The following is a 144,179-nucleotide window of genomic DNA, read 5'->3' as shown; positions in this document are numbered from 1 at the left end:
AAAAGAAATTTAATTCCATAAATGAATAGTTCATTTTTAAGAATGGAGATTTTATGGAATTTAAATTTTGATCCGAAGTTTGTGTAAACACTTATTAAGCGATAAAGTTTTGTAAAACAATCGGATAACCGGATCGAATCGAAAGTTCACAAAAAATTGAAGAATGATAGTATGGGGTTAATAATATTAAATTCATATTTTTAATCAACATAATTTGATGTGGAACAGTTGAATTAAGTGGATTTTTTAATGTTCAAGTGGAATAGTTGAATTAACGTGACTAAATTAAAATTTTTAGAAAAGAGTAAGGGCAAAGATGGAAATAAATAAATATGATTTTTATATTAATATGGAAATATAATAAAGGTGATGAAAGCATGGAAAAGTGGTAGAGATCACTCAGCAGCTAAGAGGGACATTACCGATGCTATGTGATACCGGTACCCTCTCTCAGTAGGCTAGTATCTGATGTTGTGTGATACCAGATACTAGCATAACAGAGCCAATGTCACATTTAGATGATGTGCATCAGTTACATGTATTAGAGTTAGATACCCTTCAGTGGTGTACGCATGGAAAGACCCTTAATAGAGGACTAAAAGAAGCATGTGATTCTTACATTAGTGATATAACAATAAAGTCTTAAGTATATAGCACTTGATCTAGATCATACATGTACCTACTGCTTAGTACTACGTCTTTAGCATGCTTATGTTATGAAATTCTTTTGTTTCACAAATTAGCGATTATAATGCTAACTTTGTAAGCACATCCTTCGGATGTTTGCGTGGGCATATCAATAGCTTGAACAGTTCGTGGAGCACCATCGCGGTAGGACTTCCAGCATCTCCGACAGAGTACCGTACTGTAGCTTTAGTGGTTATATGTATTCATAGAACCTTACTCGTGTATTCAGTTGTTAAACTCATAGTTTGTAATATTTAATTTTAAATTTTGTGTCACGAAACTCCAGTTTTGCAAAATGTTTTCATAACGGTTATTTATGTTTTATTTATGATACCATTCAGTATATTTTAAACGAAAATGAATAGGTTTTGAAAATCATGGGTTGCCTTACTAGCGCAGTGTGGTATTTTAGGCCCAATCGAGTTTATGGTGTTATAATTGTCCCCAATTGAAGAAGAAAATATCAAGTAAGCCAAAGAAGAAGGCTTTTTTGCTATTTGGAGTGATGAGTACATCACCGATGATGAAGAGGATAAAGTAACCAATCCTTTCCTTATGGCCATCAAAGAAGATTCAAAGGTATCTTTTAACTTAAATGAATTAAATTCATATTATTTTAATGAGTTACAAGATGCTTATGATGAATTGATTTTGGAATTTTAGATCACGAATTTCAAATATAAGAAAATAATTTCTAAATTTAAAAATGAAAAATGATTCTCTTTTGAAAGCAAGAATAAAATTTTGAAAAACAATTTAGAGCTTTCAAAATTTTAAAAAAATGAAAATTTTGAAAAAGAATTTTTTGACTTTAAAATTAAGCTTAATAGCTTAATAAAAGAAAAAGAAATTATTTATAACAAATCATGAAAGTCAGTAATGGTAAAAGGTTCACATTGTCATTATCATGGTCATAATTCTAATACTTGTTCTCTAAAGAAAAGAAATTTTTATAAAATAAGACATGTTTGGGGTCCTAAAGGAACTAGAGACATTAAAACTAACAATCAAGGACCCAAAGCAAATTGGGTACCAAAAATCATGCAAGTGTCTCTTGTAGTTGTGTTGGAGCAATGATGAGCAATATTAAGGTACTTGGAGGCTCTAAACACACTAAGGACGAACACTTGAAGAAATGGAGACTTAACAAATCAACCTTATTTCAAGTGGTAAAATGTTTTTAACTTCATACAGTTTTATGCTTCTACATGATTTTATATATTTTGTGCTTGATTGTGTGTCCCCACATAGTGCTTAATTATAATTAGTTAGGGGGAGTCAATATTGCATGAATTGTATCTTTGCGGCCTTATATGCTTAATTTGATAACTTTTGTCCCCAAGTTGCATTTTTATAGTATATTTTGGACCTTTTTTAAATCTAGTTAGTTATCTCTTCAAAAAGTCCATAATATACACTTTATAAAAGCACCTAGAAAATACTTTAATTTAGTATTAAATCATAATTTCTAGTGCCTAAATAAGTTTATAGTGCATTCTATAGTCTTAAAATCATTAGGTGTTTATTCTAAAAGCTTTTGAGGGTTAAAATATCAAATTTGACATTTCCAATCCTTTGATATTGAGACCACTAGTTTGGTATTGATACAGAAATTTCAATAGCCATTTGGGTATTGATACCTTGTTTCAATATCGAAACACATAGGCGGGTCTCGAGACGCTTGTCTCAACATCGAGATCAAGGCCCCCTGTACGTGTTTTAAAGTGTTATTTTATCTAAAAAAAATGTCCAATTTTCATATTTATCAAAACCCTAGTTGGACATTCTCTCAAATCCTATCAAATTTATATTGGCTTTCGCTCAAAATTCACCAAAACTCATCATCCGTTCATCATATCTTATGGATTTGCATCTATTTTGCATCAAAACTCTTCGTCAATTCATCCATTTCAAGGTAATTTCTGAATTAACCCATACTCTCATTTTTCATTTTTTTTTCTTAAATGTTTTGAATCATGATTTTAAGATGTGTTTTGTTTCTAAAATAGTTTATATACCATTTTAAACACTTTTCATTTATTATATATCATGATTCTAATATTTAAAAAAAATGAGTATGTAGTGTTTCAAAAATTTTCTTTAGATCTATGAAAATTTTGAGCAATATTGATGACATTGATTAGTTTATTGAGTTGTATTATATATATATATATATATATATATTCATTGCATGAGGCCAACCCATTCACCATTTTTTTCCTTAAAATTATTGGTTTTAGGTTTATCCACCAAGTGTTTGATAAAATTCCCAAACGAGTTTTCCTTTGTCATAATCTCTGTTTTAATCAAAAAAGTCTCCTAGAACAAACCTTAAATGTCTTAGGACTAGTGGCAGAACTCATTCGAGACAATCCTCTAGCTCCGCAAGCTTTGGAAATGCTTGCTTTAGGGACCCTCATGCATTTTATCTTTTTAATCATTTTTTCAAAACTAAACCCCTCTGAACCGAACATACCATTGATCCCAACTTTCTTATGTCGTGGGTTTACCAATTTACCATCTTTGAAACATTTGTCTCATGGGGTTGGTTGGACTTAGTTAGCATTCCTCCCAAAGTTAATCCAAACCTTGTATGTGCATTCTTTTCAAATGTTATCCTAGTCCATGATGAAAATGACGTTAATAAAGTCATTGTGATAGAGTCATACCTTATGGGAAAAACGTTTACTCTTAGTCCCTCTTCTATTCCACCTATTTGAATATCCATAATAATGATTATCCTTGAGTGCCACAATATTCTTTTATTACTATTCATTAAGTGGTTTTTTCACCCTTTCGGTGGTTAAGCTACTAATGTGTGCGCTTACGATTATTGGTGGTTTTAACATATCAAGAACAACATTCGTCCAAATTTTGCCATGATCATATTCTTAAAGCTTGTCAACGTTGTCTCCAAATGGGTTAATTACACAAAAACTCTTCCCTACAGTTGTATCTTTAGTTACATCCTTAGGGAAAACTTAAGTGTCTACCTCCTATGACCCTCCCATTCCTCTTGTTAGTGTCATTGATCTTAAATCGACCCACAAGGTTAATTGGGATTCTCTAACGAAGTATAAGGAGTGGAGTAACCAATAATGGAAGAAATCTTAACAAAACGCCATGGCCATGCACATTTTATTTTTTACATTAGGTCTTGATGTATATGAAGTAGTTTCTTCATTTTCTAATTCCAAGAAGCTTTGGGATAAGCTCGAAGAACTTCATAGTGTTAAGAAAGAGGAACCATCAAGTTCAATCCTCTCAAATTTAAAGGTGTGCTTAATGGCTCTTGAAGTGCCCAATATATCTCCTAACTCAAGTGAATTAAATTCATATTCTTTTGATGGGTTACAAGATACATATGATGAATTGATTTTGAAATTTAAGATCATGAATTCCAAATATAAGAAATTGATTTCTAAATTCAAAAATGAAAATGATTTTAATTTAAAAGCAAAATTAGATTTGGAAAAACAAAATGAAAATTTTTGAAAAATAATTTTGAGTTTTCAAAAGTCAAAATTGAAGGTTTAGAAAAAGAAAATCTTGATTTTAAAGTCAAGCTTGAATGCTTAACAAAAGAAAAAGAAATCATTTCTCAAAATAATTCATCTATTCTAAAATTGACAAAATGCTCACGTTGCCATTTTCATGGTCACATGGAACATACTTGTCCTTTAAAGCCTAGAAAACATTTTCAAATTAGACAGATATGGGTTCTTAAAGGAACAAGAGATATTCGCACTAACACTCAAAGATCCAAAGCAATTTGGATACCAAAATCCAAATAAGTGTCTCTTGTAAGTGTGTAGGAGCAATAATGACAAAAGTGAAGACATTCAAATGCTCTAGCCACACAAGATGAGGAATAAGTAACCTCTAAGCTTAATGTTTTTTTATTTTGAATAATCAGTCACCTATTTTGTTTTATGCATGCATGAGTTTTGAGCATAAACGATTATATGTTGTTTTTCTACCTCATTATGTTAAAATGTGTTATGGTGAACATTTTAAAGTTTTAATAATTTTTCATAAATTTTTGTTCATCGTAATATTTTTGGTCAAATTTGTTTTTAATATTTTAGAAATTTCTATTTTTGACCTTAAAATTTAAATGATCCATCATATGTTTTTTCATTGCAAATGATATCTCTCTAACAATTGATATTCGTTTTTTCAAATGCATAATATTTTTAAGCTTTACGCGTATGAAATTTAATGTTTCATATTAATATTGCATAAAGTAGAATAGACATGGATTTATTGAATTTCATGTGTTACAAACATGTTTGTTCATCTTTGTTGAAATTCAATAGTTTTTAAGTGTCAAGTTCTTTTTTAAAGTTCAATTTTTTTGGGAATGCATTTGTTGAGGGGAGCTTTAATTTTATTTTTTTCAAATGATTTTATTTTAAAATTTCTACTTACTCTCTATTGTTATTTTTGAACCTAAATGCTTCATTATTTTTTGTATAACAAAAAGGGAAGAAGTGTAGATTTGAAAAAAATCAATTCCAAGATTGAAAAAGGAGAGCTTAATATTTTCCAAAATATTTTTTTCATTAAATGTTTTATTAAGGTGGACTTTTGGCAAAAACTATTTTTCAAAGGTTTTGTTATATCAAAAAGGGAGATTGTTGACATATATTTGATATAACAAATAAGGGCAATATATTGTTGGACTTAATTGAATTTGTTCACATGATTCAAAAATAATTCAAAATCCAAATTAACTTGAAAAATATGCTTTAAATATTTTCCAACTTGAAAAAGAAATAACAAAATAGTGAATTTGTTAGAAAATCTTTGGTGTGAAGCTAAGGTAATGGATGTAGAATTGGTTGATAAATAGAACTATTGTATATCATTGTGCCAATTTTTCTAACTTTTATTACTTCCACACCAAAGATTTTTAAAGGTCAATTCACCATCTCTTGGCAGTTTTTGGTTGATAATTTCGAGTCTAACAAAGAGTTCTTATGGAATAAGAATTATTGATGAATGAGTATTTGTCTCTATAAATAGAGATAATGTCTTAACCTAATGCGATAGAGAATTATTTTGGAAGGATTAATCTTTTTTGGGATCTCTGCATCTTTTGAAGTTTAAGTTGTAGAGATAGTTCTGCAGAGATGTTGGAAGAGTGTTTTGGGATATACATAGTTTTGGTATCTATATCAGGTTTTGGGATACATGTGATATCATGTATTTATACTCTGTGTTCTCTACGTTTATAATGGATTATTGTTCATCTTGTCCGTAGAGGTAAACATAGTCGAATCATGTTAAATCTCGTCTCTTATGCATGTCTTATTTATTTTTTTAAATAAATCTAATTACCAAATAATTTTTAACCACTAGAATTAAAATAAATCTAACTTAATTACTCGGTTTTTGTTTCAATTTGTTAAAAGATAATGACATGCATATTGATCGCTCAATAAAATAGACACGCAAAATTTACATGAAAAATACTTTCGAGAAAAACCAAGAGAAAATTTACTTGTCAAGAGAAAGAAGAATATAACAAGAATCATCATGAAAACCTAATATCTAACCCTATTCCTTAGTACCTATTTATTGGGAATAAATACTTAATTACAAATAAAAATTATTGTCGCAACCGTCTTTCGGTTGGGCCCCAAAAATAGGCTTCGACTTGAAAAATATGGATTGGGAGTCGCCACCGATTATTTATTTAAAAATAAATAGGTTAACCGGATACCTTATTTCTTACCTGATCTGCGTCTTACCAAAGATATGTCAGATTCGGGAGTCGGTTACAATCAAGGAAGGATTAGCACCCTTGAACTGCCCTTTCGGTACTACGTAATTTCCAGTTGTCTTAAATTAAGAAAAATGTAATTTAAATTAAAAGGTAAAATATCGATCTGAAGCTTACCATTGATTGATTGAAAGTTCTAAAAAATAAAAAAAAAACGTTAGATTGAAAACATATATATATATATATATATATAAAAAAAAAGAAAAAAAAAGTATTAATATAATAAAAGTAGGAAAGAAAGACTAAAGTAATATTTAACAATTTAAAAAAGGAAAAAAAAATGAAATATAAAAAAATGAAATAAATAAAAAAAAGAAGAAAAAAAATGAAATTAACAAAACAACTAAATAATTGGCCCACTACCTAATAAAATAATCAACACTACATATTAAGATCACTACCTATTAAAATAATCAACCCAACATATTAAAAAAAATCAAACCCCTACCTATTAAAATAATAAACCACTACCTATAAAAATAATCAAACCACTACCTATTAAAATAATCAACACAACATATTAAAATAATCAACCCTACATATTAAAATAATCAGCCCTACATATTAAAATAATCAACACTACATATTAAACTAATCAAATCAAACCCACCACCAAATTAAAAGGAAAAAAAGACCATATATATATAATAAATATAATATAGTAATAAATAAAAAATATATGTAATAATAATAATAATAAACGGAATACATAAAAATAATAATAAATAAAATTAAAATTAAAACATGAACTGAAGGGCTAAATTGAAAATTAAAACGAATTGAGTGCTCGAATTAAAAGAAAATCAGAAATGTAGATCGATTTACAACGAAATTGGGACCAGAATAGAAGTTTTCAAAATGATGTTGATCAAAGCAGAGTTTTCCCCACTTTTCACGAAAACACGCGGGTCTAGGGGTTATGGATCGGGTCGCACAGATTCAATACGGGCTATGTATAAAGCCTAAAAAACTCTTTTAATTTTCATTGTTCTCATTTCTGGATCAAGGCTCCCCTCCATTCCTTTGTTTTCTCTAGTTTGTTCTTGTGTTCTTGATGAACACATGAGCATCGCCGTCAATTCCAGATTTCGACCACCGTTGCCGCCTTGTCGGCCGTCGTTCACCGGCGGTAAAACTTATTTTTTTTGCCTTTTTAAAAAAGTTTTTCGTATCCCCTCTCAAAAAATCAAAAAGGTTTTTTCAAAAAATATTCGGGGAAGTGTAGATCTGAAAAAGAAAACTCAAAAAAAAAGAAAAAAAGAAAAAATATATTCTAACCAAAACATCAAATGAGCAAATATCAGTTCCACATGCAAACATCAAAGACGAAAAAGGTGAGATCTTTTTACCTTTACTTTGCTTTCGAAAAGAAAATTAATGCTTTGAATACCCTCCTAGCTTGCTTGTAATTTCTGGCTTTTATTTCGTATCAACCGTGTGTTACAATGGGTGATTTTACATCTTATTTATACTGAAAAATAAACCTATTAGATTACCTATTTGAGTCCTAATCACATTGATATTCTGATGTTTGGTTGTGGATGAGTCCTAACACGTTGCTTTGCTTGTTGGCTTCGTGTTTGCCGAGAAAACCAGTGGCGTTGGGACTTGCTGGGGTGAGAGACGTGCGGTTGTGGGTCTGTGATGAACCAGGGGTCTTCGGGGGCTCCTTGCGGCGCAAAAGGGAACTGGAGAGGAGAAAGCTAGGATTCTGGAAACCCTAGCGGCTGGTCACGTGCTTTGGGCCACTGTTGGACCGTTTGATTTTGGGGCGAAAATCATGTGTCTACAGCTGCCCCGCTTTGCTTATTGTCATGTAACGAAAATAGAGCAAAGATTAAAAGACACAGATTTTGTCCATATCGAATTTCCTCTGTCATAGAGTTGAAATCCAATGTTGAAACCGGTTAAACAAGAAATGACCCCTTCATCGTAAGTTTGAGTCGGACTGGAATATTCTGAGCATGAGACCCCTCGTCGTGAAGTTGAAAACGAGCTCAAAGCTTTTGACAAGTGGCTTCTGAATCATCCTCCGGCTCAAGATGCTTCGTCGCGAAGGTGAAACTTGACCTGAAGACTTTGGTGTTGTGGTGTTATAGATGACTCCCTCATCGTGAAGTTGGGTCAATCCATTTGTGAAGTTGGAATTGTATCTGGAACTGGGAAATTGTTTGTTGACAGTCAGTCGCCCCTTCGCTGTGAAGTTGAGCTTATGCTGTCTTGAGTCCAATATCCTTCGCTGTGAAGTTGAAATTGGCTCTGAAATTGGGAAGTTGTTGTTGACAACCAGTGGTCCCTTCGTCGTGAAGTTGAACTTGCGTTGTCTGGAGTCCAATATCCTTCGTTGTGAAGTTGAAATTGGCTCTGAAATTGGGAAGTTGTTGTTGACAACCAGCGGTCCCTTCGTCGTGAAGTTGAACTTGCGTTGTCTAAAGTCCAATATCATTCGCTGTGAAGTTGAAATTGGCTCTGAAATTGGGAAGTTGTTGTTGACAACCAGCGGTCCCTTCATCATGAAGTTGAACTTGCGTTGTCTGGAGTCCAATATCATTTGCTGTGAAATTGAAATTGGCTCTGAAATTGGGAGGTTGTTATTGACAACCAGCGGTCCCTTCTTCGTGAAGTTGAACTTGCGTTGTCTAGAGTCCAATATACTTCGCTGTGAAGTTGAAATTTGCTCTGAAATTGGGAAGTTGTTGTTGACAACCAGCGGTCCCTTCGTCGTGAAGTTGAACTTGCGTTGTCTGGAGTCCAATATCCTTCGTTGTGAAGTTGAAATTGGCTCTGAAATTGAGAAGTTGTTTGTTGACAACCAGCGGTCCCTTCGTCGTGAAGTTGAACTTGCGTTGTCTGGAGTCCAATATCCTTCGCTGTGAAGTTGAAATTGGCTCTGAAATTGGGAAGTTGTTGTTGATAACCAGCGGTCCCTTCGTCGTGAAGTTGAACTTGCGTTGTTTGGAGTCCAATATCCTTCGCTGTGAAGTTGAAATTGGCTCTGAAATTGGGAAGTTGTTGTTGACAACCAGCGGTCCCTTCGTCGTGAAGTTGAACTTGCGTTGTCTGGAGTCCAATATCCTTCGTTGTGAAGTTGAAATTGGCTCTGAAATTGGGAAGTTGTTTGTTGACAACCAGTAGTCCCTTCGTCGTGAAGTTTAACTTGCGTTGTTTGGAGTCCAATATCCTTCGTTGTGAAGTTGAAATTGGCTTTGAAATTGGGAAGTTGTTGTTGACAACCAGCGGTCCCTTCGTCGTGAAGTTGAACTTGCGTTGTCTGGAGTCCAATATCCTTCGCTGTGAAGTTAAAATTGGCTCCGAAATTGGAAAATTATTGTTTACAACCAGCGGTCCCTTCGTCGTGAAGTTGAACTTACGTTGTCTGGAGTCCAATATCCTTTGCTGTGAAGTTGAAATTGGCTCTAAAATTGGGAAGTTGTTGTTGACAACCAGCGGTCCCTTCGTCGTGAAGTTGAACTTGTGTTGTCTGGAGTCCAATACCCTTCACTGTGAAGTAAAAATTGGCTCTGAAATTGGGAAGTTGTTGTTGACAACCATTGGTCCCTTCGTCATGAAGTTGAACTTTTGTTGTCTTGAGTGGCGCAACATCCTCCATGGTGGAGTTAAAATCGTGGATGTTTGGCTTCGAGTCATGAAGTTGAAATCTATTCTCGAGCAAATTGTGAGTTCAATATCCTTCGTCGCGAAGTTGAAATTTACTCTGGCTAAAACTTGAAAAAGTTATGGTGATGTGGAGAGAAATCTCGATCTTCGATGGCCTGTATGGAATTTTGAAGATTTCGACCCCTTGTCTTGAATTCTTCAAATGTTCAAATCTGATGTTTGTTTTTATATCATTGATCCGAGAAATGCCTCTCGACCATTTCAAGTATATGCATGAGCCCTGATCACATTCCGAGTACCTGTACTTTTCAATGAATCTTTGTGCAGTAATATACGAATATCTTTTGCATGAATGAATAAATCATTAAGTTTAAGCTCAATCTAAGATGCTCAAAAGGAATTGGTGTAGAGAAAAGGATTGTCTTTCATTCATGAGGGAAAAAGAAACAAATAATACATGACAAACATTTTGGAAGATGAAGACATGATGAGGTATAAATGAATGTCTTAGATTACAATAATGTGGGCACTTCTGAGCTGAAAAGCCGTTAGGTGACCTTGAATACAGACTTTGCCAAAGGATCTTTGAAAAATGCGACAATCTTCATGTGAGTGCAACCTTTCTCTGACTCGTTGAGTCTACGGAAATTCAGATGCCGGGGAGTTTCAAATGTTTGGGTTTCTTGAATTATCCAAATCGCTCTTTTGGGTTTTCAACTTGGATCCATCCTTGGTTGCAAGACGCCCTTTGCGGGTTTTCACCTTGAACCTACCTTTTTGCTCTCTTTTTTTTATCTAGGGCGCCTTTTTGGGTTTTCACCCTAAATGTTTTTTTTTACTTAGGACGCCCTTTCTGGTTTTCATCCTAAGTGTAGTATTTTTTGACTGCATCTGACTTGATGGGATGTGGCAGGTCAAGTCCATCCATTTCGGCCAGGACAAGGGCCCCTCCAGAAAATGCCTTCTTCACGACACGACATAGGGTCCTTCCTAATTTGGCATCCATTTTCCTCGGAAATCTTTCTGAACTGGCAAAATTCTTTTTAGCACCATATCTCCTTCATGGAATATCCTTGGGCGTACCTTCTTGTCATGTGCTCGAATCATTCGTTTTTGATAGATTTGATCATGGTGAATGGCTTTCAGTCTCTTTTCATCTATCAGATTAAGCTGATCGTATCTGGATTGCATCCATTCTGCGTCATCTAGTTTGACTTCTGTCAAGACCCGTAGTGATGGAATTTCTACTTCAATGGGCAGTACTGCTTCCATTCCATAAGATAGTGAAAATGGAGTTGCCCCAGTCGAGGTTCGTACTAAGGTTCGATAAGCGAACAAAGCGAAAGGCAACTTCTCATGCCAGTCCTTGTAGGTCTCGGTTGTTTTCTCCACTATCTTTTTAATGTTTTTGTTTGCTGCTTCTACTGCACCATTCATCTTTGGTCTGTAGGTAGTAGAATTGTGATGTTTTATATTGAATTGCTCACAAGCAGCTTTCATCATTTTATTGTTCAAGTTTGTAGCATTATCGGTAATGATCCTTTCAGGTAAACCATACCGACATATGATTTCTTTCTTCAAAAACTTACAGATAACATATTGAGTGACACTGACATAGGAAGCAGCCTCTACCCACTTAGTGAAATAATCAATAGCTACAAGGATTTGTAGATGACCATTCGAATCCTTTGGATGGATTTTTCCAATTACATCCATGCCCCACATAGAGAAAGGCCATGGTGACGTCATGACATGAAGCGAATGTGGTGGAACATTTATTTTATCTCCGTAAATCTGACATTTATGACACTTTCTAGCATAGTTGATGCAATCATTTTCCAGTGTGGACCAGAAATATCCACATCTCATTATCTGTCTCAACATCATATGTCCATTTGCATGTGCTCCACAAACTCCGTCATGTACTTCTTCCACTATCATTTTTGCCTCTTCAGCATCGACACACCTTAACAGAACTTGATTATGGCTTTTCTTGTACAAGACTTCTCCGTCAAGGATGTATCCAGCTACCATCCTTCTAATGGTTCTTTTTATCAATTTCAGTTGCCTCCTCTGGATAGCTTCGATGTTTGATATACTGCAAAATGTCGTCGTACCAAGGCTTTGTTTCTTTTACTTCTTCAATCTGGTAACAATGAGCCGGGTACTCATACGACTACATGTGAATTGGCATCATCTCAGACTCCTTGCCAACTTTGAATGCGGCTGCCAAGGTAGCCAAAGCATCAGCCATTTGATTCTCTTCTCTTGGCACATAGTGGAAAGTGACTTCATCGAAATCTTCAAGCAGATCCAGTATTAGCTTCTGGTATTCTATCAGTTTTGTATCTTTGGTTTCCCATTCTTCGCGGAGCTGATAGATTACTAATGCTGAATCTCCGTATATCCGTAAGGTCTTTACGTTTTGCCCTAGTGCAGCTCGAATTCCCAAGACACATGCCCCATACTCTGCCATGTTATTGGTACAATCGAAGTTCAGTCTGCTGGTAAATGGATAATGAATTTCTTCTGGAGAGATCAGTATTGCCCCGATGCCATGTCCTAATGCATTGGATACCCCATCGAAGTACATTTTCTAGGAATTGTCTGTTGAAGTACCTGTTTCTTCTAAGGATAAAGCCATTAAGTCTTCGTCTAGGAAATCAGAGTCTAATGACTCATAATTCTCATTGGCTCTGCTTGCTAAGAAATCCGATATGGCACTTCCTTTGATTGCTTTTTGGCTCACGTAGTCAATGTCGAATTCAGACAATAGCATCTGCCATCGGGCTAACCTTCCGGATAGAGCAGATACCCCCATCATGTATTTTAAAGGATCTAACTTGGAAATCAACCAAGTGGTGTGATACAACATGTATTGTCTGAGTCTTTTTGTAGCCCAGACTAAAGCACAACAAACTTTCTCGATGGGAGGATATCTGACCTCGCAATCGGTGAACTTCTTACTCAGATAGTAGATGGCTCTTTTTTTTCTTCCAGACTCGTCATGTTGACCCAGGACACACCCCATTGAGTTCTCGAATATGGATAGGTACAAGAACAGAGGTTTGCCTGGGATGGGGGACATTAAGATAGGAGCATGAGACATATACTCTTTCACCTTTTCGAATGCAATATGATAGTTTTCATCCCATGCCCCAGGGGTGTTTTTTCGGAGAAGTCGAAAGATTGGATCACACTTATCGGTTAACTGAGATATGAACCGAGCTATGTAATTTAATCTGCCCAGAAAACCTCAGACCTTCTTTTGTGTTCGAGGTGGAGGTAGATTTTAGATGGCCTTAACTTTGTCAGGATCAACCTCAATGCCTTTTCTGCTGACCACGAAGCCTAACAGTTTCCCGGATGTTACTCCAAAAGTACACTTGCTAGGGTTCAGACAAAGCCGGAACTTCCTCAATCTTTGGAAGAGCTTTCTCAAATGCTCGACGTGTTCATTTTCGGTCTGTGCCTTGACAATCATGTCGTCGACATAAACCTCGATTTCTTTGTGCATCATGTCATGGAACAGGGTCACCATAGCTCTCTGATATGTTGCCCCAGCATTCTTTCATCCGAAAGGAATCACTTTATAACAGAAAGTTTCCCACATCGTGACAAAAGTGGTCTTCTCCATATCTTCGGGATGCATTTTGATCTGATTGTACCCTGAAAATTCATCCATGAATGAAAAGTAGTTATTCCCGGCTGTATTGTCCACCAGAGTGTCTATGTGTGGTAGAGGAAAGTTGTCCTTGGGACTTGCCCTGTTAAGGTCCCGGTAATCGACACACATGCGTACTTTTCCATCCTTTTTTCGGCACAGGCACTATGTTGGCTACCCACTCCGGATATTTGGCCACTTGAAGAAAACCAGCATCAAACTACTTCTTAACTTCTTCTTTGATCTTAAGGAGCATTTCTGGTCGCATTCTTCTCAGTTTCTGCTGCACTGGTTTGCATTCTGGTTTAATTTGCAGTTTATGGACTACCATATTTGTGTCTAATCCAGGCATGTCTTGATACGACCAGGCAAACACCTCTCTGTACTCTTGAAGTAAGACTATCAGGTTGTGTCTTGCTTCCGTTGAAAGAGTCGTGTCGATTTTAACCTCTTTTCGATCTTCCTCAGTACCCGGATTCAAGATTTCGATTATCTCTTTATGGGGCAATATTTGTTTATCTTCTCTTTCTACCAATCTCAACAATTCAATAGGCAAATTGCAATCCTCTTCAGTGTCGCATTCATCAAATTCCCTGAGGCAAATGGTCGATTCAAAATCCACCTCCGGATCGGGATCATTAGTGCCTACATTATTGTTATCTGGGGGTCTGAAAGAAGAGAGAATGTGCATGTGTGAGAGGAAAATATCCCACACGAAATAATCAAGAATTAAATTCGAGGGAAAATGAAAATGAAGTATCAAAATGAATTCATAAAGGAACAAAGGAAAATTTGTTTGCCATGGAAAAGAAAAAAAATGCATCTTTTATTGAACTTAAACATAATATTTATTAACCCTTACAAAAGATCACCTATTGCCCCGGGTATAGGCGAATAGGGATAGTTCGAATATTACTCTGAAAGACTCTTGTAAACCACAGGTAGTTCTTCGACCGACCAATGGCTATGCACAAACCCAGGTGGCAGAGGGCATATCCCAGATCTAACTGTGTCATTAGCATTTCCAGTGGTTATGGCATTAATACTCAAATCTTCCAAAGTCGCTTCTAAGTCTGTCAATGTGGTCTCAAACGCATAACCACTTGACTTGAATGTGTGGCAAAGAGGCGGGAATGTCATGGGCTCCCATTGAAGTTCACTTCCAGTCAACCTGGCTAGTCTTCTCTCTCGGTTCTTCTGAACTTCTTTTCTCTTCTCATGGTAACTAGGCTGAAAGCCGAGCCCAAACCGGTCTGGCTTTGAAATAAGAAGGACTGGATCAATCCTCCCATGCAGAAACTTTCCAAACCCTCTTCCAGTCTTGGCACCTCATCCCAATGTTTGCATGATCTCCATTCTGGTATACTTAGAAAGCTGGGGTCTAGGAATCATTCTTCCTTCTGCCACAAAGGTGGCATTCAAAAACTCCAAGGAGTGGAATGAACACTCCACCGCTTCCTCATCCACCTCGATGTATGGGGCCTCCGTGGTCACACTTGCCACAATATCTTCCTCAACATCGACAATTACTAAGGCCCCGTCAATAACAAATTTAACCTTCTGGTGTAGTGTGGATGGTACTGCACCAGCTTGATGAATCCATGGCCTTCCCAGAAGATAGTTATAGGAAGGCATAATATCCATTACCAGAAACTCGACATCATAGGTGACAGGTCCGATAGTCAGTGGCACCTCTATCTTACCAATAACCTCTCTTTTGGTCCCATCAAATGCTCGGACCACGTTCTGGTAGGCTTTAATATGCTAGGTATCTATTGGCATCTTTTTCAATGTTACTAGAGGCATCACGTTTAAGGCTGATCCGTTGTCGATCAATACACTTGGCAGAGCATGCCCCTTGCAGTAGGTAGTGATGTGCAATGCCTTCGTTCGGCCTCTTCCTCCGGATGGAATCTCATCATCTGAAAATGAGATGAGATTATCAGCTTGAATATTATTTACCAGTCGACCCATCTTGCTGACTGGTATGTCTTGTGGCACGAATGTCTGATTCAGGACCTTCAATAGTGCCTCCCGATGTGCTTCTGAGTTTAATAAGAGTGTCAACATTGAAGAGCGTGTTGGCAAGTTGTGGAGTTGTTCTATAACACTGTACTCACTATGCTTCAGAAATTTGAGGAAATCTTTAGCTTCTTCCTCCTTTATAGGCTCATTGATAGCCAATACATCCTCCTTGAAGGGCTCTAGTTGTCTTTTCCCCACATTGTTGTCACATCCTTTTGAAGTACTCACCTGGCATCCGTAATTCCATGGCACTTGCCGATTGTCCTTGTACTGAAAAGGTCGAGGTGCTGTAATTACCACCTTTGCTTGTGGAGTTGTCGTTGTCGTATTTGCCTTAGGGGTGATGATTAAAGGACTACCCCTGCCGAGTCTTTTTTCTGATGATTCTCCGGTAGCGCAAATGTCTGCATCTGGGGAATCCTGAACTTCTTCATAAAACTCCAACTCTTTCTGGTCCATCATGAGCTGGACTAATGTTTTGAATTCGGGGCATTCTTGCACTTTATGCCCCTCTTCGTTGTGGTAACAACAGTAGCTACCACCTTCATTTTTTACTGCATATGACTGGGATACAAGAAGCCTTGCCTTTACCATTTGGCTCCATACCCAAGCCAAAGGAGCTTTGATTTCTGAAACATTGGTTTTGATTCTCATGTCATCTTTGGTGATGACTGTATTAATTCCGGTCTCCGGATGATTAGGCAAGGGATTCTGGGCGACGTTTGGTGTTTTAGAGTTGAAGGTGATCCAGTTCTTGTTCCGCATTCGTTGTACAAGCCTCTTGAATGCGAGACAACCTTCAATCGAATACCCCTGAACACCACCATGATATTCACAGTTCGCGTTCTCGTCATACCATCTCGAATATGGGGGCTTTATCGGATCCATTTGGTAAGGTGAAACTGCGTGAGTGTCGAGGAGTTGTTGATATAACTCTTTATATGTCATGGGAATAGGATCGAATTGCTCCCTTTCCCTTTCCCTCCTTGGTTCCCTTTGAGTTTGGGTAGAAGTACTAGATGGTACAGTTGCAGTGGTTTTTGAGCTTGAGACCATTGCACCCTTGTTGACGTTATAAGTGTTGACATTGTTGATCTCTCGGTCTTTGCTTTTCATGGGAGTTTTCTTACTGGAGTCTCCTCCCTCGATTTTTCCTTGTTTAATGGCCAACTCAATCATTTCACCGGCCATGACTAAATCTGAGAAACCTCCATATGTAATTGCTACTAGGTGTCCGAAGTAAGGTGCCTTCAGGGTTTGTATAAATAACTTTCTAGTCTCTTTTTCATCCAAGGGTGGATGAACCTGCACAGACAAATCCCTCCATCGCTGCGCATATTATCGGAAACTCTCATTGTGCTTCTTTTCCAGGCTTTGCAGCATAACCCGGTCTGGTATCATATCGTTTATATGTTTATATTGTTCTAGGAAAGACTTGGCTAAGTCTTTCAATGTCTTGATGTGAGTTTGGTTGAGCTGATTATACCAACGGATAGCTGAACCAGATAGGCTCTCCTGAAAGCAGTGGATCAGGAGTTGATCATTCCCTCCATATCTTGTCATCTTTCGACAGAACATAGTGATATGGGCTGATGGGCAGCTATTCCCATCGAACTTCTCAAACTCAGGAACTTTAAACTTTGGTGGAAGCACCAAATCTGGAACCAGACTCAACTCCCTTGCGTCCACTCCATAATAATCATGGTCCCCTTGGACCATCTTCATTCGATCTTCTATCATCCTGATCTTCTATCATCCTGATCTTCTCTTCCATCTTTTTCGCTTTGTCATCTTCATTGAAATCCGGGATACTGTAATCATCCGGATGATTATCAGGATTAGTTTTGGAAGTTTGCACCTTTACAGCAGATGGTGCTTTTCCTTTGACAGCAGAAGAATTTTCTTGTGGTCTGGGTAAGATCTTGGGTGACATAACCACTTGTGAGGTTGGTGATAAGGTTACCCCTTCGGAGGGACTTCCCCCTACTACACTAGCTTATTGTAAACCTGATAACTTGGCCACTATTTGGTCGACCAAGGATTCCTGGTTTTTCTTGATGGACTCCAGAGTGCTCTGACTGTTTTGAGCCGTCTTATCTTCCAGTTCTTTTTGTAGTCTTTCCATGTTCTCCTCGAATTTTTCCATTCTGGCCTCCATTTGTCTTTTCTTTGCTCGGGTATTGTGCGGGTGATACGTATTTAATATTTGCGGTGGAAAGCTTGGTATTTGCTCTTTCCCTTTCTGAGACATGTTCTGTTAGTTAATATGAATGTAAAAACATGAAAAATATAAAAATAAATATGAAATATAAAATGCAAAGTATGCAATACATGATGTATGCGATTTAGAGGCACTGATCCAGAAAAGTGTTCATTATTATAAATAATCATTATTTAGACAAAAATGTTTTATCTTGTAAGAGACATAAAAACAATCAAATGTACATTCGGACTAAATCCTCTAAACCCCGAACAGCTTCTAGTAGGTTGACAAATCTTCTTCCTTCATCTGTCACTGGTTGTATACCTTGTCGAACCACTCCAGCTTCCCTTGCCAGGCCATGTAGATGGCGAGCTGCCTTCTGTACTTGATCCAGGAAGTATCGGATAACTGCTCTGACCTTTACCCTTTGTTGTGCTTGCTCCCAACGGAAACGCCACTGCAAACCCCCGTCGAAGGGTACTATCTGAAGCTCGCTCGCTTACTTTTTAAACCCATCTACAATAGTTTCTAACTCAGCTATTGTTTTGCCATCTCTCTCATGTTGTTTCTCCATATCAGCCATCTGGATTTTCAAGCGTTGTTTTGATGCTGGCTGTCTACTAAGCGTCTATGGGTAGTTTTTATCTGTTCTTTCCAGGCTCTCTCATCAGGCCCCTCGAACTTTCTTTTCAAGCTGTGATCTTCATCTTTCCAGTACTCATAAGACACCTTCAACTTGGAGTTATCCTTGACCGTATCTTGATACCCATTTCTCAAGTCTTCAAGCTCAAAACGGACTCTTTTATGTTCTCTTTCTAGTTTGTCTGCTTTATCTTTCTGTGAGTCAGCCTCTAGTTTCCATTGATAACGTTCAGCTTCAAGTTCCTTTATCTTCTGCTTCAGTTCATTATTCACAGCTTCAAACTCTGCCTTGGCTATCTCAAGTTCAGAAGGGGTAGGTTTGAGATGTTCCTCCATGGTCTGTGTGTCCTCACAGTCTGGCACCGGGGTATTGTCATTTTTTCGCAATCTTCGCCACTATAAATAGTCTGGAGTGAACATGTCTTTAGTAGCCACAACATCCATCCGGGATACTTTCTTCCATGACTCGGCTATCTCTTTGATCTTCTTTTTATAACTATCACCGTGATACACAAACTCTGATGTAGATAATCCGTATGTTGCTGGGACAAACTGTCGTGCCCCATACTGTCTAAGTGCCAATAACGGAGCATACCCAACTGCACCCCAAAGTCTAAGTACGATCATAGTGTCGAAATCCCCACATCGAAAAAGAACGTCACTGAGGAACAACCAAGGGGATCTCCAGGTAATATCCCGGTCCTGAAGATGAGTGAAGACCTTCATCCATTTTTCCTTCGAAGAGCCCTCATGCCATTTCATAGTGATGAACTCTCCCAACGGTGAATAGGTAGTGCTGAACCGGTGGTAGGCTACCCCGTTAGTCTTCCAGAAAGGGCTGTGAATCCAGACTTGAAGGAGTTGAACACATCCGATGAACCTTCCTCCACCAGTTCTTCTGCAATGATTAAGAGACCAAAAGGTCTCGGCTAAGATGGTCGGCGCTGGGTTGACTCGCCTTGGAAGTTGTTCAAATAGTTCTACTATGGTTGCGTCAATGCACCCCAAAGTCTTTGGAAAGATAATCAAACCGTACAGACCCAATACAAAAAGATCTATAGTCTTCCATTCATCATGGTGGTTCTTCATTAGTTGCTTTATATGGATCCACTCGATTCCTTCCCCGTTACCTTTGTGTCGGAGTCGATCAGTCACCCACTTTTCATCAACCCCTGCAATCTTGGCCAGTCCGTTCTTAAAAGGCTGACCCTTGATATGTTTGATATATGCCTTCTCTAGTCTGATGCTTTCGCAGTGCAGTAGTGTGGTATACTCTTCGATAGTGGGCACCATGTCTTCCCGGTTAAAGGTGAAGCAACTATATCCCGGGTTCCAGAATTGAATCAGTGCTCGGAGCAGGGGCTCATCAGTCTTGACATGAAGTAAGAGGGCAATATCACCATATCGTTGGCTGAACTTCTGCTTTTTATCATTCTTCCAACTGTCCCAAATGTTTCGCAACTCTTGGACATCATTCTGTTTCAGGCTGACAGTGGCATAACTAACCAGCTCAGACATGTAGTTCCCCTGAAGACTGTCTCCCTTCTCTTTCTGAGTCATCTCGGACCATAGTCGTGCCTCGGCATTCTTAATCTCTTGTATTACAAAACCTTTGTCCATTAATTCAGATTATTTTGTGTGTAATAAACGCTTTTTAAAGATCAATAGCCTCTTGTTATGATGCATATGCTAAAAAAAACAAACACAAAGGCAAAAATGTTAGTAAAATAAATAAATAAATGACGAAAGGAAAAAAGACATGGTTAAGGTAAAAATATCATAGGTTTCGGAAATGTGGTTTTGGGGTGGGCCCTAATTCCTTGTACTCTCCGGGTTTAGTTTCTAAAAAAAAGTACTCGAGTTCTCCTTGCCGGTGCCCCCTTGGGCTTGCCAGACCTTTAGTCCTAAACCCATCACAGGCTTGTGTGGACTAAGTTAAACTCGAGAGGACACATTCCCTTATGCCCGCACGGTGAATAAATTCACACGAAGACATAAAGTATATGAATCCCGAAGGCTACTTGCTAGGCCCGCACGGTGAATAAATTCACACGAAGGCGTCGCTTTCACCCCCACTCAAAACAGGGTTTAGAGCTCGGGTATAGAACCTTAGATGAAAAAAAACTTTGAAGGCTGAAAACGATTAGTCCAACTATTTACTCGAAAATATAATCAAAAGTAAGTAAAAAGGATCGAAATATTACCTTAAAATTTAAACTTACCCTTTTCGTTAAAAAAGACAACTGGAAATTACCTTAGCCTGACTCACTTACCTGGTCCCAAGCGGAGTCGCCAAGCTATCGCAACCGTCTTTCGGTTGGGCCCCGAAATTGGGCTTCGACTTGAAAAATGTGGATTGGGAGTTGCCACCGATTATTTATTTAAAAATAAATAGGTTAACTGGATACCTTATTTCTTACCTTGTCTGCGTCTTACCAAATATATGTCAGATTCGGGAGTCGGTTACAATCAAGGAAGGATTAGCACTCTTGAACTGCCCTTTCGGTACTACGTAATTTCCAATTGTCTTAGATTAAGAAAATTGTAATTTAAATTAAAAGGTAAAATATCGATCCGGAGCTTACCATTGATTGATTGAAAGTTCTAAAAAATAAAAAAAACGTTAGATTGAATATATATATATATATATAAGAAAAAAGAAAAAAAAGTATTAATATAATAAAAGTGGGAAAGAAAGACTAAAGTAATATTTAACAATTTAAAAAAAGAAATAAATGAAATAAATAAAAAAAGGAAAAAAAACGAAATTAACAAAACAACTAAATAATTGGCCCACTACCTAATAAAATAATCAACACTACATATTAAGATCACTACCTATTAAAATAATCAACCCAACATATTAAAAAAAATCAAACCACTACCTATTAAAATAAGAAACCACTACCTATAAAAATAATCAAACCACTACCTATTAAAATAATCAACACAACATATTAAAATAATCAACCCTACATATTAAAATAATCAACACTACATATTAAACTAATCAAATCAAACCCACCACCAAATTAAAAGGAAAAAAAGAACATATATATATAATAAATATAATATAGTAATAAATAAAAAATATATGTAATAATAATAATAAACGGAATATATAAAAATAATAATAAATAAAATTAAAATTAAAACATGAACTGAAGGGCTAAATTGAAAATTAAAACGAATTGAGTGCTCGAATTAAAAGAAAATCATAAATGTAGATCGATTTACAACGAAATTGGGACCAGAATTGAAGTTTTCAAAATGACGTTGATCAAAGCAGAGTTTTCCCCACTTTTCACGAAAACACGCGGGTCTAGGGGTTATGGATCGGGTCGCACAGATTCAATACGGGCTATATATAAAGCCTAAAAACTCTTTTAATTTTCATTGTTCTAATTTCTGGATCAAGGCTCCCCTCCATTCCTTTGTTTTCTCTGGTTTGTTCTTGTGTTCTTGATGAACACATGAGCACCGCCGTGAATTCCAGATTCCGACCACCGTTGCCGCCTCGCCGGCCGTCGTTCACCGGCGGCAAAACTTATTTTTTTCGCTTTTTTAAAAAAGTTTTTCGTATCCCCTCTCCAAAAATCAAAACGGTTTTTTCAAAAAATATTCGGGGAAGTGTAGATCTGAAAAAGAAAACTAAAAAAAAAGGAAAAAGAAAAAATATATTCTAACCAAAACATCAAATGAGCAATATCATTCCACATGCAAACATCACAGACGAAAAAGGTGAGATCTTTTTACCCTTACTTTGCTTTCGAAAAGAAAATTAATGCTTTGAATACCCTCCTAGCTTGCTTGTAATTTCTGGCTTTTATTTCGTATCAACCGTGTGTTACAATGGGTGATTTTACATCTTATTTATACTGAAAAATAAACCTATTTAGATTACCTATTTGAGTCCTAATCACATTGATATTCTGTTGTTTGGTTGTGGATGAGTCCTAACACGTTGCTTTGCTTGTTGGCTTCGTGTTTGCCGAGGAAACCAGTGGCATTGGGGCTTGCTGGGGCGAGAGACGTGCGGTTGTGGGTCTGTGATGAACCAGGGGTCTTCGGGGGCTCCTTGCGGCGCAAAAGGGAACTGGAGAGGAGAAAGCTAGGGTTCTGGAAACCCTAGCATGCTAGTCACGTGCTTTGGGCCACTGTTGGACCGTTTGATTTTGGGGCGAAAATCATGTGTCTACACTTATAAAATAAAAATCTACTAAAAATAATTTTTTTATATAAAGGAAAAATAAAGTTTCTATTTCTAATAAAATTAGGTTTCTTACTTTCTCAAATTTATATATAAATTAAGGGTAAACTACATAGATGGTCGTTAATGTTTGAGTAAGTTTTTATTTTTTCCATTAAAGTTTGAAAACTAACAAGTTGGTCATTACATCATCGATTTGTAATAAATCGGTCACTCGTCGTTATTGGATGCTGATGTGGCATGTTAAACCAATAATGTGGCACCGTTTTGTCATAAGTTTGATTCCCAAAACTTTTGAAGGGCATTTAAGGAAAAAAGTTTGAAGAGAAAAAGTTGTTTTCTTCTCCACTCTTCTTCTCTCTTACCTCTCCACTTAAAAACCAAGGTAGCTACATCCCACCGTGAATAAAGAAGTGTTGCAGAGCTCAACAGTGCAACGTTGATGGGATGAGAAAAACCTTAGTTTTCACATGAGGAAACCTTCACATGGATCAAGAACTGAAATATTGATCCATCTAAATAAAAAATGGTATTGGTTAAAGTGTTTAGGCAGTCTCTGCACTATAGTAAAAAATATTATTAAATCCCCATACTGTAAAACTAAGTAAATTTGTGTTTGTTCGTTCGATATGACTACAAAGATGACAGAGTTAGTGAAAAACCGTCTAGATACTGACATGAGCTTTTGATATCTGACCAAGTATATGGGTTCGAATATCACAAAGCATATGTTCTTTAATGGATTTTATTCTTTTGTTGTTTTAGTTCTATCTATAAGTTTGTAGTATCGGATTTTAGAAGTACCATATTACCAAGTATATGCTATGTTTAGTTACATGAAGAAATCATGAACATCTGCCTTCTTCATATCATATTACCCTTAACAAAGTAATCCCGTTATATATGGAAACTGGCAAATTTACTTTGAATGTCAAGAGTGGTGACTAAATGAAATAGCATCCTTTCATCGAGTTGGTTCTTTACTATCAATTTAGTCTATGATTCCATGCATATTGCAAAAGCATCGTTATGTTCTTTTCTAATAATTGACAATTTTTATTAATAAGTAGAAGGTGTAGCCTATTTGTTGAAATATACAAAGGGCCAGCAGGAAAATTTTTACAACATTCTTTATTAGACTTTGTAAATTAAAATTTTCGAAAAAGTAGTGTCCCATAAAGAAAAAAATCATTTAAACATTCTTAATATAAGTTTTTGAATTGATACATTGGTTGAAAGAACAAATTTACTTTCTATTTGTAATCCATCATAGATAACCTTAAACCACTTAAAAAATTATGTAATAAGGAGAGTTTTTCCCAACACCCAGATAAAATATAGTCCTTGAATGTTGAGCTTTGATTTATTCATGGTGGGATGTAGCTGTCTTGGTTTTAAAGTTGAGAGGTAAGAGAGAAGAATGGAGATGAAGATAATTTTTCTCTTCAAATTTTTTCCTTAAATGCCAATCAAAAGTTTTGAGAGTCATACTTATGACAAAATAGTGTCCTCATTGTTTTAACGTGTCATATTAGTATCTTGTTACTACAATAATGGTCGTTAACAATGAGTGACCAGTCTGTTACAAATCGATAACTATTAGTCACCAATTTATTACTTTTAAAACTTTAGATTGGAAAATGAAAATTTACTCAAACAATTAGTAATCTTATATATAGTGTACCTATTAATTAATTTTTATCACTTTAAATTAGAGTTTAACACTAACGGTGTGACTACACCCAAACACACTTCAATTTGTCTCTAATTAGAATTGAATAATGAATGTCATATATTTGGACAATAAATCAATAACTATTAAAAATATTATACATTAAAATTTAATTTTAAACTTTGTAAAATTATGTTAATATTAATATTTTGTTATATCATATTTTATGTGGTAATTATATATGAAATAAAGGAAAAAGAATAGGAGGTATCTGATTTGATATGATTTTGGTATATGTTATTGCAGACGAAGCAGTGACATAGCCATGTAGGCTCCGGGGGCCACTGTCCCCCTCAAATTTTTTTACCATTAAAAAAATAAAAATAATTATCAATCTTTAAATTTTAATTTATTTTAATTTTATCCTTTTTTTATTGTTAATTATATTTTGCGAACTAAATTCCGGTAATTTTCCCAATAAATCACCGGTGATCGGTATATTTATCGATCTAACATCGGTCAGATTACATTTCTCGATCTAACATCCGTAGCAGTAAAGCGCGCCCCTGAATCGTGTTATACGCTGATTTGGCGTCACGTGGGTATAGCGCGCCCCCTGCCCCGCGATATACGGTTATCTGGCGCCACGTGGGTATAGCGCGCCCCCTGATCCGCGCTATACATGGTATCTGACACGTGGGGTATAGCGTGGTGCAGGGGGCGCGCTATACCCCTAAATACCCATCCCTTCACGTCCCCATCCTCCCTATAAATACCCTATCATCAATCACTTTTATCACACCAAATTCTCTCAAATTCTCTAAATTTCTCTCAAATACTCTATCTTTTTGGAAGGCAGTCTACTTCGCTCGGATGGAAATCATATATCTCCACGTCCCCATCCTCCCTATAAATACCCTATCATCAATCACTTTTATCACACAAATTCTCTCAAATTCTCTAAATTTCTCTCAAATACTCTATCTTTTAAGGTATATTTATATATTTTTTACTATTATGTATTTACTTTATTTAATATTTTACTAATATAATTCTTTTACAGATATATAATGGAAGGCAGTCTACTTCGCTCGGATGGAAATCATATATCTCTACACTCTGCTGATACGGTAACATTTTAACATTTTAATTTAATTTAAATTATTAGTAATATTTAGTTGATTTATTTAATGCATGATTATTATATTAAGAATTAAATATCTAGAACACTTTGCTAATACGGTAATATTTTAACGTTTTAATTTAATTTAAATTATTAGTAATAATTAGTTGATTTATTTAATACAGGATTATTAGATTAAGAATTAAATATCTCGACACTTTGCTGATACAGTAACATTTTAACGTTTTAATTTAATTTAAATTATTAGTAATAATTAGTTGATTTATTTAATGCATGATTATTAGAGTAAGAATTAATTTTTGTAATTATTTATTTTTAGGAGAAGGACTGTGTATTAGATCCTTTTATTAGGAATCTTAAGTTAGTGGTACCCAGCCGTGTCTTACCGTATTTAGTAGAGGCTGATTCGGTTACATAGGTAGATATCAGGGTCATTGTAAGATAGAGCCGGACATGATTTCTACCTTAGTAGAGCGGTGGAGGCCGGAGACCCACACATTCCATCTTCCGTGCGGAGAGTGCACGATCACGCTTGAGGATGTTTCTATGCACTTGGGGCTTCCTGTGGATGGAGATGTGATATCGGGGATAACTTCCGATTCTTGGACTACTTTGTGTCGGGATAGTCTAGGACGTGTCCTGGAAAAGTTTATCGGAGGTAGGATACCGTTAAATTGGTTAGATGCCAATTTTCTGGAGTTGAGCGCAGACGCCTCTGAGGATGAGGTTAAGATGTATGCACGGGCATGCATACTGCAGTTGATAGGATGGTTGCTGATGCCGGACAAATCACGCAACCTAGTTCACTGCATGTGGTTGCGACATCTTAGCGACTTTCGTCTCGCCGGATCATTCAGTGGGGCTCGACAGTTTTGGCTTTGTTGTACAGGGAGATGTGTGGAACCACTGACTACAGACGTAATGCTATCGGCGAAGCGGATGTCTCCTGCTGTTGCAGTCTTGGGCATGGTATCGATTGCCCTTTTTATGTCCTGTTGTGAAGAACCCATTCGTATTTCCACTACTTCTGAGGTAATTATAAAACTGATTTTGTATATTAATAATTTTATACAGCGTATAACAATTTTTTTTCCTTGAATAGGTGGTCTACTGATAGGAAAAATCATCAGGAGCTACCTGATGATTTAGAAAAATTAGGGTGCTAATCGATCAAAGCCTGGCACACACGTAGAATTTTTTTAAAAATCGATTTTAGATTATAGTTATATAATTAGATTATTATTTTGATAAAATTATATATTATTTGTTTTAGTTTGAATGGGTGTCATATTCTACTGATGATGTGAGGGCAGTGATTCCACCTGAGTTGAGGGGTCCATCAGATGTTTGGATGGCGATGGTCCCTCTGATCTGTTATGCGACCGTCGAGTGACACTCCACCGATCGCGTGCTCTGGCAGTTTGGTTGTTTTCAATCAATTCCGGAAGCACCTCGCAATATGGACGAGTTGCATAGCTTAGATAGACGCAGCAAGACAGATACAGATTGGCTGGTGAGGCATCATGAGTGGGTCGTGTTGTGGGAGGATCGACATCGGCGCCTTCCACGTAGAGAGCCCATTTTAGACTTCTTGATGTATGCTAAGGATTATTATGAGTGGTTCAACAGTAACGGGAAACCGTTTCTACTTCCCGAGGATGCACGAGGGCAGCCCTTTCCACGATGTCGACAGAGACGTTCACCGACCCAGCACCATCGTCCCCCGACTCATGGACGGAGAGCAGGTGCTTCCGATTCATCCTCAGCTGCATCAGCAGGACCTTCCCAGCAGCCACCGCAGCCATATATGATGCTGCAGCAATATATGATGCCGCCATCGCCTTTCCATTACCAGATGCCACCGCTGCCGCCTTCACCTGGTTTTATGACCCCCCGCCATCGCCACCGTCACAGATGACCCCTCCTGGAGGCTATTATGGGTCTATGTTTGCAGATCCGACTTGGGGTTCATATGTTGGATATTTGGCGAGTTCAGCCTCATCACCCATGGCCGCAGCACAAACACCTCCTGTATAGTTTTCACACTTAGCGATGTCTGGGTTTTCCCAGTTTTTGAAGGCCGGTGGGATAGTCAGTCATACACCTCCAGGGTCCTTATTCTATGGAGGTGCTTCATCGTCATCAGCTCCTCATCAACCTAATGTACCTGCTCAGGACGACGACGAAGATGACGACGACGATGATGATGGTGACGACGACGACGACGACGATGACAGCGAGGAGTCAGAACCAGTGATACGAAGAAATCCTCCTCGAGACCGTCAGCCACCGCCCTGCAGAACACATTCGCGACGCAGGCATCGATAGATTTTTTTTATTATATTTGTATTTACTTTATTTTGTTTAATTGTAATTTTTTATTATTTCTCATTTAATACTTACTTTATTTTGTTAAATTTGTTGGACTTTTTTTTAATATATTTCAGTTAATTTTGTTTATTACCATTTAATATCAGTTATTGTAATTTGGTTATCATTTACCATTTAATTCTTATTGTAAGTTTGTTGTATTTAAATACCAAATTGCTATTAGTTTGATAAAATTTAATGATTGTGTTCGTTTTTTTAATCTTCATCAGCGATTATCGAATAACATTAACTTGAAGTAAATGCAAATTAAAATACAAGAATTATTATTTGATAAACAAATACATCATTTCCTCATCAATTGTTACTTGATGACAACATAAGTGGACATGTTTTTCTAGTGTGTCCTGGGTTTCTACAATGGCCACATCTTTTGTCTTGTCTAGATCTTTCTCGAATATCCATATCGCAATGAATTCGATTGGATTTTGGACGATCACGCTCCCTCAATAAACTCGGATTTGGTACAATCGGAAGCCAATCTTGAACCTCATCAGGGTCTTTGTCATTACCTATGGGGGGAAACTCAAATTCGTATACCTTAAAAACTTCATATAGTAGGTATACGGGATCCACAAAATGGTTATAGTCTTGATGTGTATGCGAGCAAGCTGCTATCACATGAGAGCATGGATACTTCAGAACTTGAAAAAACCCGCAGTCGCACGTTCTGTCCCTTAGATTTACTCTTAACGACACAGCTTCAATCCCTTGAAGAGGTCGCGGTAACTCTGTGACACGAAACATTTCATGCCTTCTTGAGAAGCTTGTTACAGACATTCCATTTGATGCAGCAATTTTTTTCTGTAGATCTGCAACTAATCTAGGGTGATAGACATGACCGCCTTGCATCCAGGTTTGAGCTGTCCCCCGAGCTTCACAAAAGCACCCCCAAATGAAAATATATAGTTTTTACCAAAGCCGCTACAGGTAAGTGACGTGCACCCTTTAAGGTTGAATTGATTGCCTCAGCTAAGTTGGTCGTCATGTGTCCATATCGATATCCACCATCATATGCGTTCATCCACATTTCTTTATCGATGAGGCTGATGTAATCGTATCCTTCCTCGTTCTTCGCCAGCAAATCTTGAAGCATTGATTCAAACGTTCGAGGAAGTAGTTCGTAACCTGATCAAAAAGTGTATAACTTACTAACTTGCTTTCTTTGCAAAATTAAAATGATAAAAAATGTATAACTTACTAACTTGCTTTCACTTACCCATGCGTACAATTAATTGACGCTCATCATTCTTCTTGTACTTTCCATGATAGTTCGCAGCAATGTGTCAGAGACAATACCTATGTTGGACAAAGGGTGGTTGCCACATTGGACCCAAAAACTCTATTGCTGCTTTGATCCCAGCTCCGCGATCTGAAATGACACAGATTTTTTCCCTCGTGATAACATGTGCACGTAAATTTCGGAGGAAAAACTCCCAAGAAATCTGTATCTTCTCCTTCGTCAAGAGCAAAAGCAACTGGAAGAATGTTGCGATTGCCATCTTGGACAACTGTCAATAATAAAACTTGCTTGTATTTTCCATACAAGAAAGTCCTGTCGATCTGGAGCACAGGCTTGTAGTATTTGGCAGCATTAACGCACTGTGGGTAACTCCAAAAAACCTGGTAGAATTGGCATCGATCGCGAAGAACTCGATCATTATGGTATGCATAGTAGGTTTCGAAGTCCACAATTGTCTCAGGATTCAACGTCCGCACCAGCCTAAACCAACCTGGAAGTTCGTTGTAAGATACATCCCATTCGCCATGATGTTTGACAATGGCATTTTGTTTTGCCAACCAAGCTTTTTTATAGGAGGTGGTGTACCCATACTGCGATTGTATAGTTGAAATCAACACTGCAACAGCTATATGAGAGCTTGCTTTTACCATGGGCATGATGGCTTGGCATATCACTTCAGAGTCCAAGTTGGGATGATCTTGGTTGACCTCTCCAGCACAACATGTGTGAGGACCGTTGTATATTGTTAGTTCTCATATGTTGTTTTTCCTCTTCATTTTCGATACGCGAACAATCCAATTGCATCCGTTTTCGCGTCGGGCACAGTAGCATACATATTTTTCAGTCGTCGATCGGTTTGACTCTGGACTGAACAGAATTACGGATATTGTAATTTTTGATAGCCATCATCGCTTCTTCTTTGCTTGAAAACTCCATGCCTAAAGATAACTCACCATTATTTATTGATGAGTAATATCCATAGTCACCGAGATGAGGCATATCTGCAAATTCTGGCACGTACATTACACCATAATCAGCTTCATACATGTGTGTAGGAGGGTCAGTTTATGCCACATTTCCTGGAACTTCATCATCATCGGAGTTGAATAGCGGTGATTCTGTGTGAATGAATAGTCCAGTCTCAGCACCATCCGCACCAGGCTCACAAAGCAGTTCTTCTGGTCGAGATGATGGTTCCTCCATGCTCTCCACATTTAGGTCGAAGAACCTACTACTACTTGCACGCCTTCCGTTGAACTGGAAGGTATATCGACATTGAGATCGAAAAAGCTCGCAGTCGAATGCCTCCCCCTGGAGCTTGAAGCCATCGTGTCAAATGGAACTGCATAGATGGTTGCGTCGATGGCATCTCCATATGGTCAAAGAAATTTGCAGATGAATGCCTTCCCCTTGAACTGGACGCGGTGTTGCCATACAGATTGTTCGTGGACCCACCTCGGTACATATCGTAAGGAGTTGCGGATGAATATCTCCCCATTATGGCATTAAAATCATTACACATTACTGTAGTCGGGTTGTCAACTTGATCAACTTGTTCAGCCAGCCCATAAGTGTGAGCTTAAAGATTGACTCCGAACAGCACGCACTTGAACAAAATGTGCATACATCTCAATAGCGGCGTCTGAATAATTACTTTGAGCTTCAACCATCATTTGAACATCATCATTGTTCGAAAGTTCGAACGTTGTATAAGTTAATGGCAACAATGATGTTGGAAATCTGTACTGCAACGACGACATTCTTCTGTTACTTCCAACATGAATCTTCCTCGAAATCATCGTTATCAGCTCCTCAAGAGTTTATTTCTCTTGAATGATATTTTAACATGCTCATTTGATACGAAAACAACGTCGGTTTCATCTTCTCGAATTTCACCATCATAATAAACAATAGCTGAAAGTCGCGCCATTTTTTGAGTTTAAAAGTGCGGAAATATTATATCTGCAAAAAAAATAACTTAAACAAACCTGATTAAATAAATTATATATGAACGAAAATATAACACAAAAATTTTTTTACACATCAACGTAAATAATTAGTATAATATTTTTTCAAATAATGATAATAAACAATAAGTATAATTAAAAAATTATAACAAAATTACCTTATAACGAAAAATCGCACGAACTTCTAAATTAATTATAAGAAGATTGCCAGAATTATTACTCGTTGACGGAATTGTTGTATTAATTTATAAGAGAGGAGAGATGCGAGGAGATGTGAGGAGAGATGCGAGAACAGGAGGTATTTATAAACATATAAGGCGCGGTACCTGTACTGCGTTATATGTAATTATTATATAGTGCGGATCAGAGATCGTATTAAATATAATTTTGGTACGGCGTATAGCGCGGCTACTGATCCGCGCTATACCCTTACGTGGCGTATAGCGCGGAGCAGGGGGCGCGCTATACCCCACGTATAACCCAGTCAGCGTATAGCGCGGTACATGGGGCGTGCTATAATCCACGTGACGTCAAATCAACATATAGCGCGGTTCAGGGGCACGCTTTACTGCTACGGGTGTTATATCGAAAAATATAATCTGACCGCTGTTAGATCAGTATATATACCAATTTTTGTTTTTTGAAAATCGCCCTAAAATCCCGTCTCTGATACGAAGGTTGCATGGCACTCGATTTTCTAGACCCAGAATGATAAATAGGCCTGTAAATGAACTGAACGTTCAACGAACCGTTCATGAACCGTGCGGCAGGAAGTTCGTTTATGTGCGTTTATTTATTAAATGAACGAACATGAACAAGATTTTTTGTTCGTTTAATTAAATGAACAAACATGAACATAGGTTTCGTTCGTTCATTTAGGTTCGTGAACGTTCGGTTATGTTCGTTTGGTTATGTTCGTTTATGTTCGTTCGATTATGTTCGTTTATGTTCATTCATTTATGTTTAACCCAATCTTCTTAAATCAATTTTGGTGACCAATTTGTAAGTATCTTAAAAATATTAATCTAATATTCTGATGACCAACTCCATAATTAACCTAATTTTATTTGGAGATTAAATCCAATATGTTAACCTGTGAGGCACCTCGCTCTTATATTCATTTTCCCCTTTTTTTCCCAAATCTTATTGTTCACTGGAGAGTGGAGACGATCTCTGAAAGATTCAAAACAAGTTATATTATAGTGCAATATGAAGTTTTACATGTCTGTTTTCATCTTTCTCTGTTTTATTTGACTTAATAGTTGATATGTAAAGTTATTGTGGGTATCTTCACATCTAAAACTCAAGAAAACATAATACTTCTTTCTAGAAATAGATGGGAAGATAAAGGTAAAAATTGGAAGTATATGAGCATCAGTAAAAAGAAAAATCTATAGAATTTGCCAGAAAACATTTCATCACTGCTAATAAGCTCTTACGCTATTTATCACTGTAGATTTGGTTGATTTGTATTGTCGACTATTTTTCATGAAAGAACAATGGAAGGTAAGGTCTCCAACGTTTATGTTCGTTTATGTTCGTGTTCATTTATGTTCGTGTTCGTTTATGTTCGTGTTCGTTTATGTTCGTTTATTTATTAAATGAACGAACATGAACAAGTCATATTCCTTAATAAACGAACATGAACAAAAAAAATTTTGTTCGTTTATGTTCGTGTTCGTTTATGTTCGTTTATTTATTAAATGAACGAACATAAACATACCTTCGTTCGTGTGCGTTCGGTTCGTTTACAGGCCTAATGATAAAGGTCAAGGGAGCGGTTAATTAAGAATAGTTTTTCATTTGGGATAAACCGGGGGTAAAAAAAACCTGCAGTAACCGAAACGACAGATCAATTCTCCGAGCAATCAACGGTTGATCAATATATATAAGATATTAAGATATATAAAAATTGAAATTGAAAATGTTGAAACTCAAGCCTCATCCCAAATTAGACCAAAATCAAAACAATCTCACTTCTTCTTCTACGACCAAGCCCTAATCATCATCTCTTTTATTTCTTTTTAATTCTTTTAGAGATGATTTAGTTTGGGGTTTCTCTTCAGATCCGACCCACCCCAGGTGAGTTCCTTTTTTTCCCTTTTCTTTTTTTATTATTTTTTCATTTAATTTTTTCTGGTGTATTTGGGGAATTGATTGACGTAATTTTAGTAATCATCTTGTTTGGTGAAATGTTTTGTTTATTTTTCCCTTTTTTGGTTAAGTAATTTAGTTTTTTGTGTAATTAATGTAATTTTGTTTGGGGTATTCCCAGATAGAATGGAAAAAAGACAAAAAAATGTAAATATACCTCCGAAATTGATTTGAGATAATGAGAGAGGGGATGATTTTCCTTGTTCTCTCGGTCTAAGAGGAACTTAATTATTAGATATACTATGCTTCTGAGAATTTTTAATTATTTCATGTGTTTTTATGAAGTGTTTGAATATTGCTGATCCTTTAATGATCTGTAAAATGTTTGGGGCTGCTAATTATTTTGAAGTACAGAAACAATGTCTGGTTTTGCTATTGTGTTTATAGTATATTAGGCTTGGGCTAATGTTAATTCTAGGATGTTATTGCCATTCGGGGCATTATCTTAGATTTTGCGACAATTAAAGAACATTCTTTAATTGATCATGACTTCATGAGAGGATCAGCAACGCATGGTTTTGGAAGGAAATTAAATTTTTGTGTGTTTTTGGATTGAATGAAGCACTTGGAAGTTTATTTAAGGAAGACATCCTGGTTTAAGAGATTTTAATTGTACTTTATAGAGCACTGTTATGTTTTGCGAGTTTACTCTTAATTCTTTGATTTGTCAATATTTGTCTGTTTTTTCCCCACAAGTTGAATGGTTTAATGGATGCTTTTTATTTGAGATGCACTCTGATCGTCTTCTTATTTATATCCTGGCTCTTAGAAATTTAAACATATGGTTGATGTGATAATTCTTTAATTTTCATCTGTTTTATTGGTGTTGCAGTTTGATGAATATAGTAACTTATCATAATTTTGGAAGATTAGTTTCTTTCCCTGCCACCTATCATTATAAGTTATAACTTATTGTAATTAATTGATTTTTTTGTCCAATAACATATGTTTTAGTTTGTATTCCTGGTGATGTGTGCATTGTGCAGATTTAATGCATTTTCACGAAGTACCTCACATGGATGATGATAGTTGAGAAGGATAAAATGTCAGCTCCTTCATCCAGGGAGCGCACACAGCATCTTTATGAGAAGGTATATGTTTTATTTTTTAGAAATGTGGTTCCATTTTAGATTCTTGTCACGATGTTATTTGGTACTCTCTGCAGAATATGGAGTTGGAAAATAATCGTAGGAGATCAGCTCGGGCACGAGTGCCTTCAGATCCCAATGCCTGGCAGCAGATGCGTGAGAAATATGAGGCTATAATTCTTGAGGACCATGCTTTTTCTGAGCATCATAATATTGAATATGCTTTGTGGCAGTTACATTACAAGCGGATTGAGGAACTACGGGCACATTATAGTGCTGCACTAGCTTCTGGAGGATCAGACGCATCTCAGGGTGTGAAAGTTCCTCCAGGACCTGACCAACTTACAAAAATAAGAGTACGGTTTAAGACTTTCCTTTCAGAGGCAACAGGATTTTATCATGATCTAATTTTGAAAATCAGGGCAAAATATGGACTTCCATTTGGCTACTTTTCTGATGGTTCAGAAAGCCGAATTGTTATGGACAAAGATGGAAAGAAATCCACTGACATAAAAAATGGTTTGGTATCTTGTCACCGTTGTTTGATATACTTGGGAGACCTAGCTTGGTATAAAGGATTGTATGGAGATGGAGACTCTAAATCACGCGAGCATGCGGCGGCTTCGAGTTACTACTTGCAAGCTGCATCAATTTGGCCGTCAAGTGGTAATCCACATCATCAGGTTTTTCTTTATTTTCCTTCGCTGTTAATAGGTTATCCTTGACTTTTATGCTCCAGTAATCTTTTTGCAAATGCCTTATTTTTTTTTTTCAGTTAAACTATATTCTGATTTCTAATATGGACTATGATCTCTTTATTCAGCTAGCTATATTGGCTTCATATTCTGGAGACGAGCTGGTGGCTGTTTATCGATACATCCGGAGTTTGGCACTGGATAATCCATTTACTACTGCAAGGGATAACTTGATCGTGGCCTTTGAGAAGGTATGGGTGCAGATTTTAGTTTATATTTTGGAATGTGTATTTACTTATTTGCGTATTTAAGGTAGCAATTGTACTTTCTATGGTCATGTGGATCTGTATTGTGGATGATTGGTTATTGTATGTTTTTGCATCTTACTATGACATTAAGTCGCTGGATTAGTTGAACGCTTAGATGTTTGTAATTTTGTATTACCTTCTTAAGCATTATTTTATAGTTCTCAGATGATTTAATGCAAAGGTGCTCATTCATGCTATGTATTGATTAGCTAAAGCTACAATGTGAAATAATGTCAAACAGTTACCTTGCAAGATTTATTGAGCATATCCCATTTCTGACACGGTAAAACAACTTTGAAATTTACTACTCTTAATCTCATTAGATTTCTGCAGTTTTTGTCAAGAGTGATTAGTTATTGTATATTTGAATGTTAACTTCTTGAAAACAGAATTGTTAGTGGATTTATAATTTATATGCTAGTGTTAAATATGTACATTTTTCTTTGCAGAACCGTCATAATTACTCACAACTTGCTGGGGATGTTAAAGCTCCCTTGGTCAAGTTATCAGGAAAAGGTAGAGGGAAAGTGGAAACAAAACTTTCACCCCAAGATACCAACATGGAAATGAACACTGCTACGGAGAAAGTGTCTGGTGTCCAGGATACTTTCAAGTCTTTTTGCACTCGATTTGTCCGTCTAAATGGCATTCTTTTTACACGCACAAGGTATACTTTCTCAGCAGTTTATTCTCTTTTGTTGATGATCAAGTTTTCTTGGATTATGTTTTTATTGAAGCTTACTTTGTGCAGCCTGGAGACTTTTGCTCATGTTCTCTCTCTGGTTAGTTGTGATTTAAGTGAACTTCTCTCCTCTGGGCCAGAAGAGGAACTTAAGTTTGGCGCAGGTGCTGCTCAAAATGCACTTTTCCTTGTGAGGCTTGTTTCCATTCTCATATTTACAGTTCACAATCTGAAAAGGGAGAGTGATGGTCAAACATATGCTGAAATTGTGCAACGTGCTGTCCTACTTCAAAATGCATTCACTGCCATTTTTGAGTTGATGCAACATGTAGTAGAGAGATGTTCACAGCTCCAGGATGTTTCCTCAAGCTACACCTTACCTGCTATTCTTGTTTTTGTAGAATGGCTTGCATGTTGCCCAGATGTTGCAGTAGCTGGCAGTGATGTGGATGAGAAACAGTCGATTACTAGATCAATTTTCTGGGAGCAATGCATATCATTTCTGAATAAGATATTGTCAATTACGCCAATGTGCATTGATGATGGTGAAGATGATACCTGCTTTTCAAATATGAGCAGATATGAAGAAGGCGAAACTGAAAACTGTCTTGCATTGTGGGAGGACTTTGAGTTGCGAGGGTTCTTGCCACTTGTTCCAGCACACTCTATTTTGGACTTCTCAAGAAAACGTTCCTTTTTAAGTGATGGCGACAAGGAAAAGAAAGCCCGTGTTAAGAGAGTATTAGCAGCTGGGAAGGCTCTAGCTAATGTCATTAGAGTTGATCAGGAAAATGTTTCTTTTGATTCAAAAGCCAAGAAATTTCTTATTGGTGCCGAGGCTTCCAAAAATGTCACAGTTAGCTCTTCTATTTCTCTAGCAACAAATGTTGAGGGGCATGAAACCCCTTCTGAAAAGACGATTAATGTTGGAAATATGCAGCCAATCCCACAACCTAGAATGATTGAAGAGGATGATGATGATGATGAAGTGATTGTTTTCCAGCCAGTTATGAGCGCAAAGAGAAATGAAGTGATTGGGCCAAACCAGCCACTCTCTGACACTTTGAAGCTTGTTCAGTGTGGCTCTGCTGATGATGTCAAATTTTATGGCAGTGCCATGTCTGCTCCTCTTGCTAGTCCTCATCAGCATAATACATTTGAGGCTAGTTCTCTGCTGTCTGTATCTGTTGGTAGTATTGCCCCGCAGCTTCCCCAGGCTGTTCAGATGCAACCATCTAGGTTGTCAGTGAGAGAAGCTACTTCTATGTTTAATAGCTTCAAAGGTTTGACAATGTCGGAGAATGGCCATTTAACAGAACATGGCATGCAAGATAATGCAGTCCTTTCACATCCTGCTGCATATTCAGTCGGTATCAAAAAACTACCCATCAGTGCCTGTGCTAGCAGTATGTACTACAGTCAAACGAAAGTGCCAGATACTGTGCTGCCATCCAGAATTGATGCTGTTGTGTCATCTGGAATTACTGCTCATGCTTTAGCTGCTAAAACTTCCTTTGCTTTGCAAGTTGGAGCACGGAAGAATCCGGTTAGCCGCCCAGTTAGGCATCTTGGACCTCCACCTGGTTTTGGCCATGTTCCTTCAAAGCCATTGAGTGAATCTGTTTCTACATCACAATTGGAGAACCCCTTGATGGATGATTATAGTTGGTTGGATGGGTATCAGTTAACATCATCATTGAAAAACTCTGGGCTTGATAATTCCCTCAATCATGCTGCTCATGCAGATCCCCAGTATGTCAACCACAGCAGCAATGGCTAGAATGGAACTGTAAGTTTTCCTTTCCTTGGGAAACAGGGTCCAGTAGTGCAGTTTCAAATGGAAATGCAGAAAGGCTGGCAGGATTACCATATGCTTGAGCATCTGAAAATTCAACATGAACCAAAGTTGCAGCCACATCATCTCATGAATGGAAACCAGTAGTTTACTGTACAGCCCAAACAGTATCAAGGACAATCGGTCTGGACCGGTCATTATTTTGTGTGAGATCAATAAGGTAACTTCAGTTTTTTACACATTTTCTGCCTCCTGATTTTATAATCTTTTTTTTTTTTTTGCTAAACATCTCATATATCTTTTTCCATCTAAACTTATTTTTGTTTTTGAGGTTCTTTAGTTGAGAATGATTCCCGTTGTACTGCATCTGTTTGCTGCCAAATTATACTCCCACTTTGAAGCATTGTCGGTATTGAGTTTTTGTTGGAGCATGGCTGGCCTTGGCTTCTAGTGGGAACTTGCTGCTAAACAAGTGAGTACGCACTCTGTTACTTTCTTTGATCTTTTACTAATTATTCTCCTATTCGTTTTCTGTTCATATGTAGTCGGGTATTTTTTGTAGATGGTATCTCTCTCTCGATCTCTTGTTTGTGTATACATTGAGCACTTAGTGACAATATTGATCGTAAGACGTTCCTAACAGTAATGCACGGTGAAATATATCTGTCTATATCCACTTGGTTACAATCCATTCCATATAGAATTTCCTTCTTGACTGAATTTGGTGCACACATGCATACCATGGAAAGAAATAGGGTGCTGTAGAGATGCATACATGTTTTTCTGTTTATCTCAATAGAAGTGGTTCTTAAAGTTGATTGTTTTGCAGATTTCAAGGAAGATTAAGGAAACCATGTCTTTAATGCAGAACTTGTAAGGAGTAAATGCCTTAAATGGTTACGTGGGACGGAGATAAATCGTATTAATAAGATCATCTATCAGTTTTGGGGCTATATCTTGCGTTGGTTGGAGAAAATAAAACTTGGTTTACTATCCTATTAACTATCCAATGCTCTCTGCCTATACCGCTGTTAAAAGTCAGCAACCAGAAGTTGAGACCAAGTATGTGATGTCTGCACGACCTGGCTACTTTGAAGATGAACTTCAGAAGTGTCGTCGAGTGGTGTCTAACGTATGTTGTGCATACAGTCGTTGGACATTCGGATTGGGGCCTGGGATTTTTGGTGGAGCTTTTGAGTGGCAGAATGTGTGATAAATACATACATACATACATACATATATATTATATGTGTTTATGGATGGGAGACTTGTTTAGGTTCATCGTATTCATAGTGATGTTATTAAGAAATTGTTATTAGCTTGGTATGAATGATGGTGGAACACACAAACTATTTTCTTCCCCCTTAGGGTTACACACACTACTTTCAATGTAATGAATAAATCTACGGAGAATTTGTTACTTAATAATGATTGGATTTTTTTTATTGTCTCAATCTTGATTTAAAAATATGATTTATTAACAATTAAAATATCGATATTAATTCATACAAACATTCACTAATCATTGAATTTTTATGGAAGGCAATATAATATCTACTAAATAATCCAACATGGTAACGGATGGGATAGGTTGGAATTTTTATTATTTTAGTGGTTGTAGTATAAGTGATTGAGCGTGTATTGTCAAATGATTGAAATTATTTGGAACAAATACTACTTTATAATTATTTGGATTAATAAAAAAATATAAAATGCATACAAATATTCACTTTAACAGTGAATTTTTATGGAATATAATAGTAAAATATCCACTTAATAATCCGAACAGACGGGTAGGTTGGATTTTTTGTCGTCTCAATCATGATTTAAAAATATGATTTATTGACAAATAAAAGGTAACCTCATTTAAGATCACACTTGTCAAAAACAAAAAAAACAGCATGGAATATAAATGTTTTTAAATAAAGGAGAGGAGGACCATATCAAAAATTTCAAATAAGGAAATATTGGACAACCAAATATTTATTTATAAATATTATACCAATTATAGAGAATATGTTAAAATCAAAGAAAAAAATCGACCGGATCGAGTCGTTAAATCGGCTTAGTGTAGAAACAAAGGTTTAATCGGTTTAGTACGAGTCGAAAAATTAATGGGTTATTAGAAAAACTATTTCATATTAAATTTATAAAATAAGATTAAGCCTGTAAAGGTGCTTTTTAAGGTTTGAGGTTTAAGATTTAAATATAAAATTTAAAGTTTATGATTTAAGATTTAGTGTTTAAGACTAGAATGGAGTGATTGTACAAAATAAATCTTACACTACATACATATCAAATAATAAGCCTTAAAATGTTAACCTCCTTAGACTATATTTTATTTCTTGGGAATAATCAGCAGTATACTAATGAAAACAAAATCATAGTTTCATCAAATAACTATTATATTTAATGATTAATATCAAAATCACACGGTTAACATATCATTTCTATTTTAACTAAACAACCCGAATCAATCAATTCGACCCAAGGTTGAGCCGAGATAAACCGATTCAATGCCTGGTTCGGTTTCTTAAATCATTAATTAAAACAGAATTTTCAAGCATTCTGTGGACCCACAAAATCAAAAACAGGGTCCCACACACATGTGGACCCACCAAAACTATGGTGTCGGCCCATATTGAGATAGGTCCCGCTGTTACTATACCTTCATTGTCTATATATATGAAACCTTTAGGAAGGTGTTACCCAATTCAAATGGCGGATAACAGTGGTGTTGTCTCTCTTTCTCAAGCTCCAACAGCCGAAAATGACTCATTGGAGCACACCCTTCTGAGTATCCCAACACTCTCCGCCTCCGAAGGTGGAGGTGGCGGTGTCTCTTCCAAGTCTAATACTCTCATATATCATCAATATTGTCAACAACACCTAATACCTCCTCCGTCTTGGGGAACCCCCGCTAGGAAGCTTAGAGGCAGACCTCCGGGATCGAAGAACAAGCCTAGGCCACCGCTCGTGATAACCAGAGAGAGTGACTCGGTTATGAAGACGGTGATTCTAGAGATATCCGCTGGTTGTGACATTATCGATACCGTTACCAACTTTGCTCAAAGAAACCATGTTGGTGTTACGATAATCAGTGCCACCGGCTCAGTATCAAACGTTACACTCCGGAATCCTGTTCCTCACGCGCCGTCTCTCTTTCTCTTTGGATCTTATGGGCTACTCTCTTTGTCCGGTTCGTTCGATGCCTCTATCCCTACTCTCTCTTCTAGCATAACACCCCAACCATCTTTGTCTTGTTCTTTTGGGGTAACGCTTGCTGGGGCGCAAGGGCAAGTGTTTGGAGGGATGGTAGGAGGGAAAATAATGGTGGCGACGGAGGCGACTCTGGTGGCGGCTACTTTTGTAAACCCTTCTTTTCACCGTCTGCCATGTGAAGTTGCTGATGACCAAGTTCATCGTCAAGAAACCAGGCCTCGTGGTGTTCATGCTAACGATGGCGGTGGCAATAGCGGAGGTGAAGGTGGCGGTTTTGTAGGTGGTGGAACCGAGTCTTGCTCTTTTACCGGCGTGTCCATGCCTGCTTATGGTGTCGCAGTACCCGCACCGCTTAATTATCAAACATCTCCCGATGTTATGACTCGGGGTCCTCCTCCCCCTTGTCCTTATTGAGTATGTGAAAAACATGCATGTTGAAATTTCCAGTACACCTAACCTATAAGTTATCCTCATTCAACTTGCTTGTCTTTGAGCCTAGTTTTCATATGTAGTTTATCTTATAATAAAAGTTAATGTTTCATCAATGAATGACTTGTGCTTTTTCTTTTCTTTTCTTTTAGTTCCTTTGTAACTTTATTTTTTGTTTTAATTTAACTCGAGAAGTTTTGGTATAATTCATTTAAAATTACAGTATAACTCGTTTAACAAAAAAAAAAATTGACAAATTTGATGAGATAATAATTTTAAAAAAATTAGAATGGAGTACTACATAAATTATTTTTTTAAAGTAGAAGAGAATAAATGGTCAAATCACTTGATGTTCCGGGCAGACACGTCACCTTCCTCATATTGAATGTAATCTGAGCACCAACTTTTATAGAATACCAATTCGCGTCATGTCTTTCAAACTCTTCTTAAAGACGTCAGGTAATCGGAAAGTTTTTCTTCATAGAATGTTCATTCCACCCTAGTTGACATAATAATTTCCCCTATACCCCATATAAGTCATCTTTTCTCACCATATCATCTAAGGAATTTTGGTGAAGAAAAAGTACAATCTAACTTTAGAAGAAAAAAATAGTGAGTACTTCAGATCATTACAAATCATGTAGTGAATTTCATGTCTCGATTCTCATTTTAAGTTGATGCCACTGAAATGCTCACATACTTCAAAATCAACAGAACCGAAATAAAAGTAATTTATTTTATATATGTACATAAACTTCATGGCTGAAACGCTATACAAAACTTAGAATGTAATTTGTCAGTCAATGTAAATAAGTTAATCAAATTTACAAACAAATCCTCCCCTAGAAGTCACCAAGGATACAAGACCACATGATCATAAACAAGGGAAGAAATTGCAATGCCCAGAATGAATCTCTGATTTACCTTTACCCAATGCCACCTCTCAGAGATGACTATATAAATCGACAGATTCGACCCGACAATATCATTATTTTGTTGCAGAGAAAGAAAAGAGATATTGTACAATAAGACACCCATATACAGGGCTTCTGGTTTATCATGTACCTTATTTTTTGGTGTTAAGGCTTTATTAAAACACTTTTATGTCAGAAGAAAGTCACTTGGGCGTCCTACTCATCAAATGCTCTTGATGGTTTTCTGCAGCAGCCTTATTGGCGGCCTCACGCTTGAGTGTCCTCTTTGCCCGTCTCCCCATTGTGCTTTTCACGGCTTCTTTCTTTTTAGGCTCACGTGAGGACCCGGCACCTGTGTCCTGGAAGTTGGATCGTTGAACAGGCCTGGCTTCTTGGCGCCCTGACCTTACATATCCACTATCACCCCATCTCCTATTGCCAATGCGGAGACTTGGAGAATTGGTGTAATAAACTTCATCTTCTTCGTCATCCTCATCTTCGTATGGATAATAATCATAATAAACTTCAAGATTATCATACACCTCTTCCCGATCCTCCATGCGATCCTCCACGATCAACGGTTTAAACCATGTGGCTCTAAGAAGCAGGCAGAAACTTTCCTCAAACATGTAGTCGTGGATCCTGATAGAGTGAAAGATGAGAAGTCAACTATTGGTATATGGGATATGGCAACCATAAATGAACCGGGCTTCCTTTCTACTACCTCCAAGCAGAATGCATATCCCTTGTGAAAAAGAGGGTAAGAAGGAGGATTTGAAATTACCTGCCATCCTGCGAACGATGAACATTGAGGAACTCAAATGGATGTTTACACTGAGGGCATGTAGGCATCTGATTGTATGCTGCCCATTGTAGGATGCACATCAAGCTGCAAGAACACATGCAAACACAAATAAGAACTAAAATCCCATCCAGACCCACTGTAATAATAGAATATGTTAAGCATGCCGAATGTGAAGCACACTGCAGCACATAAACACAGGAAAAGAAATAAATTGCCAACTTGATCCTGCACTATATTGGTTAATCTACAAAACCATAATAACCCGAAATTTCAAACATCAGTACTCTTGAGAAATTGTGAACAGAGCTCCGCAAATGAAAAGAAAAATTATGATAGCAAGTTTGCAATCAGAGAAAGAAAACCCAGCTCTCATCCACATTGGATAAGTAGAATGATTACCAAGGATCGGTTTTGATAAGTAAATAATGACAACAAAGGCGATTGCTCGAATTTTCTAACCAAATAATGAAGGCTCAAAAGTATAAAAGAATCGTGGAAACAGAACAAAATCAAGGGGTGAAAAAAAAAACAAAAAAGCGTTAATTATGAATATTGGGAAGAGATAGAATGGACAAACCAGTAAGCATGCTCGCAACCTTTAACGAGTGCAGTTTCCTGAAGCACAATCTTATCTAAACAAATCGCGCATATTCCACTGTGATTTTCGCAGCTCTCCTCGGCAGCAACTCCTTTGTTCTTCATATCAATCTAAAAAAGTAATGATAATTAAAGCAATATATCCAATAAAAAATCGAGGTCTCACAAGAAAACTTCTATTAAATTACCAAAAATATCATGGTAAAATTACATATATATTTTTTTAAAAAAGTTACATAAGCAATCAAATGGAACAATAACAAAAGCATCAAATTACTACACAGCTACATAACCATCGTAAAACATAAAATTACCTATCGTAAAAAGTTACATAAGCAATCAAACGAAAACTTCTATTTTCTCAGTTTTCTCAGCAGCGAAACAACAAAAATTAGGTTGGGGAAGAATCTTAACCTATCGTAAAACATAAAATCCAAAATAGATCTGATTCCAAAACCTATAAAAAAGGATGAGGAAGAAGAAAAAGTACCTGATCTTGAATCGATGGATTGGGAAGAGCGTGAACAAGGTGCTCACCGTCGATCTTGACGATTGAAGTCATGATTTTGATTTTGAATTTTGTTTTTCTATTTTGCTTCTGAACTAATCTATGATTTTGCTACAAATTTACAGTAAGCTAAGTTAACAAACGAATTTTTAGTTTTATATGAAAACAAATAGTAAGAAAAAATAAAAAAAAAAGTTTTGAGATGCCGAAGAATTATTCTTCTGATTCCAGAGAGAGAGAGAGAGAGAGAGAGAGAGAGAGAGGACTGTATTTGGAGGAAAATACCCAAACAAAGAGGGGTCGAATTGTGGATGCCAAAAATGTGCTGTTTTTTATTTATTATGATAAGTAAAATATATGATAAACTACAGGCTTACTACCTAAATTATTACTTTTGTTCTGTTTTGATTATCTAATTATTTTTATTTCAAAATTATATCTGATATTACTTTTTAGTTTTCTTTTGGTCATTCGCCGTAAAAAATTAATATAATTGTTGATGTGCTTTTTAGGATAACGTATTTAGTGCCTAAACTATCAGTTTTGATCTGTTTTAGTACATAAACTTTTAATTTTTTTAATATTATACCTAATGTTTAGTTTTCATTTCATTATTACCTCACCGTTAAAAACTTAACGCGTTTAGTACCTAAACTATCAGTTTTGGTTCGTTTTAGTACTTAAACTTTTAATTTTTTTTTCAAAACTTAATGTTAAGATTTGAACGATGTACTAAAATGAAACAAAAACTAAAATTATTAATGACGGGTACTAAAATGAAACAAAAACTAAACTTTAAGTATAATTTTGAAAAAATTAAAAGTTTAAGTATTAAAATAAACCAAAACTGATAATTTAGGTACTAAACATATTAGTTACTCTTTTTAAGATATTTTCAATGATAACAGAATATTATATTACGGTGACAAAATCAAAATTATCTTTAATTTTTTTAAGAATAAGTAAGCAAAATAGAAGCAGAAGGCTTGACGTAGAGCGGTATAATATCATTGCGGGTAAATCTTTTGGATCCTCCTTTATTTGGGATCTTTTAGATGAACTGCAATATGACCAATTCCAACCATAGCTTTTGGCATTGCTGCTTGAAATGGCTCACTCTTATGCTTTTTAATAGCATTAAGTGTCCTTTGTTCACGGTCAAGGATGCATGGAAGTAAAACAAATATGTCCAATTAGAAGCTTTATCAATATTATTTATGAGAAACTCATATTTAACCAGCTCCATATCATCTTCTTTGCAAGAATAAGTTGTTTAATTATGTCATTTTCTTTTGACTTAATATAATTTTAGGTGCCTAAATTATACCTCAATGCTCAAAGTTTGATGTTGAAAGAACAAGATCAGATTTTTTTTCCCTAACCATCGCGCCCCCTATGCCTATGGTGTGAGAATTTATGATGACGATGATAATCATACCTGTAAGGTCCTAAGGAATGAAAACATATCTACAACTTCAATACGTGTGAGTCCCTGTGTACTGAGAGAGGGTCAACTACAAGGATGGCAAAGGTGTCATATTCTGGTTTATATCTGCTTACTGTAACTTTACACGATAAGTAAATATATAATGACAAAAACACCAACGAGGTTGATTTAAGTGGTAAGCAGCTTGATATCGCTTAAGCAAGGTCTCAAGTTCGAATTCTCGCATATGCAAAAAATTGTTGTTCCCAGTTAATATATATGTGAAAAATTGAAGGATGAAATGTTATATAAATGACTAAAATCCTAAACCTTGAGACATCAACACAACTTTTAGTATTTGCTCATTCAAATTATTGGCGGGTTGTTTATGCATAATATATCAATTGTTGTGTTTACTTTATGCATGTAAGGTTAAAACGTCGAAGCCATGCAGATAGAGATAAAAGAACAGGGTATCCCAGTACTTCCTTCTCTTTTTATCACTAAAATGACATTCACCAGCAAGTAACATATCAGCATCACAAGAAACAAACACAATCCACAGGCACGTATACTTCGTTCTTTCTTTTATTTTTATATCATAAAATCGTTTTGCCCCACAACCCTAGAGTGATGGAGGAGAAACAAATTGTCTGGGTAAGCTAAATAGATTTTTCCCTTCAAATGGGGAAGTCAACTAATGTGAACCTGCAGCTGAAATTTCGGCCATAGTCACTATGCTTACTGTTAATCCCGCAATGGGTACACCCTTCCCATTTAGTGTCAATCTCATTGCTGGTTTAGCACTTAGTCCATTTGTATTAGGATAATACATGTGAATGCTCTTCATCAGAGATGTTGATGGTCCCAACCAGATTTCCCCAGGCCTTAGAGAAGAAGACAACCCCCGCTCCAAGCTCCAATCAATATTGGTATAGTCCAACTGGGCAATTGAGCTACCACTGCTCCGGTCAACTGGGGACGCAGCTCCTGATGAAGTGGTGGAACCCAAACCGGTGAAGAGCCCAAGCGAAGATGCAGCTGCAAGCATTGGTGATGCACCAGTTCTGCTCCATAAACCATTTCCTCGGCTTGTTCTCGGGGAATCTCCTGGACCACTGCTCGATCTGAAGTGCAGTTGGTTTGATGATAAAGCTGGTGATGCATCTGCCTTGAACTCAAATTGTTGTAAATAAGGCTTTTAGAATTTGGAATCTGGGGCATGAATCCATTAGACTACGTAATTTCAACGCAAGCAGAGGTTCCCAGAGGAGATGTGCCTATACTTGTAGCCAGAACCTGTTTTGTATTTAGCATTGTGATTGTTGCATCATTATAACTGATTCCCTAATTGATGGAAGAATGTTCCTAAAATCACTTCCAACAGCCCAATGATGGCTTTCTGTGTTTGTTGGTGGAAGTGAGGCCCGAAAAGGTGATGCCAAGGAATAAGAAACAGTAACCCTCTAAATGAACCGTTCGTGAATCATTTGGTGGGAAGTTCGTTTATGTTCGTTTATTTATTAAACGAACGAACATAAACAAGATTTTGTGTTCGTTTAATTAAATGAACGAACATAAACAAAGGGCTAATTCAATCATTTACGTTCGTGAACTTTCGGTAATATGTTTGTTCATGTTCGTTCGTTTATGTTTGTTTATGTCCGTTCGTTTATGTGTGTTTATTTATTTATAGCCTAATCTCTCTAGACTCATTTAAAATATTAAAGACCAATAAATTTTAATCTGATACCCATAAATATTTTAAAATTCAATTAATTTTAAATGCAAATTAAAAAAAAACTCAAAATAATTAAATAAAATATAATCCTAATATTGTTAGGAAAGAAAAAATATATATTTTCATTTAGTTCGTTCATATTCATTTATTGTGTTCACTTACGTTTGTTCGTTTGTGTTCGTTTACATTCATTTATTGTGCTCGTTTATTTTTATTTACATCCGTTCATTTATATTCGTTTACGTTCGTTTATGTTCGTTCATTTGTGTTCGTTTATCATTTAAATGAACGAACATGAACGAACACAAACAAATTACATTCCTTAACGAATGAACACAAACAAGAAATTTTTTTTCCGTTTATGTTCGTGTTCGTTAATTTGTTCTGTTAAAGTTAAACGAACGAACATGAACATACTCTCGTTCGTGTTTGTTCGGTTCGTTTACAAGCCTAAGAAACAAAAGGATTTGATCCGGTACTTGGCCACATTTTCTCAGCTGGTACCTCACTTTGTTGGGGTTTTGCCCATTTCAACTTTGGTTGTAAAGGCTGGAAATTTTTAGTCACAAATTCCTAAGAACTTCCCATTGTAACCGTTGATTTTGAATGGTTTAAATCATTCTCATCTCTTCTTTGCTGTATTGCAATAAACAGATTTTGTTTAAGTTGTGGCCTTGCAAATAAGTTTTGGCTACCTGTCACCTCCACCTTAGTGAAACTAGAAGTCGAAGGATCACGTTTTTTAGGATTTTGATGGAGAACATGGTTCCTGCGTTAAAGTCTTAAGGATTCAACTGCATTCTCAAGATCACCATTTGCAGTAACAACTGCTCTTTCAACCTCTTGCCGTGTATACTTGTACCTGATTTTCATATCCACAATTTGTGCAAGCTCTTCTGATATGTCAATTTTCAGAATCCCACCAGTTGATTCCTTATGCTTAACCCCTTCTTCACCTCCTTCAAAAAGCCATACCACATATTCCTCAACTTTGCCATCATTCAATATAAGGGCCATTGGTGCTCCATCATGAGAAAATCCCATTGCTACAATCTTCTGAGAAAGAGCTTCAAGCTTTCTTGACATGAGATAGCCATTGCATCGCTCATGCAACTCCAGAGCTCGCGCCTCTTTTTGTCACTAATGTTTCCTCTCATTCTTTTGACAAATTTTTTTTGCTTATCGTTGTCAGCTCCATGTATTATTTCCTTCCGTAATGGAGGATTAGATGTTTTCTCTTTGTGATCTTCAGACTCACCAGATCAGCTTTCATTATTAGAAGTAGAATCATATTCAATACCACCACCGGGTGATCCCCCCAAGTGTTCATCTGTCTCATCTATGTTTTGGTAACGACCATTGTATTGAAGAGCTGAGGCCGACGATGACGGTGTTGTTTCAACATCATGGACTGCTCCCAAAAGTGGATTATTTGCTCTAGCTGCAAAACTACTACCAGCATTAGCAGAACCTGAATGTTTTGAAGCCTTCTCAGTTTCCTTGCTAGTTTTCTTTTCTTATTCTTAGACGTAGACTTGGATGCAGGAGACATCAATGAGGCCAAATATAGTCCTGAAGTGTTAGAACAATAATTTAATAAATCAATGAAATATAACAAAGAATAGTTTACAAAATCAATGACACGTACAACAGACTCAAGCAAGAAAAAACTGGCTACAAGTGAAGGTAAAAAAGGGGGGGGGGAGACTTCTCAAATATGCTTATCAAATGCACAAACCTAAAAGGTTTTTACAAAAATAAAAGGTATTGGAATATAAAAATCTCCAAAAAGTTCCATAAGAACCTAGCTCACCAAAATTCATGTATGACATTCCTGGGTTTGCAATAGAACGAAAACCTACAAGGTGTTGCTCATTTTGCGTTGAGACTGCATTCAGAAGCAGTTGAGGGAAGCGATATCATTTGTCCATTATTGATGAACAAAAACTACTTAACTAACAGATAATAAAGAAGAGCACAAATGACAGGCATATTCAAGCTTCTCAAGGAAATTCTTTCTCTTCCCCGTTTTACTTTACATTTTGCAACAACGAAGAAAAGGAATTTGGTCCCCATATTATTTAATACGATCCAGGGTACCTCAGAGACTACTATCTAAATACACATTAAAATTGGCTTCTCTATATTCTTGAAACATACTTTCCAGCATTTCTCACTCTCGTACATCCCTCAAGCAGATAAAAAAACGCAGCCAAATGAATTACTGCAAGTGAAGTACCCTAAAATTGATTGTAAAATCTCTAATCATTTTGTTACTTTTTCTATGTGCGCTGGGGCGGGGGTGATTACACTAAAGCGAAAAATCATGAAATCGAAAGAAAGGCATAAATAAAAATCAATTGCAACCAACACCTCATGTTTTCTCATTTCTGAATTCTGATCACAAAGAAACATATTTCGCCCCAATCGTATTCACGATTAAAAGGATTATAGCAAATGCTTCCGAGTTCTGAATTCTCAAAAACATATATCTAATAAAATCGACCTTAGGGTCAAGTACGAAATTTTAGGGTTTTTCAATTTTCCTGAATCAATAATCCATGCATCTATAAAATATACTTCGACTTAGGTTGACAATCCAATTCAATCTGGAAAAACTCAACATTCATTGAACAGAACGATGCAGATTCGATGAAAATTACGAAACGAAAACTATTGAAGGATTCGACCAAATAATCAATCAAACTAAACTTTCTACATAAAAAACGAATTCCAAAAATAATTAAAAAAAATAGAAGAAAATGAAATTAAAAGGAGAAATCAAAGAGGGAAGTGAGAAAAATGGGATACCTGGGCTGAATGTAAAGGGGGAGATGAACCGAACCAACGAGATTGAAGGATCGATGGTTGAGATAAATCAGAGGTTTGTTGTTTTTATTTAGGGTAAACTCTATAATGTTCACTGAAATTTTAGTGTTTTTTATTCTGACCATTGAAATAAGAATAATTGTCATTAATGAAAAAATTTATTTCAGTTATTAGATCTTAAAAATTCTTTTAAACAGAGTTGGCATGCTTATATGTCAAAAATAAGTGAACTCATTGAATACAGTTATTAAAAAGAAATATTGTTTTTTTAAGTTTCATATTTACGTATATAAAATGTAATAATACCAATAATTAAAAAATTATAAATAAATATTACATTATAATTATCTCATGCTATTAAAAAATAAGTGAGATATTACGCTTACATATTATTTCTTATTAGATGATTTTAGTTTATTTTAAAATATATGGATAAATTAATTTAGATGTTGATTTGAGAGAATATCACATCGTTTATTGCTGATAGTTTAACAATCCAATAAATAAAATAAAAGTTTTTCTTAAAAATATTGTATCAAATATAATTTTAAAATATTTGGCAACAAAATAAAAATACTTTAAGATAAAGTTTCTATGATACATTTCACGTGCTTTAATAAAATAAAGACACGTTTAATTAATCATATTTTTTAAAGTATACTTAATTAATCGTATGATTAGTATATATGATGTGAAAAAATATTATCATAAAATAATCTAAAATAAATAGTATTTTGATAATTAATTTATTATAGTGATATCTGTCTATTTAATCGGTATTTAGTATGATGATTTCTCCTTTAATCTTTTAAAGATAGTATATTTTTTTGAAAAATTCTACAACACACGTCGTATACAGTAGTGTATCACTAAAATGGTATATCAAAATATATCACAAGAAAATTTATCATTATTATGTAAATATTAAAAAATATAAGTATTTATCTAAAATTTAGTTTTAATTTTAATAAAAATATATTTAAATTATGATTTTTTAATTAAAAATAATAATTAATTTTCTGACAAGCGAGTTAAAGTCTCTACGGTTACTACTGCTAATGACCATTGTTAACTTAAATAATTGACGAACTGTGAACCACAAAAATGACGGTAGCTTGCATAAGAGCGGTGGTCGAATCTATCCACTCTTCTCCCACACAGGCCGTCCTCTACCTCTCCGGTGGCGCCACTCTCGTCTCTCCTTCTCTCTTCATAATTATTATTTTTTCTTTCTTTCTTTCCAAATACAAATTTTATTCTGAATGATAATTATCACTTATTACATTGATTAATTAACAGTTTTAAGCAGGCCTTAGGGTTGTTAATGTCAGTTCCAGGAGCTTCAAATACAGTTCTGGAATCTGTTGTTCCATACTCTGGAATATCCATGATCCAATTACTCACCAAGGTTCTCTTCTTCTTCTTTAATTTGAAATTCCATCTTTTAATTTAAAATAATAATTAGTAAATCAGATTTTTCGGCGCAGATTCCTGCCCAGTATTGTAGCCAACAAATTGCTAATGAATTGGCTTTGCTTGCTTATAATCGCGCGCTGGTTCTCCTAAGCGTTCGACTGCTGGGCAATTGCTGAGTGATTATTACGCGATGGTGAACCAAGCGACGGAAAATTACAGTGTTGGATTGGTAATATATTATATTTCGACAAGTTTTTCAACTAGTTAAGATTTCCGACGGTGACGACCGTTGATGTCCATTCTTTAACTTAAATAATTTACAAATCTTAATGCTAAACAAATTAATTTATGTAAATTAATTATTATTTTTAATAAAAAAATTAAAACTAAATTTTAATTAATGGTTAATTTTAGATCAATCCTTCTATTTTTTTAATATTCATATAATAAGGACAAATTTACTTGTGATACGTTTCGGTACGCCGTTTTAGTGGCATATTACGGTATGCAACATGTGCCGTATACTTTTCCATATATTTTGTAATTAATTGAAAAATATTTATTTTTAAATAACTTATATTTTGATATATCAATATATATTGAAATCCTTTAATTTGTTTATTGAGAAACAAATGAGGAAGGAGAAATACAAAAAGCAGGCTCAATGGCTTGGGTTAAATAAGCCCAAGAATTAATAGCCGCCATTTTATTTCACCGGGTAAAAGATTGGAATATGTAAACACAAATATAAGCAACGACAACCATGATAAAGATTTGCACCGAACTTTGAATCCATGCAGAGAATTGCTGATATTTTATGGGGGAAGCTATCATTGGTTAAGGTTAGTCTGGTTGGATCAAACCTCTTTGTGTTTTCCTTTTCTAATGTTGTGATGAGAGATTGGGTCTTGGAGAATGGCCCTTGGCACATTCAGAATAAACCCTTAGTATTAAGAAAATGGGAACCAAATATACAGAGATTAGATTTTGATCTTAGACACGTACCAGTTTGGATTTAACTTTATAATGTCCCCCTCGAGCTTTTCTCTAGGAGTGGTCTTAGCTACATTGCTAGTGCTGTTGGGGTTCCCCTCTATATAGACACTGTTACTGCCTCGAGGGAGAGGCTTGAATATGCAAAGGTTTGTGTAGAAGTTGAGGCAAGGGCAGTTATTCCTAATGTAGTTAATGTAGTTCTGCAGGATGACTCCTTAGTGAAGGTCCGTGTTCATGCCCCTTGGATGCCCAAATTCTGCTCTCAGTGTAAAATCTTTGGGCACCTGGCCAATATATGTGTTGAGGGGGTTAAAGCTCCTATGAAAAATAAGGAAGTTTGGAGGAGGAAAATGAACTCCAATTTACCTGATCTTTCTGATAAGGGAAATTTGGACAATTATGTTATTGTGGTAGAGAATCTATCTTTTGCTGGCTCTGGATCCAATTTTGCTGAGGGAGGATCTCTTCCTTCTGACCTTAAGGTTGGTAATGAAGAGGTTTCGAATGTGAAAGACCTGCAAGAAAATAATGTAGGCACTGTACAAGTGCTAGCTGGAGATAATACAGTCCAGTCTCAATTCCCTATTGAGTTTGCTTCTGCTGACAATAGTGGAAAGTTTTCCCAGCAGTCCGAGGCCAATGATAATGATGATTTGGCAACTGATGCAGTATGAAAGGTTATTACCACTGACAATTGGTTAGCCTTGGCTGTGGTGGAGAGTTCCCCTCGCTACAAGATTCACTGCTCCATAAAAAGAAAGCACGGGGGAAAAGGAAGGATAATTCCGGCTCTTCTAGTAAATTGGAGCTACTTGCTGGTGGTGGTGGTGTTGATGGTAATAGGTAAGCTAGAACTGCTTCATTGGGGGTTGTTATGCTTCTCAATGAGATTAAAGTAAAGAAAAAAGATCTCATTGAGAAAGTCAAAGGTAATGGGGTCAGTTGTAGTTAATGACCCTCTTATCCCTATTTGATGATTTTTAGTTTTTGGAATGTTAGAGGGCTCAATAGTGGGCTCAAGCAAGGAAAAGTCTTGAGAAGGTTGGAGGTTTTAGGTGTGGATGTAATCTGCTTCATGGAAACTAGAGTTAGGTATATTAATTTTCCTATGATTATTGATACTTTGGCTGCTGATTGGAATATAATTGCCAATTATGAGTACTCTGAGGGTGGTAGGCTTTGGATAATGTAGAAAAAGTGTCTTTCTTTCTCTATACTAAAGGGTTGTGACCAATCTCTCTCAATTGTAGGAGATGTGGCTGGTAGAAAGGTTGTTGTTACTGTTGTCTATGGTAGCAATAGTAGTCAGACTAGAAGAGGATTATGGGAGCATTTAAGAAATTTGGATGCTGAAATTGGGTCTGTCCCTTGGGTGATTGGGGGTGATTTTAACACTCTTGTCAGTGCAGAAGAGAGCTATGATTGTGATGGTATGGGGTTGCAAAGCATCTCTGATATGGAGGACTTCAATGATTGCTTGATGGATTTAGAGATTCATGACCATCCTTTCACATGTCCACTTTTCACCTAGTCTAACAAACAAGAAAGTAACTTCTTGGCTCGGAAATTGGATATAGTTTTAATTAACTCTCAATGGCTATTGGAGTTTGTTGATTCAGCTGTGGAATTTAAAGCTCAGGGGCCTTCTGACCATTGCACTGGGATTCTTTGGACTCAGAAAAGTGCTCAGGTAAATCGGCCTAAGCCATTCAAGTTCTTTAATTGTTGGACTGCCAATGAAATTTTTTTGAGGGTTGTAGAAGGTTCTTGGCATGAACATTATGAGGGGAACCCTATGCTAGTCTTGTTTAATAAGTTAAAAATACTAAAGCCATTGTTAAAAGACCTCAACAGAAGCTGTTTCTCTGATATCACTAGCAGAGTGGTAGCAAAAAAGGTTGAACTTGAATCTGTTCAGCTATATAATCTTGCTCATGTGGATCATAGAAGGTTGGATGAGGAAAAGAAGCTCCAAGCAGAATTAATTGCCCTGAAATCTGCTAAATCTGATTTTTTAGGCAGAGAGCCAAAGTCCATTGGCTTCAAGAGGGTGATTTGAACACTAGGTTTTTTCATCAGAGAGTGGAATTGAATAAGAAGAGGAATACTATCACAGTCATTAAGGATGAAAGTGGGGTGTTCCATGAAACCTTTGATGACATGGCAGCTGAGCTTGAAATTTTTTTAAGAGCCTTATAGGGGCTGCTGATTCAAGGGCGAAGGGTTGTTCTGTTGGCTGGCTTAAATCTGTTTTGAATTACTCTTTACCTGCTGGAGCTGAGGATCTCCTTGTTAGTGTGATTACTGATGCTGAAATCAAGGATGCCTTGTTCAGGCAGGGGAAAAACAAAAGCCCTGGATCTGATGGCTATACTTCTTGGTTCTTCAAGGTTGCTAGGGGATTGTTAGCAAGGATTTTATAGGGGATGTAAGGTATTTCTTTCAAACATCCTCCCTGTTACCTGTTTTTAATGCCACCACCATTGTCTTAGTGCCTAAGTCCTTAAATGCATGTATGGCTAAGGAATTTAGGCCCATTTCTTGTTGTTCTGTGGTTTATAAGACAATCACTAGAATATTAGTCACTAGATTAGCTGTATTCTTCCCTGGCATGATTTCTTTAAATTAGTCAGCATTTGTCAAGGGTAGAAACATTGATGATAACACCTTACTTGCCCAAGAAGTAGTTAGGGGGTACTCTAGGAAGAATCTTTCCCCTAGATGCACTATTAAGGTTGACTTGCAGAAGGCATTTGACTCAATATGCTAGGATTTTTTTATGAATGTTCTTGAGGCTTTAGGGCTGCCTGAGGTGTTTTGTGGTTGGATTAAAGCCTGTATTACCACACCTAGATATTCTATCTCTCTGAATGGTAGTCTGGTGGGGTATTTAAAGGGGGCTAGGAGGTTAGACAAGGTGATCCCCTATCCCCTTATCTTTTTGTGATTGTAATGAATGTTTTTTCTTCTTTGTTGGACATTGCTGCCAAGAATGGGATTTTCAGGTTTCATCCTAAATGCAAAAAAATTCCTCTCACACACCTTTGTTTTGCTGATGACCTCCTTTTGTTCTGCCATGGGTCATTGGATTATGTTATGGGGTTTGTCAGTATTTTGGATATGTTTTATGAGTTTTCGGGCTTAAGATTGAATACCATGAAGACAAAATTTTTTGCTTGTAGGATGGCACCAGATAAAGTTGCACTGATCCAGGGAGCTACTGGTTTCAGGATTGGAAAACTCCCTGTTAGATACCTAGGGGTGCCCTTGGTTACTCGTAAGCTCACTAGCAGGGATTGCTTGGCTTTGCTTGTGAAAATTAGAGAAAAAATTGGTAAGTGGTCCAGTAGGAAGCTTAGCTATGGGGGCAGATTGTAACTTATGAGGTCTGTCATGTTCAACTTGTTTGGTTATTGGAGTAGGCAGCTTATATTACCTAAGGGTATCATTAGGGATGTTGAGATGCTTTGTATGAGGTTCTTCTGGAGGGGCAATGATTCCTCTGCTAGGGGTGCTAGAGTGAGCTGGAATCAGGTGCGCTCACCTAAATCTGAGGGAGGGCTGGGCATAAGAAACCTAGCTGATTGGAGCAAAGCTTGCTGTTTAATGCTTATTAAGAGCATCCTTGCTGGGGAAGGGTCTTTATGGATTGCTTGGATCAAGGTTTACTGTTTTAAGTTAGCTGACTTTTGGACTGTTGTTAGTAAATCACATTTCAGTTGTATTCTAAGCAAATTGATTAAAATGAGGGAGGAGGCTAGTGTTCTCTTCAGTCCTTTGACTGCCTTATCTCAGATCAAGGGCAGGTGGATATGGGATAGCATCCGAATCAGTAGGGGGAAAGTTGCATGGCATAGACTCATCTGGTTCCCTGCGCATGTCCCTAAGTTCTCCCTTATTGCTTGGATGGTTCTACTTGATAGGCTGCCTACTAAAGACAGACTTATCAGGTTTGGAATTGCGGTTGGAAACAATGTGTGTGTGTTGTGTGGGGTTGGTCATGAATCTCGCAATCATCTCTTCCTTGAATGTCCCTTTGCGAGTGAGATTTGGCAAGCTATTATGCGTGCTTGTGATTTGCAACATCAGTTGCTGGAGTGCTGGGATGATGAGGTCTGCTGGATGGTTCAACACTTTAAAGGGAAGTCCCTTTTAGTTCATATCCTCAAGCTTGCTTGGACCGGATTTGTTTACTCTACTTGGGAGGAATGTAATCGTAGGAGTTTTAGGGGTGAGATGCGTTTTGTTGACACAATTGTAAATACTATACAGGAGGTAGTTAGAACAAAGTTGTATAGGAGTCACATTAATAGGGTTGATGCTGTAAATATGTGACTGTGCCTAAATTGGGGACTGATTTAGTTGATTGTATATGTTTCTTGTAGCAGCTTTACTGCTCTCTTTTGGATGAATAAACATTACTTATCCAAAAAAAAAAGATTCGCACTTGTCCTGAATTTCTTTGATGAGAATAACAATGATGGAAGGCATAGTTGTAAAGCTCCCTTCTTTCCCAATTTTATACCCTACTGTTTCACCTTCTTCCTCGAATTGTCGTCAAGGTTTCCGTCGCTTCTCCGCTTCGCTTTCCGCCGGCGTTAAAGAAGGCTCCGTTTCATTAGGCCACTCAACCCGACCCGATTTCCCCATACTCCACCAGGTCCTTCAATTTCCCTTATCTTTTTTTTTCTTGTTGGTTAGTTTCAGCTGATTAAGCTTGTTCTTAAATATGGCAGGAAGTAAATGGATCGAAACTTGTTTACTTAGACAATGCGGCAACCTCTCAGAAACCAACGGCAGTGTTAAGAGCTGTGCAGAATTATTATGAAGCTTACGATTCAAATCAGAGGAATTCATTACTTGAGGTACTCCCTTTTCTCCTCTTGTAAATTCTTTCCGGAAATTAATCTAGGGAACAAGTGAATAGGATAGGGCACTTTTGAGGTTACTCGATGAAGTTTTGCTAATGAGTGCCCTGTCGGCGTTAGTTAATATGCTATGTATAGCTCTAACATTGTACTAACCGCGGTAGTATACAATTTACTTTATTGTTTTCAATTGCATCTTTAGAAAGTACCCAACGGCACTCTTTTACAAATTCATATTATATAAACTAATACAAAATTAATATTTTGTAGCATATTGATTACTAATACATCTTATTTTAAATACAACGTTTTTTTTATAATTTTGTTGCATCATCTTAGTTATATATGTCCTCTTGTAAGATTAGTTTATTGCTATTTAGCAATTTTATAGGAAGCACAAAGTTAAACATATGATTTTTTTGCATTTCTTTTATGATTATTGTATATACAGTGCCAAGGCAACTGATGAGTACGAGTTGGCACGGAAGAAAGTGGCAGCTTTTATTAAAGCATCTGATTCTACTGATATTGTATTCACAAGAAATGCTACTGAGGCTATTAATTTAGTGGCTTATTCTTGGGGTTTATCCAATCTAAACCCTGGGGATGAGGTCAGTCTTTTATGACATATAGTTGCTCTTTCATTTATATAGGGTAGTTGTTAGTGTTCAATGAATCATGATGTTTGGTAATTTATGTTTGCAGATTATACTTACTATTGCTGAACACCATAGTGCTATCGTTCCTTGGCAAATTGTGGCACAGAAAACGGGTGCTATTTTGAAATTTGTAAATTTAGGTGTGAACGAGGTTCCAGATGTAGAAGAGCTGAAAGAGATGATCATTGAAAGAACCAAACTTTTAGTTGTTCAGCATGTGTCTAATGTGCTTGGTAGGTTTCTTTTGACATCAACTGTTCCTGTTTTGTATGTGAATACTTTAAAGAAGACAAATTAATCTTCTTCTTCCTCTCATTTTTTTTGAGTCGTCGACATTAATTTATATTTTCTTTCGTGAATTGGACTTGGCAAAATTTCAATTTTAAGTCTAGCCTTATTGTGATATACACATGAAGGTTCTCCATATCTCCTTCCTGTTTGAGAACACTCAATTGGATCAATTCAATATGTATTTTTAGTTGAGAGTTGGAATACTAGTTTAGGACTGTAACCGGTTTTTGCCCGGGTACGAATTTTTACTTGGTTGGAAAAATAAATAAATGATTTTGATTTAAAAAATATTTTGGGAGTCGTCATTGACCTTTTTGGGTTAGGTAGGTCAAATACCTAAAAAACAATCTTTTAAAATAGTTTTTAAGAAAACATAATTTAAAAGATAAATTGATCTACGTATAACCAAAAATTTTTAAAAAAGGATTCGTGGTCGATTACGTTTAGGGAAGGATTAGCACCCCTATAACGCCCAAAATTGGTACTCATTAATTATAAATTGTCTCTATTATTAAAAATTTAAAAATTCAAAGATATATTTAATTCATAATTTTGTGATTTCAAATTTATTATTATAATTTTAAGAAAAATGTATTAACTTTTATATATATATATTATTTTTTATAAATAAGATATTTATTTACGTAGAAATATAAAAAAAAGACTTCTAGTTGCTTTAAGACAATCATTTTCTTAATATTAATAAATAAAATATATTAATAAAATATTTCTCTAAAAATAATAAAAATAAATTAAGTTAATATATATAATTTATAAAAGTATGATATTTAGTTATTTAAAAATATGAGAAAAGAACTTCTAGTTGCTTTAAGACAACCCTTTTTTTAATATTAAAAATAAATATTTAAAATATGTTTATAAAAATAATATATATAAAATTAAATTTATAAATAGAATTTTTATTTAATAAAATAAATAAATAAATAAATATTATTTATTATATATTTATATGACTAAATTAAAATAATAATAAAATAATAATTAGAATATTGAATTCAACATATTGAAATTTAAATAATAAATTAAATCAAAATATAAATAAATAGTGACTAAAATAAATAAAATTAAAACTATAGTATTAAAATAAATAAATGAAAGTAATGATTAAATTATAACATATTAAAATTAAATGCCCTAATTCGTAATTAGTTATTTAAAATTACAGTGGCTAAACATGATATTTGACCTATTATTAATTTAGTGACTAAAATAAATATATATCAAATTCGAATATCAAATTAAAATAAATTAAAACATGGTTTTCGGGATTAAAATATTAATTAATAAAGTTATAAGGGCTAAATCGGTTATTTGCCTAAAATATATATATATTTTATGCTAATGACTAAATTATGAGTTAAATAAAATTAAGAGACTAAATTAAAAGGATCTAAATTTGATTTTAGTGACCAAAATATAAAATTATAGAACTGCGGGTACTACGGAAAGGGTTTGTCCATATGTAAAATTACACAGAGGCCCTCACCAAAACTACGTCGTTTTGGTGAGGGTATTTATACCCCCTTATAACCGGCCTTAAAGGCCAAATTTCTCATTTTCTCTTCCTCATTCTCTCTCTAAACCGAGAGAATAAATTCTCTCTACCTTCTCTCTAGGATTCCCTCACCGGAGGGAATCTGGTCGTCGGCCGACAGCCATCTATCTCCGCCAACTCCATCGCCGGCCACCGCCTCCGGTGGTTGAAAAATACAAATTTTATACCAAAATTTAGATCGGACCGTCTTAATGACGATTTCAGTGACCTTTTCCCTTAAAAAGCTCCCAATCGGAGAAAATCTACGAAAATACCTTCGGTTTTCAAAGGCTTTTGGTGGCGCGTGGAGGAGCGTGTCTCTCGGTATTTTAGTGGCATTTGGTTGTTGTGTTGCTTGTTATTCTCTCTGTGTCTCTCTTTGCAGGTTCGGTTGATGGCTTTATAGCCATCACCGGCGCTCATCTTGGACCGGGAAAAATGGTGGCAGTTTGGTGAGTCACCAAACTATGGTGGTGACTCACCCTATAACTTGAAACGTGAGAGGCTAGTGTTGATATCTTCGGAGTCTTCAGTGGGCGTCGTGGAAACGAGTGTCGGCAGTGGTTGATGAGAGTAGAGGCGGCGACGACGACGTGTCCCTAGGGTATCATAACCCTAGGGTTTCTTGCTGGAGTCATCTGGACTGTTGGATCTTATAAGATCCAACGGATGCTGCTTATTGGCAGTTGAAGCTGAGATATAAACCCTAAATGGGTTTAGGGTAATATTTACGCCAATCTGGGTGTAAAACGGGACTCTGGGTGCAAAACGGGCCTCCGGGTATTGGGCTTTTGTAACTGGGCCGGTCTAGTTTTGGGCCCGTAATGTAAATAATATATTTTTTATTAGTAATAATAATAATAAATATAAATATTAAATAATAATATAATAAAATAATACTAATAATAATAATAATAAAAAAAACTAATGAATGAAAAAATTAATATCTTCAGCTGTCTCTCTTTGCTCATTCTTGTGTTAACAAGAATAGGGCACAGACGAAAAGATAATAAGTTTTTTTTTATCCATTTGACTTCACTTGATTATGATGGCACTAATGAACAAGTTCTTCTTTTGGATTAGTTCTTCTCATTATGAACTTTTCCAATGATGATGACAATTTATCTTCTTCTGTAATGCAATCTAGCAAAAAGTTGAACAAATTCTTCTCATTATGAACTTCTTCTTCTTTTTCAGATGAGTTCTTCTCATTATGAACTGCTTCTGGAAATGCTGATTTTCAAAAGAGGTGTTGATTCAACTTCAATATGTGATGAATTAAGGTAAGGTTGAACAAATTCTTCTCATTATGAATTTCTTCTCATTCTTCAGATTGATTCTTCTCATTATGAACTCTCTCTGGAAATGCTGATGCTGATCTAGCTCCTTCTGTAATAGAGTCGAGCAAAAGGTTGAACAAATTCTTCTCATTATGAACTTCTTCTCCTTCTTCAGAAGAGTTCTTCTCATTATGATCTCTCCTGGAAATGTTGATGCTGATCTATCTCCTTCTGTGATAGAGTCATGCAAAAGGTTGAAAAAATTCTTCTCATTATGAACTTCTTCTTCTTCTTCAGATGATTTCTTCTCGTTATGAACTCTTCTGGAAATGTTGATCCATCGAGTGATGAATTCAAATTTTTATTGAAATAATTACTAATCTTTGAAATTCATGTCAAATATTCAACATTGATAAAAATGAATGAAAATGCCCCTATTTTTACAAATGTCTAAATATAATGCATGAATGTTAAGTTCATCTTTATTTGATTTCAAAGTGGCCAACTCGGCCTTCCTTCACTTAGTCAAAATGTCATTTCAAGCTGGCATTCTTTTTTCTTCATTTGTGTTAAAGTCTCAGAAGAAATGCTTCATTCACAAAATTCTTACTACAGTCAGAATTATGACCTTGTTGCCCCATTTTATCATGGATAACACTGGCTTTCTTTGTTAGGACTTGTGTAGAAATCCAATAAATCTTTTTTCTTTGAAAAAAGAATCTATTATCTTTGAATAGAGAATCTATTATCTTTGAAGAAAGAATCTATCATCTTTGAAGAATGTAGATGTAGATATGCCAAACTTAGTGGATAAATTAATAGAGCAGTATCTTTTCTGATTTGACTCTTGAAACACATCATAAGGAGGATTTATCCTAATTCCTTTCATGTCTCCACATCTAATCATATCTCAAACAAAGTGATTCAGACCATATTATGTTGAGATGCTTAATAACAATCTGCTGTTCAATTTTAGTTGGCTCCACTAGTTTCTTGTTGTTAAAATTTCAGCTCCCCTTATGTGGAAAGAAAATCTTCATCATATCTCACTTTTAACCTTAGTGTTGAAGAAGACAAACTTTATTTCGGATCAATAAATGGAAACACCATATGATCGCAACATTGGTTCAACACCATAATTACTGGTTCGTAAAACATTTGACAACACATTCATCCTTTCATGTGGCTTCTGCCCAGTATTTCTTTTCTGTTTTTCTGCTTTACTTCCTTCCAAATGACTCTATGATGGTAATAACTTGTTCTCTTTTTAACAATGATTGCAAATGTTGATAAAACTTACTTTGGATTCCATGCATTTAAAAGTATTAACATAAAGTGATAGCCAAAATCTTTTGCTTATCTTGAGATTATGTTAATCCACTTATAAGATGTTTATATAAAAGAATAAATTGAATTTCGAAAAGAAATTGGATTTCGAAAAGATAAACGTGGAATCTATTAATAAATATATATTCAAAGTCATGACAAACATAGAAATGATAAAAATTCAAATGACTCAACAAATTATTAGCATAAGTATTTCTAAACTAATTAATTTGATATAATTTAGAGCACTGAGGTAAGCTTATGTCTGAAAGATCTTGAACGTTGCCAGAATGTTTGTAGATGTAAAGTTCCTCCCAAAATATCAAACTCTTAAGAAGGTTTAATTGCCAGATGCCTAATATCAACATGCATTTGAGCAGCCTTTTCAGGTTTTCAACTAAAATCCTTCCTTTGGTTGCAAGACGCCCTTTGCGGGTTTTCATCTTGACCCTCCTTTTTATTTTCTACTTTTTCTTTTATTTTTCTTCTTTTTTTATTTTTTTTTCTTTTTCTTCTTTAAGCATAATATTTCTTGACAGAATCTGAGTTTATTGGGTTTCTCAAAACTTTTCCATCCATTTATGCCAAGATTAATGCTCCTTCGGAAAAGGCATTTTTTACAACATATGACCCTTCCCAATTAGGCATCCATTTCCCACGGAAATCTTTATGTATAGGCAAGATCTTTTTCAGCACTAGATCACCCTCTTGGAATTCTCTTGGAATTCTCTTGGATGTACTTTCTTGTCATGAGACTTCATCATCCGTTTTTGATACATCTGTCCATGGTAAATAGCTTTCAATCTCTTCTCCTCAATAAGGTTCAATTGATCAAATCGATCTTGGATCCATTCAGACTCATCCAATTTTACCTCTCTCAAGATTCGAAGTGATGGGATCTCAACTTCAATCGGTAAGACTGCTTCCATCCCATAAACTAAAGAAAAAGGCGTTGCCCCAGTAGATGTTCGCACAGTAGTCCAGTATGCATATAAGGCAAAAGGTAACTTCTCGTGCCAATCTTTGTAAGTTTCAATCATCTTTGTAATGATTCTCTTGATGTTCTTATTTGCTGTTTCAACTGCCCCATTCATCTTTGGGCGATATGCCACTGAGTTTGCATGCTTGATCTTAAACTGTGTACAAAGTTCAGTCATTATTTTGTTGTTCAAGTTGAGAGTATTATCTATAATGATTCTCTCTGGTAGCCCATACTGGCAGATTATTTCTTTTTTTTATAAATTTACAAATTATAGACCTCTTGATATTGGCATATGAAGCAGCTTCAACCCACTTGGTAAAATAATCAATTTCCACTAGGATGAAACAATGTTCATTTGATGCTTTTGGTATGATTGCCCCAATGACGTCTATTCCCCACATAGAAAATGGCCAAGGTATTGTCATTACATGTAAAGGTGATGGAGGTGCATGAATCTTATCCGCATATACCTAGCATTTATGACATCTCCTTGCATAATCAATGCAATCTGTATGCATGGTAGCCCAATAATACCCATATCTCATTATTTTTCTCGTCATGGAAAGACCATTTGCTTGTGTTCAACATATCCCATTATGTACTTCCTCAATAATGCTTCTAGCTTCGCTAGTATTTATACATCTCAATAACATTTGATCATTGTTTCTTCTATACAAAGTCTCATCATCAAGAAAATATCCAGCAACCATTCTTCTCAATGTTCTTTTATCAATCTCATATGCATTTTGTGGATAACTTTGATACTTGATATATTGCAAGATATCATAATACCATGACTTGCCATATCTGCCTCTTCTTCCACACTGTAGCAATATGCATGAATTTCATATACTTGCATTTTAATCGGCATCATATCAACTTTATTATTTGCCTAAAACATAGCAGCTAATGTAGCCAAAGCATCTGCCATTTGATTTTCTTCTCGAGGGAGATAATTAAAGGTGAATCTTTCAAATTCTTTCACTAATTTGAGAATAAAATATCAGTATTCTAGCAACTTGAGATCTTTCGTTTTCCATTCTCCTCGTAATTGATACACAACTAACGATGAATCTCCATATATCTTGAGAAATTTAATTTTCCTTTCTATGGCTGCCTTCAATCCCATGACACAAGCTTCATATTCCGCCATGTTATTAGTGCAAAAGAACTCTAATCTGCTTGTAAAAGGATAATAGATATTTTCTGGAGAAATTAACACTGCCCCGATTCCTCGTCCCAAGGCGTTGGATGCTCAATCGAAATAAAGCTTATAGGATTCATCATTTGTTCTGATTTCTACATTCATGGATATACACAACAAATCTTCATCTGGAAAATTAAAACTCAGAGACTACTAATCATCTGATACATGACTGACCAAAAAATCAGCTATGACACTTCCTTTTATTGCTTTTTGGTTGACATATACGATATCAAACTCGAATAATAACATCTGCCATCTAGCCATTTTACCTGTCAAATCTGGTGATTCCATTAAGAACTTTAAAGGATCAAGTCTAGATATCAGCCAAGTGGTATGATATAATATGTATTGTCTGAGTCTTCGAGTAGTCCACACCAAGGCACAACATAATTTTTGTATTGGTGGGTATCGAATTTCACAATCAGTAAACTTCTTACTCAGATAATAAATGGATTTTTTTTCTTCCAGACTCATCATGTTGTCCCAATATGCATCCCAACGAATTTTCAAAGACTGTCAAGTAGAGAATTAATGATCTATCAGGCACAGGTGATACTAAAATGAGGGCATTGGATAAATATTTCTTAATAATATCCAAAGTTTCTTGACATTAATCATTCCAGACTTCAGGATTGTTCTTTCGAAGTAACTTGAACACTGGATCACATTTGTCAGTTAATTGAGAAATAAATCAGATATATAGTATAATCTCCCCAAAAAGCCTCGAACTTCTTTTTTTGTGTTAGGTGGTGGAAGATCATGAATTACTTTTACTTTATCTGGATCAATCTCAATTCCTTTTTGACTAACTACAAATCCCAAAAGTTTTCCTGATGTTACCCCAAAAGTGTATTTAGTGGGGTTGAGCTTTAATTGATACTTTCTCAATCTCTAGAAAAGCTTTATTAGATTTTGAATATGTTCTTCTTCAGTTCGGGACTTGGCAATCATGTCATCCATATATACTTCAATCTCTTTATGCATCATGTCGTGGAACAGAGTTAACATTGCTCTCTGATACGTTGCCCCTTCATTTTTCAATCCAAATGGCATTACTGTGTAACAGAATGTGCCCCACATGGTTACAAATTTTGTTTTTTTCCATGTCCTTAGGATTCATTTTTATCTGATTATACCCTGAAAAGCCATCCATGAAGAAAAACCATGCATGTCCTGCAGTATTGTCCACCAATGTGTCTATATGAGGTAATGAAAAGCTATCTTTCGGACTAGCTCTGTTAAGATCTCTGTAATCTACACACATTCAAACTTTCCCATTCTTCTTTGGTACTGGAACTATGTTGGCTACCCATTCTAGATATTTGGCTGCCTGTAGAAAACCTGCATTTATCTGCTTCATCATTTCCTATTTAATTTGCAACAACATTTCTGGCCTCATCCGTCTGAGCTTTTGCTGAACAGGTTTATATTCTGGACTGATTGGAAGTTTATGCATCACTATATTTGTACTGAAACCAGACATATCTTGATAAGACCTAGCAAAGATATCTTTGAATTCTTGGAGGAGATTTATCAATTCTTGTTTTATCTGGGCTGACAAAGTAGTACCAATTTTCACTTCCTTCATTTCTTTATTGGTTCCCAGATTTATAGTCTCGATCTCTTCTTTGTGAGGTAAAATTTGTTTATCTTCTTTTTCTACCAGTCTTAACAATTCGATAGGAACATCACATTCTTCTTTATCCTCACACTCATTGATTTCCTCCAAACATATGGGTAGCTCTAAATTTATCTCATGATTAAATTTAGGAATAATCAGGCTATTAACATTGTGACACCGACAAATTTAAGTCGGACATATTTCCGAAAGAATATAGTAAATTTATGAAATAAATATAAAGAATGAGAAATAATGAATGTAAAAATGTAAGGTATAAATAATGATTTCCATTTGAGAATTTTAAGAAAACTTCTTATATTTGATATTAAGAGAACTTAACATAACTGCCCTTACAAGATAACAAAAACTTTTTATATTCTTGGGCTACAGCATAAAAGTTGGTTCTGAGTATTACTCTAAGTTAATACTAAAAACTACAGGGAGATCTTCAGTAGTCCAATTGTTGAGTGTTTCCCCAGGAAGACAAGGGCGAATCCCAGCCAAGTATTTGCAGTCTTGTGGTCATTGGTGATCATGTTGATAAACAATTCTTCCATAGCTTCCTCCACCATGCTTTGATATTTCGTCAACTTTTCTTCTTGAAAAGCATCAACCAGCTATTGTTCCACATTAATCATTCCTCTAGATTTGAATGTGGACTTCAAATGAGGGAAAGACATGCGTTTTCATGGAATTTCTTCTCCTTTCAGTCTGGCCCTTCTATCTTCACCTCTTCTTTTCATATATTTGTTCCTTTGTTGAGAGTTGGGCTTAAATCCATGCCCAAAATGATCTTTCTTCATCTTCATACTTACAGGAACTGAACTTCCTTGAAGATTGTTTCCCAAACCTTTCCCAGTTTTAGCTCCTATGCCTAAAGTCTGTTGTACAACCATTTTAGTGCAATCAGACAATCTAGGATGTGGAATTTTGCTTCCCTCGGTAATAAAGGCTGCATTGAAAAATTCCAAAGCTCATAAAGAGCACTCAAGAGCATCATCATTGGTTTCAATATACGGAGCATCACTTGTTATAGAAGCAATAATTTCTTCCTCAGCTCCTACAAATATCAGTTGACCTCAACAACGAACTTCAGTTTCTAATGCAATGAAGAAGGAACAACTCCTGCAGAATGAATCCATGGCCTCCCCAATAAACAATTATATGTAGGGTGGATATCCATTACCACAAAGTCGATATTGTACACTACTGGTCCGATCAACAATGGTATTTCCATTTTTCCTAATACCTCCTTTTGCATGCCATCAAATGCTCGCACTACATTCTGATAATTCTTCATGTGCGATTTATCCACCGGCATCCTTTGTAGTGTAACCAATGGCATCAAGTTAAGAGCATATCCATTATCAATCAGTATTTCTGGCAACACATGGCCATGACAATATGTGGTAATATTAAAAGATTTCACTGATCCCATTCCACATTCAGGTATTTCATCATCAATGAACGTTATGTAGTTGTCAGCAACTATGTGCCCCATAATCCTGTCAAGCTTGTTGAGAGATATATCTTCAGGGATAAATGTCAGATTAAGAACTTTCATCAAAGCATTTCAATGTACTTTTGAATTCATCAACATATCAAGAATTGAAATTCATGCTTGTTGTTTATGTATCTTCTCAACCATACTATATTCGCTATGTTTCAGAAATTTAAAAAATTCTTGCGCTTGTTTTTCTGTTACAGGCTCATTGACTGTTGGCGGGGATTCATCATTAATACCTTTTGGGGTATCACTGTAGCTTTTCCCTTTACTTTTGCTTGTTCTGATGCATTCGACGTCTCGGGAGAGTAACACCTCCCACTTCTTGTAAAGAATCCGACTTCACTTACTGCTTTAGATGTAGAATCCACACCCTGTGCTTTCTCTTTTGCTTTTTCCAGAGAAATAGATCCTCCTACCATTGAAACATTGGTAGTATAATTCCAAGGTACCTTGTGGGTATCCTTATATGGAAATGGTAAAGGGGTAGTGATAACCACTTTTGGCTTTGTTGGTGGAGGATTCACTGTAGATGATTTCACAGTGATAATCACAGGGTTACTTATTCTCTGTCTAGGCTTAGAATCTTCTGATGAGCAAACGTCATCTTCTCTTTTTCCTGGTTCTTCTTTAAAGAACTCTATCTCTTTGTCATTCATCAGTTTTTGTACTAATCCCCTAAATCCAGGGCATAGTTAAATTCCATGTCCCTTTCCTTGATGATATTCACAATAATTTTTGCCTTCATTAGGCTTTGGCTTGAATTCTTGCTGAATTATACCAGATAGGGATAGTTGTTGAAATATCCAACCAAAGGGAGATTTAATTTCAGAATCATGGGTTTTTGCTTTCCTTCTGTTCTCTTCCTGGATTGCGTTCATGCTTTTATCTCTATTATTCGACAGTGAATGATGTGATGTAGCTGGTGAATTGAATTCCAATTTTCCAGTATTAATCAAATTTTGAACCACCTTTTTGAATGCTAGACAATTTTTAGTAGAATGACTTGTAATTCAATCATGATAAACACAGTGTGCTTTTACATCATACCATGGAGGGAATGGTGGTTGCATAGGAATCAAGGTATAACACCGTATTACATCTGCCTTTAACAGTGAATCATAGATTTCAGCATAGGGTACTGGTAATGGTGCAAAAGAAGGTCTCTCATTTTCCCTACGAAATCCTCTGGATTCTGTTCGATTAGTATTTGTTTCCTCCTTCTTAACCCTTGGTTGGGTTATTGTAACACTCTTCGAGGTATCCTTGTTATAGGCGTTCGCATTATTAACTTCATTTTCCTTTTTTCGATACATGGGTCTTTTGGAACTAGACCCTTCACTTGATTCAATTTTTCCACTTTTCATGAAATTCTTAATGAGTTCTCCAGAAATGACCAAATCTGCAAAATTTCTGGTTGTATTCCCCATTAAATGGCCTAAATATGGAGCCTTTAAAGTGTGGACCAACATCATTGTGGCTTTTTTTTTCTGATAGTGGTGGCTGAACTTGGGTCGATGTGTCACGCCATCTCTGAGCGTACTGTATGAATGTTTCATTGTTCTTTTTCTCCAGATTTTGGGGAGTCCATCTATCAGGAACCATATCTGCGGTACTTCTCTAGAAATTCCTTTGCCAGATCTTTCCATGATCTGATATGGGCTTTGGTCAATTGAGTATACCACTTTAAGGCTTGTCCTGTCAAACTATCTTGAAAGCAATGAATTAACAATTTTTCGTCTTTCACATGACCTGTCATTCTGCGACAAAACATGGTAATATGGGACGAAGGCCATATAGTACCGTCATATCTTTCAAATTTAGGAACTTTGAACTTAATGAGGAGGATTAGGTCTGGGACTAAACTCAACTCGCTGGCGTCAAACCCATAGAACGATTCAGTTACTTCTACGGATTTTATTCTTTCCTCCAAGCTCTTGATTTGTCTAGTCAATTCTTCATTGGCTTTTTCTTTCTTATTCAACTCATTCAGATATGGAATTAGATGCTCAGCATTAAATTCTCCTATCTTCACCTCTAACATAAGCGGATTTTTGCTTGAAGATGTGGGATCCACTTGTTGATTTTCATTAGGTTTGGTCTCTTGAAGTGTCGATGTGCGAGCATGGATTTGCACAGGTTTGATACCAGGATGATAAACCGGTTCTGGTGTGAAACCTAAAGGATATATAGGTTCCTGGTCAAAAGATACAGGATTTTCATGAATTTTTCCAATAGTAGCTTACTTTTTGAGCATATCTTCTATTTTCTGCATCATACTTTCTTGTGAATTTGTAATGCTGGCTTCAATCTTCTCTAGTTTCATTCTCATTTCTGCTTGTTCTTTATTATGCTGTTCCTCGAGATGTTGTATTTTACCCTCCATTTTCTTAGTCACTTTTCTAGTACAGTAGTGGTGTTGAATTTCTCATTTAGCCAGGATAATTGCGATTGACAATCCTTTTCATATTATTTTTTTAAATTTTACTTAATAAATGTTTACCTTAATGTAAAATAAAAATTATACATAAAAAAATAATGCAATGAATAATGAATGTATGTAAAATGAATGTATACAAAAGGTATTGATCCCAAAAAGTTAATTGTCATAGAACAATTTCCATCGGTATACAAAAGTTTCTATATAATAGTTCATAACTACAGATACGACATAGCTTTCCTATTAAGCTCTATGATTTCCTTCATCAGCCATGACATCTTCTTTCCAAACTTAAAAACTGGATCAACGTGGTGCTCAATAATCTTTGCTTCAGCAGCTAACTCCCCAATATACCTGGTAACTTCACTCATTTGTACCATGGCCTTGAATACCATAATGCTTCTATTTTCACTTCTTTCTTCATAGAAATCAGTTGATTTTTGCCATTGTTCATTAGTTCCCTCGAGAGTTTGCTCTAATTAAGTGATTCTTTCTTGACAACTATACAAAGTACTTTCAAGATCTCGTCTTCGTCTTCGTAGTGAAGCGTTCTCCTCATAACTCTCTTTAAGATCACTAGGTCCTAGACAAACCTTTTCTTGGAATAAAGATTCTTCAAGTTGCAAGATGTAAGCATTAAACTCTATGTTTTTGTTTCTACGCTGATCCAAATCCTCTTCAAGTTTTGTTCGTGTTTCTTGTGTCCTTTGATTAAGCTTCTGGATTTGCACATTCTTGTTTCTACATCGTTGCATCCAATTGTTGGCCACCTCTTGCTATACTTTGAGTATGGTATTGAAGTTCTTTCTCTCAAAATCCTATTTTTCCTTTTCAACACCGAACTCTTCGATCCCTTGTCCCCTAACTTCAAGTTCGGCAATCATATTATTCATTTCAGCTTCAAATCCCTTGAACATGGTGTTTTTCTCAACCTCAAATCCCTCAAGAATGTCATTCTTCATATCTTCTAATTCTTTGGCTCGATCTCTTTCTTTTTGCATTTGATTCATAATCTCACGACTTTCAGCTTTGTGCTTTATAATTCGCTCCCTTTTATCAACCTCAAGATCTTCCATTTTCTTCTTTCCTTTCTCAAGGCTTTTGAGTAAACGGCTATTTTTTCCTTTTAAATTGTCGACTCGACATTTTTCAATGTTCAACTCTTTGGTCATCTGTGTTGTTTCTCTGCTCGATCCTGATGCTCTTCGGGATTTTTGCAGCTCATGGTAATTCTTATTTAACGTTCTAAACTCACTATATATTTTTCTTTGTTTTCCCTCAGCATTGCTCATTATGCTGAATGAAAGTCAACATCAACGCCCAACATAGCTTTATCTTATCGTATTTGTTCTAACTCTTTCGACCAACCCTCTCTTTCTGCTTCAAACTCAGCTCTTAGGATTTCTATCTCTGACGGGACTACCCGAATGTGATCTTTCATAGAGATGTCCTCATTTTGGTCTGGTAGAGGAATATTTTCATTTTTCCTGACAGACCTCCATTCCTCATAATCAGGGGTTAACATTACTTTTGCTACTTTGGCTCGAATACAAAAAGTTGTTTTCCAAGCTTTAACGACATCCACGATGTTTCTTTTGTAATTTTTGCTATGAAATGCAAACTCAGATGAATGCAAACTCAGACGAATGTAACCCAACAGTAACATGAACAAATTGATGACCCTCGTACTGCCTTATAGCTAGAAGTGGTGCATATCCAATTCCTCCCCATAAACCGAGCAGCATCACCCAGTTGTAGTCACCACATTTGTAAAAGAACTCATTTTGTACTTGCCACGGGGCGTGCCAAATGATGTCGTTGCTTTGCAGATTTCAAAACGCATTTATCCACATGTCTTTCGTGACTTCTTTCGACCATTCTTGCTCCAAAAACTCTTTCAACGCTGAGTAGTCTGTACTAAAGTGACGGTATGAAACCTTTTTTGTCCTCCAAAAATGACTACGGATCCAGACATATAATAATTGTGCACATCCTAAAAATCGTCCACCTCCTAGTCTTCTACAAGCGCTTAATGATCGAAAGGTCTCGATTAAAATTGTAGAAGCATGATTAACCCTTTTTTGTAGATGTTCGAATAAATCTACTACTACCGCCTCAATGTATCCCAATGCTTTAGGGAAGATGACCATACCATATATACCCAGAGCAAAGAGATCAAATCGTACTTTATCATCTGGATGACTCTGAATGATTTCTTTGATGTTGACCCAAGAAATACCTTTGCCCTCGCCTTTTTGTTTCGTATGGGCCACTACCCATTCCTCTCGTACTCCTGTAATCTTTGCTAATTTAACTCGGAAAGGTTGAGTTTTGATTGACCTTGAATAAATTCGATTCTCCAAAGCCCCTTATATATGTAGCAAAGTTATATACCCTTCAATAGTAGGAACCAAGTCCTCCTTATTGAAAGTGATGTAATTATACCCTAGATTCCATAATTGAATCAGGGCTCGAAGCAATTCATCATCAATTTCGACATAGAGCAAATATGGGATATCCCCGTAACACAGATAGAACTGCATCTTTTTGTTTGAGTCCCAACTCTCCCAAATTCCTCGCAGATCTTGAATATCATTTCTTTTTAGAGAAACTGGAGCATAACTTGCTAACTCTGGTACAAAATCATTCTGCAGACTGTCTCCCCCTTATCTTTGTAAGTCTTCAGACCACTGTCTTACTTTTGAGTTTAGAACTATTTGATTTGAACACTTTTTATCCATAGATGAAGGTTTTCCAATGAGACGATTAACTCGAAGATCAATACCTTTAATCTTGTATGTTGTTATGTAGACAACAAAAATAAAAGAAAAACATAAAAAGAAATGAATTAGTTCAAATAATAAAGAAGGAAAAATTTAATTTAATATCTACACAAATATTTCTATTTAAACATGCTTTCTACATAGCATACTTTAAATAATACTATAATTTAAATTCACATGCAATTTATTCAGCAGTGAAGTAAATAAATTAAAAGGAAAAAAGTTAGAATTCATTTCTCCTTTGTGTACACCTATTTTGGACAAAATTTCAGCATGGTTTCAGATCGGAAGAGTTTCTAGGGTTTACTATATGTAGAGTTTCAGTTATAAGAGTAAAGGACTCGAATTGTCCTTGTTGATGCCCCTTGGGCTGTCAAACCCTCAATTCTAGTCCTCTATAGACTTAAGCGGATCGAGTTCAATTCGAGGGGACACATTTCTCTATGCCTGACATGGAGAATAAATTCTCATGAAGACATAGAGCATATGAACCCCGAAAGCTACTTGCTAGGTCTGACACAGAGAATAAATTATCACGAAGACGTCGCTTTCACTCTCACTTAAAAGGGACAAGCTTGATTATAAAACTTATGTTATGCAATGCAAGTGTTGTGTGTGAGGAGAAATTTCCAAACCTTTGACAAACAAATAAAAAATGAAATTTAATATCTAAAAATAAAATAAAAACATTAAAAAATATAATAAATATTATGAAAATCATAAGTAATAAAAATTTGAAAGAAAAGAATTATAAATTAAATAAATATGAATTTCTAATTTCTAATTGATAGAGGCAATTTATAATTAATTTCAAAGCTTGACGGTCCCCAGCGAACTCGCCAAGCTGTCGTAACCGGTTTTTGCCCGAGTACGAATTTTTACTTTGCGGGAAAAATAAATAAATGATTTTGATTTAAAAAATGTTTTGGGAGTCGCCATTGACCTTTTTGGGTTAGGTAGGTCAAATACCTAAAAACCAATCTTTTAAAATAGTTTTTAAGAAAATATAATTTAAAAGATAAATTGATCTGCGTATAACCAAAAAATTTTAAAAAAGGATTCGTGGTCGATTAAGTTTAGGGAAGGATTAGCACCCCTATAACGCCCAAAATTGGTACTCATTAATTATAAATTGTCTCTATTATTATATATTAAAATTTCAAATATATATTTAATTCATAATTTTGTGATTTCAAATTTATTACTATAATTTTAAGAAAAATATATTAACTTTTATAAATATATATATTTTTTATATTTTTATAAATAAGATATTTATTTACTTAGAAATATTAGAAAAAGACTTCTAGTTGCTTTAAGACAATCATTTTCTTAATATTAAAAAATAAATAAATATTAATAAAATATTTCTCTAAAAATAATTAAAATAAATTAAATTAATATATATAATTTAAAAATATAAGAAAATGACTTTTAGTTGCTTTAAGACAACCCTTTTCTTAATATTAAAAATAAATATTTAAAATATGTTAATTTATATAAAATTAAATTTATAAATAGGATTTTTATTTAATAAATAAAATAAATAAATAAATATTATTTATTATATATATTTATATGACTAAATTAAAATAATAAAAAATAATAATTTGAATTTGAATTAAACTTATTGAAATTTAAATAATAAATTAAATTAAAATATAAATAAATAGTGACTAAAATAAATAAAATTAAAACTATAGTATTAAAATAAATAAATGAAAGTAATGATTAAATTATAACATATTAAAATTAAATGCCCTAATTCGTAATTAGTTATTTAAAATTACAGTGGCTAAACATGATATTTGACCTATTATTAATTTAGTGACTAAAATAAATATATATCAAATTCGAATATCAAATTAAAATAAATTAAAACATGGTTTTCAGGATTAAAATATTAATTAATAAAGTTATAAGGGTTAAATCGGTTATTTACCTATATATATATATATATATATATATATATATATATATATATATATATATATATATATATATATATATATATATATATATATATATATATATATATATATATATATATATTATGTTAATGAATAGATTATGAATTAAATAAAATTAAGAGACCGAATTAAAAGGATCTAAATTTGATTTCAGTGACCAAAATATAAAATTACAGAACTACGGGTACTACGAAAAGGGTTTATCCGTGTTTTGGTGAGGGTATTTATACCCCCTTATAATCGGCCTTAAAGGCCAAATTTCTCATTTTCTCTTCCTCATTCTCTCTCTAAACCGAGAGAAGAAATTCTCTCTGTCTTCTCTCTAGGATTCCCTCACTGGAGGGAATCCGGTCGTCGGCCGGCAGCCATCTGCCTCCGTCAACTCCACGGAAAATACAAATTTTATACCAAAATTTAGATCGGACCGTCCTAATGAGGATTCCGATGACCTTTTCCCTTAAAAAGCTCCCAATCGGAGAAAATCTACGAAAATACCTTCGGTTTTCAAAGGCTTTTGGTGGCACGTGGAGGAGCGTGTGAACTCCGGTGGCGTCGCAGCTTTCTCGGTAAGGTTTCTCTCAATTTTTATCTCGGTATTTTAGTGGTATTTGGTTGTTGTGTTGCTTGTTGTTCTCTCTGTGTCTCTCTTTGCAGGTTCGATTGATGGCTTGATAGCCATCACCGGCGTTCGTCTCGGACCGGGTAAAAGGGTGGCAGTTTGGTGAGTCACCAAACTATGGTGGTGACTCACCCTATAACTTGAAACGTGGGAGGCTGGTGTTGATATCTACGGAGTCTTTAGTGGGCGTCGTGGCAATGAGTGTCGGCAGCGGTTGATGAGAGCAGAGGCGGTCTAGGGTATCATAACCCTAGGGTTTCTTGCTGGAGTCATCTGGACCGTTGGATCTTATAAGATCCAACGGCTGCTGCTTGTTGGCGGTTGAAACTGAGATACAAACCCTAAATGGGTTTAGGGTAATATTTGGGTCAGTCTGGGTATAAAACGGACCTCCGGGTATTGGGCTTTTGTAACTGGGCCGGTCTGGTTTTGGACCTGTAATGTAAATAATATATTTTTTTTATTATTAATAATAATAATAAATAATATAAATAATAAATAATAATATAAATAAAATAATACTAATAATATTAATATAATAATAATAATAATAATAATAATAATAATAACAAATGGATGAAAAAAAATTAGTATCTTCAAGGACAACGCAGCTAATTAGAGGTGCCTTTTCTGGCCCAGAAATAGATGTGCTTCTAGTTTCCATCTAATCAGTTTTTATTGGCCAATATCCCCAAATAACCCACATGATGCCATAGTGCCACCCCTTCCGCTGAAAAAAGTAAGATTGGAATTAACTGAAAAAAGTAGGTTTTTGTAGAATAAATCATCTGATAATACTTCTTTCTTATGAAGTTATTGATAGATGATCTCCTTTTCATTAAAATTGACGGTTTTCTAAACATGGGACTATAATTAGCATTATTATATTTATTGGATCAAAGTTTGATTTTCTTGCAGGCTCAGTTCTTCCTATTGAAGACATTGTGATTTGGGCTCATACAGTTGGAGCAAACGTGCTTGTAGATGCTTGTCAAAGTGTTCCTCACATGGTGGTTGGTGTCTAAGGTCTTGATGCTGACTTTCTCGTTTCTTCTTCTCACAAGGTTCGTCTGTGGCCTTATGTATGATATAAACTATATATGGACAAGTATACATAGTTAAGGAATAAACATGCTTCAGATGTGTGGGCCTACAGGCATTGGATTCTTATTTGGAAAGAGCAATCTCTTGTTAGCCATGCCTCCATTCTTTGGGTATGCATATACTTTCTTTTCCATTTATATTCAGTTCTTATCTGTAAGTGTAACGACTCTGTGTATCTAAATATATGGGAATAGAGTCATGGAAGCAGTGTAAAGCTGATCCTGCATGTTTTTTTCTCTTTTTAGGTGGTGGAGAAATGATCTCTGATATTTTTAGATCATTCAACATATGCAGAAGCCCCGTCCAGGTTAGTGATCTATTTCTCGTTCTTAAAAGTATGTTTTTATAAAGAGTTCAAGGATGAGATGGACCTTAGAGGTTTTTAATTTGTTTGAGTTGTGTATGTGCGATTAAGTTGGATTTTTGAATAGCAGAATTTAAGTACAAGGTATGAGTTTTTAGTCTCATTTTAAACTGCCCGGTTTTTTTTCTCTACTTTCCACATTGTAATGAACCCTATAGGTTGCTCCAACTGGTAAGATCCCATTATGGTGGGAGAACTGTACATGTAACTTTAAAGAGATAAAGGATTATGAGCTTACCATATTATCAAGAGACTAACGTAATACAACATATATATGATTGCTCAAAGTTGAATAACTAAAATATGGAGTATTCTCAGTTTTGTAAATGACTGCCAATTTATCTTGACCTATGAACAATTTTTTAAAATTCCAGTTGTAGACTCTCGATTTTTTCCAGATCGAAAAAATATTATTAATTAATTAATTTATTATTATTATTATTATTAATACATCTATTATATTTTGCAAGACAAAGCCCAATACAACATGAGGCCCAACTGAGACCCACCAGCACCCATAAATCCAAACCCATATTACATCAACCAAACCCAAACCGGCCCAACAAACCAAGATCCGACCTAACTTGAAACCCTAAACAGATTAGGGTTTTCAAGCCATCGAGCCAACCATCGCCTCTTGGCTTTCCAACTCCCAGTCGCGCGTGGACTTCACCGCTCAGCTCCCACCGACGCGTGAGCTGCCGCCAAGCCGCCGCCGAACGTTTCACGAGCCTTTCACATCATCCACAGTAACACACATTCATCAAACACCAAAAAGCGGTCAGGAAAATAGAGAAAAAATAAGAAAAAATCATAAACAAGTACAAGATATACCGAGGCATATCAACCTATCTCACCGATGGCAGAAAGAGGACTAAAAGTCCATCAGTCACAAATCACACAGGGGAGATAAAAAGAAAGAGAGAAGAGAAGACAGTGGGAACCATTCGGGTTTGAACAAGGAGAGAGAGAGAAAATATCAAGAGATTCGGGGGGAAACCGAAAGAAGAAAAACAGTGAGAGATTTTTAAAACACAAAAAAAACACAAAAAAACCAAGAAGAACCGAAAGAAAAAGAAAGGGAAAGGAAAGAAATACTTGGCTTTGGAGATTCCAAAGGTTGACAGAGCAGTCTTTTCGAAAGGTAATCGTTAGATCTAGGGTGTTTGGGTCATTTTTAGGTTGAGTTGGTTCGGCATATAGGCTGAGGGTGACGAGAGGGACCTTTGGGGAGAGTTTTATCTTTCCGGCCACCGTCGGCCGCCTTGAGTGCCGCCATGGGCGCCACCGACGACGACGGTTGATACCCTCGCCGATGAGAGAGTTCCCTCTCACTCTCTCTCTCTGGTTTTTCTAAAATAAAGAGAAATGATGGAGATGAAAAAAAATTAAGCCTTGGGTTGGGTTTAAATACCCACACGAAACGGTGCCATTTTGGCACCCCTATTTTTTGTTTTTTCAATTCGAGGATAACTACACTTTAGGTCCCCTTGCCTTGTAATATCCTATTGAAGTCGTTTAATAAAGTTTCACTTTATTCAATTTCGAGCACTTATGTTTCAATTCTTATATTTTAGTCATGTTCTTACATATTGTGTATTTGTGTTAATATTTGATTTTGGTCATGACATTTGTAAATCTTTTGTTTTAGTCACTACTCAGTATTTGGTTCAATTATTGTTTAGTCCTTTATGTTTCTGGTTCATTTCATTTAAGTCCCAAATGTTATTAATGGGTTATTTACATTTTCAGCACCTATATTGTTTAATATATTCTATATTAGATATGGTTTATTTATATTTGTAGTTCATCCCTTTAACTTTTTGTTTTTTCTATTTTAATCCCTTAATTTTCTATTTTTGCTATTTTAATCCTTTAAATTTCTATTTTAGCTATTTTAGCCCTTCAAGTTTGGTTAAATATCATTTTGGTCCCCTAAATTATCCTATGTGCTTATTTTGTTTGTATTTTGGGTTGTAATGTTTACTTATTTTTATTTTAGTCATTTATGTATGAATATTTTACATATAATGTAGTTATTTGTATATATATATATATATATTATTGGTTCTATTTATTGTATATGTTTTATTTCGTATTTTTCAATTCGTGTTTGTTTCCGGGGTTTTTTTTATTTATTTATTAATATTATCTGAATTGATCAAGAACACGTATGCATAGAATGAGCGTGAAAAATATTACTTGATCGACGTGGTACAATCCGATACGACGTTCGAACGAAATGAGACTTGAAATAAATCTAGTTTATTTTATTATTTAAATATTTTATGTGGATGATTCAATGTGTTTTTATTAATTTATCATTTACAAAATGTCAATTTTTAATTTATATTCGATTCGCGTTTTATCGAAGAAGGAATATTCTTGACTGATAAGAAATAGTCGAGATAATTTTCCCGATGGATGATTGCTAATCTCGAGATCTCTTTTCAAGTTAAAGAATTTTCTTTAATTAATAATTCAAAACAAATTAATTAAATTTCAATAAATGGATCATAATTTAACTTTATATTCGATTTATGATTTCCACCATTTACGACGATATGTAAGCGACATTGTACCAATTTTGGGCATTGTCAGAGTGTTAATCATTCCCCACACGTAATCGACTCCCGAACCCGTTTTAATCGAATCTTGTAAACGCAAACCAACTTTTTGTCTTAAAAATGATTTTTCTTAAAATTATTTTTAAAAGACGTTTTTAGGTATTCGACCTACCTAACCCAAAGGTCGATGACGACTCTTTTTCAATTTAATCCAAATTAATTCCAAATCACCAAATTTTCAAATAAAAGTCATAATCATTTTTAAAACAATATTTAATTGTTTTACAAAAAAATGGTTATGACAGCTTGGCGACTCCATTGGGGACCTTTTTTTTAAAGAGTCATGTTATATGTCGCTTACATATTGTCGTTGTGGTGGAAATTATAAGTTCAAGTCTTTAGTTAACTTATGATCCATTTATTAAAGTTTTAATTTCTTCATTTTTTAATTGCCGTACTAATATTTTAATTTTTGCTTTCAGCTCAGTCCAAGTTTTTGTCGAGTTTTTTCATTTCTATTTTTTTTAGTCAAAAGTAGGTACGTTCCTCCTCACACACATCACGTGCATTTGCATAACATGAGCTTTAGACACGAGCTTCGATCCAAGTAAGTCGGGTGAATACTTTACTCTCGTAAGAATTTATTCTTCATATGAGTTTTAGCAAATAACCCACAGTATACATACATTATACCTTCGTAGGGATTTATTCCTCGTATGGGTATAAGGCAATGAATCCCCTCGAATTGAACTCGTCGTTCGAAACTTGTAATAGGTGAGGATCGAGGGTTTGGCAGTCCAAGGGGACACCGACATCAAGGACAATTTGAGTATCATTTCCCGTTAAAGCCGAAACCATGCATATAGTGAACCGTAGAACGGTTACCCTAGCTATAGTCATACCGAACCTCTGTCCGTCAGTAGGTACCTAAAATAGGTATACATAAAGGAGGAACATTTCTGAACCTTTCCTTTTTGCTTTAAATTCTGTTAAATAAAAGCATGCGAACTAGATACCATGCGGTTAGGATTAATTGCTTGAAAAATCATTTTGGGTAGATAGCATGTCCGGGTAGGAATGTTATTTAATTAAAGCATGTTCAGGTAGATATCATGACGGGGTAGGTGTTATAATCATCTTTGAATAACATTTTTATCTGTATCGATTGTCTCGCATGTACTAACTAATTTATTGTTTTTTTTGTACACTAACTTATTTCTTTTGTTTGTGTCATTTTTCATCCTTCTTTGCATCGTATTTCATAAACATAACATAATGCGAAAGTGTTTATCCGCAAAGGAATATTCGATAGAAAATTTTCACAAGAAAAGGTGAAAGTTTTCAATCAAGTAGTCGCATACACAGACATACACCGAAGGTTAAGAGAAGTTCAGAGCACAAAAATGAGACTTTCTCGAAGATCGTGCACATTCCAGAATGTAATGATGATCTATTGATCCTAGGAGTAATACAACAATAGATTCTTATCTAAGATCATTCCAACGCTAACCACCAAGGAGTGACGCACAGACTTCAGCACTGCAGGGGCAGTAATAGGATTAGGTTTAACACTTGAGGGGCATCATTTTCAATGACGAAGATCCGAGACGAAGCAGTGATCCACTTCAAACTCAACATCTAAGGGAAGGCATGTCTGTAAAGTGGATTGTCTTATAATGTGAAGGCTTTTATCTTTGGTGAAAATTGTTGAACAATATTCATCATTGGGATCAATATTTTTGCATATGCATTTGCATCTTTGCATTTTGCATATGTATTTCATTTTTAAGCATTTTCATAAAAACATGGAGCTAATTCATGGAGGATTTGAGGAAGTGGTCATAATGTCATGACACCACATTGAGAATCAAAGCAAAGTTCAAACAATTAAAAGAATAAGTTGAAATCAGTACGATGGAAGTTTGTTCGGTTGGTTGTAGGGTTAAGCCTTCCAGGATGATCTGAGAAAAGAGTTCCCACATAGAAAGCTCCAGACATTCCACTGAAAACTGTAAGGCATTAAAGCACAAGATTCAGAACCTGATGGATTCAGGGGCATAGACAATCGAAGAAAGATGGGGGCATTGCATCTACCATGTGCATTGAGAGCATTGTTTTGTTTGATCTCGTTTTTGTTCTATCTTTCATATTTGCTTAATCTTTAATGATTGAACTTATGCTACCTTCTAGTGTTGAATAATTGAACGAATTTTAATCTTGTAGTTCTTCGAATATCAAATGAATTACAGATTCTTTTAATTCTTCAAGAATTATGGATTTTTGACATATGACAAGATTACACCTTTCTTATCCTGTCTAAAACCTAGAAATAAAAAATCTCTTGATTCTTTACCTGAAATAATTCATGGTCACTACCAAATAATTAAATTTTGACATTTCATCTCTTTGAGACCTTGAAACATTCTTTTTGACTTTGAAACATTGTTTTTATCTTTTTCGAGACACAAAAAGTCATACCCAAACCTTTCTTTGAGCCAATAAAGTCACACCATCATCTTCTTAGACGCAAAACCGACATTTTTTCTACCAATAAAATCTAAAGGCATTGAGTACAAGATGTTCACTTGAACGTGAACCTTCCTACAAGAAGACACAACGTGGGGGCATCTCGCATCAATTTTCTGAAGTTGAGCTTGTACAATTGAGACATGCTAGAAGCAAGAAGTAGAAAAAGAAAATTAATTCAAAATAATTCTATCATGCATTAATTACATTGTTTTCATGTGAATAAAAAAATTAATCATGAAAATATATCTCCCTAGGGATACATATTCTACAAAGACTTATGTGTATGAAATGATGAACAACATTCTTTCATTATCCCTTCACAACAGGAGAAAATATATATCCCTTGTGTCCCCATTTGATCCTGAACTATGTTTTCTTCTGATTTTACCCTAGCCAAGGATCACCCTCTACACTAGGGGGCAAGGTAAAGGAAATCTGCTCGCATGAGTGAAGACCGTCAATCCAAATGAGATACCGAAAGGTGAATCAAATGTCAAGTGCGAAGATCCAATCAAAACAAAGAGAAAAGAAGAAAAGAAAAAACAAAGAACAAAGAAAAAATCAAAGAAAAAAAACAAAAGAAAGAAAGAAAAAAAGATAAGAAGCACATGCAAAGATTCCCACGAGTCAAATGACACATCAAGCTTCAAACTATGAGATTGATCAAGCACAATCATTTCAGAATCAGTTTGCCAGACGATCATAGAACATCTAGAAAGACACATGCGAGTAGACTCAAATTGAGCAAGACATGATTGAAGGCATCAAAATGAATTAATCATTGGCTTAATTACCCGCAAACACTTGTTTGGGCCTATTTATCCCTTTCTTTCATAATTGTGAACCATGACCTACATTACGTGCCTTAAAAGTCCCTTCTAATCATACATGTATTTCTAAACAGAAGAGATTATCTTCAGATTTTATCCCGCTCTTCAGGATTAATCTTTTATTTACAAAAAGATTTTCTAAAATCTTTAATGCATGATAGAGAAAAAAATAACAAAGGGGGTTCAAGATGTAAATTTTGAATAACGTATTGAAACCAAAGGAGGATTCGAGTTGAAAACCTGAAAAGGCGGCTCGAATATAAAGACTATACAACTATTACATAGGAGGTGATCACACAAAACCCTTGATAATGCATCGCACAACCCGAATGTGATCGTGAAATATGGGAGTTGGAGAACAATTTCAGTAGAGGAGCATACAAGCTACTCCATCTAATTAGTGAGCATCAAAGAGACGAGAATACCAAACCTTTGACCAAAAATAACAACATGAGACATCTTATCCTCTCCTTACTTAACCATACCTCAAAGATAGCTTTAATCTTGACACTTGTCAAATAGCTATAATTTATTGAATGATTAAAAGTAAAATTAATTCTTTGATATCCAATGAACTCTTGTTTTATGATTTACCTCAATTTTAAAACCTAGAAAGGGACAAAATTTTCAAACTTTTGATTAAGTATTTTTCAATTGATATATTCATACTTTTAAAAAAATAAAAGAAGAAGAAAAATGTTTTTTTCAAACAAGACAATCTCTCTAGAGTAGATCTTGGTAGTTGACATGTGGCTTTAAGATATAATGCTCATGCTTAGAATCAGTGCTGAAGCAAGAAACGATGAATGATGGGGCATCTTTGGAGATTCAACATCGAATGTTGGGGAAACTTTGTGGATTCAACATCTTGAAGTGAACGATCAGATCTTCTGAAGGCCTTTCCTCTATCGGTAGGAACAAACAGACTATCGATCGCCTTTGAGATTGTTTCTCTCGAAATAAAGGGTCGTCTCACTTAAGACAAGTTTTCTTAAAAACAAATTTTGTCTCGCTTGAGACAATTTCTCTCAAAACAAATTTCGTCTCGCTTGAGACATTTTTCCTTTAAGATACAAATTTCGAGTTTGTTTCACTTGAAACAAAGTTGATCTCACTTGAGATTATTTTTCTCAAAACAAACTTTGTCTCACTTGGGACAGTCTTTCTTAAGAGAAACTTTGAAATTGTTTCTCTTGAAACAAAGCTTTGTCTCTCTTGAGACAAATCTTCTTAAAAAAATCTTTGAGTTTGTTTCACTTGAAACAAGTTTTGTCTCCTTTGAGACAGTTTCTTTTGAAACATAAATCTTTGTGTTTATTTCTCTTGAAACAAATTTTGTCTCCTTTTAGACAGTTTCTCTTGAAACATCATCATCTTTGAGATCATTTCCCTTGAAAAGATTTTTTTTTCTCTCTTGAGACAACTTCTCTTGAAGCATCATCTTTGAGTCTGTTTCCCTTGAAACAAATCCCTAAAGATAGCATGTCGTCCTCATCACGTAGGAACCATGTCATCCCCCGACCAGACCTCCTCATCACGTAAGAGCCGTGTCACCCCTAGATAACCAATCGTCCTCATCACGTCGGTACCGTGTTACCATCCCTAAAGATGGTCTGTCGTCCTTATCACGTAGGAACCGTGTCATCCACCGACCAGACCTCCTCATCACGTAGGAGCCATGTCACCCCTAGACAACCAGCCGTCCTTATCGCGTAGGAACCGTGTTATCACCTTCCCTAAAGATGGCATATCGTCCTCATTGCATAGGAACCATGTCATCCACCGACCAGATCTCCTTATCACGTATAAGCCGTGACACCCTTAGACGACCATAACTCTTCATCACGTATGAGCAGTGTCGTCCCCAACACAAATATATCAAATTTTTAAAACAAAAAAAAAAGAGAATTGGACAAGAACTAGTTGTCTTTTTCATCTTTGCCCTATTCTTGTTAACACAAGAATGTACAAAGAGGGGCAAAAGTAGACACCAATTTTTTTCCGGGTCGAAAAAATATTATTAATTGATTTATTATTATTATTTATTATTATTATTATTATTAATACATCTATTACATTTTGCAGGACAAAGCCCAATACAACCTGAGGCCCAACTGAGACCCACCAGCACCCAGAAACCCAAACCCAGATTACATCAGCCAAACCCAAACCAGCCCAGTAAACTAGGATTCGACCTGACCCGAAACCCTAAATAGATTAGGGTTTTCAAGCCATCGAGCCAGTCACCGCCTCTTGGCTTTCCAGCTCCCAGCCATGCGTGGACTTCACCGTCCAGCTCCCACCGACGCTTGAGCCGTCGTTAAGCCCCCAAGCCACTGTCGAACGTTTCCCGAGCCGTTCCCATAATCCACACTAACACACATCTATCAAACACCAAATCGGTTAGAAAAATAGAGAAAAATCATAAACAAGTACAAGCTATCCCAAGGCATATCAACCATATCTCACCGATGGCAGAAAGAGAACTAAAAGTCCATCAGTCACAAATCACATAGGGGAGATAAAAAGAAAGAGAGAATAGAAGACGGGGGGAACCATTCAGGCTTGAACAAGGAGAGAGAGAGAGAAAAATATCAAGAGATTCCGGGGGAAACCGAAAAAAGAAAAAATAGTGAAAGATTTTTAAAACATAAAAAAAACAAAAAAAACCAAGAAGAACCGAAAGAAAAAGAAAGGGAAAGGAAAGAAATACCCGAATTTGGAGATTCCAAAGGTCGCCGGAGCAGTCTTTTCGAAAGGTAATCATTAGATCTAGTGTGTTTGGGTCATTTTTAGGTTGAATTGGTTCAAGATATAGGCTGAGGGTGACGAGAGGGACCTTTAGGGAGTGCTTTATCTCTCTTACCAGCGTCGGCCGTTGTGAGCATCGTCGTGGGCGCCACCGACGGCGACGGTTGATACCCTCGCTGATGAGAGAGTTGAGAGAGTTCTTTCTCTCTCTCTCTCTCTCTGGTTTTTCTAAAATGAAGAGAAATGAGGGAGATGAACAAATTTAAACCTTGGTTGGGTTTAAATACCCACACGAAACAGTGTTGTTTTAGCACTCCTATTTTCTGTATTTTTTAGTTCAGGAATAACTACACTTTAGGTCCCCCTTCCCTTGTAATATCCTATTGGAGTCATTTAATAAAGTTTCACTTTATTCGATTTCGAGCACTTATGTTTCAATTCTTATATTTTAGTCAACTTATTACATATTGTGTATTGGTGTTAATATTTGATTTTGGTCATGACATTTGTAAATCTTCTATTTTAGTCCCTGCTCAATATTTGGTTCAATTATTGTTTAGTTCTTTATGTTTCTAGTTCATTTAATTTAAGTCCCTAATGTTATTAATGGATTATTTACATTTCCAGCAGCTATATTGTTTAATATATTCTATATTAGATCTGGTTTATTTATATTTTAGTTTACCCCTTTAACTTTTTGTTTTTGCTATTTTAGTCTCTTAAGTTTCTATTTTTGCTATTTTAATCCTTTAAGTTTTTGTTTTTGCTATTTTAATCCTTTAAGTTTCTGTTTTAGCTATTTTAGCCTTCAAGTTTGGTTAAATATCATTTTGGTCCCTAAAATTATCCTATGTGCTTATTTTGTTTGTATTTTGGGTTGTAATGTTTACTTATTTTTATTTTAGTCATTTATGTATGAATATTTTACATATAATGTAGTTATTTGTAAACATATATATATATATATATATTATTGGTTCTATTTATTGTATATGTTTTATTTCGTATTTTTCCATTTGTGTTTGTTTCCAGGGTTTTTTTATTTATTTGTTAATATTATCCGAATTGTTTCAAGAACAGGTATGCGTAGAATGGGCGTGGAAAGTATTACTTGATCGAAGTGGTACAATCTGATACGACGTTCGAACGAAATGAGACTTGAAATAAATCTAGGTTATTTTATTATTTAAATATTTTATGTGGATGATTCAATGTGTTTTTATTAATTTATCATTTTACGCAAATGTCAATTTTCAATTTATATTCGATTCGTGTTTTATCGAAGATGGAATATTCTTTACTGATAAGAAATAGTCGAGATAGTTTTCCCGACGGATGATTGTCAATCTCGAGATCTCTTTTTAAGTTAAAGAATTTTCTTTAATTAATAATTCAAAGCAAATTAATTAAATTTCAATAAATGGATCATAATTTAACTTTATATTCGATTTATGATTTTCATCATTTACGACGATATGTAAGCGACACAATACCAATTTTTGGTGTTGTGGGGTGCTAATCATTCCTCACGCGTAATCGACTCCCGAACCCATTTTAATCGAATCTTTGTAAACGCAAACCAGCTTTTTATCTTAAAACGAATTTTTTAAATTGTTTTTAAAAGACGTTTTTAGTTATTCGACCTACCTAACCCAAAGGTCGATCGACTCCTTTTTCAATTTAATCCAAATTAATTCCAAGTCACCAAATTTTCAAATAAAATTCATAATTGTTTTTAAAAAATAATATTTAATTGTTTAAAATAAATGGTTATTACACCCGTTATTGAAATAATAATTTCCAAACTGAAAGAAAGAAAGAAAGAAGACAACGTAATCCAGACAAGACACTCCTCAGAAAAATAAAAATTGCAAAGGGAAAATAACTATTCAAGGTTTTCAGCCTTAGTAATTTATATTTTACGTAATATAACGGCATATTCTGTTCTTGCTCTTCAACCTGATTAGATTTGAGGCTGGGACACCTGCAATCGTTGAGGCAATTGGATTAGGGGCTGCAATTGATTACTTGTCTGGGATTGGTATGCAGAAGATTCACGACTATGAGGTGAGTTACAATTTTTGCTGTCTGCACGTTTTGTTTCTTCATCATAAAGGAAAAACCATTCGTTTACGCTTAACGTGTTAGATTACTGATTAATGCACCATGGACATATAAAATACCCACCATATTTGTTGGCTTTATAAATTAAAAGGAAGAAACCTGGTACAAACTATTTGCTTACAAATACTTAAGTAAGCCTTTGTTAGGTTATGCTATGGTTGTTAATCTATCTTTGAGATTTTTGTCGACTAAGTTTATGGTGTGGAATGGTTGAAACCATTCATCCCTTTAACATCTCTTAAATAAGCGTTTATACTTTTATTTCTGTATACTAGTCCGTCCCTAGATAAAGGGGTAAAGTTCAAGGTTTTTTTTTTATATTAATTTATGGGATTTATTGGAACGATACATTATCTGATTGGATGGTATTATTTTTTTAGTTTATTTTGGGAAACGAGGCGCTAGATCAATTTAAAAGCCACTTTCTGATAAGCTGTACAATTTTTTTATTCTTACAATGTAATTCTGATTTTGTAGATGGAGCTGGCCAATTATTTATACGAAAAACTTTGTTCTGTTCCGAATATTCGGATCTATGGTCCAAAGCCTTCTGAAAACATTCACCGTGCTGCTCTTTGTTCTTTCAACGTCGAGAATATTCACCCTACAGATCTTGCAACTTTCCTTGACCAACAGGTAGGATAATAAATAAAGAATAGTAGTATAATACTGTAGTTTTCCCCCCTCTTATCTGTTTTGTTAAGATTGGTTTGCCATTTGTGGTTAGTTCCGAAAACTGCCGATGAAATACTATGATAGCTGCCTAATGAAATATTATGATTCGGGACAAAGATTGGGAGCCACTTAAATAACTTGTAGGGTCAGAATTTATGGCTGAAACCAAACTTTGGGATGCAAATTCGGTAATCGTTTGTAGTCTATATGAGTAATTCCCAAAACGATGTTTTTATATTGAATTCTATTAGAGTTTGTGATCCGAATTCTGCTTTGATTTGGTCCGAAAAATTCACCGTGCAACCCGCCTGGAACTCAAGGAATTAACCCTACAAATGAGATAGGGATTAGTTGTTTAAGGTGTTCGCATAGAGAGATTGTGAGGTGGTTTATGCTATTACAAATCCTCTTGTATTTTGTTGTTTTCAACATTTAGCGAATTTTCTCCTCTACCCGTGATTTTTCTACATAAATTTGTGTGATTTAATGTTTCTATTTTATTGCCGTTTTCTTCCTCATATTCCTAAAAGATTCAACTTATTTTGTTGAATCCCAGCATGGGGTGGCTATCAGATCAGGTCACCATTGTGCTCAGCCTCTCCATCGCCACCTAGGAGTCAACGCGAGCGCACGGGCAAGCCTTTATTTCTACAATACCAAAGAAGATGTTGATGAGTTCATCCGGTCGCTCAGTGACACGGTCAGCTTCAAGTAGCCAAGTTGTTTTCCACATAGTATCGTGTCTACCATTCCTGTGTACTACATGAAAGCTTATGGCGAGTACATGTTACACAGTTAATCAAATTTACAAGTGTTTGGTCTGTTTGGTGTTTGAGAAATTATTGTGTAACAAGTCGGTCAACACATGCCCAGAATCTATACATTTTTTTCCTGGTTGATATGGAAAGACTCAATTTATGAATTGGTTTTTCAGATAAAATATATAATATCAAAAAGTAACATGAACATGATATGATACATATAAATATTCAAGGTGTGTCCAATGTGCGGCTAATGAGGTTGGCAAAAGTTGAGGCTTGTATTTAATTTGGGGTCTATCATGTGCAAGTGTCATGTGTAAGCTTATTTTAATTTAAGTCGAGTTATATATGAGTTCTATTCAAAATTAAGTCAAGTTTATTTTAATTTAAGTCAGTTTATTCGTTTGTATTTTATAATTATATAAATGCATTGATATTTTTTGTATTTTTATTTATGAATTGTATCGATTAATTTGTTGTACCCATAGCCCATATAGATGTATTATTAGGAATTATAATTACAAATATATATATATATATATATATATAATATAAATAATTAACTAATCAAAGTTTATACAAATACAAAATATTTTAAACATGATTAATGCAAGAGAAAATATAAAAGATAACACATAATTTTATGTATCAAAACCCAAAAGCAATGACTAATGTAATTTCGAATATTTACAATCTAACTTGATGTGCAGGTATAAATCTTGAATCCTAAATGAATTTGCTTTAGCTGAATGTAGGACAATAAACCTTAACCCACACACATAATCATGAGAGTGCAGATAATTGGAAAGAGTAAATTTCACCCATTTGTCAGTGTTGATAAGGTAGACCGAGTGAATGTGTGGTTCACATGCAACGCATATTTTTGTGCATTTACTCTACTTGCTCGTTTTCCTACGTCTTGTCCGAAGAAGACAAGTGAATGGATTGGATAATAGATTTCCTATTTTCATCATGGAAAGGGTAAGAATTAGCTGCCGACAGCCGACCTCTAAACTCATCTCTATCTGAGTTTGTTGACCGGTAAGGTAGACAACAATCGTAAAAGATAATCACACGACAATTTTAGTCGTAGTTTTGGAAATTATGGTGGAGTGTGTTAACTTGTGGTGAAGAAAAATATATCCCTCTATTTAGTTTTACATTATTCTTTATAATGTTTTCGACATGTGTCTATTAATAATTATTGTGGCAATAGTTTTGATTAGACGTTTTAGAAAATTATTGTATAAAATTGTAGACACATTTTTCTGACCAAATTAGAAGCATGCATATATATATATATATATATTATGTATATATGTGTATTATTATTTTATTAACAAACATTTTTATTTACAGGCCCAAAGATCATTTACAAGACCGAGGCCCATTACAAGGCTGCCCAACTACACAGTAGCCCAAATTACACACCCAACAGAACAACCCAGAAGCCCAACTGCACACGCGACCCGAACCTGGGTTCAGGACCCGCGAACCGAACTCGAACCAGCCCCACAACCCGGTCCAGTTAGGGTTTGCAACCCTAGATGTCTATCTCTTCTCAGCGCCGCAACAGGGGATCCATTCCAGCCGCTCCGATTTTCACGGCACCTACACCACCAATTTTCATGGACACAAGGACTCTCAACGAACCGAGAATAAAGGAGACCTTTGAATTTTAGTAGGAGTCTAAAACAAACCAAAAATAGCATATTTTTGTAACTATAAATAAACCCAACACTAGCACAGAGAGGACATTCGGAAATTACCAGAGAAACATAAGAAATACGGAGGAAACACACAAGGATACACGAAAAATACGAGAGAAACAAAAGATTCGGTTGGAGGGAACCGAACAAAAATCGAGAGATCGAGTAAAAAAACAGAGAACACAGAAAGACTCACCTTCTTCTTCAAACGGTCGATCATCTTGCCTTCATCGGAGCCAAAGTTTTCATTTTTCGAAGGTAATCATTCGAACCCTATTAGACTTGGAGTGAGGGTTTAGTTTTTAGAGAAGTGTTGAACTCCATTTTGGGTCTCTGTGTTTCAAGAGCCCGAGAAAAATGGCCAGTAGAGAGTGGACTAAAGAGAGACGGTGAACATCAGAAAAGGCAAATAGTCTTAGGGTTACAAAACCCATCTTTTGGCCTTTGTGAAAGCATTGCACGATATCATAAGAAAAATGAGGGGTCTCTTATGTCCACCTGGACTTTGCTATGGAATACACGTTTTAAAGACTTTTAATTCTCGGTTAATTGGCTCGAGATGAACGTGGAATGATTAGTGTCTGTACTCTTAACTTTATTTTTTATGACATATATTGGTAAAGTCAAATTATTAATTAAATTGGGTTAAGTTTGCATACAAAGACGTGTTGGTTTGTGAATTTCCTTTGATGTTTTTAATTTGGTCATGTTATTTTTAAGTTTTTTTATTTTAGTCATTGTTTTGTATTTGGTTTAATTATTATTTCAATCCTATAAATATTTGATTGTTTCTGTTATAGTACTTTAATTTTCTGTTTTTGATATTTTAGTCCTTTAACCTTTTGTTTTTGCTATTTTGATCCTTTACATTTTTATTTATTTATTTAATTTATATATATATATATATTATCTTTTCTATTTTTAATTTACTATTTTCCTTATTTCTTTTAACATTGTTTTTTATATATTTTTTGTCTTTTTTACACTTTTATATTTTTTAGAGACTGAATATTTTTCTTTATTTTTACTTTTATTTTTTTCTTCTTAACATTTTTATTGTTATTTTATCAATTTATTTATTTATTTTTCTTCTCTTCGATTTATGTAATATTTATTTTTCAATTTAACTTTTTTTTTTACCTTTTTTAGGGGTAATTTCAATCGATCAACGATAATTATTTTGAATTGAATTTTTAAATTTAAATTTTAAACAATTAAAGACAAGCGAGAAATTAATTGGTACCGAAAGGGCAATGCAAGGGTGCTAATTCTTCCTTGACTGTAACCGGCTCTTGAACTCGACACATTTTTGGTAAAATGCAGATCAGGTAAGATGGTGTCCGATCTACCTAAAATTTGTTTTAAAATGATCGGTGACGACTCTAACCCATTTTTTCAAGTCAAAGCCCAATTTAGGGTCTAACCGAAAGACGATCGTGACAAAAATAAGGATAAATTACGTCATTATTATTCTCTTTCTTATTTTACTCATCGTACTTTTAATTTTTCTATTTTTGTTCACTAAACTTTACAAATTGAATCATTTTGCTCACTCTGTCGTTAACTTTCCAACGGTATGATGATATTTCATTTTTTAGTATTTAATATAAAATTAATAAAAATATAAAGGGAAAAATACTTCATTTCTCACCGAACTTTATTATCTCTTCTATTTTGTTCACGAAATTATAAAATAAAAACAAAAGGTGGTTGGATGCATCCGCCGGCCAACGTGCCGTAGATGGTGGTCGTTCGGTCACAAATTTTATGGGTCGTTTCGCCTCGACACCTTGAGTTTGAATCCAACCTTTATTTTTTCGGAACTTGTTCAAAATTCCATGAATCGGAGTTTGAAAGTGAGAAAGCCAAAAAGTTTCAGTTGAGATTCACAAATTTTGGGATATTTTTCGGTGAATCAACCACTAGATTTGGATTCAAGGGATGAAGACGAATTGACCTATGAATTTTGGGACCAAATTGCCACCATCAACGACGATCGATAGTGGTCGAAATGAAAAATGACATGGTGGTTGGTGACGACAACAGGGAGAAAGAAGATAATTAAAAATGACGACGTTTTGGTGTATATTTGAGTTTTTCAAAATGATGTCGTTTTGATGTTTGTGCCATGTCGTCACACTGTTAAAAAGTTGACGGAAGAGCGAACAAAATGATTCAATATGTAAAGTTTAGTGAGTAAAATAGAAAAACTGAAAATACGATGACCAAAATAAGAAAGAGAATAAAATTCAGTGAATAATAGTATAATTTACCTATAAAATAATTAGTCGTCAAAATCTCGTGTATGAGTACTTAGTTACTAATGATTAGCTTATAAGTTGTTTGCTAAGAACTTGCTATCGATGACTTCTGTGTATCATTCTCTTCATGTTTTCTCTTTCTAAATTTAGCCGGGAATTACGTTACTGTCTACATGCAGAGATTTTTACACAGGGACTTATTTGCAGGGATTACTTCCCATTACAGACGCACATATGAAAATTGCATATGATGATTGTTCAACTATGTATTTATTAATTTATTTATTTATACATGCATTGGATTTTTATCTTTATTTTTTAATTTTTCTAACTGCCGGAGGTCTTCTACGGAAGCTGTCCTCAACCGGGCGTTGGGGGCAGCCTACTACCCTACCTCCCCTTACCCTATTACATATGAAAATAGGGTTTTGTTGTTGTTGTTTGCTAAGAAAAATTATTATATGGTCCGACTTATCATAGTCTCAATTAATAATAATTTTATATTTCATTTTTTTCAAGGTGATTTTTTGTTTCTTTTTTACGTACAAATAAAAAGTGGACGGTTGTTTAAAAATTATTTTAAAATTTGTAAATTTCGTTTACTGGGATCATATATAACATAATGAGTCGGGACTATGAAATAATTTCTCATTCACGAGATTATAGACGAATACACGTGTTTGCCGGTAAATGTTAGTTATAGATACCCGTAAGGCCCCGTTGGAATGGAATCCTCATTCCCCAGTTTGGTTGGCCGATAATCTTATTCCCGGTAATCTTGTATTACCAACAATGAATTTTTTGGGTATATTACCGGGAATGTGATTACCTTCATTCCCTTAGGTATTGTTGGATTCCCAGCATTTTTGACTAAAATGCCCTTAATTTTTTTTCTCAAAAATATCATTCTTCTTTCGTTGAATAATAAAAATTCTACGAAGGTTAAATTACAAATTTATTCTTAAACTATTTTAGATTTATAAAAAAATCTATAATTATAATTTTATATGAAGTTCAGAGGTTCAAATAAAATTTTACCCTTTCATTAAACCTATTTATATTTTCAATTTTGTAAAAAAATTATATAAATTTTATGAATTTAAAATTTTTAAAGAAAATATATAAATTAATTATAGTAATATTATAGTAGAATTCAACTTGTTAAAAAACAAATATATAATAAGAACAATTTGGTAAAATATACATTTCAATAATCTTTTATTCCTTTAACCAAACACGGTAATCTTACATTCATGCTAAACCAACCAAACACAAAATACAACATTTCCAGTAAACCTATTCCCTGATAATCTTTTATTCTCATCGGTAATCTTACTATGAACCAAACGCGCCCTAAGTTATAAGTTGGCATAATTAGAGCTAAAACTCACGAGATATTGTTGTGAAAAAAACAATTCACGTGATAATGTTGTCCAAGAAATAATTGTTTAAATGGTGTGAATTATACAGTGCATGGATTGGTCGCCATGCAAGCCAAACGAGATCATAGGTCGCCATACACTCGGTGCGACCTTGTAGGTCGCCATGCAAGCGACTCGAACTCCTCCGTGATTCTGCTGAAATCACAAAAAAGGTGGCTCTGCCTCCCTCACCCCTGTCTCCCTCATGCATGCAGCAATGAAATCACGACAAAAGTGTTCTATACGAGCTGTGGCGAGAGGATGAAGCTTTGCTACGAGCTGTGGTGAGAGGATGAAGCTTTGCATGCGCCATGCACGTCGGAAGAGGTCGCCATGCACGTCGGAAGAGGTCGCCTGCATGCAGTGGGGAGCAGGCGAGAATACAGCGGGGAGCAGGGCGCAGGACAAGGTCGCCCAGTGTGTATGGAGACCTACCATTTCGCCTGGCGTGCATGGCGACCTACAAGGTTGCCTAGCAACCTATGCTGGGAAGCTGCCACGCCGTAGGTCGCCCGGAAGGCATGGCGACCTACGGCCAACATTGTATAATTCGCCTTATTTGAGCAATTAATCTTGGGAGTACGTTATATCGTTAAATAAAAAATTCGAGGACATTATCTCATAAGTTTTGCCCATAATTAGGATTCATATGGGTCATGGCAGGGTGTAACAAAGCTAATTATATGATACAGAGACATTGGAAAAGCTTAAACTTAAGAAAGTGGCGGACATTGAAGAAGAGAGTAAGATGGAGGGGATTCAGCACAAAACAGTGAGTGTCAACGGCATAAACATGCACGTTGCAGAGAAAGGGGAAGGCCCACTCATTCTCTTCCTCTATGGCTTCCCCGATCTCTGGTGCTCATGGCGTCACCAGATCACTGCTTTAGCCGCTCTCGGCTACCGTGCCTTGGCCCCCGACCTCTGCGGCTACGACAGAACCGATGCTCCGGTTTCAATCTCTGACTACACTTGCTTCCAAGTGGTGGGGGACCTCATTGCGCTGTTGGACGCGGTTGCGCCGCCGGAGAAGGAGGACAAAGTTTTCATCGTGGGTCATGATTGGGGAGCCATCATCGCTTGGTACTTGTGCTTATTAAGACCGGACCGAGTCAAAGCTTTGTTCAATATAAGTGTGTCGTTTCTTCCTTATAATCCCAAGGCCAAACCGGTCGAGACCTGGAAAGCTTTATTTGGAAATGACTATTACATCGTCCATTTTTAGGTTCTATTATAATATGTTTTTCATTAAAGGTTTAATTATATAATATTTAAATTTAATTACATTGATCCGTCAATTACGTTTTTGTTTTATCTATTTTTTAATGATTTTAAAGACATGATATATGATATTTTATTTTTATTTAATTAATGTATGATCGACACAGATTAATTATCTTTAAATCATTAATGATTTAAAGAGCTGATACGATAATTAAAAAAATAATATTTTTTTATATTTTATATTTTTAATCTTTTTTTAATCATCATTGATTGATTTTATAATATTCTTAGTGTTTTTTCATTTTCTTTTTAAGATTTTAATAGAGGTTAGGTTGAGACAGGTTACTAGGGTTTCAGAAAATCAATTTGGCTTTATGCCAGACAGGTCTACTACGGAGGCGATTCATCTACTTCGACGGCTTATGGAGAAATATAGGGAAAAATATAGAGATCTTCACATGGCATTCCTTGACCTCGAGAAGGCGTATGATAGCGTTCCCCGCGATACGATCTGGAAGACCTTGGAAACGAGATGGATCTCAACTGCTTATATCTGGGCAATTTGTGATATGTACTATAGATCTACTACATATGTCAGGACTACAGTTGGCGACACTGAGGCATTCCCGGTGGATATCTGATGTTAGTTGAACTACACGCTTTGGTGAAGAGAGTAGATAGCCTTAGTGTGTTCCGATCTAGGATTGACAAGTACTGATGTCCTTGAATTAATAAGCTTAGGCTACAATAAAATAATAAAGAAATATGATTAATGATGGGTTTAAGAAATGGATAATACTATAAGTAATGGAAATGAAAAAAAATGAAATAAAGATAGGATAGAGATGTCTGCGGAATTGATGGTCTTGATGGATGATGTTGATGGCATTGATGATGAAATGGAGATGGTGATGATGTTGTATCTCAAGCACGCCAAAGAGGAAACAATGCTAGGAAGCACAATCCCGTTCTTCAAAAACTTGCTTGAGGGGTGGTGATAGTGTCTTCAACCCACTAGATATTAATCTAGGAATTTTGGAATCAGGATGGAAGGAATGACGCCACAAGTATATGAATTATACTTGTTTAATCGATAAAGTTCACAAAGAACTTTGAAGAGAAATTAACTCACAAGAGTATTTTTTATATGAGTACAAATGATGGCAAGCCACTCTATTTATAAGAAATGAGAGGGCTTGGCCGAATGGTTACATAGCTATTCGGTTGATACATGGCTTTTAATGAAAGTACATAATGCTAAAAATGAATGAATGAGTCTTTTGGGCTTGTGATGGTTCGGCTAACCCTTCATGAAGGGGCTTGATGATTCGGCTAAGGATGGGAAGATATCTCCCTTGGTCGAATAGTGATGTATCTCCTCATGTTGGCGCCAAAAGCTCTCATGTGCATGGCATGTGTGTGGCCGAATTGGCATAGAGCTTTATATCATGTCCCTTGGTGTTTTAAGCCTCCAATGGTTGCAATTTCTTCACCAGCATGCTCTTAGATGTGAAGGCATCTTCATGGGCAACATCATTAATGAAAGGTCACAATGTTTGGGAAAGGTAACCCTTCATATTTGAGCTACTTATGGTGTGAATGAGCTGGAGATGAGATGGCCATAGATGACCTGTAGCATGGGGAACGTTATGGCAACTCCTTGTGAAAAGGTACCTCTTGAGGTGGCAACTATTCGCGAAAAGGTACGATTTCATAAATTTTGACTTAGGACATATTTGAAGTGTCCTAAGTGGTAATGATGATGGTGTAACTCCCCAATTGAAATGAGGTTATCTTGTAGCTCAAATCTTCATCTCAATCTAGATATGAGCTCATAGCCTTTAGACAACTTTTCACCAATTTGCTCCGTATGCTCACCTAATCGTTCCCATGTAAGTTTCCTTGTTGTTGCATGCTCCATTTAGCTCCAATGTAGTGCCTAAGTATTGGTCGAATATGCCTACATGCATAACATAAAGAAATAAATTAAGTATATAAACTTATATAATGTATAATATAAGAATGTGGACTATAGTATATTATAATAACTTATATCTCACATATTAATGGATAAGTTATTATCATAATAACTATAGATATAATATATATAGATGAAAATAACTATATTAAAACTTTTGAAATAAACATATATGTGTGTAAAGTTAGAAACTTTCTTCCCTTGTAAGGGTTGAATAGCCATTGAAAACATGATGTTGAATTGGATCACATCATCCTCCCCTTCTTTTAATCGATATGTCCTTAAATCGAAAGATCTTCTTCTTCTTGAGTCCTTCCATTCGATAAGTACCTTTATAAAAAGGTTCATATCTTTTGAAAGAATGTCTTGGAAGTTCCTGATCTGAAAAGAAAGAAAACTTTTATTAGAAAAAATGTGATCGAAAAAAATTAAAGTTAAGAAATACTTCCTTTAAAATGTAGGTTCAAAGTTCATGTATATTGAAGACATTTGGCTTTGAACGTTGGTGTCCTTTTGCATTCTATAAATCATGCCCCTTTGTTCTTCAATAGATATATGCATTGATTCATGAAAGGTGATGACTCTTGGAATGTTGATATCCTCATAAGTTACGCCTTTTGGATGAAGAATCGCTTCCCTTTGGTTTTCATTAGGCATAACTCTTGATTCTTGAAAGATCAGGTCCTTTGGATGAAGAATTACCACTCTTTGCTTTTTAATAGTCGCACCTCTTGGCTCTTGAAAAGTCACATCCTTTAGTTCATTAAATTGATGGATTGTGTCGCTTTGATCATCATGCAAATCAAAGGAAACTCCTGTATGGTTAAGGTTAGAAAAATCTTCATCAACTTTGCGTTTTGTCAATAAACATCTTTGTAACAAGCACTTAGATGTATAAGCACTTGTTTTTGGACTAGTTTCCTCCTGGCTTAACTTCGATTTTCCTTTTCTCATGGCCTCAACACTTTGTTTCATCTTCATTTGATCAATTTGGACTTGTTTAGGCATCAAGGGTGTTAGAATGATCTTCTTTCCTCCATGGTTGAACGAATACTGATTGGTAAAACAATCATGAATGGTCCTCCTATCATATTGCCATGGTCTTCCAATGATTAAATGGCTAGCATGCATAAGAACAACATCACACATAACCTCGTCATTGTACTTACCAATTGAGAAAGGAACCATCACCTGTTTGTTGACATTAAGTTCTCCTCGTTCATTTAGCCATTGTAATTTGTAAGGATTTGGGTGCTTCAATGTTTTTAATCCTAATTTCTCCACCATAATGGTACTTGCCACATTGGTACAACTCCACCGTCTATGATAATGAAATACACCTATTCATTCACATAGCAGCGGGTATGAAAGATGTTTTCCCGTTGTGCATTGTCTTCTACCATTTGAGTACTTAGACTTCTTTTGACCAATAGGGCTTCACCTTCCACGGGATCACCAATTTCGGCTTCTTCTTCAACTTTTATTGGTGGTGTTTCTTCTTCTTCATGGTCAGATTCAATCTCACCATTTCCATGTAGTAACATGGTGTTTCAGTTGGGACATTGTGTGGATACATGCCCCCTCCCAATACATTTAAAACACTGGAAGTCTCTTGATCGTTCAGGGATCTATTTTCCTCGAATATCCTTGCTGGGTTGAGAAGCATTTGATGATTTGGCCTTTTCCTTGATATGAGTAGGAGTAGACTTCTTCAAATTGTTAGGACTACATCTTGAAGGCATGGTAGTGCGAGGTATAGATCTTCTCCGTAGTTGCCTCTCTATTTTTATAGCCATTTGCATCATTCCATCAAGTTCTATGTAATGGTATAACTCTAGTGTGTTGGCAATCTCGGGATTGAGTCCAGCAAGAAATCTAGCCATGGTTGCTTCACAATCCTCCTCAATATTGACTCGGATCATTGCCACTTCCATTTCTTTATAATAATCCTCTACACTCCGTTGGCCTTGCTTCAGGTTCTGCAATTTCTGAAACATATCCCGGTGATAATGAGTAGGAATAAAACGTTTACGCATGATACCTTTCATTTCAAGCCATGTTGAGATTGTTCTCTCTCCATTCCTCCTTTGGGTAATAGTAAGTTGATCCCACCATATCAAAGAATAATCGACAAACTCTATGGGTGCCAATCTTACTTTCTTGAGTTCGGAATAATTGTGGCAACTAAAAACATGTTCCACCTTGCTTTCCCATTCAAGATATGCTTTTGGATCACTTTTTCCTTGAAATTGAGGAATCTTGATTTTTATGTTGCTCATGTTATCATCAACATTGTCACGCCTAGTTCCTTGTATCAATGATGGTTCTTCTTTATCATAAGGATCTAGGACATCAATTTTTTGAAGAGGTTGTTGCCTTCGAGGAGTATCATTGTTTTGAGTTAGTGGTTGATCTTGTCTTTGGTCTAATTTTTCATAAAGATAATCAAATTATGTTCAAAACATTCTCATCATTTCTCCAATTAGTGCTTGCATTTGCAAATTGGGTTGACCTATATTTCCTTTAGGACTTTGAGATATGGTTAGTAGATAAATAAATAAAAACCTTACCAGCACACTCACAAAGCCTCTCAAAATTCACTCCAAAGAAATGATAAGATCACTCCACTCAACACTCGTGTTTACTCTCGGGAATATATCTTGGCTTTTAACAATTCCCCTTCTGATCTCACTCTCTCAATAGCTTTTTTCCACTCAATTTTTGTTGCTAAGTCCTTTAAGGAACTTACTCAAGATTATAACAAGTTAATTCTTTCCTTGTGTGCGTCGGTTGTAATTAAGGTTAGGGTAGAAAGAAATAGAATAAATGGAAAGGTAGAAGAAATGAATTAAAGTATTAAAAGAAAAAATGGTTGAAGACAATGAAAATGAAGGTATAGAAAAGGAAGAGGTGACTTACAATTCAAGAAACAACACTTACTGCAACCTTTCTCAAGAAACAATAAGGTTATATTCTCTTAGTATAGATGACATCTTTGATGTATTTGCAATGGTAGAACACTTTCCTTGGCTTGCTTTCTCTTTTTGAATTTTCTTATTCTTTTCTTCTTTACTGAATTTTCTTATTCTTTTCTACTTTTCTGAATTTTCTTCTTCTTCTTTTTGTCTTTTCTTTTCTTTTTGCACTCCAATTTTGTTGAAGGAGCTTTTTTCTCTTTTGAACTTCTTTTTACTTTGCACGCCAATGACACTTTTGTTGTCAATCCAACTATGCTCTGATTATCGCTTGATGTAGGCTGAACTACACACTTTGATGAAGAGAGTAGATAGTCTTATTGTGTCCCGATCTAGGATTGACAAGTACTGATATCCTTGAATTAATAAGCTTAGGCTTAAGAAATGGATAATAATATAAGTAATGGAATTGAAAAAAATGAAATAAAGATAGGATAGAGATGGATGCAGAATTGATGGTCTTGATGGATGATGTTGATGTTGTTGATGATGAAATGGAAATGGTGATGATGTTGTATCTCAAGCACGCCAAAGAGGAAACAATGCTAGGAAGCACAATCCCGTTCTTCAAAAACTTGTTTGAGGGGTGGTGATAGTGTCTTCAACCCACTAGATATTAATCTAGGAATTTTGTAATCAGGATGGAAGGAATGACGCCACAAGTATATGAATTATACTTGTTTAATCGATAAAGTTCACAAAGAACTTTGAAGAGAAATTAACTCACAAGAGTAATTTTTATATATGAGATGAGATGAGTACAAATGATGGCAAGCCACTCTATTTATAGGAAATGAGAGGGCTTGGCCGAATGGTTACATATACATGGCTTTTAATGAAAGTAAATAATGCTTAAAATGAATGAATGAGTCCTTTGGGCTTGTGATGGTTCGGCTAACCCTTCATGAAGGGGCTTGATGATTCGACTAAGGATGGGAAGACATCTCCCTTGGTCGAATAGTGATGTATCTCCTCATATTGGCGCCAAAAGCTCTCATGTGCATGGCATGTGTGTGGCCGAATTGGCATGGAGCTTTATATCATGTCCCTTGGTGTTTTAAGCCTCCAATGGTTGCAATTTCTTCACCAGCATGCTCTTAGATGAGAAGGCATCTTCATGGGCAACATCATTAATGAAAGGTCACAATGTTTGGGAAAGGTAACCCTTCATGTTTGAGCTACTTATGGTGTGAATGAGCTGGTGGTGAGCTGGCCATAGATGACTTGTAGCATGGTGAACGTTATGGCAGCTCCTTGTGAAAAGGTACCTCTTGAGGTGGCAACTATTCGTGAAAAGGTACGATTTCATAAATTTTGGCTTTGGACATATTTGAAGTGTCCTAAGTGGTGATGATGATGGTGCAACTCCCCAGCTGAAATGAGGTTATCTTGTAGCTCAAATCTTTAGCTCAATCCAGCTATGAGCTCACGACCTTTAGACAACTTTTCACCAATTTGCTCCGTATGCTCCCCTAATCATTCCCATGTAAGTTTCCTTATTGTTGCATGCTCCATTTAGCTCCAATGTAGCTCCCAAGTATTGGTCTAATATGCCTACATGCATAACATAAAGAAATAAATTAAGTATATAAACTTATATAATGTATAATATAAGAATGTGGACTATAATATATTATAATAACTTATATCTCACATATTAATGGATAAGTTATTATCATAATAACTATAGATATAATATATATATATATATGAAAATAACTATATTAAAACTTTTAAAATAAACATATATGTGTGTAAAGTTAGAAAGTTTCTTCCCTTGTAAGGGTGGAATAGCCATTGAAAACATGATGTTGAATTGGATCACATCAATATCGGACTCCACCAGGGGTGGGCTCTTAGCCCTTACATTTCGCCTTGATTATGGACGACATCTATTGTGCGACACCAGACGGTGTACCATGGTGTATGCTTTTCGCTGACGACATTGCCCTAGTTGCTGAAACAAAAACTGAGCTGAATAGTAGACTAGCTACCTGGAAGATTGCTTTGGAAGAAAAAGGTCTAAGAATCAATATTGAAAAGACAGAGTATTTATGTTCAAACTTCAGTGGGAACCAAAACGATGAAGATGTAGAAGTATGCATAGAAGGACACGTTCTCCCCTCAAAGGATTATTTCAAGTACCTAGGGTCTATGATACATAAAGATGGGGGTGTAGATGATGGGGGTGTAGATGATGACGTTACACACCATATAAAGGTGGGATGGCTAAAGTGGAGGGCTGCTACTGGAGTTTTTTGTGACAAGAAGATGCCTGTAAAACTTAAGGGAAAATTTTATAAAATGGCAATAAGACCAGCGCTGCTGTATGGATCAGAATGTTGGGCAATCAAGAAGGATCACGTAAAGAGGATGGAGGCCGCAGAAATGAGAATGCTTCAATGGGTATGTGGTAGGATTATGTGGGACATGACACCAAACTCTGCTATTAGGATGTCCTTGGGGTGGTGTCTGTATCCAAAAAATTGAGGGAGGGAAGACTACAGTGGTTTGGGCATGTCCTTAGGCGACAACCATCGGATGCGGTCAGGAGGGTAGAGTCGATTACAGTCGACGATGCCAGAAGGAAAGGACGACCAAGGCGGAAGTGGTAAGACTGCTTGAGATCTGATTTGATGGATTTAACCCTTACCGAGGACATGACCTCTAATAGGAAAGTATGTAAACTTAAGATCAGGGTAGCCGAGTAGTGCGGGTCACATCCTTAGGGTGTATCATCTCTGTCTTCTTTTAATGCCTTTGTAGTAATTTCCATGACTTCTACTTTTTATACGTTTCTGTCATTGGAATTTATGAAGGCTTAGAACTAGGGTAGCGGAGTAGGGTTGCCTTAGTTTAGGTTTTTAACCCATTTGGCTTTATTCCTTCTCATAGCTGGCTACCGTTGACTTCTGTGTATCATTCTCTTCATGTTTCCTCTTTTAAATTTAGTTGGGTCTTACGTTTCTGTCTACATGCAGAGATTTTTACGCAGGGATTTATTTGCAGGGATTACTTCCCATTACAGACGCGCATATGATGACTGCATATGAAGACTGTTCAACTATGTATTTATTTTATTTATACATGCATTGCATTTTATCTATATTTTTAATTTTCTGACTGCCGGAGGTCTTCCACGGAAGTTGCTCTCAACCTGCCGTTGGGGGCAGCCTACTACCCTACCTCCCCTTACCCCATTGCATATGGGAATAGGGTTTTGTTATTGTTGTTGTTACTTTGGGATTTGAAGAAAAATATTTTAAAGGTGATTTGTTTTAGGGATTTGAAGAAGATGAATAATTGGTGATACTATTTTATTTTACGTTTATATCAGTTATTTTTATTTTTTTATATTTAATCCATATATATAATTTACATGAAAATGATGTATTTTTATTTTATTTAATTATCGTACCATCTTAGTAAACTATTAATGATCTAATAGCAATTAATTTATAATGACTATATTTTAATTAAACAAAAACGAAAGTGAAGATCAATAAGAAAAAGTAGATAAAACACAAACACAAATAATTAATCATGTAGTTAACTTCATCTACGTGGAAATGATGTATTTCATATTTTATTTAATTATCATATTAGTTGAGTGTATCGTTAATATTTAACGACAGTAACTCATGGTGATCACATCTTAATTAAATAAAAATAAAAATCATCATATATTATAATTTTTGAAACCAGTGAAGAAACTAGACAAAACACAAACATAAATGATCAATTATGTAGTTAACCATAATATTTATCATCCTTTAATAGTTATATAAAATTTAGGATAAATTACGTGTTTAGTATCTTAATTATCACATATGTTCTATTTTGATACTTAAATTTTATTTTTTTCAAAATTATATTTAATATTTAGTTTAAGTATCATAATTTAATAATTATCTTACAATATTTAAAATTAAAATAAAGTATTAGTTCCAAATTTCACGTATATAATGAATAAACTGTGCAGGAACCAGGGGTAATGGCAGCAGAGTTCGCAGAGATTGGAGTAGGAAAAGCAGTGTTGGATAATTTATCGTACCGGGTACCCGACCCACTTCTTTTACCGAAGGGAAATCTGTTCAGACATCCACCGGATGCTCCGGTTGACTTGGCACCATGACTGTCGCAACAAGAAGCTGACTACTACGTTGCCCAGTTCGAGAAAACTGGTACCACCGCTGCTCTCAACTATTATCGCAACTTAAATCGATATATTCTTATAGACACTTTTGCTGACCAAAATAAACATATATTATATATACTACATATTATATATATATATTATAAGTATTATTATTTTATTAATATCACATTTACATCCATTTTATTTTCGCTTCAGGCCTAAGAACGGGGCCCAGAATTATTACAAGGTGCGATCCAGCTGCATGTAACCCAACCCAACCTTGACCCGTTTCCAGAACCCTAGCAAGCAAGCCTCCAGTACCGCAATGAGGGGAATCCGTCCCAGTCGAGGACTCCTTGCCACGCACGCCTCTCCAACAGCCCAAATTCTCCGGCGCTAGGGAAGCACATGAGTCAATCAATAGCAACCGCGAATTCCAAGCAACAGAAGCAAACCAAGAACCATTAGGACTCTATTGTTAATAGGATTCTAAAAATAGTTGGTTTTCTTCAATATAAATACATGTAATCCTCACCATTTGTGGGATACGATTACGAGAGGCAAAACACACACATAATCTACACGATTACTACAAGATTACACACGGAAATTACCCAAGAACACTAGCAAAATTACGAAAAGCAAAGCAAGCATTTTCGTAAAGTTTCTCGAAAGAAAATAAGAAAAGGTATTATTTTTACCTTGTTCATTCGTTTGTCGCCCTTGCATGTTGTTTTTTCTTGAGGTTTGGTCCGAATAAAACTCAAAAAAGAGGTTATTGGCTGATGAATCTAAGGGGGTTTCGATTGCTATATTTTTAGTTATGCACCCCTACGAGGCTTATTTTAAAAAACAAAGTGGTTTTTACGAAAGAGGGGGTCAAGGGCTCTCGAAAAAACTATTTTTTTATGTTTGTCGCCGATGACTGACGGCCGACGTATGGTGGCCGGAATCTGGAAATCCGACCGTGTTCTTCATGGCTCAAGAACACTTGAGAGAAAATGAGAAAGAGGGGGATAATTTTCTATTGGAAATGAGAAATGAAGCTTTTAATTTTTTTTGTTGGCTTTTATAGTTAGCCCATACCCGGTTCCAACCCGCACGCTGACCCGATCCGTAACCTGAGGATCCGCGCATTTTTTATTATTAAAGGGGAAATCCCCATTTGGTCCCCCTATTTTCTTAAAACTTATATCTTAACCCCAAAATTCAAATTTCACACCAATTTTCCTTTTATTTTGGCCCTAAATTTGACTTTCCTTTCAAATTAATCCTTATTATTATTATTATATATAATTATATTTTTTTATTTTTTATTTATTTTTTTCTATTTTTCTATTTATTTTATATTTTTATTACTATTATAGTATACTTTTTTTACTTTATTGTATTGTTTAACATCATTTTTTTGGTCTTTATTATTATTATTATTATTATTATTATTATTATTATTATATATCTTTTATTTTTATGATTATATATTTTATTACCTTTTTTTTTTCATTTTGCATTTGTTTTTTTAGTATTATTATTTTTATCATCATTATGTATATTTTATTATTATTAATATTATATATATATATATATTACCTAACTAATTTTTTTCCCTAACCCTTTTCTTCCTAGGCCCCTTGTTTTCCTACCTTATCTCTTTCATCATATTTTTAAGGTGAATTGATGGCATAGGGCCCTCTTATTTTGTTTTTTTCTTTCCTTATTTTGTTTTTTTCCTTATTTGTTTTCCTTTTGTTTTTCATCACTTATATATATATATATATATATATATATATATATATATTATTCTAACTTATCTTATTTATAAACACTAAATTATGTATATATTTTATTTTCTTTCTTCCATTCCCTTCATTTTGTTTTGTTTTATTTTTATTTTTATTTATTTTATTATTTTGTTTTATTTTTTTTAGTTTATTTATTTTACTTTGTTTTCTTTTATTGTTTTATTTTATTTCATAGCCATTTTCTGGGTTGTATTTGTTTCATTATTTGTGTTTCTTTTATTGTTTAATCTTGTATTTAGCATGGTTATTTCTTTATTTTCGTTAATAAACTTGTTTTCCTTGCATCATTTTATTTTTATTCCTCCTTATTATTATTATTTTTCATGAATTTTAATATGTGTATTTTATCTTTACTTCAATTAATTCCTCATCATATACATTCTTTAAAACATTGTAATTTAACCCTTTTCTGTTTTCTGGTTCAGCCTTTTTATATAACATTTTATCATTTAAGGGTATTTTCGTAAATTCGTTAAAGGTAAGTAATTTGGATCTTTATTTTACCTTTTAATTTAAATTTTCAATTTTCTTAATTAAAGACAACTGGAAACTATGTAGTACCGAAAGGGCAGTTCAAGGGTGCTAACCCTTCCTTGACTGTAACCGACTCCCGAATCCGACACATCTTTGGTAAGACGCAGACCAGGTAAGAAATAAGATATCTGATCAACCCATTTGTTTAAAAATAAATGATCGATGTCGACTCCATACCATTTCCCTAAGTCGAAGCCCAATCCCAGGCCCACCCGAAAGATGGTTCCGACAGCTTGGCGACTCTACTGGAGACACAAGTAAGTGAGTCAGGCTAAGATAATTTCCAGTTGTCTTTTTAACGAAAAGGGTAAGTTTAAATTTTAAGGTAATATTTCGATCCTTATTGCTTACTTTTGATTCTATTTTCGAAGAAATAGTTGTACTAACCGTTTTCTAATGATTTCAGCCTTTAAAGATTTTCATCTAAGGTTTTAAACTCGAGCTCTGAACCCTATTTTAAGTGGGGGTGAAAGCGACGCCTTCGTGTGAATTTATTCACCGTGCGGGCCTAGCAAGTAGCCTTCGAGATTCATATACCTTATATCTTCGTGTGAATTTATTCACCGTGCGGGCATAAGGAAAAGTGTCCTCTCGAGTTTAACTTAGTCCACACAAGCCTATGATGGGTTTATGACTAAGGGTCTGGCAAGACCAAGGGGGCACCGACTAGGAGAACTCGGGTACCGTTTTTAGAACCTAACCCGAGATACGATGGAGAATTAAAGCCTACCCCAAAACCTTATTTCAAACCCTAGGATGTTTTTACCCTAACCATGCTGCTTGATTTTTCTTTTTACCTTTTTTACTCTCATTACTATTTTTCTTATTTTACTAACTTTTTGCTTTCATGTTTGTTTGTTTTATTATCATTTGCATCACTAAAAAAGAGGTGTTGATCCACCAAAAACGTGTTCGTTAAACGTATATAATCTGCATGAATAGACAAAGGGGTTATAATACAAGAGATGAAAAGTTCAAAAGTCCAGCTATGGTCAGAAAAGACTCGAAATGGACCGGGTTTACACCAAACACATCAAAAGTCAACTTTTCCAAAACGAGATGGCGAAAGTTGTAGGGGCAAGACAAGAAAAAGGTTACTGACCTAGAGAGTCCTTCCAAAGACTACGAGAACAATATGGCAAAACCCTAACTAAGCTGGATGACGCTGCTGACAAATTCAAGAAACAAGCAAATGAACTTCACAATGGAGGGCTCCAATGGCGTTTCCATTAAGGAACAGAATCAGCAAAGAGTGAAAGTCAGTGATGCAGTCATTTGAGACTTTTTGGGGCAAGCAACTCGTCACTTGCACGGTTTATCCCGAGGAGCCGGAACAGTTCGACAGGGAATTCGACCAGCGATAGAAAAAAGCTGTAGACGAATCAACCAGTCCAAAGTTGTTCGGGATCTATACCATCAAAATGTTTTTGTCTCTTAAAGATGTTACACTTTTGTCCCCAATAAGGATTATTTATAATAATAGGCACATTTTTTGGATCAATGCCTCGAACATTTCACGCATCATATATTCTTGCATATTATGCATTATTTTTATTTCTTTTCCGTTTTTTTTTATTTCATCCACATTAACTAACGAGAGATGTCTCATAAAAGGGAACAAAGAAGCTTTAAAAGCAAATTGAAGATTACCTGAAGCGTGTCTGAAGATTCACATTGATGAATGAGATACTAACGCGTGTTAGTAAGATCGAGAAAATTCAAGAGCAACTCATAAAAACCCAACAAGAGATGATTGATCAAACAAGAAGATTTCAGGATGGATCCAAATAACAGATGGCCAAGTTAATAGATATGATAAATGTTGTGATCCATGGAGAGAAGCCACTAGTGGATCCCACGAATGCTGGTGCTGAAACTGAAACGATAATGACCAGAGGACCTGTTAAATAGCCAGATATTTCAGGTCCACCCCAAAAACCAAATATGGTTGTAGAAGGTTCTACTGGGCCAACCATGGAAGATAAGCTTTCCCTTGTGAAAGATAAGCTTCACTCAAAGAATAGGGTTATAGAATATGATCGAGTGTTGATCAAGAAAGCCAAGAAGGATCAACCTCTCATGATTAAAGGTTCTATCCCTTTTCAATCATCAAGTCATGACAATCAAAAGTCATTGCCAAGTAGTCTCTCGCCATGGAGACTAGATGAGAAGAAAAAGAAAATCCAGGGCTTTCAGTTCCCCCACTTCCATTTTTCACTGGAAAAACTACATTCTAAAATGCTCATAGTTGGATTGATTACACCTGGATATATCCAGCCATAGTGGCCCCCCGAATAAGAAATGGACCTACAAAGAGATTCCTTGGGTAAACCGAGATGAAACCTCAGTTTGTTCAGTTAAGGTTCCTGGCAACCCTGAGGATCCTTTAGAACAAACAATCCAGAAGTGCAAGGTAGAGATGAAGGTCCAAAACTCGGAAGTCGTCAATTCAACGGAGAATACGCGCGAGGAACATAAGAGGGAAAAGAATGAAAAAGTAAATTTAAGGGCCTCAGTGAATGTAATCTAAGACTGGCCCGTGGGTTTGAGAATTGATGGGGCAGATGTAACCAAGAAAACACCTCAAACTGCTTCAACATGTGATTTCTACGAAAAACCTAAGGCGCAAGAGGATCAGAAAAGAAATCCAAGTAAAAGAGCTTCCATGGATGTAGTCCGAGACTGGCCTGTAGGTTTAAGAATCAGCAGGACAGACGCAGCTTCGCAGATACCTCAGACACCTATATCATATTTTCTGAAGGCAAGAGGGTTTCTGGGCAGCTCAGGAGGCTTGAAGAATGTTACTCCAATCACAGCTGCAATATGTGTTCAAGATCCAACCAAAGCTATCACCACCGAGGCAAATCATTTTGTATCTAAATTTGGGCCCAGTTTCCAGCAACCAGGAAAGGGAATGCTAATAAATCACAAGGAAATATGATCGTCTCAAGAAGGTACTCTGGATGAAGCAAAAATTTGTACGTCTGATGGTACATCAAAAGGAGCCCTGGCAAGTGAAAAAATTGAGGAATGTGGAGCCAGTGCAGATGAAAGCCCTAATTAAGCTAATGGAGCATCCTAATGAGGCCTTATTCCATTTTGCAACATCCTGTTTGACTTTGTTTTGTGAACTTTCTCATATTCTTCTTTGTAATTTGTTTTTTGAACTTTCATTTTATAAGGATATTTGGATGAACTTACATTGGCTATTGAACCAAATTTATAACTTGAAGTTCTTTGAATATCAACTGAATTCAAAGAATCTGTAAATGATCAGAGTTACAAATCTTTGACATTATGACATGACTAAAAAATAATGACATTTGGTTTTACCCCCAAAGACGCACTCGAACACCATGTCCTTTTCTTGCAAATAACCAATATAGCTTTTTTCCTCTCATGAGATAATAAAAAGAGGCTTGGTATTTAGATGTGCATAGGTGCGGACAACATGGGGAATCTTTTGCATACGACATTTCTATACTTTTTGTTTAAGACGTTCAATGATGATAATGATCTTCACAGATGAAATAGTAGGGTATGTGAATCTAGATTAGGTCAGTTTCTTGAAAATTGAACTCAGAAAATGAGATTTCTTGACTTTTTTTTAAAACACACCTAGACTATAACAGGTTCTTCTTGACAAACTTAAGAAATTGGATTCGTATACCCATATTATAATATTATATATATACAATAAAGCTTGAGTTGTCCCTCTAGAGCAATTGGTCAAACGCCTCGACTTTATGGATAATATTCAGCTAGCCTGATAAAGGTGATTATACTATACAATAAAGCTTGAGATGTCCCTCTAAAGCAATTGGTTAAACGCCCCAGCTTTATGGATAAGATTTAGCTAACCTGATAAAGGTGTTTACATATTGAGTTGTCCCTCTAGAGCAATTGGTTAAACGCCCCGACTTTATGGATTCATCTAGCCAGATAATGGCAAATTAAATTTATTTAAATAAGGAGTTTCGGTAAAAATGGACTATGGGAGTTAAGGAACACCTGTTATATTCAATTTCACACTAGCACTCAAGAATTTCATTTTTAGACCGATATTTCTACACTACATTTGTTAGAGGAGCTTACAAATCTTGAACAAATGGAAGATTTCAGAGAACCAAAATAGAAGGTCTAGTAATTGATAGTGCTAGTTGCGTCATTTTATCTGCATCCAATTAAAATGCCAAGCCAAAGAAGAAACATGTTGCAATGACCGAAAATGACATTTTTTTATGGCTGAAACCTTAAGTCAACCTAAAGCCAACTCATCCACTTGAATATTTGTCAAAGAGCTATAACTCTGAAATCATTAAAAGAGCTATTAATTCCTTTGATATTCTTTAAACTCATGTTTATAATTTGATTTGATTTGATTGTGAGCTTGAATTAAGAGACAATGTTTTACATAATTCTTGCATTTTTTATATCTTTTTTCTTCCCTCCTGAGATAAGAGAAAGGAGAAAAACATTTTCAAATAGGACAGCCTCAAATGTGAAAGGTCTTGGAAAGTGCTAAGACTCATTTTTCCTCTCTTGAAGAAAGAACGAACAATGCCAAATTTCGAGCATTTCACAAGACAATCAGTCTGAGAGATAAAATAGAACTTGTGACATTACCAATAACCTGAGAAGAAAATGGGGCATGGTCGATTCCAAAGACAAGACCAGTATACAAAAATGAGGCTCCATCCAATAGATAAAACAGAATTAATTCATGTTGCATGCATCTTAGTTATACTTAAGAGCATCACATTTATCAGTTTTAGTATACATAATTTTTTGTAGCTTTTTGAGTCAAGTTTCAACTTCAAGACGAAAGATACTCGATTCAAAAGAACATTCAAAATTTGATGGTAGTTGCTCAACCTCGCAGTGAAGGGGAGACTGTCTGACAAAAAAATAACTTTCCGAGTCTCGTGCAAAGTCAATTTCAACTTCACAGCAAAGGATATTGAGCTCGAAGCGATGCAATTTGTTTGAAATTGGATTTCAACTCCACGATGGAGGATATCCAACTCAAAGCAACATACATTGGATTTCAACTTCACGACGAAGGATATCCAATTCAAAGCTCAACTTCACGATAAAGGGGCTTCCCAGTTTTATTCAGAGCCAATTTTAACTTCACGATGAAGGATATTCAAGTCAAGGCTCAACTTCACGACGAAGGGGCCATTCACGATTTCAACTCCACGAAGGAGGATATCATACCCACAAATCCATGATTTCAACTTCACAAATCCATGATTTCAACTTTACAAAACATGACATCCAGATATTTGAATTCCTTAAGTCAACGATTAGAGCTTCTGAAAGGATTTCTTTAACATGTAGGAACAAGCAGTTTATCGATCGCCTTTGAGATTGTTTCTCTTGAAACAAATTGTCTCTCTTGAGACAATTTCCCTTGAAACAAATTTTTGTCTCTCTTGAGACAGTTTCCTTTGAAACAAAATCTTTGAATATGTTTTCCTTGAAAGAAATTTTGTTTCTCTTGAGACAGTTTCTTTGGAACTAATTTTTGTCTCTCTTGAGACATTTTCTCTTGAAACAAATTTTGTCTTTCTTGAGACAGTTTCCCTTGAAACAAATTTTGTCTCTCTTGTGACAGTTTCCCTTGAAACAAAGTCTTTGAAGATGTTTTCCTTGAAACAAATTTTGTCTCTCTTGAGACAGTTTCTTTGGAACTAAGTTTTGTCTCTCTTGAGACAGTTTCTCTTGAAACAAATTTTTTCTCTCTTGAGACATTTTCCCTTGAAACAAAGTTTTTTCTCTCTTGAGACATTTTCTCTTGAAACACCAATCTTTGAATATGTTTCTCTTGAAACAAAATTTTGTCTCCCTTGAGACAGTTTCTCTTGAAACATAAACTTTAAAAACGTTTCACTTGAAACACAAAATATTTGAATCAGTTCCCCTTGAAACGAGTTTTGAGACAGTTTCCCTTGAAACAAATTTCGTCTCGCTTGAGACAATTTTCCCTTGAAACAAATTTTTTTATCTCACTCGAGAAAGCTTTTCTTAAAACATATTTCTTATTCATTTACATCCAGATGTTGAATATTTGATAGGAATTTCAAAGTTAGTAGAGGTTTCATAACACAATTCCATGTTGAAGTGGATCTCAACAAAGATTTGAGAACCTTAGGGTCAATACCTTCGGCTACTTCAAACACAATTATTACTGACACATGATAATCTTTTACAGGTTTGATAGAAGATAAACTGATCAACATTCCCAATAGAGAATTCATAATGAAGAAGATTGTTCAACTTTTGCTTGATTCCATCACCGAATGTTGGATCAGCATCAACTTCTTGCTCGATTCATCACATAGGGAGTTGAATCAGTAACACCTCTCTTGAGGGATCAATATTTCTGGAAGAGAGATCACGATGAGAAAAAACTTATGACTTGAAGAACTGAAGATGAAGACTCAACCAAGAGAACGAAGCAAAGATGACATCATTTGCAGCAAAACATCCACGGTTTCAACTTCACGACGAAGGGAATCGTGCACACAAGCAGCATCCATCTCTAGATTGGATTTCAACTTGACGAAGAAGGATATCCAACTCAAAGAAGGAGTGTCTGTCAATAAACTTTCTCATTTCAGAGTCAATTTCAACTTCGCGGCGAAGGATATTGGTCTCGGAACAACTCAACTTATATTGGATTTCAACTTCACGATGAAGGATATCCAATTCCCAGGCTCAACTTCATGATGAAGGGGCCATATACGATTCCAAGTTCACAACGAAGGGTATCGTACCCTAACAGATTAACCCAACTTCACGACGAATGAGTCATATGTGACACAGTAGCACCGAAGTCTTCAAGTCAGGTTTCACCTCCACGACGAAGTATCTTGAGCTAGAAGACAATCTAAAAGCTACTGGTCAAAGCTTTGAGTTCGATTTCAAATTCACGACGAAGGATTTCGTGCTCAGAATTTTCCAGTTTCGACTCAACCTCACGACGAGGGAGTCATTTCTTGATTTAAATTGAAAAACCAGTCTTAACATCGGATTTCAACTCTACGACGGAGGACATTTGATATAGACAAAAAGTGTGTCTTTTAATCTTTGTCCTATCCTCGTTACACGACTATGGACAAAGAGGGGCAGCTGTAGACATACTTTTACTGACCAAAATAAACATATATTATATATACTACATATATATATATTATAAGTATTATTAATTTATTAATATCACATTTACATCCATTTTATTTTCGTTCAGGCCTAAGAACGGGGCCCATAATTATTACAAGGTGCGATCCAGCTGCATGTAACCCAACCCAACCTTTACCCATTTCCAGAACCCTAGCAAGAAAGCCTCCAGCGCCGCAATGAGGGGAATTCGTCCCAGTTGAGGACTCCTCGCCACGTACGCCTCTCCACCAGCCCGAGTTCTCCAGTGCAAGGGAAACACATGAGTCCATTAACAGCAACCGCGGATTCCAAGCAACAGAAGCAAACCAAGAACCATTAGGACTCTATTGTTAATAGGATTCTAAAAATAGTTGGTTTTTTTCATTATAAATACATGTAATCCTCACCATTTGTGGGATACGATTATGAGAGGAAAAACACACACACAATCTACACGATTACTAGGAGATTACACACGGAAATTACCCAAGAACACTAGCAAAATTACGAAAAGCAAAGCAAGCATTTTTGTAAAGTTTCTCGAAAGGAAATAAGAAAAGGTATCAATTTTACCTTGTTCATTCGTTTGTCGCCCTTGCATGTCGTTTTTTCTTGAGGTTTGGTTTGAATAAAACTCAAAAAAGGTGTTATTAGTCGATGAATCTAAGGGAGTTTCGAATGCTATCTTTTTAGATCTACACCCCTACGAGGCTTATTTTAAAAAATAAAGTGGTTTTACGAAAAAGGGGGTAGGGGCTCTCAGAAAAACTATTTTTTTACGTTTACCGTCGATGATCGACGGTCGGTGCCAATCAACGGTGGCAGCAAGGCAGCGTATGGTGGCCGAAATCTGGAAATCCGGCCGTGTTCTTTATGCCTCAAGAAAACTTGAGAGAAAAGGAGAAAGAGGGGGAGAATTTTCGGTTGGAAATGGGAAATAAAGGTTTTAAAATTTTTTTGTTAGCTTTTATAGTTAGCCCATACCCAGCTCGAACCCGCGCGCTGACCCAATCCGTAACCTAAGGATCAGTGCGTTTTCGCTTATTAAAGGGGAAATCCCCATTTGGTCCCCCTATTTTCTTAAAACTTGCATCTTAACCCTAAAATTTGAATTTCACACCAATTTTCCTTTTATTTTGGCCCCAAATTTAACTTTCCTTTCAAATTAATCCTTATTATTATTATATATATAATTATATTTTCCTATTTATTTTTTTTCTATTTCCTTATTTTTTATTTTTATTACTATTATAGTATACTTTTTTTTGCTTTACTGTATTGTTTAACATCATTTTTTGGGTCTTTTTATTATTATTATTATTATTATTATTATATATCTTTTATTTTTATGATTATATATTTTATTACCTTTTTTCATTTTGCATTTGTTTTTTTAGTATTATTATTATCATCATTATGTATATTAATTATTAATAATATTATATATATATATATATATATATATATTACCTAACTAATTTGTTTTTTTCCTAAGCTTTTTCTTCCTAGCCCCCTTGTTTTCCTACCTTTTCTCTTTCATCATATTTTCCCGGTGAATTGATGGCATATGGCCCTCTTATTTTGTTTTTTCCTTATTTTCTTTACTTTTGGTGGCGTTTGGTTCGCATGAATCCTTTGGAATTAGGGGGAATTGGAATCCAATTCCACCACTTTCCCATGTTTGGTTCAAGTTTTCCAAGGGAATTGGAATCCCTCATGGCTTCAACTTTCCCAATGTTTTTAAAACCGGACCGGACAATGAACCGGTGAAGGTACTGGTTCACTAGTTCAACCAGGTTCAACCGCGGTTTAACCGGATTTTATATAAAATAATATTTTTTTTTAATTTTACATAATATTCAAAGCAATATTAATATATATGCAACATTTTTTTAAGTTTACAATATTAAAAGGTATAAAAATATCACAAGTCATAACATATATAAATTAAAAACCATAAAATCAAGTGAAACAAAATGATTCAAATCAACTACAACATAATATTTAAGGTAAAACATATTAAATAATAAATATAATTATATAAATATAATCTAAAAAATAAAATTGAGGCTTAAAAAATCATAACAAATGAAGTCATTTGGTTTAATTTAAAAAAAAAACAATCTCACATGGCTAAGAAACATAGAAGAGTATCCCAAAAGTTTAAAGAGAAAAAATATGAGAACAAAACAATCCCACATGGCTAAGAAACATAGAAGAGCGTCCCAACTTACTTCTATAAATAATAGAGGTAATTTGACATTCAAAATCATGGAACCTTTTGGTGAGCAAAGAGCGAACTATTCTTTCGCTTCAATTGAGCTCAAATTTTAGGCTTCAATCGAACTTCTAATTTTTTTTTGAGTTCGAGCATTTTTGAGTTCAAGTTTTAATATTATATTTCGAGTTCGAGTTGAACTTGATAATTTTTAGCTCGTGAGTTTTTGAGTCGAGTTGAGCTTACTTTTAAAGTTTTCGAGTTCGAGTCAAGCTCATCAATACTCGAATTTGACTCGGCTCGTTGAACAAACGACGTCGTTTGGTTTAATTTTTTTTAAAAGAAAAAAAGTGAACCGGCGGTTCAAACCGGTTTTGCCGGTTCACCCTGGTTCTACCGGTTTTCAGCCGGTTCATTGCCAGTCCGGTTTTGTGAGGTAACCGGACCGGACAGGCCACCGGTTCATGATTCAACCGGTTGAACCGGCTGGTCCGGTCCGGTTTTGATAACCATGAACTTTCCATCAAATGAGGGAAAGTTAATTACATCCATTATATGATGGAATTCAATTCCCTTGTTGGAGGGAATTAAAATTTGACCATACTACCCTCATCAATCTTTTGGTAACTTATTCATAAATTGAATAAAAATATTTTTTTATTAGTTTGGGTCGGGTCAGGTTTCTAATTCATATATTCGGGTCGGGTGAAACTTTATTTTGGTCAGGTCGGGTCAATTTTTTTAAGTGTGATATTCAGGTCGGGTCGAGTTCGGGTTTAGGGTGAAAAATACCCGACCCAAAAATATATATAATTTTACCTTATATATTTAGGAATAATTACAATAATATCCCTCTATATATAATTTTTTTCAATTAAGTCACTGTTTTTATTGAATAAAAATAATTTTATTATTTCGGGTCGGGTCTGATTTCTAATTCATATATTCGGGTCGAGTTGGGTGAAACTTTATTTTGGTCGGGTCGGGTCGGGTGGACCAAAAACCCGAGCCATGGCCATTCCTAATTAGGATGATTTTAACTTATGATGTTTATTAGTATGATTTTTATAATTTATTGAAATGAATAATCAATCAATAAATTAAAATTTGATTTTTTTAAAATTTTTATAATATATTGCTACATGTAATTTATAAAACAAATTAAAATTAAGCAAAAAAAAATAAGAAAGACAATCCTGTCATTTTACATTACTGAAATCAAATTCATCTAACATGTTTGCGAACCAAATAGAATATGAAATTGGATTCTAATTCAATTCCTGTCAACCAAACAGAATATGGAATTGGATTCCAATTCCTGATAGATTCCAATTCCCTCAGAAACATTCCTGCGAACTAAATGTCACCTTTGTTTTTCATCACGTTTTATATATATATATATATATATATATATATATATATATATATATATATATATATATATATATATTATTCTAACTTATCTTATTTATAAACACTACATTATGTATATATTTTATTTTATTTTTTCCCTTCATTTTGTTTTGTTTTTATTTATTTTATTATTTCGTTTATTTTTTTTTATTTTTTTACTTTGTTTATTTTATTTTAGTCATTTTTGTTTTCTTTTATTTGTTTTCTTTTATTTTAATTTAGTCATTTCTGGTTTATTTGTTTTCCTTGTATTATTTTATTTGTTTTCCTTTTATTGTTTAATTTTAATATGCGTATTTTATCATCAATTATTCTCATTTATTTTAAAACATTAATATAATTTGTTTTCTGGTTCAGCCTTTTTGTAACATTATTTTATTTTTAAATTCGTTAAAGGTAAGTAATTTGGATATTTATTTTACCTTTTAATTTAAATTTTATATTTTCTTATTTAAAGACAACTGGAAACTACGTAGTACCGAAAGGACAGTTCAAGGGTGCTAACTTTTCCTTGATTGTAACCGACTCCCGAATCCGACACATCTTTGGTAAGACGCAGATCAGGTAAGAAATAAAGTATTCGATCAACCCATTTGTTTAAAAATAAATGATCGGTGACAACACCAAACTATTTTCCTAAGTCGAAGCCTAATTATGAACTCACCCGAAAGATGATTCCGACAATTCTCTTTCCTATTTTCCTTAATAAATACAAATATGCTCATCAATATAAGGTAAATTAAATTGTTTGATAACTAACTGAATTTATTTATTCATTTGTGAGGACAGAAACTGGGAACTATCAGAACCGTGGTGGAAGAGTCAGATAAAGGTGCCGGTGAAGTTCGTGACGGGTGAGCTTGATCTTGTGTACGCAATGCCAGGGATGAAGGATTATATTCTCAAAGGAGGTTTGAAAAGAGACGCACCGCTGCTTGAAGAAGCGCTCGTGATTGGAGGAGTTTCTCATTGGATCCACCAGGAGATTCCTCACCAAATCAACCAGCTCATCTTTGATTTCTTCTCCAAGTTCCATTAAATATAAATAAAAACCTTAGCTTTCCCAAGTGTGTGTTTTTCTTTCCAAGTAATTGAAAGCGAAGTTCACTTAATTATGTTTTTGTTTAATATATTAAGTGTAATAATTTATTTCTTTTTTCTTTGGTTTCTTTGATTCCTACGCCGACTTTTTCTCTTGGTTTACATTTACTTTTAAAAGTTGAACCGGTTCAACTCTGGCGTCCTATTCTTTATTCCTTAATATCCGTATTATAGTCAATATTATTTCTTCCTATTGGACTTGGAAGTTGGAACTATAAAAAGCAGTAAACCAGGAATTAAGCTCACAAGAATTGAGAAAATGGAAGGGATAGAGCACAGAGTAGTTAAAGTCAATGGCATAAACATGCATTTAGCTGAAAAAGGGGAAGGCCCAGTGATTCTTCTCCTCCATGGCTTCCCCGAGTTGTGGTATTCATGGCGTCACCAAATCATCGCTTTATCTTCCATGGGTTTCCGAGCCGTGGCCCCGGACTTAAGAGGCTTCGGTGACTCGGACGCCCCCGACCCAGTTGAGAGTTACAATTGTTTCAATATAATCGGCGATGTGGTTGAGCTTATAAACTTGCTGGCTCCCGATGAACGCAAGGTGTTTGTTGTAGGACATGACTGGGGAGCTTACATGGCTTGGTATCTGTGTATGTTTAGGCCTGATAAAGTGAAAGCTGTGGTGAATTTGAGCGTGCCGTTTATTCGGCTTGGTCGGGAAATCAACCCCGTTGATGCCTGGAGAGCTATCTACGGCGACGATCATTACGTGTCTAGGTTCCAGGAAGTTGGGGAAATAGAAGGAGAATTTGCAGAGGTTGGTGCAGAAAGAGTTGTGAAGGAATTTCTGAGTGATTTCCCAGTTTTATTGCCCAAAGGGAAACTGTTTAAACGTCCATTGGATGAGCCAATAACGTTGCCTTGTTGGTTGTCAGAGGAAGAAGCAAGCTACTATGTCACTAAATTCCAGAAAGGCGGCTTCACTGGTGGACTTAATTATTACAGAAACCTTTACAGGTACACACAATATGTTCAATTTTTTTGATCCAAGTTCGAATCTATGCAGTCATAAATTTTGTTTTCTCTCTTATTTATGTTATCTGTATTCTATGCAGTTATAAACTAATCTGACTCGCGTAATTGACAACTCTAAACGAGTTTGTAATTTGTATTTGGTTCGAATATAACTCGAATGGCGGGGTTTTTTGTAACAGGAATTGGGAACTGTTGGCACCGTGGGTAGGTTGTGGGGTGAAAACAGCAGCCAAGTTCATTGTGGGAGACAAGGATCTGGCTTACAACATGGCAGGGATGAAGGAATACATTCACGGTGGAGGGTTCAAAGAAGATGTGCCTTCTTTGCAGGAAGTGGTGGTGTTGGAAGGAGTTGGCCATTTCATCAACATGGAGAAACCAGATGAGATCACCAACCACATCTATGATTTCTTTGCCCAGTTCTGATTGAAAAAGACGTTTTAGGTCCCTTTGCATGTATTTCAAGCCCCTTGTGTCATAAAAACTTGGCTAAGATCCAAGTTCTGAACTTATGAATGAAAGAGACCCTTTCCATGCATTTCAAGCCCTGTGTAATAGAAACTTGGCTAAGGTCCAAGTACTGAACGACTGTGTGAAAGATACAATGTATGATTAATAATAAGACTGTATTACTTGCTGAAAAATTAATCTTGGCCATTTTTTTAACAATATAATTATGAAATAATTTAGAACAATCAATATCTATTACATTAAAAAAAATTAATATCCTTAAAAATGGGGACATTTCAAGACAGGTAAAATACATTTGCTTGAGATTGAACGGAAGCCTTCCATTTTCGAGTCAGACTGAGACGGGTCGAAAATAGAAGCCTTCAATTTTTGGGTCAGGGGTCCACTTCGTGCCTAACCCTTAATATACTCAAAATGTGGCATGGAAAGGCAAGAAGCATATAAATTCTCTCGAGGAAGAACTCAAGTTCCTCATTTCAGATATCATTCATTATAAAGTATAAATCATTGAAAATATATAGAGACAGATCCAGGTATCATTCTCCAAATGTTGTCTGTTTCTTTAACACAAAAGGCAAACCAGCGAGGAAAATGCCTCGGCAACCTTAAGGGGGGAAAAAGGTGAAAACCCAATACAGAATCAGAATCAGAATCAAAACAATGCCTGCCATGTGCTACTGGTACAAACTTATGGTACATGATAATCGATAATCCTCAACATACTTACAAAGCTACAATTAGCGGAACCAGAATCCTTGGTAGTTGTATTAGGTTCTTATCGAAGTTCTGTCATCAGGGCCAGCAAGCATGATCTGGAAGTTTCAAAAAATATGTAAATAAACAATTAATTTAGCAGCGGAAAGGAAAATGCAGTGAGCGAACATAACGAATTTCGTATCATAGGTTTTTACCAAGTATGCTGACAATTTTTTTGGAGAACCACTTACATTGCAATCAAATGCAAATCTTCTGGCAAGCATAATGGCTGCATTTCTATCTCTCTCCGACTCAAATGCTAATACAACCGAGAGCCCTTTCTTTGCTTGCCAAAACAATGCCTGGGCAGCTGCATTTCCACCCCCTCGAACTCCGCAGAGCTAAAGCATAAGCATAAGTGCGAGAATTGAGAAACGAAACAAAGTATGCATATCAGATGTGAATATATCAGAAATATCACGTTTCATATCAATTTGGTGTGGTTGTTCGAAGTACGATGGAGCACATCCATATGTCTGCATGCAATTCTCATTCTATTACTTTTCTTCTTTAAGTACCAATTCAGTACAATTTCTTCTGAAGAATAATGCCCGAAAGAAAGAAAAAACAACGTAAAGGATATGCACAGAACCGTCTTCAAAGCAAATAGTTATTCGTTTTTTATTACAGAAAACAGCATTTCTTTCATGAGAATTTAAGAGACTTGGTACCTGCATTGAGCTGGAATAATATTCTTTAGCAATTGTTGTATTTACTTTACGTAGCTTCATCCTCATCTTTCCTACATGTAGTACATGAAGAGATTCTGATGGATGATCTACACCATTCATTTGGGTAACAATGACCTACAAAAAGTACGATGACAATGATTAGCAGCCAAAATATATTGTTCAAATCTTTACAGAAGATACAAGAAACACTTTTGTCATCCATTCATTTAGGGAAAAACTACTTATAAACATCAATTAAAAGCAAAAACAAAGGATTAAGTTTCATTGGTAACCAAACCAAGCAACCGACACCTATATCAAAGAACTACTGCAATACATGAAATTTCTTCTGCCTCGTACAGGAATTTTAAATTCAAAATCATTTTCCTACAATTTTAAGGTTTCAAGGTCCACGGGATTGTTTAGGGGTTAAATTTCTAATAAGGACAAGGGAGAAGGTTTTAGAAAATATGCAACAGAAAGTCGGTTCAAAGTCGAAACTCTTACCAAAAATATAACTATAGCTAAACAAATCCCTGATCAAATCCTAGTCGGCATCCACAACAAAGGCTAATACTATTCAGTTAGATAGGACTTTTAAAGTAGGAAATCATACATTGAATTCAACATCATGTTTCCGCACAAGTGCCTCCACATAGCTTCCCAAACCAGCAGCTGCACTCACCAAAAAGGAAACTAGGGTTGTAAATTTGAACAAATAGAGAGAAATAAAAATGACACATAATTGTAAACATTTTTTTCAAAAGAAGTACGCATTGGAAAACCATCAGCAAACCTGGATCAATAGCACCAGTAGTTGCCAACTTGATTAGCTGGCCATCATAAATAATCTCAGCCTGCAGGCTTCGACCAACGTCAAAAGGCTCTGGAGCATAAACTGATTTGCTAGCACCTGGATTAAACAAGGTAGGTGAACAACATCAGGTCCAAAAACAAGTAAGATCATTCCTTTGCCCAGAGCAGTAGGTCCTTGCCATTTTTACTTCATTAATATCCTCAATTCATTCATGCCAGTTTTCTTTGTCCTATGATAAACTATTCAATTTTCAGTATAAAAAAATAATATACTGTCCCATTTGATAACATATGCATCCAGACCACTTAATGGCTAATGGGATATTCAAACATGGCAACAGTATTTTGCATGCTTTACCTCCAACCTCAATTAAATAAATCAACAGAAGTTATATTTGTCTCAATCCACAAAGGTGTTAGCTTCACAGAGTAGGTAGTGTTAAAACGAAATTTGAGAAGAAAGAAAGAGTGTTCATCTTTACCTGATATTACCTCCCTTTTGCCACTTTCAGATGAAATACGATACCACTGAATTGAACATTTCGAAATTTCCGGAGCAACATCAGAGCAAGGTTTAATCCGCAAATATGCACCTAAGGTTTCAGCACCATCTAATTCATACAAATGGGATAAATAATCTTCAACTCCCTTGCTTCTTGCTAGCTACAAAAATAGGTTAGGGAAAGCATAAGGATAAAGAAGTCGGTGATAAAAGAAAACTAATGGAACTACAATTACATGAACCACTTTGCTCCACACAAATTCATTGAATATCTGTATTAGAAATGGAATAACAATCTTATGAATTTAGAAGCTGATGCAAAATCAAGGGAAACGATCTACTAAAGAAGAGTTTAATTAGAATGAATAAAGAAAACTGAAAACAAAACAGAAATAAGAAGTAAAAGGCAAACCTCTTTCTGAAGTAGTAGGGAACGCTTCGACTTCTCTGCAAGTTGAATTCTTAATGCACGAAGCTCATGTTCCATATCCATAACCTGAATATTACTATTAGTTTAACCATTCAACATTTCGAAAGAAAAAAGAATTAAAATAAGCTCATGTTCCATATTCATGAGCCGGGCGTAGAACCAAATTACCCATATTTACTATTTGAAAATAATAAATAATTTTTATAATGAAATTTAAATAAAATATATATAATCCAAACTATTTATTTTTATCCGGGCCAGCCCACGGGCTGAAAATCTAAATCTAAACCTGGGGGCTACCCGGCTCATATATGAATGTTTTTAAATACCAATGATGAGAAATAATACAAAAAACAATGACGGAACTTTAGATAAACCTTGCTTGGTTGGTGCAGCATTATGATCCGTCTGGCCTCTTGAACTTCCTTCATTAATTCTTCCAGATCCTGAAATCCATTAAAATATATTTGTAACTGTGACGAAGAAATGCACACAGTTGTTTACATGAGGGGATGACAAGAGAACAATATAAACGTGGAAAACATATTAACTGATAGCCTAATTAACACAACTAATCAATAGATATTTTCACCATTAATGCAATATAGAATGACAATAGTGTCAGCAAAAAGATAGCTGTGATTACCAGGTTGATCATTAACAGTGCAAATTTCACATTACTAAATTTAAAAAGCCAATAAACAGAGTATGTAAAAAAACAAAAACCTGTTTGCCTGAAGCTCTAGACATTTTTTCATGCTCCTGAAGGGCTTCTTCCAACCTCTGAACTGCTGCTCTTGCGCTCTCAATTTCAGCACGAGCAAAAGCTCTTTCCTCATCAACAAGTTTCTTAGCATCTTGAGAAGCCTATTTTGGAGACACAAGCATGCAAATCGGAAAGCAGCAGGAGAAAAATAAATATATCCACTGGTGGAAGATTGTAACAAATCAGTGGCTCAGTCATGATAATACATTTAGACTGTCTAAATATTCATCAAAACAATAAAGAAACTATTACAGTATTTCTTGAACCAGAAACATTGAATGTGTATAAAAAATAATGCATATTAAGAAACATTCAACAAACATACATACCTAAAAGGACCTACAATTAAATCCAAAAAAAAAATGGATGGAACATCAGCCAGTATTAATCATAGGCTATTTACCTGCTTAAGGAAATTTGCTAGTTTCTTCACTTCTGCCTTTTCTTGAATTAATTCTCCTTCTCTTTGAGTCAGTTGAACTGCCAGAGCTTCCACCTGGGGAAAGAATCCAAATGGATAGTTTTAGAGGAACCAAACAAATGTGGAAAGATACCACCATGGGTCAAAAGACAACATCTCAAGCCTTTGAAGATTATTTCCTTATAGCAATTAAGTTTCAAAACTATTATAAATAGCACCAACCATGGCAATAGCTTCTTCTACATCATCCTTGTTTCTTCCAGCCACACGTCCTTTTAAAGATTCCAAGGCATCTCGAAGCTTCTTCAAAAGGACATGTTTCTCCAGTGAAGCTGCCTCTCTTACTTTAGCCTGAATCCAACGAAATACTAGCTTAAATTTGTTCACACGACAATCCGGATAGATTAGAAATTAAATAGTAGCCCCGAGGCTTATCATTTCTCAACTGTGAATAGAAAAAATATAAAAAACAGATAGAAGAATCACTAAACAGTACTGAGTCGCCTATCCACTTTCTTCAATCTGTGATACTTCAGAACGCATAAAAAAATGATAATAACCATAAAACAAAATTTACTACTTCCATGGATCTCATCTGTGAACAGAAATAACAAACACAGGTACAAAAGATGCATGAAAAAAATGATAATATCCCAAAAAACAGAATTTACTGTTCGACAGATCTGAGTGACACTGAAAAACTTAGCTAAGCTTTCCGACATAGGACCTTATATTATTATAATATTGACTTACTTCAGTTTACTAAATATTAGAGATATTTTGGATGGCTAGGATTACAAATTTCCTTGTATAAATAATCTATAAAAATATTACAGTCACAACTTATCGGTATTATTTTCTTTGAATTAAAAGAAAACTAGAGATTTCCCTTAACCCAAAGTTTTTCTTGAGTTCCATCTTCTTTCCTACTCATTTGTTCAGCCTTATTTCTTTTGATTTTGATTTTCATTAGCAAAAGTACAATAAAAACGACTTAAAAGTAGATTCAAACAAACCTATAGCTAGGATTCTTCATAAGGCTAAAATACATCGATCTAATGTTAAGCAAATTGTATAAATAAATGAACTTAGAATAAATTGACCTCTTCAGACAACTTAGCAGCAGCAGCTAACCCCTTCTCGAATTTACTAGCAAGATCACGAACAGAGAGCCGTTGCTGCTGCTCCAATAACAACGCGGTCTCACGTGCAACAACCTCCTTCATAGACAAAGCTTTGCGATCTTCTTTGGCATCTGCAATCTGAAGATTGGACCCGATTTTGTAACTAGGAAAACGACTTGAGGTCGTGGCAAATACTACATCAGCTGAAACTGCTGGAACTGCTTCCTTTTGCATAGTATCACCAAAAACCCGACTTACCCTCGTCATTGTTCCGAAACTAAACTCTGTTAAGATCACCAAAAAAGAGTTAATGTTTGGGCCTTGAAAAAGGAATTTAAACTACTACATGACAAAATCATTATAAAAAAGGACTTGTGAACAGATTGAACCAGAAATGTGGGTCGCTATCAACCAACCTAAATTAAATACATAAGATAAAGTAATTATCTAAAATTAGTTGCCAAACATCTAACTAGAAAATTCAATTTAAATCAGATTTTATAAAAAGTACAAAATTTTCTATAGGCAAGCCCCAACAAGACACCACATTAAAACACATGCAAAGCAGAAGAAAGAGGAAGGGGGAGAAGGATAACATTTGATCACCTGAAACCCTAATTCAAGAAGAGAAAAGTTAAATAAGAAAAGGGGAAATTAAGGGTCGGAACTTACAGATCATGAATATAAGGAAAAACGAAGAAGAAATTAGAAAATCAAATAAAGGAATTAGATTGTTGGATAAATTATACTGGATTGGAAGGGTACTTTGGATTATCTGCAGAAATTTATATAAATAGTTGACAATTTAAACTAAAAAAAAGTAAGATTTCGCAGTTTATTTTTAGGTCGGTTGTTTCTGCCTTTTTCGAAAAGGTTAGAGAGAGAAAGACGAAGAGCACAAGCAGCCGCCCACGGGTAACGGCCACGGCCACCTCCTGTTTTCACTAATACACTGGGTTTTTTTATTGTATTTGTATTTGTTTACTATAACTATATTTATCGTAAATTCTATATTTAGTACATAAATCATTAATTTTATTTCGTTTTAGTATCTTAACTTTTAAAAAATATTAAAACATACATAATTTTTAGTTTTTGTTTAATTTTAATACCTCTCCTTTCTGAAAATTTAAATTTTAAAATTTAGTATCCCACAATTCTCAATACCATGCTTAATATTAAATTTTAAAGGAGTACTAAAATGAAATAAAAATAAACTTTAGATATAATTTTAAAAAATTAAAAGTTTAAGTATTGAAATAGATAAAAACTTATAGTTTTGATACTAAATATATAACCCTTATAATTAACATATTTGTAACCAAAGTTATCTTGTATGTATTTCGATGTATTTTATGTAGTTTGAATTATTTTTTACATCGTTAAATTTTTTTAATTAATATGATATAAGTAATAATAATAAAAAATTACTAAAAGTTTCACCTTTTTGGTTGGACAAGATATATTTTAGATTAAAATTAAAAATATTATTTTTTATAACATTTTTTATTATAATCGAAATTACAAATGATATATTATATTACCGCATATAAAAATAAAATAAATTTATGAATTATTATAAGGATTAACTACACATATGATTACTTATGTTTGTGTTTTGTCCACTTTTGGACCCTGGTTTCAAAAAACATAAGATGTGGTCACTTTCGTTTTTATTTAATTAAAATGGAGTCATCCTTAGTTAACTGCTACTAACAACAATTAAATATTTTGATATAATCACACGTTTGGTCCTTGTTATTTACATGTTCTCTTAATTTAATTCTACTTATAAATTTATTATGTTAGTTTGTTAACTATAGATTTATTTGATTGATGTGTATGATAAAGTAAGTCTAATTATATTGTTTATCAACTGTCATTTTATCACATTCTCTTATATCTTTGGTCACTGTAGACTCTTATAAATTTGTTTTATTATCTTTTATCAATTTAATTTTGTCAAAATATTTATAAAATTCACATAACTTTAACATTTATCTCTTTCGTCCTTAGAGGGGTAAAGACTTTGTCGGATTTAATGGTTTTGGACGTGATCAACCAAAAATTTAAAGAGTAAGAAACATGCTTTCAATAAGAAAAATAATATATTATGAAACTAACTTCATTGGAACATCATCAACGTAGATTTGAGCATTATAAGATTAAAATTTTGACTTGATTTTCATTGATTTTGAAAGAATTTTTAGAAAAATAAAATTATTGAAAAAAATGGGGGATAAAAGGTATACATTGTTATACCATCTATGTCACGTACGTTGGTAGATGATAATTGAAAGGGTTTAAGATCTTTTTACAAAAGAAAAAAATTACATCATAAACCGTGTTAAAATATTAACGGTTTGATAACTAAAAAATGAATTAGAAAACTTTAGTACTATAATTTTTATTTTTTTATAGCTCAATGATCAAAACAAAAATATGATCAAAGTTTAATATTTAAGAATGTATTTTACCTTTTAAAAAAACAATCACAAAATTAAGCATAACTAAAATGAGAATTTGACCTTTAAGATTTATATCAAATTAAAACTAAAATGAGAGCATATATATAAATAATATGGACCAAATGTTCGATTATATCAAAATATTTAACTACTTTCGTTAAGTCATATTGGTTACATCTTAATTAAATAAAAATGACAATAACTTATGTTTTCTGAAATCAATGACCAAAAATAGACAAAACATAAACATAAGTGATCATCTGTATAGTTAACCCTTATTATAAAGCTATTATTTTTTATGAAAAGTTTTCTGGTGGACCCTCTTATTTTCAAAAATCAAACTTTTGTAAGAACAAGTTCAATTATTAGAATATAAAATTTGAACGGAAGTTTGAATATCCACAAATATTTAATAATAAATACTGAATTTAAATTCCAAATATCAGATCCAGCACAGAAATTAAATATATATTAAGCATTAGCAGTAATTTAGAAGCAAAACATATTAAGAAAGCTCAGTCACAAAATGTAGAACAAAGGCAGCTCAAAGCAATATCCATGTTGTCTTAAACAAAACTCTTTCAAACTTCCAACAGAAATTTAAATCAGATCCAAATAAACCAAAAAGAAACATAAAACCCAAGTTTATTTTTTAATTCATTCTCCTAATTAATTCATTGATGTAATTCTCGCGGTTGCCGGCGTCTCCTCCTTCAACATAGTGGTTCCTCTTCTTCTTTAGACCACCCAACGGTGCCTTGAGCTGAAAGGGCCAGAGGAAGTTGTTGGCCTCCTTAAAATGAGGTCCCACGGTCATCATCTCGTGGATGAGATCTTCGACGCAGATGATGCCAAACTTGCCAAGAGCCTAAAGAGCAATACAAGATTAAAAAAAACATTTTTAGTGATCAAACATGTCGCTTCATCTCTCGTCCATTTTTCATTCAAAGGAGTCGAAGATAGACGATATGTTCATCCATATACTCTCTTACTACGCCACTATGGAACTTTGTAAATGCAAAAATGATACTGACCTGCTCAACAATTTCATTGTCGGTCAAAGCAATTCGCTGCTTGTTCAACTTCCCATAACCTCTTTTGTAAATCAATTCCCTAACACTCTTGAGGTTTGGGTATCTAGAGCCATGGCACCGTTCAGAAATAAGATAAAGCAAGCATATAAAATCACTAAAACGGAAAATGAGGATCCACAAAAGGCAAAAGATACCCGTAAGTGACGTAAGGTTCGACCAAGTGAAGCATGTTCACCGTTGCCTTGTTCACTTTAAGAAAAACACCATTGAAAATCTGTATTTGATAAGAGCAAACACAACTATTCAGATTCAGGTTTTGTTTATTTATAGAAGGAATTATATATTTCCAAATTCATTAACAACAAATGCAAGTTCGCAATTATCGGAAGAAACCAGATTAAATTATGAGTTAACACATGCATCTAACCGTTCAACAGGAACCACGCATCAAACACAAAGGGAAAATGGGAAATCAATTCACAGAGACCATATTTCTTCAGAGATTCAGTATGTACCTGTCTCAAACGTAAGAGCTGCAAGATCTTTCTCGTCCTCGGGTGCATGGCATTGATACTGAAAACAAACATTCGTACAACATTAAAATTTAGAGTTTAGGTTCATAAACCATGCAAAATGTCACAAGAACCACGTACCCACGGATTCGAATAATAAACAAAAGCTTAGCTTCTGGATCAACATAGAATCCTCCTTTCAACTTTGCCTCCCTCTTCAATTGAATCAACTCTTTTTCCTAACAATTTCCAACCACGCACAACGTGATTCAGACGCTTCTACGATCCAATCCAATGAAACTGATATACATAAATCCAAAACAAAACATCTCATTTTTTTTTACCTCAGCCTCGTACTCCTTTGCATATTGTTTAGCCCTATTGAAAATCAGCTTCCGGTTCTCGGCTTTCTTCTTCTTCTCAGCTTCAAGCTCCTTCTTTTTGGCAAGCTCCCATTCTTCATTCCTCTTGTTCTTCTTCAACAATGATTCAGGAACCAAAACCTTAACTTCGTCACCCATTTCTACCAAAAAATCATATCAAACCAGAGCAAATCAGGAAAACAAATTCCACATAATATCTAATAGTCCCTAAACAAGTATCAACGAAAGGGGTTGTCTTAGTAAAGATTATCACTACATAAAATCCTCAAAATATTTAAACTGAGAGAACCCAATTTTTTGTAATAAGCAATTATTTATAAAAATGGAATTCGAGCGAGTACCATGAGATTTCATTGACTGATAAAACAATATCAATGCAGAGACAAACAAGCAACAGTTGATATGATTTAAGAACCTCTGTTATAGTGTGTCAGATCTCAGCTGCGGCAGCACAAGAAGAGTTTAGGGTTTTTGTGTATAAGCTGACTAATATAAAGGCTTCCTCACTCTAGGGTTATTAAAAAGCGCTGTATGAGTGTCTAGCGGCGGCCATTTTTTGGGCCGGGTTTAAGCTTTTGGGTTAAAAACGAAAAGGAATAATTAAAAAAAGGAGGCTAAATAATTCGGTAAAAATGCTTGAAAGATTTTATTTCTCATGTGGTGTATCCTCCAAATTATTTCTCCAAATAAGTCATTTGTTATAGTGTTGTAGGTTTTACGGGCGGATGATGACGACGCAGTTTTGTAAGGGTAGAGAAAATACATTAAAGACGCATGGTAATTTTCGAGTTTTCAACTTCAAAATGCTTGAAGACGCTTAAAATTTTTGACGTCTTTAACCGGTCACAAGAATTACTCGACATTTTCACTGCACACTGTAACAGGGGAAATAATTTGAAGGGTTGGGAAATAAAAATCCTTCAAATTTGCTAAATAATTCTGCCAAAATCCGACTAAAGATTTAATTTTTAAAGTCCAACCCAACTCTCTCTTATACAAAATTCTCTCTCCCTGTCTGTGTTGACGCTTACGAATTTGATAGAACCTTTTGGCTTAGCTGCCATTTTTTCCAAGCAATCCGAGCTACCAGCATGAGTTACAGTTTCGCGCGTTATTCTCTCAATCTCCATTTGAGTTTCTCTTCAGGAATTGTATCTACCAGAGCTATAAACAACCATGGCTATCTACTTTTGGCGGCCAATGCCAACACGACGTATTTATTTCAACTGCAATCCTCAGAGACGAACCCCAGAAAGTAAATGAACCATTTCAGCTATTCTTTTCATTTTTTAATGATTATATTTGTTCCCCCCATGTTTTGATAATGGGACATTCAGAGCCAAGTGCCGAGGAGTTGGTGGTGGAGCCTTATGGATCAATTAGAGCTAAAACTGTGGATCCCGATCTTAATGTTTTGGTCATTGAGAAAGGAAAGCTTTTATCACAGGTTTTTAGACTGTTTTAATGTCCCTTTTTTGGTTTTAAAATAAACGAGTTACCCAAGTTCGTGAAATGTGCAAAATTTCAGCTTTTGTACTGTTTCTGTTTGTTGGCAGGTTAAAATTTCTGGGGGTGGAAGGTGTAATGTTACCAATGGCCATTGTCCTGACAATGTAGTAAGATTTTTGGTTGTTTCATTTTGATCATTTGAGGGAGAAATTTGCAGCTTTAGATTTTGGACAATGATTATTATAATCTTCGTAGATGATGAGATTAATTTAATCCTTTAAAAGTTTTTGGCAGATCATTATCCTAGAGGTAACAAAGAATTGCTAGGTTCTTTTTTCAACATGCATGGCCCTATGGATACCATGTCCTGGTTTGTTGATAGGGGTGGATTTGAAGGTTATTTTCTGCAAACTACTCGTGTATGATATCGTGCCTTAATATGCCCATTGGACACATACCCGAACAATACACTTAAACTCAAGTTTGAGTATAGTTTTTGAAAGTTGGTGTCTTCTTCTTGTTTCTTTCATTATTTCACACTTGCAGTTTATGTCTCAGATAGAAGATGACCGAAGAGCAGTGGCGGATGCATGTGGCTCTCTAGGGGAGCACTTGCACACTCATTATTTTGAGAAAAAAATTAAATTTAGTTTAATTTGTTAATGGAAATAGGAAAAATAAGAAAATTTGCATGCGCAATTTTTTTTAAAATAGAATATTATAATTTTAGATTTTCATTTTTTAATTTTTAAATCCGTGACTGCGGAAGAGTGGCTCCTGTCAGCAACAGTTCTTCAGGTGTTGATTGTCTTTTATCTGAGGCAAAGTGTATGGGAGGTATGTCTCTTTGCCCATTGATTGTAACAACTGGCTATATTGTTCCGACTTTCGACTTTCCATTTTTCTTGGAGTACCCGTGTCTGACTCATATTTCGACATAGTGGGGTACCTTCCAATGACTCTTGAAATAGTTAAAAAATTAAAATAAATAAACATACCTGTCACAGATGTATGACAATATCTGGCACACACCCAAATCCGAGTCACATAATAGCAATATGCTTATTACTTTAACATGAAAGACTTTCTTTGTTACCATGAAAACATAAATCGTCATTGCATTGCATCTCAATGTTAAATGGTAAAAATTATAGCAGGTTCTTGTTGATAATGGAAATCAAACACGTCATGAAGGAGCTAACTATATAAGTAACTAAACAGTCATAGCACTTTGTTTGGAGTCTTTAATGGATGGCAATCCTCCTCCTGCTAGATATCAGAGAGAAAAGAAGTTGATATTTTATGGCTTATATAAGTAAAATGATGATGGCTTGTAATCCATCCATGATATTATAGCATATTAACTTAGCTGCCAATGCTAAAATTATGGAAATAATATTATCAACATTTTTCTACCATCCTTCAAATTTTTGTGAAATTCTGATTTAATTCGATTATCTGAATTCTTATCGGACTTTAATGCTTTATAGCTTTTAATACAAATCCCGAATTAAAATTTTGATTCCCATGAAAACAACAATTTTGTAATAAACTATTCATTTACGGGTCAAAATATATAACTATTACATTTTTGGTCCTTGAACTTTTCCAAAGTATACACTTTAGCCACTAAACTTTCAAAATTCATATTTTGGTCACTAACCAAAATTTTTGGACTATTACAACCCAAAGAATATAACGTTAGACACCTAAAGATATAATTTCTCTAAACGCTATGCACCTATTTTTAACAAAAAAAAAATTCTTTAGGAACCAAAACATTTTTCGAGGCACAATTTGAACACTTAATTTTTGTATTAAACCTACAAACAAATAAACGAGATATATAGTAAATTCTGAAACACCTAACTTAATTTTGTAGGAGGACAAAAATATAAATTAATTAAGGCTTATTATAAAAATAAGTGACCAAACTATGCATTGAAAAATAATTAAGGCTTAATATAAAAATAAGTGACCAAACTATGCATTGAAAAATGTTTTAGTGCATAAAATTTTTTTCGCTAAAAATAGATGCCCAACGTTTTCTCAATTATACTTTTAGGTGGATACCATTTATTTTTTAATAATAAAAATATTGTTTTCAATTAAAACAAGAAAAAATAAAAAAACTATTTATAAAAAAACTCAATTTTTTACTAAAATTATAAAAACCCTAAAAACTAAAATCTCTCATTTTAACCAACATTACCAACAGTCGTCAGCTATCTATGGCCACCATCGTCATTGCTGAATAGTCATCCACCTGTCGCAAACGGTCGCTGACCATCTCTAGCCATCATTGTCATCGCTAAACGGTTGGGTTTTGAATCTAAAATGCCAAAAATCCAAATCCCTAATTCCCAATTTAAATTTCCCAACCCAAACGGTCGCTGACCATCTCTAGCCATCATTGTCATCGCTAAACGGTTGGGTTTTGATCGGAATTGCACAGTGGATCGAATGGTGGCGACAGTGTGGCTTATGGACATCAAAATCGACGAAGAATGACGAAATTATCCGACAAACCTTTGAATGCTTCTCCACGGCAAACGATGGCATATTACGATGTTAGGATTTGAAGAGGTTCAATTGAACAACTGAAAATGTGCAAAGGGGGTTAATTGACAATAATTTAATTAGGGAGTAAGGAGAGCAAAAGATAAAAAAATTTGGCATAAGGATTTAAAGTGGTTCGACTTATCAACCAAGTCTACATCCACTACCTTAGCTCCTCACTAAGGATTTTCTAACAAATTCACTAATTTGTTCTTTCTTTTTCAAGGATAAAGAGATAACCTTTACAACTCCCTATCTTTTGAATTGGCTAAGATAGAACCAAAACCCCTTTACAAAAGGTAAAAAGAAGTAAACCAATAAACCTCTCAAAGGTAGGGTGTTTACAAGAATTTAGCTCACACAAACACAATATTTACAAGAGAAATGAAAATAAGAATGAAAAACTCTTCTCTTGTCATTGATTGCTTGGATAGGTGTTCCTTAACCCTTCTTCAAGTGTCTTTAACTTGTTTTTATATGTTGGAATGTTGTTGTGGCCGTTTCTAGCCATTGAGAGTTTTCTAAAGCCGTTGGGGGTCAAATTTCGTGCAAAATGCTGCCCAGAATAGAAGGTATCGGTACTCCTAAAGGGAGTATCGGTACTCCTAAAGGGAGTATCGGTCCTACCTTTGTTATATTTAAATCAACTAGCCGTTACTAGTTGTTGGGGCATGATGGTATTGATACTACTATGTAGAGTAGTATCGGTACCCCTTTGGGTATCAGTACCATTTTTGCATTCTGGAATTTGAGCAATACTGGTAGTATCGATACTACCTAGTGAGTATCGATACTTCCCTTACCTTTGATATCGATACCATATGAACATTATCAATACTGTTCATGAGGTATCGATATTGTAAGAACATTATCGGTACTACTTGTCCAGAAAAACATTTTGTGCTCAATTCCACTTTTAAGGACTTTCAATTATTTTGAAAACTTTGAAAAACTTTGAATAAATTCAATTCAAATCCAAAAACATTTTGCCTTGATTTTTATATCAAAATATAGTTCAACAATCTCCCCCTTTTTGATATAACAAAACATTTGAATTTTTTTTTTTTGGCAAAACTTCCCCTTAGTAAAATATTTAATGAAAAAGATACCAATTGTTGGAAAATATGTGAAAATGTTCAACTCCCCTTTTTCATTAAGAAATTGAAATTTTCTAACCCATACTTCTCCCCCTTTTTGTAATATAAAAAATAATTCAACTTTAAAGTTCTAAAATAACTTTAGAGAGTAAGTGCCAAATTTTATCATAAAATCATTTGAAAAGTCAAAAGCTCCCCCTCAAAAAGTGCATTCCAAACAAAAATTAGCTTTAAAATCTTGACACTTAAACAAAATTGAATTTCAACAAAGAGTAACAAACATGTTAGTAGCACATGAAATTCAATATAACGAAGTCTAAAATACTTTATGCAATACCAATAATTGAAATTAAGTACATATGCATAAAGCTTTTAAAAATGTTATGCATTTGAAGAATTTGATATCAATTGTTAGAGAAATGTCTTTAACATTTAAAACACATGCATAAACATTTAAATTTAGGTCAAAATTTTAAAATTTGTAAAATCAAAACATTTGAAAAGTTGATATCAATTGTTAGAGAGATATCATTTGCATTGAAAATCAATTTTGACCAAAATTCATTATGATGAACTAAAAAATAATGAAAAATCATTAAAAATTTAAAATGTTCATCATAAAACACTTTTCAACATACATGAGATTAAAAACAATGCATAATCATTTAAAATAAAAACTCATGCATGCATAAATCAAATGAGCAGCCAATTATGCAAAAATAAAAAGCTTTTAAGCTTAGAGGTAACACATTCCTTTTAGAGTGTGGCTAGAGCATCTTGATTTCTTCATTTTCATGACCATTGCTCCCACACACCTACAAGAGACATTTATTTGAATTTTGGAATCCAAATTGCTTTGGATCCTTGGACGTTAGTTTCAATGCCCCTTGTTCCCTTTGGAACTCATACTTGTCTAATTTTAAAAGATTTTCTTTTCTTTATGGGACAAGTATGTTCCAAATGACCATAAAAATGACAATGTGAGAATTTTGCCATTTTTAAACATAATGAGTTATTTTGAGAAATTAATTCTTTTTCTTTTGTTATGCTCTCAAGCTTAACTTTCAAATCAAAATTTTCTTTTTCTAAATCATTGATTTTAACTTTTGAAAGCTCTAAATCATTTTTCAAAATTTAATTTTGATTTTCAAAATCAACTTTGGCTTTCAAAATCAAATCATTTTCAACTTTAAATTTTGAAATTAATTTCTTATATTTGGAATTCATGGTCTTAAATTCCAAATACAACTCATTATAAGAATCTTGTAACTCATCAAAAGAATGTGAATTTAAATCATTTAAGTTAGAAGATACCATTGAATCTCTTTCGATGGCCATGAGGCATAGGTTGGCTACTTCATCTTCATCATTGGAGTCATCTTCATCACTCCAAGCAGTCACAAATGCCTTTTTCTTTGATGATCCCTTTTTCTTTAGGAGAGGACATTCATACTTGACATACCCCGTTCTTTGATAATTGAAGCACACCGGGGGGAACTTTTCTTCTTGGTTGATTCATGCTTCACTTCCTTGAAGACATGAATCTCTTGAACTTTTTGAAGAGCTTGGCCATCTCTTATTCTTCATCGTCTTCATCCACATCTTCACTTGAATCTTGATAGCTCTCATTGGTGGACTTGAAGGCAATGCCTACCTCGTTCTTCTTCTTGTTTTATTTCTCTTCATCTTCTTCCTCTTCCTTCACCATCAACTCACGAGTGAGAAGAGAACCAATCAAATCATCGAGAGTGAGAGACTTTAGGTCTCTAACTTTGATAATAGCCGTCTTATTCGATTGCCAAGACTTTGAAAGGGAGTAGATCATCTTCTTCACAAGCTTCTCATTAGATATTACTTCTTCAAATCCCTTGAGAACGTTGACAATCACGAAAAATATATCCATCATAGCTTTGATGTCTTCATCGGGTTTCATCTTGAAATTCTCATAGCTATGATTGAGAAGACTTATCTTGGTTTCCCTCACTTCATCGGTTCCTTCATGAGTGACTTGGAGCTTATCCCATATCTCATTGGCATTGGAACAAGAGGAGACTCTTCCATATTCATCCGGGCCTAATACACAAAAGAGAATGTGCATGGCCTTAGCATTGAGTTGGAACTTCTTCTTCTCTCAATCACTCCAATCGTCCATCTCGCCGGTTGGAATGGTGTAGCCTTTCATGATAGAGTTCCAAGCTCCTAGATCGTTGGCTTGAATGAATAACATCATCCTATTCTTCCAATAGACATAATTTACTCCATTGAAGTAGGGTGGCTTGTTGACCAGTTGTGAATTTTCAATGCAGTAGGCACCGGAGGTTGAAGCCATTTCTTTGTCGGTTGTGTCAGAAATCGGTAGAGCTTCTTCGAGGATCGTCTCAAGGTGGTTAAACCTTCTAATTAGTTAAGATTTGATACCAATTTTTAGGATTTGAAGAGGCTCAATTGAACAACCTAAAATGTGCAAAGGGGATTAATTAACAATAATTTAATTAGGGAGTAAGGAGAGCAAAAGATAGAAAAATTTGACACAAACATTTAAAGTGGTTTGACTTTTGAACCAAGTTTAACTCCACTACCTTAGCTCCTCACTAAGGATTTTGTAACAAATTCACTAATTTGTTCTTTCTTTTTCAAGGATAAAGATATATCCTTTACAACTCCCTATCTTTTTAATTGGCTAAGATAGAACCAAAACCCCTTTACAAAAGGTAAAAAGAAGTAAACAAATAAACCTCTCAAAGGTAGGGTTTTTACAAGAATTTAGCTCACACAAACACAATATTTACAAGAGAAATGAAAATAAGAATGAAAAACTCTTCTCTTGTGTTTGATTGCTTGGATAGGTGTTTCTTAACCCTTCTTCAAGTGTCCTCAACTTGTTTTTATATGTTGGAATGTTATTGTGGTCGTTTCTAGCCGTTGGGAGTTTTGGAGCCGTTAGGGATCAAATTTCGTGCAAAATAAAGATGCTCAGAACATAGGGTATCAGTACTCCTAAAGGGAGTATCAGTACTACCTTTGTTATATTTAAATCAACTAGTCGTTACTAGTCGTTGGGGTCTGATGGTATCGATACTACTATGTAGAGTAGTATCGGTACCCCTTTGGGTATCGGTGCCATTTTTGCATTCTGGAATTTGAGTAATACTGGTAGTATCGATACTACCTAGTGAGTATCGATACTTCCCTTACCTTTGGTATCGATACCATATGAACAATATCGGAACTGTTCATGAGGTATCGATATTGTAAGAACAATATCGGTACTACTTGTCCAGAAAAACATTTTGTGCTCAATTCCACTTTTAAGGACTTTGAATTATTTTTGAAAACTTTGAATAAATTCAATTCAAGTCCAAAAATATTTTGCCTCAATTGTTATATCAAAATATAGTTCAACATACGACGAAAGGTTAACGAGGGTTTGATCGGGGATCGACGTCGGTGTTGATAACAGTGACATTGACAATTACCTATGGCCGATCGACAACTATAGAAGGGGGAAGGGGGAAGGGGGAAGGGGGAGAGAAGAGGGAGCATGAGGGTTGCTGCGGTTTTTTTACAATTTTTTTTTACTTTTTTTTAATCTCAAAATTACCAAAACATGACACATGTCACTTAACGATGATTTTTAACGGCGGTTCACATCTGAGAATCTAAAATATAACATTTGAAACATTAAGTATCAATTTTTAGCAAAAAAAATTCTTCATGCACTAAAACGTTTTTTCGAACTATAATGTGAGCACTTATTTTTTGTATTAAGCCATTAATTAAGAGTGGAGAGAAAAAAATGGTAAGTTGGCTGAATTTGAGATAATTTTTTTAATTTATTTATTCAATTAGTTGAAATATACATACTACACGCTACTCATGTATGAAAAACAAACAAGCAGCTCTCTTGCTTTTGGAAGATAAATTGAGCCGATTTTAGTTGTTCCATTTTATCATGCCAATTTCCTGTATATTTCAATTAATTAAAATGTTTTATGCATTATGTTTAAGATACGTATATAAGGTAATATATACATTACTTACTATATGTATCAAATCATACGTATTTACACCAATAAGGGTTGATTCAAGTGGTAAGCAGCTAGATATCGCTTAAGCAAGGTCTTGAATTCGAGTCTTTGTGTATGCAAAAAATCTCTTCTGGGAAACTCACTCACCAAAGCTAGATATGTGAACTGGCCGGCTTTTTCGAGGATTTTGGTGACGTTTGCTGGACCGGAAGGCGCCGGAGAGATATGTGAACTGGCCGGCTTTTTCGAGGATTTTGGTGACGTTTGCTGGACCGGAAGGCGCCGGAGCTAATGCAGGAGCTGTTGATGGAGCTTGGGCTAAGGTTAATGTTAGTAATGTTGAGCAGTAATGGAGGAAGAAGAATATCACGAGCTTTATTATCGTCTTCCACCACAAAACACAAATGTTCTACTTTATAACAATAGAAATGGGAGGGTATTTATTAAGGTGGATTTTGGTATTAAAATGGGCAATAAACCGGATGTCACTCATCCATGCCTAAATGATGGTTTGGGCATCCATCTTTTAAAAAGTTATTAAATTAATTATTAAATTATTATAAAATAATCACTGAAATATTATAGTCAATAAAAAAATTGGTAAAATTAATGATCATTTTATAATTTTTGAAAGTTAAAGAACCTAATGATGTTTCAGCATATATTTTAGTGACTTCTAGTATACTTTACCCTATTAAAATTACGTAAAATGTGCAATTTTCGTTTCTTTTTTCTCTCTTATTGAGAAGGTTGGAATTGATAACATTGTTTCAGCAACTCGATTGCTTGGAAATGTAGGAAAAACATGTACATCTCATTTTGAATTAATATATGATTATATATATATATATATATCAAATTTTATATAATATGCCAGAGATTTTGTATGTGTAATATATTAAATACGATTTTGATTAAAAAATATATTAAATATGATTAAGTAATAATAATATTTGGCACGTCCAAGTGATCTCATTGGTAAAGAAATTTTCGTTATTCCTTGAGGACTCGGGTACGAGCACATGGATGCAAAGGGTGTGAGCGTTCAATGTCGAAAGGTTGATAGTTACATTTAAACAGACACCGCCTTGTACTTGCCCCAGATTAATTAAAAAAAAGAACTTTAATTTGGCTAATGTATATTAGAGATCACCGAAATATACTTAAATGATTGTTTTGATTGTTAAATTTTTAAAAGTTTTAAAACTATCATTAAGTTTATCGAACTATAATAGAATGATCAAAACAACGTTAGAGTGATCTTAAAATTGTGATACATTTAATGATCATTTTATAATATTTGGATGAAAATTAATGATCATTTTGTAACAATTAGATGAATTTAATGTTCATTTTATCAAACAAGTTGAGAAAAAATAATAATAAAAATGTTAAAATTGCATTAAATTGTTTTATTTTTTATAGTTTTTTTAACATTGTCTTTAATTTTAATAATAAATTTCTAATAATTTAAATATAATTTTTTATAATTTTTAATATGTTTACTTTTTAATGTTAAATAATTTGTAAAATTTTTATTTAAAATGACAAAGTAACTTGTATCAATTTGATAAAAAAAGATGAAATAACAAAATTCATCTTAACAAGTCTTTCGCTTTTTCTATTAATTAATTTAATTTGATAAAAGAAATTTGAAGGTAGAAAAAGTAAAGGAAAATTGAAAATTAAAATAAATTTTAAAGGGCTAAAAATATCATTAAGCCTTAATTTTACTTGTATCGATGTTTGAGGCAAAAATACTTTGGTTTTGATTGCCACATTGTACCTTAATAAAGCATGCTAAAATAAAGGGGGTGGTTCCACTGAGGGTTTTGTAGGGAAATAGGGTAAAAGGGCAAAAATTCAGAAGTGGAAAAACAACAATAAAAAAAGAAACAAAGAAATAAACACCAAATACATCAGACATTGGGACCAACTGAAATGTGGAGGGATCAATTTGTCCATGTTTTATGTAGAAGGAACAAAATGCCATTTAAGAGATAGTAGAGGGACTTTTATGGTATTTTCACCTGAAAATGGCTGTTGGTACTAGGGGTGTACATTATCTGATATCCGAAAATTTCGGATACCTAAAATAATGATCCTTATCCAAACCGAAAAAATCGGATAGCCGAAATTTCAGATCGGATATCCAAATATTTGGATCTGAATCCATTCTTTTTTTGCAAAAAAAATCAAAAAAAAAAAATTATCAGAAATCAAAATATTCATATTTACTTGTTTTCCAACAATTTGTTTATGTAATATCGGTATCGATACTGTCACAAGGGTATCGATACTACTATATTAAGAGTATCAATACTATACATAGTAGCGGTACCATTTCAGTATACTATAATTTCACTAACTCAAAACTAAAGGAGTAGTATCGATACCATAATTCAGAGTATCAGTACTACTGCTGTACGTAGTATCGATACCATATATGATATCGGTACCATTTTAGCATTCTGTTTTTGACAGTATCGGTACTGCCTTATCAGTATCTGTACTACTTCATTATTTTGGGTTTCAATATCGATATATGTATTGATACTTCTGTAACAGTATCGGTACTACTTTGCTTAAATTCATTTTTGAAACGATTAATGTTCAAAACCCTTGGCAAAAATTATTTAAAAATATTTACAGTATATGACTCAAATTTTCAGTAGAGTGAGGAGTAAAAATTGACGTTTTAACTTTAAAGAATAATTATATATATTTGAATGATTGAATCAAATGTAATCTTAAAATTTATAAAAACTAAATAACAATTTTGTTTGGTATATCAAAATATCAAAATGTTTTCAACAACAATAAACCAACACAAGATGTGCAAAATAAAATATTACATAAGGGTATCAAGTCTCAAATCAACACAAGATGTTCATATTAAAAATACCACACAAGAGTATCAAATCTAAACAACACAATAAAATCAACACAAGATGTTTAAAATAAAATACCACACGAGTATCAAGTCCTAACAACATAATAAAAGAGATTGTAGGATCACTAAGTACTTCAAAATTTCAAAGTAAAAATTTTACAAATAATCCAAAGTATTAACTATCTCATCAATTATGATCTCTGGTTGCTCTAAAGTTAGATCCTTCATGGCTACATCACATGAAATAAAATAAAGAATGTAATACCCCAAATATCAAGTCAGAGATTTTACTGAAAAGATTTAAAATTTGAATATTTATTTGAATAAATGATAAATGATGGAAAAATGATTTGGAATAGTGCTTTAGACTAATTAGTAACAATAGAGGAATTAAGAGGGCATTTTGGTCATTTAAGGAGGGGAAATGAATTTAAAATTCATTTCCTTAATTGGTATTTTTTAAGGGAAAAGAGGAAAGTAAGTCAACAAAAGCCATCTCTTTTTCTTCTTCATTCCCGTGTAAAGGCTCTCCTCCACAACCAAAGGTAAGATTTCATTTGGTTAGTTTTTCCTTTTGTTTTTTGCTTGGTTTTTTAATCATTGAGTATTATAGAGGCTTAAGGAAGGGTTAAATAAGATTAAAATTAAGAGATGGATGAAATATTTGAGATTTAAGAAAATGAGTTTTTGAATTATATGTTAAGATATTAGTTTTTATTGATGCTTACTAGTATATTTGACTTGTCAAAGAAGTAAATAAGAGATTAAAAGCATTGGATGGGCTTAAAAACATGTTAGAAAAAGTGGTATGATTATTGGATTGAAGTGTTCTTTAGAGATTGTGGATGTTATAAGAAGCTAAATGAAGGAAAGTTAGTCGAGATAAGTAAAGAAGAGTTTGATAGTGTTGTTAGAGGTAAAAATAAGAGAAATTGACCAAATTTGGGTAACAATCGGGCTTAAAAATGGAAAATCTAGGTAAGGGTATAGGTATTGGAAGAATAGTACCGATACTATAGACTTTAATTAGAAGAAATCAACTGAATAGTATCGATACTGATACAATTAGTATCGATACTGAGGTGGGTATTGATACTATGAGGAAGGTATCGGTACCATTGATTCGAGAATGCAGAAATGGTATCGATACTGTAATAGAGTATCGGTACCATAGTATAAAAGTATTGGTACTAAGAGAAAGGTATCGATAC

The 144,179-nt window shown here is 34.9% G+C and overlaps 11 protein-coding genes and 1 pseudogene across 16 annotated transcripts; 8 read left to right on the top strand and 4 right to left on the bottom strand.

The window, feature by feature from the left end:
- Positions 1–33,183: 33,183 nt before the first annotated feature.
- Positions 33,184–38,944, top strand: LOC120143538 (protein SMG7-like). Of its 3 annotated transcripts, none has more exons than XM_039157856.1 (8): positions 33,184–33,333; positions 34,392–34,496; positions 34,559–35,176; positions 35,317–35,439; positions 35,946–36,163; positions 36,248–38,166; positions 38,314–38,445; positions 38,803–38,944. In XM_039157856.1, exons 2-6 carry the CDS (start codon positions 34,425–34,427, stop codon positions 37,956–37,958), a joined length of 2,742 nt encoding a protein of 913 aa, XP_039013787.1. In that variant the 5' UTR covers positions 33,184–33,333; positions 34,392–34,424; the 3' UTR covers positions 37,959–38,166; positions 38,314–38,445; positions 38,803–38,944. The 3 variants fall into 3 exon arrangements, with proteins under 3 accessions (XP_039013787.1, XP_039013779.1, XP_039013771.1); XM_039157848.1 differs by having other exon boundaries at positions 36,248–38,193; XM_039157840.1 differs by having other exon boundaries at positions 36,248–38,193; positions 38,305–38,445.
- A 1,747-nt stretch (positions 38,945–40,691) lies between these two features.
- LOC120141477 (AT-hook motif nuclear-localized protein 17-like) lies at positions 40,692–41,609 on the top strand. The gene has a single exon (XM_039156333.1). The coding sequence runs from the start codon at positions 40,692–40,694 to the stop codon at positions 41,607–41,609; it is 918 nt and encodes a 305-aa protein (XP_039012264.1).
- A 914-nt stretch (positions 41,610–42,523) lies between these two features.
- LOC120143522 lies at positions 42,524–44,552 on the bottom strand. Of its 2 annotated transcripts, XM_039157828.1 has the most exons (4): positions 44,431–44,543; positions 43,921–44,051; positions 43,323–43,427; positions 42,524–43,180 (listed from the first exon to the last, which is right to left on the bottom strand). In XM_039157828.1, exons 1-4 carry the CDS (start codon positions 44,500–44,502, stop codon positions 42,742–42,744), a joined length of 747 nt encoding a protein of 248 aa, XP_039013759.1. In that variant the 5' UTR covers positions 44,503–44,543; the 3' UTR covers positions 42,524–42,741. The 2 variants fall into 2 exon arrangements, with proteins under 2 accessions (XP_039013759.1, XP_039013766.1); XM_039157835.1 differs by lacking the exon at positions 43,323–43,427 and having other exon boundaries at positions 44,431–44,552.
- Positions 44,553–46,456: 1,904 nt separating this feature from the next.
- LOC120143512 lies at positions 46,457–49,182 on the bottom strand (annotated as a pseudogene).
- An 8,112-nt stretch (positions 49,183–57,294) lies between these two features.
- Positions 57,295–57,783, top strand: LOC120141467 (cysteine desulfurase 1, chloroplastic-like). Its single transcript, XM_039156327.1, has 3 exons — positions 57,295–57,516; positions 57,593–57,721; positions 57,769–57,783. The coding sequence occupies exons 1-3, from the start codon at positions 57,322–57,324 to the stop codon at positions 57,781–57,783; spliced, it is 339 nt and encodes a 112-aa protein (XP_039012258.1). The 5' UTR covers positions 57,295–57,321.
- A 39-nt stretch (positions 57,784–57,822) lies between these two features.
- LOC120141456 (cysteine desulfurase 1, chloroplastic-like) lies at positions 57,823–77,172 on the top strand. Its single transcript, XM_039156319.1, has 5 exons — positions 57,823–57,839; positions 58,176–58,335; positions 58,430–58,616; positions 76,880–77,025; positions 77,102–77,172. Exons 1-4 carry the CDS (start codon positions 57,823–57,825, stop codon positions 76,984–76,986), a joined length of 471 nt encoding a protein of 156 aa, XP_039012250.1. The 3' UTR covers positions 76,987–77,025; positions 77,102–77,172.
- Positions 77,173–87,937: 10,765 nt separating this feature from the next.
- LOC120143495 (cysteine desulfurase 1, chloroplastic-like) lies at positions 87,938–89,796 on the top strand. 2 transcript variants are annotated; one of them, XM_039157805.1, is made up of 3 exons: positions 87,938–88,173; positions 88,708–88,866; positions 89,462–89,796. In XM_039157805.1, the coding sequence occupies exons 1-3, from the start codon at positions 88,150–88,152 to the stop codon at positions 89,618–89,620; spliced, it is 342 nt and encodes a 113-aa protein (XP_039013736.1). In that variant the 5' UTR covers positions 87,938–88,149; the 3' UTR covers positions 89,621–89,796. The 2 variants fall into 2 exon arrangements, with proteins under 2 accessions (XP_039013736.1, XP_039013742.1); XM_039157811.1 differs by lacking the exon at positions 87,938–88,173 and adding an exon at positions 88,270–88,361.
- Positions 89,797–95,766: 5,970 nt separating this feature from the next.
- LOC120143485 (epoxide hydrolase A-like) lies at positions 95,767–105,389 on the top strand. The gene is made up of 2 exons (XM_039157795.1): positions 95,767–96,282; positions 105,217–105,389. The coding sequence occupies exon 1, from the start codon at positions 95,806–95,808 to the stop codon at positions 96,280–96,282; it is 477 nt and encodes a 158-aa protein (XP_039013726.1). The 5' UTR covers positions 95,767–95,805; the 3' UTR covers positions 105,217–105,389.
- Positions 105,390–119,798: 14,409 nt separating this feature from the next.
- Positions 119,799–121,180, top strand: LOC120143457 (epoxide hydrolase A-like). Its single transcript, XM_039157777.1, has 2 exons — positions 119,799–120,570; positions 120,768–121,180. The coding sequence occupies exons 1-2, from the start codon at positions 119,867–119,869 to the stop codon at positions 121,012–121,014; spliced, it is 951 nt and encodes a 316-aa protein (XP_039013708.1). The 5' UTR covers positions 119,799–119,866; the 3' UTR covers positions 121,015–121,180.
- Positions 121,181–121,614: 434 nt separating this feature from the next.
- On the bottom strand, positions 121,615–127,434 carry LOC120143447 (stomatal closure-related actin-binding protein 1-like). Its single transcript, XM_039157770.1, has 13 exons — positions 127,218–127,434; positions 126,525–126,829; positions 125,644–125,772; positions 125,404–125,496; positions 124,961–125,101; positions 124,612–124,680; positions 124,217–124,300; positions 123,785–123,965; positions 123,283–123,399; positions 123,103–123,161; positions 122,487–122,621; positions 122,007–122,156; positions 121,615–121,871 (listed from the first exon to the last, which is right to left on the bottom strand). The coding sequence occupies exons 2-13, from the start codon at positions 126,810–126,812 to the stop codon at positions 121,827–121,829; spliced, it is 1,491 nt and encodes a 496-aa protein (XP_039013701.1). The 5' UTR covers positions 126,813–126,829; positions 127,218–127,434; the 3' UTR covers positions 121,615–121,826.
- Positions 127,435–129,555: 2,121 nt separating this feature from the next.
- On the bottom strand, positions 129,556–131,430 carry LOC120143466 (60S ribosomal protein L7-2-like). Of its 2 annotated transcripts, none has more exons than XM_039157786.1 (7): positions 131,358–131,430; positions 130,904–131,082; positions 130,701–130,798; positions 130,563–130,620; positions 130,242–130,321; positions 130,048–130,150; positions 129,556–129,881 (listed from the first exon to the last, which is right to left on the bottom strand). In XM_039157786.1, the coding sequence occupies exons 2-7, from the start codon at positions 131,078–131,080 to the stop codon at positions 129,666–129,668; spliced, it is 732 nt and encodes a 243-aa protein (XP_039013717.1). In that variant the 5' UTR covers positions 131,081–131,082; positions 131,358–131,430; the 3' UTR covers positions 129,556–129,665. The 2 variants fall into 2 exon arrangements, with proteins under 2 accessions (XP_039013717.1, XP_039013714.1); XM_039157783.1 differs by lacking the exon at positions 131,358–131,430 and adding an exon at positions 131,284–131,311.
- Positions 131,431–132,266: 836 nt separating this feature from the next.
- Positions 132,267–132,821, top strand: LOC120141447. The gene is made up of 3 exons (XM_039156312.1): positions 132,267–132,389; positions 132,499–132,558; positions 132,676–132,821. The coding sequence occupies exons 1-3, from the start codon at positions 132,267–132,269 to the stop codon at positions 132,814–132,816; spliced, it is 324 nt and encodes a 107-aa protein (XP_039012243.1). The 3' UTR covers positions 132,817–132,821.
- Positions 132,822–144,179: the final 11,358 nt, after the last annotated feature.

This window comes from Hibiscus syriacus, unplaced genomic scaffold, assembly GCF_006381635.1.
Source record: "Hibiscus syriacus cultivar Baekdansim isolate YM2019G1 unplaced genomic scaffold, ASM638163v2 tig00002237_pilon, whole genome shotgun sequence".
In the NCBI taxonomy this organism is placed as follows: domain Eukaryota; kingdom Viridiplantae; phylum Streptophyta; class Magnoliopsida; order Malvales; family Malvaceae; genus Hibiscus; species Hibiscus syriacus.
This window is presented reverse-complemented; position numbering and strand designations above follow the sequence as displayed.

Bases quoted from the DNA above. Each gene is read 5' to 3' on its own strand.
- LOC120141477 (XM_039156333.1), top strand. From the start codon at position 40,692: ATGGCGGATAACAGTGGTGTTGTCTCTCTTTCTCAAGCTCCAACAGCC.
- LOC120141456 (XM_039156319.1), top strand. The intron at 58,336-58,429 runs GTCAGTCTTTTA...TTATGTTTGCAG, and splicing joins ATCTAAACCCTGGGGATGAG to ATTATACTTACTATTGCTGA. The intron at 58,617-76,879 runs GTAGGTTTCTTT...ATTTTCTTGCAG, and splicing joins GCATGTGTCTAATGTGCTTG to GCTCAGTTCTTCCTATTGAA.
- LOC120143457 (XM_039157777.1), top strand. From the start codon at position 119,867: ATGGAAGGGATAGAGCACAGAGTAGTTAAAGTCAATGGCATAAACATG. The intron at 120,571-120,767 runs GTACACACAATA...TTTTTGTAACAG, and splicing joins TATTACAGAAACCTTTACAG to GAATTGGGAACTGTTGGCAC.
- LOC120141447 (XM_039156312.1), top strand. From the start codon at position 132,267: ATGGGACATTCAGAGCCAAGTGCCGAGGAGTTGGTGGTGGAGCCTTAT. The intron at 132,390-132,498 runs GTTTTTAGACTG...GTTTGTTGGCAG, and splicing joins AAGGAAAGCTTTTATCACAG to GTTAAAATTTCTGGGGGTGG. The intron at 132,559-132,675 runs GTAAGATTTTTG...ATCCTTTAAAAG, and splicing joins GCCATTGTCCTGACAATGTA to TTTTTGGCAGATCATTATCC.
- LOC120143522 (XM_039157828.1), bottom strand. From the start codon at position 44,502: ATGACTTCAATCGTCAAGATCGACGGTGAGCACCTTGTTCACGCTCTT. The intron at 43,428-43,920 runs GTTTGTCCATTC...GTGTTCTTGCAG, and splicing joins GGTTGCGAGCATGCTTACTG to CTTGATGTGCATCCTACAAT. The intron at 43,181-43,322 runs GTAATTTCAAAT...TCACTCTATCAG, and splicing joins CATCGTTCGCAGGATGGCAG to GATCCACGACTACATGTTTG.
- LOC120143466 (XM_039157783.1), bottom strand. The intron at 130,799-130,903 runs GTAAAAAAAAAT...GGAAATTGTTAG, and splicing joins CAAAGGAGTACGAGGCTGAG to GAAAAAGAGTTGATTCAATT. The intron at 130,621-130,700 runs GTACGTGGTTCT...GTTTGTTTTCAG, and splicing joins TTTATTATTCGAATCCGTGG to TATCAATGCCATGCACCCGA.
- LOC120143495 (XM_039157805.1), top strand. From the start codon at position 88,150: ATGCAGAAGATTCACGACTATGAG. The intron at 88,174-88,707 runs GTGAGTTACAAT...CTGATTTTGTAG, and splicing joins AGAAGATTCACGACTATGAG to ATGGAGCTGGCCAATTATTT. The intron at 88,867-89,461 runs GTAGGATAATAA...GTTGAATCCCAG, and splicing joins CAACTTTCCTTGACCAACAG to CATGGGGTGGCTATCAGATC.
- LOC120143447 (XM_039157770.1), bottom strand. From the start codon at position 126,812: ATGACGAGGGTAAGTCGGGTTTTTGGTGATACTATGCAAAAGGAAGCA. The intron at 125,773-126,524 runs GTCAATTTATTC...CGTTGGATTCAG, and splicing joins CTGCTAAGTTGTCTGAAGAG to GCTAAAGTAAGAGAGGCAGC. The intron at 125,102-125,403 runs GTAAATAGCCTA...TCTCCAAAATAG, and splicing joins TAGCAAATTTCCTTAAGCAG to GCTTCTCAAGATGCTAAGAA.
- LOC120141467 (XM_039156327.1), top strand. From the start codon at position 57,322: ATGAGAATAACAATGATGGAAGGCATAGTTGTAAAGCTCCCTTCTTTC. The intron at 57,517-57,592 runs GTCCTTCAATTT...TAAATATGGCAG, and splicing joins ATTTCCCCATACTCCACCAG to GAAGTAAATGGATCGAAACT.
- LOC120143485 (XM_039157795.1), top strand. From the start codon at position 95,806: ATGGAGGGGATTCAGCACAAAACAGTGAGTGTCAACGGCATAAACATG.
- LOC120143538 (XM_039157856.1), top strand. From the start codon at position 34,425: ATGATGATAGTTGAGAAGGATAAAATGTCAGCTCCTTCATCCAGGGAG. The intron at 34,497-34,558 runs GTATATGTTTTA...GATGTTATTTGG, and splicing joins CACAGCATCTTTATGAGAAG to TACTCTCTGCAGAATATGGA. The intron at 36,164-36,247 runs GTATACTTTCTC...TACTTTGTGCAG, and splicing joins ATTCTTTTTACACGCACAAG to CCTGGAGACTTTTGCTCATG.